The sequence below is a fragment of the Eurosta solidaginis genome, chromosome 3, assembly GCF_040869045.1.
Source record: "Eurosta solidaginis isolate ZX-2024a chromosome 3, ASM4086904v1, whole genome shotgun sequence".
Taxonomy (NCBI): domain Eukaryota; kingdom Metazoa; phylum Arthropoda; class Insecta; order Diptera; family Tephritidae; genus Eurosta; species Eurosta solidaginis.
Genome location: NC_090321.1, coordinates 254080380 through 254224558, shown reverse-complemented (window position 1 = coordinate 254224558; position 144179 = coordinate 254080380). Strand labels below are relative to the sequence as shown.

General features: G+C 37.6%; 1 protein-coding gene across 1 annotated transcript; it reads right to left on the bottom strand.

The window, feature by feature from the left end:
• Positions 1–69055: 69055 nt before the first annotated feature.
• On the bottom strand, positions 69056–140755 carry inv (invected). Its single transcript, XM_067777219.1, has 4 exons — positions 140639–140755; positions 91052–91121; positions 75449–75603; positions 69056–71882 (listed from the first exon to the last, which is right to left on the bottom strand). The coding sequence occupies exons 1-4, from the start codon at positions 140753–140755 to the stop codon at positions 71577–71579; spliced, it is 648 nt and encodes a 215-aa protein (XP_067633320.1). The 3' UTR covers positions 69056–71576.
• Between the last annotated feature and the right edge of the window lie 3424 nt (positions 140756–144179).

The window sequence follows — 144179 nt, the reverse complement described above, 5'->3', positions numbered from 1 at the left end:
TTTGTTTGTTTGAATTTAGTGGAAGAAATAAATGCTTGATTCACTGGCATGGATATTTTAACCCTTACAGCGAGATTTTGCGAGTGAAGGACTCCCTTCACCCTTGAAGGGCCACCCACTAAAATATAACCTCCCAAGGCCCCCTCACAATTCCCTCTATTTAGAACCGCGTTTAGCATTACTTAGGGTAAGGGTGTGCGCTTCGTAAATTCTCACGATAATGGGCGAAACATCCATTTTCTCGTTTGCTGAGCATTATATGCCTCATATATCTTTTGACCGAATCCTAGCTGTTTCTTCGGTAAGTCATGCTCTTGATGATACTGCCCGTGTCAAATGTCTCTCTCGTTATTGAGCGAAGTGTTCAAAGCAGTCGAAGAATGTGGCGTATATCGTCTATATTACCGCGGTCAGGGAGTTCCGCATTTGAACTGCGTTCTTTGTAGGTATTTACGGAAGTAACCGTAGCTAAAAATTGGGGTTAGATAGAAGTCGATCATAGTTCAGTTTTGGAATTAGTTCCCTGGTTTCATGTAAATCTACTCAGGTTTGCTATAGTGTGCTCGGAAAATTCATTGAGGTGCGTGTTTTTATTTACTGGTACCCATCCATCATATAGTGGGAATCCGCTTCTTCGTGAAGATGACGATCTCCGTTTTTGCTGTTGCTAGCTGCAGACCATGATACGCCATCCATCTACTTACAATGCGCATGACCTGATTCAGCTTAAGCTGCACAGCTTCGTGCTGTCATAATAGCTGCCACCGAAAGCGACGAGGAAGTTGTTAACTAGTATGTCCAATCGAAGAAGACTGCAGCAAGTATCATTCCGGAGATCGGTACTAGTACCAAACTCTTGGCTGCCCCGTCTGTTATCTACACCTTTTTTTAGGTGGTTTGGCAAATCAGATACCGATCTCTCGGCTAACCCCTTAGTATTTCTAGCCTATGGTCTAAAGTATAACGTTCCGCTTGGCTGAGTTTTTGACGTCTAGCGTGATCAGTCAGACTATCGGTCTTGCGCTGTGGCACGTCTTGACTTTCTTGACTGCCCAATATGAATAGAGCACGCTAAGGTGATTAAGAGTTTGAGTCACTTCTACCCTTTTCCACTTAGAGCCAAATGAAAAGTTCAGGGGATTTAAGAGTTTCTCCGCCTGTTGCCTTAAAAGGCATGCCTCTTTTCCCTATCGTTTTCATAGTTATGTTTTTATAAGAATTATTTCTGAGTCAAAGCATTCTAATCCATTGATGGCCTAGCTAAGGTAGCAGCTTAGTTTCGATCGAACTATGTCGATGCTTGCATGAATGCCATACACGTCGTCTTCAAAGTCTAAAGATTCATTAGTCTTACTAACGACTTTCCTCTCAAACAGTTTCAGAACCAATTATATTATTGCAGCAATGCATTTTGAAGCGGAAGAGCACGGTCTTACAATTCGGCCTGTTTTATATATATGGTCAAGTCTTCTAGACACTGAAGAACAGTTTGTACAGGCGCTTTTACCTATTCGAAACATTAATGGACATTTTCAATGCGAGAAAATCCTTTCCCAGTATTGCTCAATTTGAGATGGAATGACCCGGTATGTTTATATGTACATATATACAATATAAACACTGTAAAATTTCTGATGAAAAGGTTCGATTGTTGCCTAACTGCTGTCATACATATTCCACAATACTCAGCATGCCACTTGAGTAGGCGCCAATGTCATCAGCTGACACTGGTCGGAGCGCCAACCAATATACTACAGGTAATGGAGTGGAAATGCAAATTGTTTTAGAGAGATGTGGGTAAATAAGTAATTAAACTATTATTTCACTTGAAAAACTGCTTTTAAATTGATGCTTTTCTGCTATTGGCTTGTACTTTTTCTACGTAAGTATTGTTGTTGCTGTTTTAATAATAAAGACACTCCTTGAAGGTTTTGGGGACTGTTATCTGTGTTGATGGTTCTTTCCGGGATATAGATCAGATAAGGCGCTTGATCCGAACTCGCGCAGACCTATTTTATTAAGATACGGTTGTAGCTGTAATTGTTTCTTCTCGCAGTGCTTTCAACTGACACTTTTAACATTGTGATGTCTACCAAACGGCAATTGTTTACTTTTGCAGGCCTTTTGAATGCGGTAATAACTGGTTCAGTCGTAGTAAGTTCTGAAAGAGTTGCTGCCTTTGAGTAACTCTCGGGAACGATTGGATATGACCACATTAAACCTTCTGGGGCAGTATACCCCTATAGGCTATATGCGGATCAGTTCGACGTCCTCATTTTATCTATATGACGTGTAAAAAATATTAACAGTTACGACGGCTGTCCTGAATTCCACGCGATTTGTAGGATCACTTTCGCAAATTTTCGGAGATAGAGATATTTTCGGTCTCAAAGAGCAAGAAATCTGTTCGCGGGATTCAGCGTGTTACTACAACCAACTACTACTAGAGTTGCTGATTTTTGCTTTCTGAGTTTCTCCCAGTAGTATTAACGTAAGAAGTCCTTAAGATAAGATTATATATTATATCCTCTACACAAAACGTCGAACTTGAGATATTTGGAATCAAAGTGCCAGCTCGATACAGTAATGGGAGACAGAATTGGATAATAGTACGCAATATGCAGAGATAGTTTAAAAAACGAAGAGGAAACCGAGGATGGGCTATACTGCAAATATCTGCAGGGCATGCAATTTTAAGGGCTTCCTGCGTTTAAAATATCAGCGAGTTTGCCAAGATGTTTCGCTTTCAGCGAATTAAATATAACATTCTTTGTTTAATCCAATTTGATATATCGAAAATTGTACCAGTCGTGTAGAGCATCACTGGCGTCTACAGAGAAATTGAATGTTTTGGTTTCTGGGCCCTAAGGCACAACAAATGGACTTAAACGAAGCGGAAAACTCTGAACGACAACGAAGTGCTATCGACGAGTTGCAGGTCAGCTTTCGACGACGCATATATAAGTTATCAATTTCTTAGCGAAGCGTTATACATTTTCTATTGATAACACAGGTTATAAATGTGTTACCGATTTTTTATCGATGTGTGTTTTTACCATGTGTTCGAAAAATGATCGCTTTGTTATCAAAAGCTTACTGATCTTACAATTTCCAATTTGTTATAGGAGTGTTATCGATCCGTCATCGACAACACCTCAGTTTTCTATGAAACAGATAGCGATAAAACTGCAATATAAAATCGATGACTCATGTGACCCGTCGATAACAAGCCGCATAAAACAAATGAGAATATATCGGCGGTATATCGATATATCGACGATAATAATTAGCCATTGATAATAAGCCCATAATAAAGCAACAACTTTTCGGTATCGATTGTTACCAAAAAGAAGTCGGCGAAGTTCTCAAAAAGCCAGACATATTTATTTCTGGGGCAGATACCTCTGCTGTGGCTCAACTTCAACTCCCGCCTACCACACCGAAGGTCCGGGATTTGCACCCTGGGCAAAGCAGCATTGAAAATATAGTAAGACGTTTTTTTTTTAATTAGAAAAAATTTTTCTAATCGGGTCTCTCTTCGGCAGTGGTTTGAAGAACATTGCGAGTGTATTTCTGTCTTGCAGATGCCCCTCGGAATCGGCGTAAAACATGTAGGTCCCTTCACTCCAGCTCGACTGTTTTCTTCTCCAACCCGCAATTCCTACGTCTGCGATCACTTACCAATTATAATTTAAAGGTTTGTGACGCCAAAAGGCATTTTCCAGTCAGAATACCCGTCATAAGTCTACATCCCTCTTTTTAATGATAGGAGTAACTTTGTTAGCGTAAGTTTGTAAAACCAACACACGATCTTCGACACTTTACATCCCCGCGCTTGGGTCCACACTTTTCCTCCTTGGTCGATCATGTGCAACTCTCGTCTTGTTTTGATCACAGTTTACGGAGCAAGCTTGGAAGGGTGCGCGCTTTTTAACTAGCACATCTGCTTTTTCATATCCATCTCAGATATGCCCTGAAGTCCAATACATATGTATGCTGTTCCCTATACCGATTCTTGTCAGGGATTGCCCACAGCCTAACAAACTTATAGATGCTACACTCAGAGAAAAACGTTGTTCTAAAATCCAGCACCACCGGACTCAATTCAAGCTTTTCATTTTCTTACTTTTTTGTTCTTGAAAAACGAACGAACTTAAAACAACAACATTGTTCTTGAAGTGACACCATTTTCTTGAAAATAGAACGGCTGGTCTTAAAATATGAACAAATGTTCTATTAATTAGAACGATGTTTTTAAATTAAGTTCAAGTGAAAAAAACGGTACAATTCGTGTGCACTACAATGTTAAATACAACATTTGGCACAAATCATTTAGCAGTTGTAGTGGCCGAGCGGCTATGATGTTGCGATTGCGATCGTGTGGCGCGAGTTCGATCACCGTCACACTCTGAATTTTTGTAAAACAACTTTTTTATGCTAAATTTTTTTAACTCTTATTTTTCGTTCAGTTCCATTGACATATGCAGACGTAATTCTCAAACTTGTTATGAAATGTTTTAAGTATATATTAAGACTGCGCCAATAATAAAAGAATTTCCCAATAAGAGAAATACATGAAAAAATGCATATTATGCGTTTTTTTCATCTTTTGGATTTTAATAATAATTTTATTGTTATTAATATTTTTTATTAATAACAAAAAAATTAGTATTAATAAAAAAAAAAAACAAGCAAGGAAGGTTCAGTTTGGGTGTAACCGAACATTACATATGTACTCAGTTGAGAGCTATGGTCATAGTACAGGTCTACAAGTAGGATATGTAGCAGCGCGCACATACACAGCCACACTCACCTGATAAATTGATTGTTCTTGTTCGTTTTTTGTGTGGATGCTATTTGGCACTGTTGTAATTCTTAGGTCCAAGAAAAGTGTAGTAGCTGCTAACGAAAACTGTGTAAAATTTTTATTGCAAAATTACAAAGAAATATTCTTATTTACTTTCAAATGAGCACTTAATTACATCTCTCTTTAAAATCCATATATTTTGGACTAGTTTAATTAACAAATTGTGATACTTTATTACCGGGGACGATTGCTAAAACACAACCAAAACCGTCGGGGGAGGTATTAATATACGCGTTTTTGCCTCGCTTCCAATAATTCGAATACTTTTTCGCCTTTGAACTATTGATAACAGGACAAAACGCGTCTTTTCATTTCTCTCCACATTTTTGGACGGGTTATTGCAGTCGACCTCGGTTTCAAACTTTTTCGCGGAGAATTTTTGAACGGGTAGAAAAACTTAGCACTCGTGTTTCTATTCTTAATGCTGCACTACGTGTCCTCAGATACCCCAATTCAAGACTTTTGTATAATTTTCTGTAGGACGCATATATGAGCCGTTTATTTTGAAAGTGGCATAAGTCATTTCATGTCGTTTAGGTTCAGTGGTAATTTGTTTGTATCTCTCCTCGCCTCCAGTTTCTTAGAGTCCAATATCCAAAAGATGCAATTCTTATTATTATTTTATAATTGTAGAACCATCTATATATGCATTCGTTCAAAAATAACAATGCTTTAAGACCATGAGTTGGAAATGACTTATGCCACTTTCAAAATAAACGGCTCATATGTAGGTGCAATACATTTTCATACTAAATTCGGAAAAAAAATTTACCATCACGGCAACCCATATCTGATATTCCGCTCCTTTTTTTGTTTCCCTGCGTCTATTCCACGACAGCAACCCCGGTAATTTTGACACTTCGTTCAGTGTCAAACGCATGTTCCACTGAGTTCCACACTAGTTTGACACTGACCGAAGTGTCAAACGGCAGTGTGTTAGAAAGAGAAAGGAATTGTTTCCTTCTCATACATATCATACTTGTAAACCTGTACTATGGCTATGGTGACAACATAAGGGAAAATAACCATGTAGGAAAATGAACCGAGGGTAACCCTGGAATGTGTTTGTATGACATGTGTATCAAATGAAAGGTATTAAATAGTATTTTATGAGGGAGTGGGCCATAGTTCTATAGGTGGACGACATTTAGGGATATCGCCATAAAGGTGGACCAGGGCCATAGTACAGGTCTACAAGTAGGATATGTAGCAGCACGCACATACACAGCCACGCTCACCTGATAAATTGATTGTTCTTGTTCGTTTTTTGTGTGGATGCTATTTGGCACTGTTGTAATTCTTAGGTCCAAGAAAATGTAGTAGATTCTAACGAAAACTGTAAAATTTTTATTGCAAAATTACAAAGAAATATCCTTATTTACTTTCAAATGACCAATTAATTACATCTCTCTTTAAAATCCATATGTTTTGGACTAGTTTAATTAACAAATTGTGATACTTTATTACCGGGGACGATTGCTAAAACACAACCAAAACCGTCGGGGGAGGTATTAATATACGCGTTTTTGCCTCGCTTCCAATAATTCGAATACTTTTTCGCCTTTGAACTATTGATAACAGGACAAAACGCGTCTTTTCATTTCTCTCCACATTTTTGGACGGGTTATTGCAGTCGACCTCGGTTTCAAACTGTTTTTCGCGAATAACTTTTAAACGAGTAGAAAAACTTAGCACTCGTGTTTGTATTCTTAATGCTGGAATAACTACGCCTCCTCAGATAACCCAATTCAAGACTTGTATAATTTTCTGTAGGACGCATATAGGTGCAATACATTTTCATACTAAATTCGTAAAAAAATTTACCTTAACGGCAACCCATATCTTATATTCCGCTCCTTTTTTTGTTTCCCTGCGTCGCTTTCCACGATAGCAACCCCGGTAATTTTGACACTTCGTTCAGTGTCAAACGCATGTTCCACGCAGGTTCCACTGAGTTCCACACTAGTTTGACACTGACCGAAGTGTAAAACGGCAGTGTGTTAGAAAGAGGAAGGAATTGTTTCCCTCTCATACATATCATACTTGTAAACCTGTACTATGGACCAGGGCTGACACTAGAATTTGTTTGAACGATATGGGTATCAAATGAAAGGGGTTAATGAGTATTTTAAAAGGGAGTGGGCCTTAGTTCTATAGGTGGACGCCTTTTCGCGATATCGCCATAAAGGTGGATCAGGGTTGATTCTAGAATTTGTTTGCACGATATGGGTATCAAATGATAGGTATTAATGAGGGTTTTAAAAGGGAGTGGTGGTAGTTGTATATGTGAAGGCGTTTTCCATATATCGGACAAAATGTGGACCAGGGTGACCCAGAACATCATCTGTTGGATACCGCAAATTTATTTAAATATGCAATACCACGAACAGTATTCCTCCAAGATTTCAAGGGTTTTTTATTTCGCTCTGCAGAACTTTTTCATTTTCTTCTACTTAATATGGTAGATGTCACACCCATTTTACAAAGTTTTTTTCTAAAGTTATATTTAGCGTCAATAAACCAATCCTATTACCATGTTTCATCCCTTTTTTCGTATTTGGTATAGAATTATGGCATTTTTTTCATTTTTCGTAATTTTAGATATCGAAAAAGTGGGCGTGGCCATAGTCAGATTTCGGCCATTTTTTATAGCACGATAAAGTGAGTTCAGATAAGTACGTGAACTAAGTTTAGTAAAGATATATCAATTTTTGCTCAAGTTATCGTGTTAATGGCCGAGCGAAAGGACAGACGGTCGACTGTGTATAAAAACTGGGCGTGGCTTCAACGGATTTTACCTTTTTTCACAGAAAAGAGTTATCATCCTAGGGTCTAAGCCTCTACCAAATTTCACAAGGATTGGTAAATGTTTGTTCGACTTATGGCATTAAAAGCATCATAGACAAATTAAATAAAAGAGGGCGGAGCCACGCCCGTTTTGAAATTTTCTTTTATTTTTTTTATTTTGTTGCACCATATCATTACTGGAGTTGAATTTTGCCATAATTTACTGATATACGGTAAAGATATTAAATTTTTTGTTAAAAGTTGAATTAAAAAAAATTTTTTTTAAAAGTGGGCGTGGTCGTTCTCTGATTTCGCTAATTTTTATTAAGCATACATACAGTGATAGGAGTAACGTTCCTGCCAAATTTCGTCATGATATCTTCAACGACTGCCAAATTACAGCTTGCAAAACTTTGAAATTACCTTATTTTAAAAGTGGGCGGTGTCACGCCCATTGTCTAAAATTTTACTAATTTTCTATTTTGCGTCATAAGTTCAACGCACGTACCTAGTTTCATCGCTTTATCCGTCTCTGGTAACGAATTATCGCACTTTTTCTGTTTTTCGAAATTTTCGATATCGAAAAAGTGGGCGTGGTTATAGTCCGATATCGTTCAATTTAAATAGCGATCTAAGATGAGTGCCCAGGAAAATTTCATCAAGATACCTCAAAACGTACTCAAGTTATCGTGTTAATGGACGGACGGACGGACATGTCTAAATCTAATTTTTTTCTATACTGATGATTTTGATATATGGAAGTCTATATCTATCTAGATTCCTTTATAAATGTACAACCAACCGTTATCCAATCAAAGTTAATATACTCTGTGAGCTCTGCTCGACTGAGTATAAAAAGAAGGTAAGGTGGCAAGCCTAAGTGGTAGCCTTTCCAAAAAATGTCAATATAAATGCAGAGTAAAATACTTTTCGTTTGATACCCATATTGACATACATATCTCATGTAATTCCAAAAAATGACCCCGGGTCCATACGAAACCGGGGGCCCGATCCATAGTAATTCTGCGCGGAACACCGTGAATTTACTGTCAAATATTTCCTTTCATAACAATAAAGTGAGACAACCACTTTTTGAACAGAAATAACTGCTGTTTTAATTTTGGCCAGCTAGATTGATCAAATATCCCACCGTGCGACATACAAAATGTATGCCCTGCTTGAAATGTGTCCCCACATGACACCAACTATCTCTTTAATTGTAATGTGGAAGCAACGCATTTAACACCCCTCTCATTATGGTCCATCTCTGTTGAAACAGGAAGTTTCCTTGGACTCCCGTTAGAGGACATTAATGAAAATTTGTGTATGTTCGCACCTATTAGATGGGGCGAAGCAAGGCTACAACAACAACAACAGTTGCTATCGCTGTATTCTTTTTCACTACCTTTACAGGTGGAACATGCAAAACGGCATACAGTGCAGCCATCGGGGTCAAGCCTCCTGATATGCTAAGCACTAATAGCCTGCAAACCCCCACTAATTTTTTGAGGCAGATTCTTTTTAGTGTGGCTGTCCACCAAACTAGGACTCCATAGTATAGTATAAGCTTCACAATCGCTGTGAAAAGCCAATGAGAGAGAGAGGGTTATAAATCTCACTAACACGCCAGCATTTTTTTCATTCATGCATAAAATGCCGTCGAGGTCTTCTTCACTCCCTTTCCATGTTAAGCTTCCTCGACAACTTGCTCTATAGAATAATTCCTAGATATTTTGTGCAAGGTTAAAAAAATGTAGCCCAACTATATATGTAAAATACATTACAAATGCACCAGCTATGTGTATATGCATGCATGACTCAATTACGATACTTAATTACCAATTTAGTTCTTGTGAGACCGAGCCTTTATGCCTTACCGCGTCAAAATATCCTGCACCTGATTTTAGTATGCAAACTCACAAGCTGACAATAACAATGAGATCAAGCGCGCATGACATTACACAACAGGAACTGAAAGTTAATTTTACGATACTTACTTCCCATTCCTATTAATTAGAGAGGATCTACAAGCCTGCATACATATGTACATATATATGTATGTAGTACTATATGCTATCCCTAAATATGTAAATGATTAATAATTCAGCGCGTAAAAAGACTCCCACATTGCTCCTGAATTCGTACATTCGTGTGTGTTCCTGCTCATCATCATCACCATCATCATCAACAATGCATTGAAGTCAAAGTGCAGCCGTCTCAGACACAACAGCTGCTACTGTCCAAAAAAACCTTAAAAAACACACATACAACATACCACCACCGCCAACGCCACCGCCATCAATTTGGGGACAACGTGTGGCGCATAATTAAAACATAAATATTTAACTTGTGGACAACAACGCCAACGCAAATTATGCACAATCTTCAAGTGATCCTCACGTACTGGGCAACGATCGCGGCAGATTATTGGGATGGGCTGCAACCAGTGTGTTGGGCACTGGTGGCATGCGACCCTTCATAATTTTTGGTGACATTTCTTGATGGTTCATTAGACAGCGTATGTTGGCTTCCTTTTTTTTTGTGCCTTTTTATTCATCGGCTTCTTAATTTTTTATTGGTTTTGTTTTGGAAGCCACAATGTCCTCACATTGGCTATGACTTTGTTAATTTGTATTTTATGCTCATCAGTTTATTTGACATGGAGTGGTTTGTTGCTTCCTTTGTTGGGGTGTTTGTTGTTGTTGTTAATGCTTTTTTGTGTTCCTTGTTGCAGGTAGCATACAATGCACTTTGTTTTTGTGTCCTTTATTTTGTTAGTGCACTCATGTAGAAAATTGTGAATGTGCCGCTGCGTGTATGACATGGATAAATTGGACCACCAAGGAGTTTCTGGATTTGTGAGTTTTCGTCTTTTTTTTTAATTTCATATATTTATTATTCAAAATATTTTGAATGCAAAATCCATCAAAGTCCTTAAGAAATAAAATAATATGCTGGACATAATGCAGAAGTATTTGTGAAAATCTCCATATTGACGTAAAAAAGTTGTACCGCAGGTTTTTGCTGCTTTTAGATATGTTGTAGGAATGACAATCCAAGTAAAATTTTCGAGAACATATATGTACATAAGAAAAGTATCCTCGGAAGTAAGCGCCTTCCAAAGAACTTCTATTTCGAATACTCCAAGAGCTATTGCAAGACTTAACGCGTGTGATTTTTGTTGGTCGTTATTTTCTGTTGTCTTCCCAGTTCAGGTGGACTATGTCATAACATATTGTAACGAATTTACTGCAATTCCGCTTACTCGCAACCTTCTGCTAACGTTCGAATCACTAAACTGTTGAATAAATAACTCCAATATTCGATAATGCAAAATGGTCTTTATTAGACTACTTTCAAAATAACACTTCTATTGCTGGACAGATAACGTGGTTAAATCAAACTGTCTTGTCGTGCCTCAACTGTTGCCGCTTTTATACTGTCCGGTTTCCTCGCCGACATATTTCTAGGCGCTTCTGTTTCCAGAATTTACTAGTAAGTTATCAGCTATAAATTTCTCAGCTATAACTACAGATGTACGATTTTATACCTTCTCTCATAGCCCATGAGCCTGTATATGTGAGTGATACTTGAAGAATTATTGCATACTTTCGGGAGTATCTTAGATATATGCATGTGGTTGTGCATTGCTTCTCCGCTGCGTGTACGTACACATGTGTAGACATAATGATTGATTCGTTTATGTAGATACAAGTGACTGTCTGCTTTATTGTTGTTGTGGCTTCATTTACTCAGCATCAGATTAGTGATGTGAGTATCACTTTGTGTCACTAATATTCGTCACAATATTAACGAGGTATCCCTGAAGGAGAAACTTTAATAAAAATATCCAGTAATCATTCTATACAGTAAGCTGTCGTGGAAGCTCATCGTGAAGGAAAGAGTGAAAAAGGCATCGACGGCACTTAATGCAACTAAGAGATTGCTAGTCTCGCCCGTTCTCTTACAGCGATTGTAAAGCCAATCCTGTACTAAGAAGTCCTTGTTTGATGAACAACCACGCAAAAATGCAAAAAAGAACCTTTACAAAAAATTAGAGGGGGAATACAGGCTATCAATGCTTAGCATTACTGGAGCCCTAAAAACAACCCTGACGTCTGCAATGAATACCATTCTGCACATTCCACCTGTAGACCTGTTGGCAAAGAACATAGCGTTACTACAAGGCTCTGCTTCTAAGCAGTTTGAGTGCAGACCATACGGCCATAGTAGTATAGCGTTATGAGCTACAGGACGAACATACTACTTGACTCAATATCTGTACTTCGAAGGGAATCGTAGAGTCATAATAGAAATGGACGGTTGGCTCAAGGGTGCGGACGACATTATACACGTGTTCACTGAAGGGTCCTATGGAAAAAATAGAGTGCTGCGACCAGAAAATAAGCAAATTCTACAAGCTGTAAGCTCATTGTAGCGTTTTCCAGGCGGAAGAAATTGTAGCCGTAACCAAAGCAGTGGAAACACTGGAAGAAAATAGCTTAAACTGCAGCAGCGTCAATTTTTATTTTGACAGCCAAGCAGCAAATATGGCCATCTCGCATAGCGTAGCATCTAAAAGTGTCTTGGAGTGTAAGCGATCACTGGCAAGATTCGGGGAGAACCATACATGTGTATTGGGTCCCAAGACATATGGGAATAGATGGTAATGAAAAAGTGGATGAACTAAAGCTAACTAAAGACGGCGCATCCTTTGAATCTTGCCCCATAGACGTCACAATTATCATGGCGAGATTAAGAGAAGGCGAAGTAGTGCGCCAATATGGAAAACGCATGGAGCCAAGCGCGTGGCTGTTAAGGTTTGAAGATCATGTGTAGATCTTACAACCTTAGACAAACAAAGTTACTCCTATCATTAAAAAGAGAAGACTGTAGCATCATAACGGGTATTCTGATTGGACATTGCCATCAGGCGTCACATATATATTATTTCTAATTGCTGTTTTTATGTGCGTGTCCCCTTTTTGGTCTTATTTGGAATCCTAATCTATAAATAAAGTTTTGGTTGTAAAGAAGGCTCGTGCTGTTAGCGAGCTTTGGGCATTATTATCGTAGTGCTTTTGTTTAGCTATATTTTATTAAAATAATTTGTTGAAAATAAACGATTGTGAGCACACAAATAAGTATATTTGTACTGTGGCCCTATTGTGAATATTTTATTAGAACTAACACTGCATTACCGGCAGTTGCTAACATTCGCCAGATGGCAGCGCAATAGCATGTAAGTTTTTATTGGTAGATGATTGATTGATAGAATAGCTGATTTCTGTTGATATTTGATATGAGATTTTTGTATCTGTTACGCAAATTTTCACGGGTCCGGCTAGTGTTTTAAATTAAGCTTGACCAGTGTTGGCATATGTAGGAAGTGCGACTTGGAGGAGGAAACAATCGAGCATGTTTTGTGCTTATGACCTGCGCTTGCCAGGCTAAGAATTTAGCTATTAATTGTGATACAGCTCTCAGATCCAAAAGCAAGAAGTGGCACAGATCTTCTAGCATTTGTCAAGGGCATGGATTCATTTTATAACAATAGTTCCGGATAGAGGTTTTCAGTTTGATCCTTAAACAAACTTCTGGTAACACTATGGACTATGTTAAGTCTTCAGGGACCGACCAGTTCTACCTACCCTAGCCTAGCCCCCATTTATCATAACTCTCCTAACCATTACACTTACCTTACACTCTGGAATACTCATACATGTTACTCTATAGCATTATATAATCCACGTCCAACATTGTATTTCAATAGGTGCAGGCTTTGTTGAATTTTTCGAAGGAAAAGATATATTCGATAATAAGTTTACTTGTCCTCCATATGTTACTTAGCCAAATCTTAAACTTTTGAAACTACTGACGTATCCTTAGAAATCTCATTCACTTTTTGGAAACGTCTCTACCAATGTTTTTAATACTGAATCCTGAGTTATAATTCCCCTCTGAGTAGCTTTTTGTCTTGCTGAACATCTGTTGCTATTTGACAAAAATATTTCTCAATTAGACGCGCTTCAAATGAAGTGTACAAAACGAAATGTCAAAACATGAAATTGATGGCAGCCCATTGGGGATTTGTGGGAGTTTATAATCATACAAATACAACAAACAGAAACTACAGACATTTGTGTAAACTTCAAATGAATCAATGAGTAATCGATAAATCGCTGATTTCTATAATCAAAACATTACTAAGCAAAAATTAAACAATAACACCGAAAAATATTGAGGAAAATTAATGAAGAAAACGAGTAATATAGGAATAAAAGAGAGAGAGAAGGAAACTGAGAAGATAAAAAGTATTGCTTTAAGAAGAAAGGATTTTTTACTAGATTGAATTATAGGCATTATTGTTAACAGACTCAAAACGTCAAAACATTTGTGAGTCACATCTGTAAAGTCAAATTTATTTTGTGTGTGTGGTTTCACTTCATTAGAGTACTTAAATTTTTTTCTTTTTAGGATAAATGCAAGTAGCAGCTTTGTGTGCATATACGTCTCTTTATCATAATTAATGATGTTCATTTTTTGTTTGAAATTCCATAAAACTCTGCCTGTTGGTGCAACTAACAAAACCATTTATGAAAGAAAGGATTTCTAACCACATTAGCTATTGATTGTGGTTTATTATTTTTCTAAATCCATGCTTCCATTTCTAATCCTTACCTTATTTTTTTTCCTACCCTTCATTCAGACTATTTAAACAATTTATTTTTGTAGCTACTGCGCATTTACTTATGGGCTACCTGTAGATAGGAGAATGTATGCTCTTTTGTAAAAGTAGTTTTATTTTTGTATCCCTTTTTTGAGTTTTGGTCTATGATTAATCACCTGAATTGATTATCGAGATTAACTAAATGAGACAAATTCAAGAGAGATTTTCAGTAATTGGCTATTTAAGATAATTACGTACGACTAGCCGATAAGGCTGATTAAAGCTATAGAATATGAATAAGGTTTATAGTTAGTATTGTCTTAATGTAAGTATATCGGTAAACTAGATTTTGTTCTGCCTGAAATGTGGTTTGCCTACCTGTCAAAAGTGAGCCTCCTTTACCTTCTTCACTCTTTATATCCGTTTTCTTTTACCTTATCTTCCATATTTGTTCTTATACTTGTCCATCTCTTATTCCATGTATTTTCGCCACGCTTCCGAACCCTCCGGTTTCCGCTCTCACCCAACTCCTACCCACACTACCACTAACCTCAATTTCCGTTAATATGGAATTCTATACTAAATGTAATGAATTTAGGGAAATTCCTGACTATTTTGCAGCTTCTGTACTATCAAATATTCAGTATAACAAAACGTTCATTATTTAGACTACTTTGGGAGTAGTTTGTCATAATTACAATGTGTGAGTAATAAATTGTACTCTTAGCTGCTGCTTATATGTATGAATGTGAAATATTCTATTTGCTGTTAGCTTTGATGTTTACATGTGCATATGTGTGGCTGCTTGCTGAATTGTTGTTGTGCAATTATTTAGTAGCAGCGTAGTGATGAACCGAAATGCTAACATTCGCCAAAAAAAAATTGTTACTTCTTGCTTCTTCCACCTACTGTTTCATCCCTATATCCTCGCCGTATCTTCTCACTCTCACTTTCCCGATTTTTCTCTCTTCTTCTCCCATTAAACTCTTCTCCCTCACCTTCCCCCTATCCTTCTTCATTTCTTTCCTTACTCTTGATTCCTCCCACCATTTCCTTTCTCTACATTTCCAGTTCTCACGACTATCTCGTATTTTTCTTTTTCTCTTTTTCAGCTTTTTATATACCTCACCCTGTATTTTTTGCTCTTCTTCTTAAGATAAATAAGTTTTTTGGAACATTTCGGTCCTTGGTCAACTTTCTGGAAAGAAACGTTTCTCAAGTAATAAACCCTGTGCCAAATTTCAAGCAAATCTCACGATAAGTATGATTTTTTTAGATAAGGTTGGCCCCTTATCCACTTACCGGAATGAACACTTCCTCAAATATTAGTTTGGCCAAAAAGGTACCCCTGTGCCGGGTCTGAAGCAATTAGCACCATGAATTAGATATTTTTAGATGACGTCGGTCCCTGGTCCTCTTCCCGGAAAGAAAAGTTTATCAAATAATAAGCTAGTCAAGGAAGTGTCCACGGCCTTAAATTTTGGTCTTTTCAAACCACACTAAGTTAAAGCTTTCGCTGACCGCTCTTCTGCAATCAGCCCGTCATACCATCCCGCTTCTTTGAAGGGTGAATGAAGTCCAAGGGGCTTCTTAGCGTCATTCACTTGAACCGCCCATATTTTGGATAACACTCGTAACCATCATAACATCCCAATGGGAGTGCCTCTGTCTTCCCTGCTCCTTTTCAGAACAACTAGACCGATGGTGATGGTGCATCTAATGGCTTCATAAAAATGTTTGCCGCTGCTTCGCACATGCCAGGAATATCTTGCTCATGGAGGTCTCTTCTTCATGCGACCGTTCTCCCGTAAGCGTAAAGCAAACCTATGTGCCACTCTTCTCCGCTACTGTGACGGTAAAGCTAAAAAGGTCTCCTGTCCACGGCGTTTAATGGCTTTCAAATAACTGAACCGCATCCTGGCTGCCGTTTCGCTACAGCTATTGGCAGGCGCCGATCACCGAGAGCCTCCTCTTTCCCCGCTCAATCCTCTCCGTTTCTCGATTTTAAAGCGATAACTTCGGAAAAAAAGTCTACCAGCGTGGACTTTCGACTGCCGTGGTACCAATGTTGACCGAATTCTTCTAACCATTGGTCTACTGATTCACGTACCTAAAAATAGGGACACTGTTGCCTATCCCCCTGGTCGCCCACTTAAAGATAGAGCCATTCTTGGTTTGACGATTTTGGCGCTCCTCGGCCTTTAGAAGAAATGATCACTGTGGGTAGTCCTCATGAGTTGATCCATATATGTTGTTTTCAAGTTGCTACGTTCATCCGTAGAGTAATCTGTACTGCCACGTTTTGGCGGGTCACGTCTGACCGTAGCAGCTAAGGTCCCTGTTACGTAGAATCCAAATGGGTCGAATTCGATTTACGCTGGTGAGAAACTTGGCTATTTCTGCAATTTTGCGAGTTTGACCTTACAAAGCGTGAGTGCAGAGCCAGACTGGGCGCAATATTGGAATAATCTTCAACGCAACCTTCATCTCCAACGGAATGACAAAGCACCAGCCAAGGTTTTAAGATATGGGTAACTTTGCTGGATAACTCTTCCATCTACAGAGATCACAAAACACGCGGCCAAGAGCCCAATGCAAACTTGTTGTTATCAGAAAGTGAGTAGATAATAGATAGTTTTTTTAGTTAGTACAAATCATTTTAGCGTTTTAAGGGTACACCAAGTCAAGGGAATCATTCTCTTATGTTCTGACTGGTAATGAAGAAAACACGTAAGGGGTCTAAACACAAGGCTTTCAACGCAAACGGCATGAAAATAGGCTGACTTGTTACAACTACTCGAATAAAACATATATTCTTTATTTCGTTTAACATTTCACTATAAGTAAGTAAGGGACGTATTGCATTTCTAAATGCCATTATTAATCCTTTCGTTTGATTATAAAATAATCATATTCTCGAATTAAGCTAATCAAGGAAATAGCAATAAAACCATCCAAAGTCATCGGAACTTAATTGGGTCTTCAATGTTTTTCCCGAGTGAGTATATTACACTGAGTCCATATGTATGTGTGTACACTTGTACATAAGAACGTTGAAAAACTAAGTCACTTTTTTGTGCTCTTTCCCCCCAATAAGAAAAAAAGGAAATTTTCATGAATTGGCGCGTGACAAAAACGCATAAATCGGTGATAATGGTGGATCTAGAATGAAAACCATGTGGCCTGCCGTACAAGAGTGGAGTTCATAAAAACAACAAAAATGTGTACTGTAAAGGCGTGCAGGATAAGAATTTAGTAACTATTTCAAGCGCGTCATGGTTGACTTGCTTAAGTAGTGTTAGACTCAGTGGCGGTTTAATAAAGTGCACTCAATGACATACAGAAAGAGTAATTAATGTTGTACTTTTACATGTACGAATGTAGAATGAGATGAATTAAGTTAAAAGTCAAACGAGGGCACCCATGATATTGAAATGTTTGAAGATATCTTCTATGGCTCTAAAAGATAGTGTTGGTACTGTTTCGAGATTTTGTTATAATTTCAATACTGTTTATGCATCAATTCGGGACTATCCTGAGAACTATTCTCAGATTATTTAAAGATTTTTTTGTGGTAAGTTGAATATATTTTAGGATCATTTTAGAACTATTTTCGGAATCATTTCAGGGTCATATATGAACTGTTTCTAATTATTTTCAGAATTAAGTATTTTTGTAATTATTTGGCACTATTCCAAGATAATTTTCGGGACCGTTGTTTTCAGAACTATTTTCGGGAAACCTCTAGGTTATAGGTATTTCTTATTATTTCGTTATGTTTTTGGGATAATTTCAAAAGACTGTTTTGTGATCATTTCACGACTATTCCAAGAACATTTCAGAATTATTTTTGGTATCATTTATATCTTTATAATATCCTGATGGAACTAGTGACATTTTGTGACCTTTTTTTTATTTATATCAAGACGGTTTCGGAATCAGCACGGCACTTTTCCAGAATCATTTCGGTATTGTTTAGAATGAACGAAATTGTTTTCAGAATTATTTTCGGAATAATTCTCAGATTATATTTGTGATAGTTTCGCTATATTTTAGGTGTTATGTTAAGAGTGTTTTGTGAGTAGTTTAAGACCATCATTTTGAAATAATTGCGGATTATAATTATATTGTTTCTGATTTATTTCAGAACTATTTTTGGGATTTATGTAATTTTTTACTCGTAAAGATTTCAAGACCCCTGCTGAGGGGTTGTGCGCTGGGCTTAGGACCCGCAACGTAAAACCATACTCCAATGAAATATACCAACAAGCCTTGCAGACATCCACATAATCCAGCGAATTAAAACGCAGCGGCTGCGCTGGCTAGGCCATGGCATGCGAATGAAAGATAATGCTCCGGCCAAGAAAGTGTTTCTATCGGAACCCGCCTATGGAAGCAGAGGTAGAGGGCGGCCCCAACTCCGTTGGAAGGCCCAGGTGGAAAACGATTTAAACTCACTTGGTGTGACCAATTGGCGCCGGTTGGCGGAACGAAGGAGCGACCGGCGCGCCTTGTTGGACGGCCATAACCGTTTAGACGGTTAAGTGCCAATTAAGTAAGTAAGTAATGATTTCATGATCATGCTTGGCATTATATCAAGAATTTTAATACGAGATCATTTCATAATTATTTGAGATCGTTTTGCCATAATCGGTTAAACGGTTAAGCGCCAATTAAGTAAGTAATTGATTTCGATGTTGTTTTCATGGCTAATTTTGGATCATTTCACAAATCTAATTGGCGGCACTTGGTATTTTTTTTGGGATCTTTTCAAGACTGTTTCGCGATCAGACCAAGATGACTCTAGAGTTATTGTAGATTGTTTCGGGGATAATTTAAGGGCCATATCTTGAAACTTTCGTTTTCTTTTATATAAATTATTTTTGGAACATTTCCAGGCCTATTTCGGAGAAGTTCGCAAATTGTATTTGAAATCTTTTTGGATTATTTCAAGACTATTTCGTAGTAATCAGTTCAACACGAATGCAGCATCATTGCATTATTTATGGGGTAATCAAGGGGTTATATTTGGACTGATTAAATTTGTTTAGACTTTTTTGTGAGATAATTTCCTTATAGTACTGTTATTAATTTCAAGATATTTTTGGTATTATATCAAGACTTTATCAGAGTCAATACAGGACTAATCCACTAATCCAGGATTATTTCGTGATCAATTTTTGCAATTTTTTGTGTTTCAAGGTTTTTTCAAAACTCTTTATTTGAGGCGGAGTACTTTCGAGTTTATATTCTTGATCAATTCTGTATTATTTATAGATGGTTTCGGGAACAGTTTGAAACTATTCAAAAGTAGTTTTAGAATTATTATACACAATGTATCTTTCGTACTGTTTCGCGATTTTGTTCAACATGATTTTAAGCATGTTTTTGGACCATTTCAGCGATATTTTTTTATAATTTCCATAATTTTTGGAGTATTTTCGAAATAGTTTCCCACATAATTGAGGGAGATACACTTCAAAACGTAGTGGTTTTATCTTTAGACATAAGTTGGTTAGTTTTTATTAATTCTCGGTTTTTGGATTATTCATGGATATACATACTAAGACTCAACAATGAAAGCCGAAACTCAGGAAAACAATGACAAACGCAACTGAGCTGGGAAATACGTACCCACAACTAAGATGACTCTTAATGTGATTCAAGAAGTTGTGTAGCGCAACCCTTTCAAGGGGATGCCAGCGCAATTTATAGCTTCTTCAATCCAGTTTTCAACCTCATCTACTCGTAGCAAATCCTGTTTCTTTTCAAACCGAGTCCCTGGCGACTTCAAGTTCCTCATGAAAGTAGGGGTTGGGGGGGGGGGGGGGTAAGAAGTTTCAATGTGGTCATATTAAATCGTACTCGAGATCGTTGGGCTTGTACTTTAATGGCGTTTGTTTCCAGAACTTACCGGATCTATATGTTGGAAAGGGGCTTTCAACAACGATAACACTCCACAAAACCTTCGGTGAGTGTTTATATGGCTACAAGAACAAGAACAACAACAACATATCTCTTAGTACTGCAGAAAGTGGGGTGCAACTAACCACCTGCATCACAAGGAAGCGTTCTAGTCGAGGTCTGTTTTCACAGGTTCAAATTGCCTTTTAGCAACCATTTCATTATTTGCTCAAGGGCTACTTTGAAAGTTCAATTATCTATTTTTGAATAACGGTCCAAACTAGCCGGAAGGGCAGTTTCCAGTTTTATTTATTTATTTGGTGGAGTCACATAAGGTCAATGACCAAAACGTCAATGAACACTTCACTTCACTTCAAATCAAATCAATTGGCCTTGTAAACGGCTCAAATCGCCATAAGGTCAATTGACTGTATTACCTTTCTTAATTCATTTCATGGCCATTTAGGAAATTTCCCCTTGATCTTAAGACCATTTGAAGATAAAAACTAAGATCATATAAAACAAATTAAGAATATGTAATAACACCAAAAAAAAACTTCAGCAGTTCAATAGGTTCTTGTATTTCAAAGAAATTATCTCTCTTTTAGCTGAGTAAGTTCTTCTTATCTCAGTAAGGGCATAATTGCGCTATTTTTTTTTTTTAAATAATATTTTTCAGCGCCGTATCCGAAAATTTTAGAATTTTCTTTTTCAGTCGACTGAGCAAAAATATAGCGTAAACAAGTTTTGCGAACATTTTAATACGTGACGGTGCGAAACACAATAACTGACCTTGAGGTGCTAACTTTATGACCATTTCGGAAAAGCAGGATGGTCATAATGTCAATATCGTTGACATTGCAACCGCTGGAAATTTGACGTTGTTATCATTTCATGTGGTCATTAGTTCAATTGACTTTATGGCCATTTGAAGTGGTCATAATGTCATATGACGTTATGGCTGTTGACCTTATGTCACCCCTTCACTTATTTGTTAATATATATTAGATATTTTATCGATTTGATTTGTTTTTAAAATTGAACTTCAATAAATTGACATTGCTCGATTGTTAGAAACGCAAAAAAGGGGTTGGGTGCCTGAATGTAGGCTACCTTTTTCTATGAATGTACATATTTAGGTGCGGTAAAGTACTTGTGAAGAATTTATGTACATGTACATGCATACATAATACACAAACACAAATATTTATTGGTGTAGCATAACATGCACAAATTTTTACTCAAAGCAGTAAATATCACGTCAATGGGTAAAATGAAAAAGAGGCCATTATTTGGTCATTAAAGGGTTAATTAAATGTGAAAGTAAGTTGAATGCAGTAAAAAAAATTCCACAATACAGCTAACGTGTATACAAAACTCACGTAATACTTACACAGTCACATAAACACCTACATATATTATTAATTTCTTTAGTCCTCGAATTTTATTATCATTCAATTTAAATGTTTTTTTTTTCACTGTCTTTTATTTGTATTAACATTTGTTTTACGTTTTCGTAACATTCGATTCCTTTTTTGCTCGCTAATAAATTTGTTTATTTCATTAAAGAATTTTTATGTGCTTTTTAAGCTCATTTATGTACCTTTCAGTTATATTATTCACTCATTTACGCTTAATGTCCCTTTAGCAATTGCTGTATTTTTTGTTGCTTTTGTTTTGTGTCTCGTAATTTAATTGTACAATGCTTGTTGGTTTTTGTTTGTTTTTGTTGTTGGTGTTGTTGTGTTACTACTGTTTTTGGTCATTACGAAGTCAAACGAAAAGTGTCTTGTTAACATGTAAAAACAACTTGCTTTATGACTTTGGCATGAATATGCAAAAGTTTAGCCAAAACCAAACACTAAAATATATTTTACTGGCTAAGTTAATATTATATACAGACATACGTACGTACTTATGTACGTATGTATATTTATGCATTGTATTTATTTTTGTAATCTTATTGTGCTTGTAAATGTAAATGTTTGATGTTAAGTGTACTTTGCTTTAAGCTTGTCGTTGGTATTTAGCATTAGCGAAGGTATCGTAAGGGGTGGGCCATTATGACCAACGGTTGCATATCTTCCTTTTGTGTGTAGGTTAGTTTTCACTCTTTTATTTGTATTGCATGCAAGTCCATGTTTGTTGTTTTTGTTATCAGTGTATGTTGCACAAGCTCGTTAAATTTTAATTACATGCAACCAAAAAACTCTGAAGAGTCCACCAAATGATTGTTTTGCTAGGCTGGTAGGAAATTTTGGTCAGACGAAATTTGAGTATTTTCCGGAAAGCTAGAAACTTGGAACACACATTAGAACCCGATGATAATCTAACATGAGGAAAAAAAGCTTTGCTTTGTGTCCAGGGATAGTGAAAGTTCTAAAATTCGTCGAAACTTGTAAATGTTGCTTTCGAGTTTTAAGGAACTCCTCGATAACTCGGAGAATTGTAATTTGAACATGTTTTTGGGCTATACTATGTTGTAATAGTAAGGATAAACAAGTCTTCATGTTATTTGAGTAGTTTCACGTAGAGCTGGATTCTTGAAACAAAGAACATGCTTCAGAACCCCGTGTCAATGCAAGATGAGGGAACAAATTTTCGATATGTGGTCTAGCGACAGTGAAAATTCAAACAATCGTCCGAACTTGGAAATTTTGCTTGCGAGTTTTAAGTAACTTCCTAACAACGCAATCTGATATTTAGACTGCGGCTTTTGGATCTATTTGGTTGTAATATTTAGTATAAAAGAGTTTTCTAGATGGGATAGGGAACGAGATATTTAGAGATATTTAGAAAGTCAATTTGCAACATGCGGAATCCTGCATCCGCTAAGCTATATTCTTAAGCTATATTCTTGAAACTAGGAACATTCAGAACCACATGACAATGCAAGATGAGGGAAAAATATTCACTACGGATCGAGAAAAGAGACCTGTGACTTTGAACGAAAGTTCGGCGTTTATAAGATTGTAATATTTAGGTTAAAAAAATTGTCTATAAGGGACAGGGATCGAGACATTAAGAGTTATTTAAAAGTCTGTTTAGAATTGTAGAATCTTGCGATCGTTTGAAATATGAAACCTTGCACGTAGTTCAATACACCTTGACATTTCAAAGGAAAAAATATAAAGAAGACAAACAATTTTTTAGTACTTCTTTATATAAATGGACCAGAAGAACAAAAAATGTCTTTTTAAACAAAGACATAATATTGTTGAACTTTGATATTCAAACTTTAGTATAACAATTTAATAAATGTATGAGGAACAAAAATACAAAGGTGTAGTGTAATATATAGACGATATTATCTTTACCTAAGTCTAGTAACGTGCACTCCAATTTATATATTTGTTCCTTATAAATATTTTTACAGTGTTTTTTTTTTTTTAATTTGAATATCAAATTTCAAAAAGATTATATCTCTGTTTAAAAATACATTTTTTTTCTTCTGATCCATTTATATATAGGAAATACTTAGAAATGTTTATCTTCCTTTTATTCTTTGATTAGTTCATGTATACAAAGTCGCAACTACGCATGAGTCCCGACATATAAACGAACCAAGTTTTGCTGAAGGGTTTTTTGTTGATATTTATAATAACATAACGAATTCTGAGAAATTCCTGATAATTTTACACCTTCTGCTAACGTTCGAATGGCTGAACTGTCAAATATATAAATCCAACATTCAGTACTGCAAAATGGTATTTACTAGACTACCTTGGTAGCAGCACTTCACAATTACAGTGGTTGAGCGACTATTGCAGTCACCAAGAGCCAACTCCATCAACATCGTATTTTTATAACCAATTAAAAGAACTTGAATTTTACGTGAATTTTTTATATTGAATTTGAACATGTACCTTATTTATAATTACCGTAACTAAGTTACATATATATAAATATGTACATTGAACCTTTTTATACATTACTATTTGATGTATAGTTATTATCTTTACGACTCATGAATTACGTTAAATCCATGAATTATATCTATAGTTATATCTATTAAAGTATAAGAGTTCACGTTTCGCCCCTCTGGCAACCCCAACGATGAGTTGACAGTTGACATGTACGTACATATGTACATATATATATATATATATATATATATATATATGTTTGTTGACATTTCTTTTACTTATAATTCGAAATTTTTCTCATCTCGCGGTGTGACTTGAATTTGTAAAAAATCGGTTCATAATTGTAAAACCTTTATATATATAAAATTTTTAATTTGCTTTAAAGTTTAAACAAACCCCAAGTGCCTTTTCTCTTGTGTAAAGTCCAAAATTAATAGTGGTTTGTGTGTATACAAAGGCAGCCACAAGGTTGCGCAAAGGTTATACGCAAGGTGTTTTGTAGATATCAAAGAGAACAGCTCTGGTCATCATCCGACCGAATTCAACAGGATCCACCGCCACCACAATCATCCAAGCATCACCACCATCATCCCAGCCGTGCCATCAGCCACATCCCAAAAAAAGGAAGGTAAATTTAGATTGTGCTCCCCTAAACAGTGGTCCTTCGAGCCGGATACGAGGAGGTCAGACACCTTTCCCCTGAAAGTGGCAGTTTGCAGCCCTTGAGCGGTGCACCGAATGGTGCGTCGAGCGGCAGTAGATGCTGGCGGTTGTGCTTCGGTAGCTGGGCGAGACCGAGAGATAGCTGGGCGAGAACGGGATCGCACGGTGGGGGCAGAGGGTACCTGAAGTGGTACTACTTGGCGACCAGGCCGGGGTGCCTGGGTATGACGTGGAATGCTCGGGGTTGCATCCCGTCGATGCAGCAGAGAGTGATGTCGTAAGCCGCAAGTTCGGCAGCGATCATGTGAGCTGCATTCATCTGTGGCGTGCGATAGCGCTAAGCAATTTAGGCAGAATTTATGCGCCCTCGCGAGAATCCATCGTTGTGGCGGCTTCAACAGTTATACTTCACTAGTAGCGTATTTAAATCAAACTGATTACTGATTCCCCAGTTTGCGCTGATTTTATACTCTCGGTTATCTCGTTCGCCCATTTCTCCTTAGGTCTAGACGTTTCACGTATATGCCTTCTAAAACAGTTGTATCGAATGCTTGGTTATTTAGCTATTTACGTGTATATCTGTAATATATGATTTTCTTTTAGCCACATGCGTGTGTATGTGTGAGTAACAACTTCTGCTCTTGGCTGCGGCCACATATATGTATGTGAAATAATCTGTCTGCTTCAAGCTGCTGGTTATATGTACATGTAGATTTGTAAGTGTGGCTGCTTGCTGTTTTTGTTGTTGTGATTATTTACTAACAGCATAGTGATGCTTATATTCGCCACAATACTATAATTTTTGCGACTTTTGATTTTGAGTTTATTTCCAGATTATGAAGTGGCTCTAGGTCATAGGGAGTAAAAACGTGTGATTTTAATTTGTTCCCAATATATTTCGGTTTAGTTGGAAATGTACGCACAGATTAAAACGTACTTTTTTTTATAAAAATATGTACAAATATATAATAAACTCAAAACAAACTGAAGTTTAAGATTTCAATGGACATAGGCCTCCAACTCTACTTCAAACGGCCAGGCAGAAATATCAAGCTTTATGGAAGCCGCAATCATTAATTTTGAATAATAAATTAATCAGATAGTCTTAAATTTAATATATATTTCTACTCAGTTATCTACCTTAAACTTCCCTGCCGGGCAGTTATGTACATTATGTACAATACATGCAAAATAATTATATGCGCTGTCTGCAATACGTGTCGTTCGTTATAAACGCCAATTTTTCTACTCGTGTTTTATTGTTGTAACTTTGTAAGATGCAAAACACAACAGTGCATACAGTTTGTTATTAATTGTTGTTGAATTAAGTTGTAATTGCGAGAATTAATGTAAAGATTTTGTCTAAAAAATTTAAATTTTTTATGAACAACTTTTTATTAAGAAATAAGTCATATATTCATGGTTGGTTGTGGTTGTAATGTAATTTGGCTTGTACGTTTTTTATTGGAAAATATTTATGATGCTTTTTGTGTTTACTTTGTATGTACACAATGATGACAAAATATTTAGTGAGTACTAATTCCCTGCAGTCAAACCAACTAGTTGTATACTAGAAGAATACTAGTTTGCCAAAAATCTATACTAGTATGGGTTCTGTCTTTTTTCCATATTACCAACTGGTATTTTTAATACGGCGATGTCCTACGAAATATCAACTGCCAGCCTCTGCATCAGCATCATACCAATTGACAAACTAGTCATTATATACACCAACATCATACCAGATGACATACTAGTCAGTAGACTGGGTTGGTCCCCATAAAAAAAAAAAAAAAAGTTGCTAATGTCCGCCCCTAAATTTGAAGATTATGTTGAGAGGGTTTCTGAAAAATTTTTTTTATTTTTTTTTGATCCTTCGAAATACAGCCAAAAGGTTTTTGATATGTCATTATTTTGGCCTTGAGAAGCTCCACATTTCCGTTTGATACCCTTTTAAGCTATGAAGTCGTTTTCACATGATACCAAACTAAATACTTAAAAATTCAAGAAAATGTTGCTTTGAAACCATATTACTAAAATAATAAACAAAGAAGTTATAGCACTTTCAATATTTATTGCAAATGTTATTTTACCTGATTTTTATTATACTTAGACTTGAAACTCATGATATTTTTGTAGGAAAAATTGCAGGGTTTGGATTGAAAAGGTAATAAAGATATGCCAAATATCAGGAATAGGGGAAGTCAAAGTAAATAAGTGAGTCAAACCTGTAGTTTCTTCGTATTTATAATAATAACGTTATGCGACAAAATCAACTTTTTTTCTGGGTATTGGACAAAACCCACTTTTTTGTAGAGATTGAGGCTTAAGTAAACAAAGTACTATCTCCGTGTTTCCCAAATCCCTCAAGCCAAGAGAACTGCTATGGTTCATCATGGAAGTCGGATGGGATGAGGTGCTGACCAAAGGTCGCAGTGCAATCCTCAATAAATTATCTATCTATCTAACACAGAAGGGACGAACCAGTAGTGGTTGACTGTGCAAAAACAGGCCAAGCTGCACTAGCGCCGTCCTGTTATGAGTGTTAATGGAGTTCAGAATGGTGGTAGTGATATGCACTTTACGGAAGTCATGCTTATGGCTGGATAACCGAACAATTTCATTTAATTGAGGGAATCATAACGGCTTTAAACGTTTTCGTTACTGACTAAAGGGATAATATCGGTAGATACTGGCTGGGTTTCCGGTCTTTCTCTGTTATTCTGTAAAGGCATAGGCTTGTAACGACAAGTATAAAAAATGTCCTAGGCTACTGATGCCCTCATGGCACAGGTGTTTTGGCATCGGTATAGGTCTTCCGTCTGGGACTATTGATATGGATGGCTTGGCCTTTTCAATAACTTCTTTAACCTCTGTTGAGGTAGCGGTGAGGGTTGACTCGTCATGCTTGTGTTTATGTGCCCGTTGATTTGGACGATATCTAGCATTGTCAACTGAAGTATGCATTGCAAATTGGTTACAGAAAACACTCGCGCATTTCCTCGAGTCGACAGACGAAATTCTAGTCAAATGAATTATTTAAATACTAACTAGTATTAATAACACCACAAAATTATAGTCAATGAACTAGAATGTTTGCTGACTACTTTGGCTTTTGACTGCAGGGTTATAACCAAGCACCCAAGAGGTAATAGTCTTTCGACTCCACCGCGCACCAAATCGCCGTTTACCATTTCGACTGGAAATTTTCGTTAACCGTCTGGTGTTCTCTCATTATACTGCTCATTTTGATATCAGCCAACCGCTCAACGGCTCACCGATAACTTTGGCACCGTCCTCGGATTTCATCGTTACTCATCCAACTGCCCTTTAAAAGAAACCGACAATTAAGTTTTAATAGTCAGGCGCTGATTAAGACAACAATCTCAGACAATACTTCATTAAGAAGTGTTCCGAAATGCAAGAAGGCATTGGAAAAACTTCGCTCAGGCCGGACGGTACATCCATACTGGGCTCTCGCTGATAACAGGATAGAAGTTGTACAAAGCCTACGATATTAGACTCACAAAGTGATTTATATATCAGAAGAGAGAAGACTTAAGGCTCACGATCTCGAGGCAGCAATTAAGCTAGGTCCTAGAAAACTTATAGTATTTGTCAAGAGGACGGAGTTATTCTATAACATAAGTCTTGGCACCTGATTTTGGGGTTCTTCCGTTTGGTCGTCAAACAAATTTTGGTAACACTTTGACCACATTCAGTCTATGTGAGGTCTTTATTGACCGACAAGTTCAAACTAACCTAAATGGTATAAATCAAATGTGGTCCTACCTTTCAATTATCGCGCTCTACCATATACACTTCTACTTTCTCCTCAATTTCACTTCGGGTTGCCCTAATTAAGGATGCGAGGAATGTGATGCTACGCAGAGAGATAATTCAATATCTAAATACTTCGATAGACTAGCGGCTATTAAAGCCAAAAATTCTACAGTGGGGCGAACAAGGTTGGCATGGGAATGACTGACCGCGTTTGCATCATACTATTTTGATATTAATATCATCTGGGTCTCGGCATATAGCAATATACTTGGCAACTGTCACACGGAACTCCTTGCAGGCATATTTAAAACTGAACCCAATATAGACCGCTATATATAGCTCCCATCACCGTTATCTTATTACTTGCAATAATGGATCTTCATATTGTCCAAGTTAGCTTCTCCTACCGAGGTGTATTTATTTCCATACCCTTCTGATTATACATTCCTTTCCCACTTCAAAACCTTTTCCCACGCCCGTTTACACTACCATTCCCACTGCCACTCTCATGCGCTCTCCTCCTTGTGTAGACCACGAGAACCTACTGTGAAAGTTTCGTTAAGATCGGCCCCATAGGACACACATACTCTATTTATAAGATATTATCGCGTCGCTATCTGACCCCTTTATTCTTCACTCCCTCTTCAACATTATATTAGTTTAATCATTGTAATACTTAAGCCCAAATTGTGAAATGGCTACCAAAAGCATGTCCACACCTCAAACACATTATGCTTTCCACGAAATTCAATTTTTATTTATGTTCTATAAATATTCAGTTCATCGTTTTAATTATATCAAAATACAATTATTTATGCTTAAATATGCATCGTCCTCTAACCCTTTACACCTCACTTACTCCACATTTAATTCATTACCCAACCCACCAGCCAACTACTAATATAACTTTCAATCATCCTCTATAAGGCAGATTATTTGTTGTTTTTTTGTCAACAGCTGGTGACAACACTCAATGTGGATATAAATGGATATACATATGTATGTGTTTGTCTAATGTTATTAGTCACGCATGTCCAGTTAAACTTTTAATATAAACCTTTAGTTGAAACCAATTTTAGTGAGTTACCATACCCTCTTTTATCGCCTGTCAACCACCATCTCAACTCCTTGAATCGTATACTCGTATACACTTTATGAAGAATGAAACCAACAACAAACAGTTTGACACATTAACGCATAATAACGGTGTACGTATTTGGTTGGATGTGTTGGTTTGCTTGATTTGAATTGCTGTAATGGTGAATGGTTTGTCATGAAATTGGAAATTGGAATTGTTTAGCGGTTGGTTTTATTGCTGTTTTTTTTTTTTGTTTTGTTGTCTAATACTTAGCTCCTCTTTCTACCTCGTTTCGTATGGCAATAAAAACGTACTCTTAATGCTTTATTATCTTGAAAGGTAAATAAAAATGTCGCCAAGTCATTTGAGAAGCGCTAAATTGTTATAAATTCAATAGATGAAAGATATTTGAGAAGTTTTGTCGTATCAAGCCCAAATCGTTTAATTGCATTGTAAAAGTGTGATATGACATATTCGCAAATGTCCATGTGATACTCAAGTTACGAAAACTTTGATATGCTAAACTTTAACTGTTATTTTTCATATGGCGCAATTGTGAAACTCACATTGCTGTTTCTACGACTCGCGAATATCATTAACTCGCTTTGATATTCCTCTTTAACTGAAGATAAGTTCAACACACTCACTTGAAAACCTAGTCATCGGCATTGACATAACTTTTCGATAGATAATCAACACATTTTCGTTAATCGATTCATGAATTTTCGATGATAAAGCTATAAAAATCGATAAAAAGCGATAATCGTTTCAAATCGATAACAAGTTTATAAAAAATAAAAAAAATAAATAAATGTAAGGCGCGATAACCTCCGAAGAGATCTAAGGCCGAGCTTCTCTTCCAATTTGCGTCGTGCTCCTCTTGATTTTCCCTACAAATTTGCCGGACGGGACCTACATGTTTTATGTCGACTCCGAACGGCATCTGCAAGGCAGATGAGTTTTCACTGAGAGCTTTTCATGGCAGAAATACATCCGGAGCGCTTGCCAAACACTGCTGAGGGGCGACCCCGCTTAGAAAAATTTTCTTCTAATTGAAAAACCTTATTTCTAAAATTTTGATGTTGCTTTGCCCGGGGTGTGAACCCAGAGCATACGGTGTGGTAGGCGGAGCACGCTACCATCACACCACGGTGGCCGCCGGTTTATAACCCTTTTCGTTAAAAAGTAGCTAACTCGTCTATACATACCGATTACTCGTTGATCAGAAGTGAATAATACGCTCATATTCCGCTGGTGAAAAAGCGATAACTCATCTATCAACTCAACTATAGCGTGTAACATTTCGTTAGCAAATTGATAGCACGCCGACGGGTTCCGGTTTCGGAATGTATCCTCTTCCTTTAGTTTCTTTCCTGCACTTTAATTTCTTTCTTCTTTTATTTTACCTTCTGTTCCTTCCATTTCCATTGCCTTTATTTGGCTTCGCAACAGTGACAATAACCTTAACCATCGTTACAATAATCCACATCCTTAAAACATTGTTTTGTACTCCTCCGTTTCTTTCTCCTCCTTTTCTGTTTCATCTTCTTTACATTTACCTTTTATTTTCCTTCGTCGTTTCACTTTTTTCCATTATATATACCCTCGTTGGGTTTTTTTGCCTTCGTCAATTTCTATTAACTGATTTTTTGTTTGATTTCGCTCATATCAACTCTACAATGTACATTGACCGGTTAATGAAGACCTCACATGGTGCTACCAGAAAAATAAGCAGAAAAGAGCGGGTGGTGCCACTCGAGCTTACATATGGCCATTCATCTGAGTAATAGGGGGCGGGGGTGAGTCCCGTCTTACTCAGAGATGATAACAAAATATTGGGGTTGCCCAATAGGCCGCGGGGGGAAGTACCATCGGCAGAACCGGCCTTGTAACTTTACCCCCCGTCGACCCAAAGGGAGCCCCTACAATGTATTTATATTGGCTCGGGCAGTCTGCCAGGGTAGTGGGGAAATCCGCCCCGCCACTGGCGTTGGGACGGTTTCCTTCCTAGCCGAGAAGGCTGCTGGTGCATTACCTTTCCGATGAGTAATAAGGGGTGTAAATCCCGTCTAATGCGGCAGTTACCCACCGACGTGTGCCGTACGTACGGACGTTTGTCGTACGAAGCACGTTTGACCGAATTCTCAAGCCCGTAGGAATCAATGTGTGCGTCTGTGTACATGTACATAACATATTTGTGTGTGTATTGTTTACAACAAAGCACTGTTGCCATTGGCCAGTTTGCATGCATGCTTATGGAAACATCAACTTTTTCCAATTTAATTTTTGATATTGTAAAAGGCCGGAATAAATATTAAATAAGTATAAATAGATTACATATTTATAATCTGCACTTTTACATAATTATTTCGAATTATTTTCACAATTTTTCAAACTTTAATTAGGTGTTTTTGCATAAAAGTGCAAACGGTCAAAAATTAGCGCACAAAAGTTTACTAGGCAACTCTGTCTAGTGAGATAGCGATCAGCTGACACGTTCTTACGGAAAAAATCAAAATTGTTTTGATTTCTACGTTCCGGGCTACGTACGTACGGGCGTTGCACGTCGGTGAGTTTTCGTTTACATTGCACACTCATAAGATAGGTCGTGTCAGCTGACACGTTTTTTCTACCTACGTTCGTGGGTAACTGCCGCATTACTCATCGGAAATGTGGGTAAACCTGCGGGGTGTCCGATAAGCAGGGGGGGCGTACCATCGGTGGAACCGACCTTGTAACGCACCCTCATAACCCAAAGGGCACCCCTTGTCGACTGCCAATGGCGGCCGACACGCACTTCGCTTACCTACGGCGAAGTGTGCCTGGTGTATTCCGGCCAATCATTTTATTCATAGGTAACTATGAACACGTTGGGAATTATGCTCGCATTGTGGCGCACAGCGCGCCACGAATGAAAATTCCCAAGCATTGTGCGTTCACCATCGCTGGCTTTCTTTGTGCTTGCGCGATGGTTGTTGGGCCGGTATGTATGTATATATGTATGTCGGTACATACACTACTAGGGGTGGGCAGTAAATGGAAAATATGATGTTAGGGGTGGGCGCTAAATAGGAAATAGATATTGTGGCGTAGCATTTGCTACGTTACACATTTTAAGCCCGCTTCCAACGGATTAATATTCGTCAGAAACTGCGCTGAGTCTCATGGAATCTCAGGTCTTTATTCACCAACCAGTTAAACCTAACCTAACCTCATCGAATCTCGGTACTTTAAGGATTATCTCTTAATTATAAACTGATTTTTGAGAACTATGTAAACTAAACTATAGTTAATGTAGGACCCGTTGGAACAGAGGAACGATTGTAGTAGAAAACGCTACACAAATCTGCACTGATAGTTCGAAAAAGCTGTAAAGTTATAACAATCAGAGAATTCCGTATTTTTTGTAAAAGGGCCTGGCTTTACATAGAGTACATACGTTAAAAATCTTTTAGAAAATCTGTAAAGGCTGTCTAAAATAAATATCTCATATATTCTTGATTATCTTGGCAACTCTGGTTGGGGCAAAGTAAAAACTTTAAAGTTATGCATACTATCGGCTTTCTTAATTCAATACCTCTCGCCCGCTGTATGGTCGATTAAGTTCTTTTGCACTTTCACCAACAACAAATGAATCTGTAACTGAAAAAGCAAATTTTTTTTGGAGTTAATTGAATCAAAGATGATGATGATATATCTTGATGACTATAGGACCGGCGTAATGAGTTGTCACAACATAACTTGATATACACACCTAAAGACGTGCATACATCCCTGCATATGTGAACAGACAAAATTACACAACAGTCAGTGTCGGATTACCGTAAGACATAAAAATTAAATTAATCTGACACAACAACATAAGCAATGGCCACATCAAACACTTTGTCACAAAAGAAAATCCTAAAATAAAATACTCGCGCAAAAACAACATAGATATCTAAAAAAAAACGTGCAACAACAAACAATAAAACAACAGCTGTGTTGCATTGTCACAGTGACTGCTAAAACGTTTTGCGCATGCGCAACTCTCACAACACAACGTGGGTGGTCCAATACGAGTAGAAATGCGACACATGAAAAAAGTAACAAAAGAAACTACACTTGTATAAAGAGGCCGCCACGAAAGTGATACATACAAACATATACATATATAAGTATACAGCATATATATGTATGTAAACGTATGTAGTAGGCTACGTTCAATTGATTTAACGTTCGCCGACTTGGGGCATATGTATTTGCATGTTGTGCATTGCACCCTTCGCGGTCATCATTAAAACTCATTAAAATGCGATACAATTTAAATTGCAAATTAATTTCGAACTTCGAACCGAAACATTGGTGGTAATGGATTGTAACGCGGCACCGTGAAGGGAGGGCAGGGCACGAGCTCATATTCACTTGATTTAGATTGTGGAATGTAAAATCATTTAATAAATGTACATATGTATGCCCGAAACTGTTAAGAGTTATTGCTTTGTAAAGTTGTTGTACTTTGGCGAGCATCGTGTAGATAACACCAGTATGCGCTTTTAATTGATTCGCGTCATGGGCGATTTGATTTCAAAGAATATGTTTGGGTTGGTAGGGAATGACTTAATAAGAGTGGATTCTATGAAAGGGAAAGGGGAAAAAACGCTGTTACTATGAGTACATGAAATTTTGAAGTAGCGGGGGATACAACATTGCAATATAAAATTTTATCATATGATATCCTATGGCGGATTGTAAAATATTGATTATATGTTACGATAAGTAATTAAATATAACTTCGGCGCAATTGTGTCCGATCTGATGTTGTTGTAAAGTGCATTAGTCCTTCAAAATATAGACATGAACGGTGTAATTGAAAATGATGTGATGTTAAACATTTAACGTACGCATGTGATATTATATTGTTCAACGTACTACGTATGTCAAGAAGGTTGAACTGGCCGGTCACTAAAAGAGACTGCACATGCATAGTGCTCCACTAGTGCCAATTTATCCCAAATTATTGAAGTTTTAAAATTCGTTCCGATTATGAGAATCTAATGGGAAATGTAAGTGAGGCGATATTTGGGAAGATGTGATGTGATGCGTCATGGTATAGAAAAATATAGTTTCATAGATAAGGCAACAAATCATGAGTTGTAATAGTTCATGTGAGGTTATGTAAGTGTTTAAAAATAATTTAAGTTTTGAAGTGTCTGCTAAGCTTTCAAAGAGTTGTGAAAGTAAGGCTTAAATGGTTTCACGCGGCGTTGTGCTAAGACTATGGTCGGTAACATTCATATAATATCACAGATTAAAACATAAAAAGTAGTACAATAGTAAAAGGGAGTTGAAATGCGATGTTGTTACATGCGCTAATATGACAATATATGACGTGGTAATATAATCATATAAAACACATTTTAACTTCATGCCAAACAAATTTTTTGTAATTGGCATACTATATTCACTTTTATTTATTTATTTATTTATTAAGTCAATGGTTTACAAACCTTACAGACTAAGAATTAATAATTAAAAAGTTTATGAATAGTACAAGCATAGTATTTGTTTGATTTCATTACGATTAGCAAATATATCTAAAATTATTTCTCTACATAGCAAGTTAAACTCAGTTAATGTTCTGATAATAGGTTCATTCTGAGCATAATTTGTTGTGCAAAGGTCAACTGCAAATAAATCATTATGACGCAGACATCGTGTTGGAACAATAAGTCTTATGCAATGTAATAAATATGAACAGTCTATAGCTCCATTTAAGACATCATGAAGAACTGCTAAACCGGAAATCAGTCTTCTACTGTTTTCACACAGAAACTTATGATCTCATTTCACCTGCTAATGAAATCGTAAATATTTTGCTTTCACACAGAAGTAACTGCTCGATTAGTATGAAGGATGAGACGGACAATCATGGCGGAACGATACAAGGTGGGAGCATGTTGACATACCTACAAACAAACAAAATTCCATGTACTTGTAAATTCGATGGACAAATGTCAAAATCGTATTGCGCCGGTAATTGATTTATCAAATCAAATAAAAAAGGTTATAATCAGCTGTTCGATGCGCCCACCTTGTATCGTTCCGCCATGCATACAATGACATTTGCTTTGAAAACTAAGAAACGGAAACGGAAGCGGAACGCTGCCAACAGAGTTGCATTGTGCTTTTGACTTCATTAGGCATTCGATTAGCTACTAATGAAATAATAATAGATTCGAATTTTGTAGGGAAGATTGAGCTCAATAAGCGTCTTAATGTAGAAAATTGCCTTTATTATTCAATAAGCCGTCTGTGTGAAATTAGTATTCTACTGGCAAGAGTATGCAAACTAATCAATTTGCAATGGGAAACATAAGATGGAATAGGTAAATCAAACTTAATACCGGAAAAGGAGAATTTTGAACACTTTTTTGAACCCTTTCAATTCTATTAGTATGTATCATAAAACGAATTCCCGATTATGGAAGCATATTCCAATTTAGATCTTACAAATGTATTATAAAGTAATTTTTTAGTGTATGGATCCTTAAATTCAGAACTATTGCGCGACATAATTCAAATGTTCAGTAAATGTAAAATTAGAGTCAAATACAACACCAAGGGCTTTGATTTTATTACTGGATCTAAGGACAGTATCAGTAATAAAATACGAAGTCTGAAGTGGTGACCTAATTTTACAGAAGGTAACCAAACAACATTTATCAATATTAATAGATAGTTTATTACGAAGGCACCATTCTTGAATTTTTTTTACTTCAATCTCTAATGTTTCAAAATCAGAGGGAGTTTTTATCTTTTTGAATATCTTTAAGTCATCGGTATGAAGCAGATGTTCACACTCTGTAAAGCACTTTGAACAATCATTAATGAAAACAAGTAAGAACGGGACTGTCTTCGGCTGTGCCGAAGACTTCATACCTTTCATGAATGGGGCTGAACAATAATCTTATCCCGTTCGTAATCTTCGAATAATCTGATGTATAAGATAAGAAATATATAGTGAACAGATCTGCATACCTTAACGATTTTTAAGATAAATATAAAATAAAAAACAGGTAGGTACTTTGTGTGAGGATGCAAAGTTTCTGGTTTTTTGTGGTCTGCGTGTAAAAACTATGACTATGAATCACGTATTTCAACAATATATGACGTAAACGTAACTATTTGATGAAATTTGATGAATTTTGAAGCTTCTAGCCGTAAAAAAGGGGCAAAAATGACAGTTTGTATGAAGTGTATAATATATATACCACCGATCTCTATAATTTTTTCAGACAACAATATATGCTATATCCGTAAGCATTTTGTGAAATTTGAAGCTTCTAGCTGTTAAAAAGGGGCAGAAATTGCGCAAAGTTTCTTAACTGAACAATCGGTTGTATGAGATATATACTATATATACCATCGATCTCAATGATTTTTTCAGACAACAATATATGCTATATACGTAAGCATTTGGTGAAATTTGAAGCTTCTAGCTGTTAAAATGGGGTAGAAATTGCGAAAAGTTTCTTATCTGAACAATCGGTTGTATGAGATATATACTATATATACAACCGATCTCTATGATTTTTTCAGACAACAATATATGCTATATACATAAGCAATCGGTGAAATTTGAAGCTTATAGCTTTTAAAATGGGGTAGAAATTGCGAAAAGTTTCTTATCTGAAAAATCGGTTGTATGAGATATATACTATATATACAACCGATCTCTATGATTTTTTCAGACAACAATATATGCTATATACGTAAGCAATCGGTGAAATTTGAAGCTTATAGCTGTTAAAATGGGGTAGAAATTGCGAAAAGTTTCTTATCTGAACAATCGGTTGTATGAGATATATACTATATATACAACCGATCTCTATGATTTTTTCAGACAACAATATATGCTATATGCGTAAGCAATCGGTGAAATTTGAAGCTTATAGCTGTTAAAATGGGGTAGAAATTGCGAAAAGTTTCTTATCTGAACAATCGGTTGTATGAGATATATACTATATATACAACCGATCTCTATGATTTTTTCAGACAACAATATATGCTATATACGTAAGCAATCGGTGAAATTTGAAGCTTATAGCTGTTAAAATGGGGTAGAAATTGCGAAAAGTTTCTTATCTGAACAATCGGTTGTGGGAGATATATACTATATATACGACCGATCTCATCAATTTTTTCAGGCAACAATATGTGCAATATACGAAAGTATATGGTGAAGTTTGAAGCTTCAATCTGTTAAATTGGGTAAGATATTACAAAAATCCTCTTTTTCTGAAAAATCGGTTGTATGGAGGATATATGCTATAGTGGTCCGATCCGGTCGGTTCCGACAAATGTCTAATCGGACACCCAAATACACCCGCTCACCAAATTTTATCAAGATATCTCAAAAATTGAGGGACTAGTTTGCATACAAACAGACAGACGGACAGACGGACAGACGGACATGGCTAAATCAACTCAGCTCTTCAACCTGATTATTTCGGTATACTTAATGGTGGGTCTATCTATTTTCCTTTAAGGACTTACAATTTTCGGTTTCGTGACGAAATTAATATACCATTTCATTTTCATGAAAGGTATAATGATAAAAAATAGAGGAACAAGAATACTTCCTTGAGGAACCCCAGAGGTTGCTCTATAAGAGAATGATTTTACACCATCAACAACCACAAAGTTAACTCTGTTTGTTAGGTATGATTTCACCCAGGCTAAAAATGATGAGTGAAATCCAAAAAAATGTAGTTTGTGAATTACTAAGGTATGAGGTACTCTATCAAATGCTTTAGATAGATCCATATAAATGGAATCGACTTGAAGACCATCTGAAAACGCTGAGATGCAGTAATTGGAAAAAACAGCTAGTTTAGTAACTGCAGATCGACCTGGTATAAAACCATGTTGGGACAGCGAAATGTATGGTTTGATAGTAAATGATAACTCGGAGCTAAAGATCTTTTCGAACAATTTGGCAGTATTAGTTATTTTAGAAATTGGTCGATAGTTCGATGCATCATTTTTACTTCCAGATTTACTAACTGGAATTACCGATGTAACTTTCCACTCATCCAAAAGGTTTCCTGGTCTGAGGGACAAATTAAATAGGAATAGTATTGGTTCCACCAAAGATGAAATGCATGGCTTGAGAAAGAATGCAAATAATTGATGCACATCTACTTGCTTAGAACACTTTAAATTTTTTATGGCGTCGATGATGTCCTCCTCCGTTAACACTAAAGCACCAAAGTCAAGCGAAGATGGAATAAACTGAACACTCGAGACATCATCCAGTATGCCGTCCTCAACAAAATTAGATCTAAAAAATTCGGCAAACAGATTTGCACTTTCAAAAATAGTATTTGATTTCTTATCATTGTAAGATATTAAAACCGGAATAATCGAAGACGAACGTTTAGAGTTAATAAAACTCCAAAATGCCTTGGGATTGGATTTAATATTACTTTCGAATCGTAATAAAGAGTTTTTATAAAGACATTTGTTTAGACAGTTATACTCCACCATATGTTTCTCATACATTATTTTATGTTGGAAATTACCAGAATTTTTATAAAGCTTGTAGAATTTACTCTTGCACGCACAAAGTACCATACGTACAACACAACAAAAATACATAGTCTCAATCAAAGTTATGTGGATGAAACGAAATATACTTGGACTACTCATGCCAGCCTATTCATCACATTATAAATTCTTCTCTAACAAACTAGAGTGAAAAAGTTCACATATTTTCATCACATCATCCACCCTCTTTTAGTTAAACTTCGCGAAAATTATACTGCGATATGATATTGTGATATCAAGAGATATAATGTAAGATGAACTTATGCTATTTATTCTAATTTTCCTACATACCTAGTTATTCGTTGATGAAAATATATGGACGAAAATGCTATTGGTGGCATAAGGGATATAAAAAATTACATACACTGTGACTTTAAGCGACATGATGTGATATCACGTATTATGATGTTATGTCACGTTAGTGAGTGTGATGTGATGTCAAGTAAATTGATGTGATTTATAAGATCCCAAGTGTTTTGATGGGATACGGCGTTTTGTTATTTGAGATGTACAGGATTTGATACGGCGCAACGTGCTATTATGGCGTGGTGTGATTTCAACTTTGAACACAGGTTTCCTCCTTGTAAAAGTATACAAAACCAAATGGGTCGCACCCACATTCCTGGAATTCCTGCAAGAGGGACTACTTGTAATAAGAATGAATCGTGAGGACGAATGACGTGAGTGCATAAAGCTTAAGATTCCGGACAATAGAAATAAATTCGTTCAATTCTTTCTGTAAAGACGATAATGGCAAAGCGTGTTTAAGTTATGATGGCAGCACCTGTTCTCAAATCTAATTGTCAGAGAGATAACCCCATACCCCAATCCCTGAGGCAAATATATTAGAAATATTTTGCCAAGAATATATCGAAAAGGCCATGGGTATGACAGACTGCTGAATGAGCTGCTCAAATAAGGAAATGAGCAGACGGCAGGGAGCATTTATTAATTCTTAAAGTGATAAATGTTTTATCAACCAAGAAAAAATTATTATGGCTATCTTCAGATGAATCAACACGCTCTATCTCCTTCTCGGCATGAAACAGCTTTTGGCAGGCGTAGAAGAATTTGCCCATTTGCTTCTATAAATGAATTTAAGTTACCAAATGACATTGAGCAATTGCATCAGTTCCGAAATAATTTGGAATCATCTCTCCGAGCCGCCGTGGTGTGATGGTAGCGTGCTCCGCCTACCACATCGAAGATCCTGGGTTCACGCGCCAGACAAAGCAACATCAAAATTTCAGAAACAAGTTTTTTGAATTAGAAGAAAAGTTTTCTAAGCTGGGTCGCCCCTCGGCACTGTTTGGCAATCACTCCAAGTATATTTCTGGCATGAAACCATCTCAGCGAAAACTCACCTGATTTGAAAATGCCGTTCGGAGCCGGCATAAAACAAATAGGTCCCGTCCCGCCAATTTGTAGGAAAATGAAAAAGGAGCACGACGCCAATTGGAATAGAAGCTCAGCCTATAATCTCTTGAGGTTATCGCGCTTTAAATTTCTTATTTAATCTCTCTGAGCCTCTCGAAATCATTGAAGACTTCAGGAAAGATGATTACTTATCGCGCGATATTTTAACCTGAACCCAAAAGATCAAAATATGCCAACATGTAAGTACATTTTTATCATGTGATTTTTCATAAATTTACCAGACCCATTAGAGTAAATTACATCAAATCACACCATTTACCAACCATCAAAGCATATAAATTACAAAACATTATGCCATTTCAATATGAAGGCAATGAAAATGGTGAATGCAACAAGACCTATGTTGGCACTACAAAAAGAGCGTTGGGTATAAGGCTACATGAACATGAAATGGACCCCAAAAATAAAAAGGATACAACAGCACTTGCAAAACACCTGACAAGCAACAATCACACAGCTGATTTCATCAACGCTAAAATATTGGACATAGAGCGAAAAGAAAAACGACGACTAACACTGGAAAACTTACGTATACAACAACAGCTGAGAAACGTCATAAACTTCAAAGATGATATAAACAACACAAATAGTGCATATACTGCGGTAATAAAATAGAATTAATAAACTTGACAATTAAAATGGAAAAGAAATGTGATATATTTTTAAATTAATGTTTAATGTACTGGCGTTAGAAATGTTATATGTATTAATGTTTTTGTGATGTTAGAAAATCAAGCACAAAGTAAGGAGAAACTTACGGATTTAGCTATATATTTTTGCAAATACCATTACATGGTGAGTCAACACGTAATGAAAAAATATTATATTGAGAGAAAATTATTAAGTGTGTTTATAACTAATTGCTATTTTCATGTTTATTGTTAATAAAAACAGAATACCCTGAGGATGGCGCTGTCGCATCGAAACGCGTAGGTATGAAAAAACAATAAATTTTTGTTTTATTACCAAAAAACGGCCGAAGCAGCTCTCTATGCAACAAAATTATGTCATTTCATTAAAATTTTTCGGATCAGGTCATATCACACGATATCGTGTCAGATGAAATAAGATGATGAGAGCATATAGCAAAGTATTATGAAGCTTTTGGTCAAGTCAGATCATATCACACCAAACCCTTTGGATTATATATCTTGTGGTTGCTATTGAGTTGTGAGCTGTTGTCAGACCTTTGTGTAGTAAATATCATGTAATATGTTATCAGACATCGTATCCTATCTGAACGGATCAAACCTTGTAAATGAGATCGATTAATATATATCGTTAGCTTAATGTGAAAATGTGCTAAGTCAACTTTTACGAATTTTACAGGAGACGAAAAAATTTTAATAACTTTTGAAATAACCTTCCTTTTTCAAAACTGTGAATGAGGATACCTTAATTGCAATGCTTTGAGTGTAGAAGCTTTGAAAAAGATAAATAAAAATCATGTATACCAACCCAGCAGCTATTTTATGAGCACAATTTCCGCACTCTAAACAAATTTTTCTCCTGGCTTAGCACTTTTTCCTCAATATGTTGTATGCGCAGACAATAATTTATTTTTAAATTCAAACAAATTCTGTGTTATGTCTTATTCCATAAAGACAACTGCGACATACTCTATCTACAAACTAAATGCTAAATCTCTTAATCATTGTAAAGAGAGTAAAGACTTGGTTATAATTTTTGACTCCAAACTCTCTTTTTCTAGTAACATTGACTTCATTGTTTCAAAATTTGTTGCAATAGTTGGGTTCAGTAGACGTAACATCAGTGACTTTAAGGACCCTATGACGTTGAAGGCACTTTATATATCCTTGGTCAGAAGTCGTCTTGAATATTGGTCAATAATATGGAATCCTTTTTATGAATATATCTCCTATGAGAGCGTTCAAAAATTTTTTACAAAAATTGCTTTACGTATGCTTCACTGGCCAGACGGCCTTCCATCATGTACCAGCAGGTGCATATTGCTTGGTCTTCAGGCTTTGCATGACAGAAGAACTTTTATCTCACTCATGCTTGCCTAAAATGTAATAAACTTTAGCATGAATTTCTCTGATTTATCTAATTTGTTCATTCCATATATTCCACTGCGTGATCTTTGGCATAATAGATATTTATATAAATAACTAATAAAATGAATTATGCTATGAATGAACCTATAACTAGGACTATACATCTAGCAAATCGATTCAGTAGTGTTCTTAATTTTAATAACAGCTTATATAAGTTTAAGCTTGAATTGTTTTCTGTTTTTATCTAGTCTGTAACAAAGCGTGTAGTTATCGACGTGTAAGAATTGAAGTAGATTATGGTCAGCGCAAAGCATTTATCAAACACCAAAGGCATGTCTCAATTGGGTAAATTCAATTTTGTGTAGGCAACCCTCTCAAGGGGTTCCTATCGCAATATATAGCTTCTCCAACCCAAGAGTGTCTTTATCGTTACTAGTAATTCAGATTGATATTATTTACTGGTTGACTTAGCACATTTTTTTTTGAACAGTTGACGACTTAGCACATTTACACATCATTGCAAACAGCACGTAAAAATTAAAAATTAAAATATTTTTTTCTCGTGATCGATGTAGTTTGAATTCAGTTTTAAAACGGCATTAAAATACAATTTTTCCAAAAAAGTGACTTAGCACACTTTCACATTAAGCTAACGATATAACAAAGTAAGAAATCGCAATTACATCAAATTAGTTCATATTCTATAATATCGTACCAGAATTAAAGAAAACATATGCAATTGAGAAAAGACCAAAGATGTTATTATTTTGCGTCAAATAGCTACAAGTTTGATTAAAATTTTTTGATTTCAGCTAATATGACATTACGTATATTGTAAATCATCCATGACTCTTATAAACTGGAAACATGGGTTTTGAAAAATGCTAATAAGATATCAATATCATAAATCAGATGTGATGGGTTTATATGATGTTATGTGTAACGTCAATAACACATGTAAATTGTATGCAATGGGTTGATATGACATAACATTTTTAAAGCTTTCATCAGTAGCATAAATTAGATGTATCGCTTTGATATGACATAACATTTTTAGTGTCATAAAATGATGTCTAACATCAATATCATAAATTGTATGTAGTAGGTTGAGACGACACAACATTTTTAGTATTATCATGTGATTAATATCATAATTAAGATGTAATGGATTGATATGACAGACAAATTTTGTGAGATCATGCGAAAAGATTTGGCATTTCACATACGAGTATACGTGCGTATGCTGGTATCTTAAGTAGACAGAGCGAATGAGAAATTCATTACTGCTTTTAGCCAATACTTCATTTGCATATCATATCATTTCTCAACTTAATTTTTCGTTACAACAAAATTAATTAACTATAAATCTTAACAATCGCAAAAGAAGCGCTTAATTACTTACCTCTCAAATTTATATACGCGCATATGCAAATAAGACAGAAAATATATTAACATTTTCATTTTAAAATTTACATGCACTTGACGGCAGATTTATGACAATCGTTTTTAAGCCACCAACAGACTCAAGCACACATACACAAATAAACAGATGAACGCTTGCTCATTTGCAAGTGCTTACGATTATTTGCATTCGAAAATATCACATGAATGTCTGTCTGTACATAAATATGTAAGTATATATTTTCTGCTTAATGCGATATTGTCATGTTTCTTTGTAAAAAAAAATTATTGTTTTTGCTATTGTTTTTGGGGCACTGTTGTTATGGTTAGTCGCAGTATTTGTTGGCCACTCATCACTCATTCCAGTTGCCGATCTCATTATTTTGACCATGATTAACTTCGGCTTTTTGGCGCATAAGCTGAAATTTTACAAGCTATTCGCGCGGCCTCTACAAGCTCCTTTGCCAGTTGGTGGTCGCTTAATGCATGACATCAATTTGTTTGCAAATTTTATGACATTTCTCACCAACAACCAAGCCGCCTTCTTTCATGAGTGCTCCAGCTTCTGCTATTGCGGCTGCTGCATACTTCGCACCCAGAATGCATTCCAATCCACGAAAAGGGGTAATTTATCTGTAATGCTGCAAGCTATTGCCAGAGACTAGCGAGTAAATGATTGTATGGACTGGTGATTGCTGACGTTGCGGGGGATGGCATATTATTCGCGTTGCACCAAAAATCGAGGCAGTTAAGTGTCAACGCATAGATTTATTGTATGCGCATTTGGTGAGTCGTCATTTCCATGGTGGATACCTACCTCTCTAAACTCTTTCACCTCAATGCGCCATATAATCGTCCATTGTGTGTGTGTGTATAGGTCGATCTCACGCTTCGTTCTTCATTGTTTACGTTCGCGTTTGCAATACTTTTGCTGTGGGTGAGATATGTCCGTCAACTTATTCCCAGAATTTAGAACATTTAAGTACCATCGTTGTTGGTGTATGATATGCCGCCACAGTAAGCTGTGACTTCAGTTGTTCGCCCTGACAACTTGGTCCGGTACTGTGACATAAATCATTTGGTAACAATGTTCGTAAAGAGGTTGTAATATATTACTGATTAATACTCACCTTCATATGAAGTCATACAAAGGCTTGCCACACGGTATGAGAGCCAAAAGTTTGGGAATCTGTCTTTGTTTGTCTTGGTTTTGGTTATAGAAATTTTCGGAAGCACATACCAAATAGACCTGACTGAGGAAAGTCAGCTTACAGAAGTATTATCTTGTGCTGGCAGAACCTGCGATGTTTGAGGACCAACGTGGTCTGTGACTCTTTTGGAGAGTCATATCGCCCGATATCTCTCCTATCGTCAGTAGCCAAGACGCTTGAAGCCATTTTGCTCCCCTACTTCAAAACAAATTTGCAGCTGGCCTGTTATCAGCATGGCTTTAGAAAACTCCATAGCACCACCACCGCGTTAAATGCCATTAGCACCCAGATAATTTGCGGTTTAAATCAAAACCATATCAAAACAATAATGGCCACATGCCCAGGCCCACAGATAGATGAGCTTTACAAAAGAATAAACAGCTACGTCCCTGATCTCACCAGTTTCACCGACTAAATGTTCCGCGACCTTATTTAAAACATGGACCTCCGAAATGTCGACCATTTTGAACATCCACGTCGATGGCACTACACTACCGACTGTCCTACACCCCAAAATCTTGGGTGTGACGTTTGATCAGGATCTACATTTTGGTGATCATGCAGCCGCAATTGTACCGAAAATCTAGAGCCGTATTAAAATCCTCAAATCTCTTGCTGTCAGTACTTGGGGAAAAGATAAAGAAACGCTCATTACCACTTACAAAGCAATTGGCCAGGCGATTGCATGCTACGCGTTCCCGATATGGTCGCCAAGCCTAAATACTACTCACTAGAAGAAGCTACAGGCCTACCAAAATAATGCCCTCAGAACCGCCACGGGTTGTCTCCTTATGTTCCCATAACACCATCTACATAATGAGGCGAGAATACTCATCATCAGGGAGAGAAGTGAGATGCTAACCAAACAGTTCCTGTTGAATACCCAGAAACCTGGGCATCCCAACAGACATCCGATTGATGAACCAACACCGCCCAGGGGTTTAAGGAGTCATCTCCGTAAGCATTATGAGGAAATACGACACCTGAGGATTCAGCCGTATGAAGCCAAAAACCACAAGCAGGTCCTCATCGAACTGCGCAAACAGGCGTCGGATATTTACCCCTCTCATTATGGTCTACCCCTATTCAAACTGCAAGTTTCCTTGGACTCCCGTTAGAGGACATTGATGACAATTTGTGATTGGTCGCACCTATTGGATGGGGCACTGCTACAACAACAACAACAACTGTTTATTTTTAGTCTTATCGAATTTAATCCGTGACTGTGACTTGCCAGTGAAAGAAGAGTAGTTTGATAATAATCGCAGTTTTAATCACGCTTACCAATAATCACAATCACAGACTCAGCCACAAATAACCTCACAAAAGTACAATTAGCCGCGACAATATAAATCCATGTCTCATGCTGCTTTCTTCCGCTTTGCGGATGCCCTCAACCGCAGCGTTCTGGGGCATATAGCAGCAAAATTCGAGAATTCATGGTTTAATATAGACGCGAGGCGCCTATGTAGCAGGTTGTTGTTAGGTTCGTGATTACGAAAAAGTCGGGGATGTCATCATTGTCTGTTAGGTTAAGGGACTTTTTCAAAGCGTACGCTTCAATTTACTGTAATCTTATAGTCGCTGTGACGCACTCGCGGGTCGATGAACGATCACTCAAAAATTGTTATTGATATCCTCTAAAGGAAGTCCAAGTTTCTGGTAATTATACAAAAACTGTTTGTTCAGCATTTCGTTTCTCTCTCCTTTATGGGGAGTATTCCCGCCTCATTGTGTAGATGATGTTCTGGCGCCATAAGAATACATCCCATGGAAATTCTGAGCGCAGTGTTATGCAAGGTTTGTATCTCCCTCCAGTTTGCATCTTTTCAGCTCGACGACCATATTGAAGACGCATTGCACACAAGCGGCTGGGAAACAGCTGCAAAAGCAGTTATCAGAGTTTCCTAGTTCACTTCCAAATGCTGCCCGGGAGGGACTTGCAGATTTTGAACTTAACGTACAATTTTGGCTGCATGCTTGAGAAAATGTAGGTCGATAGTGAACGTCAGATCCAGTATTTTTGGGTCCCAGGCTGGTGCTCTGCGCTTGCCGGGCTATGGCTCCAGCTATTACAAATGATACAGATGAACAAATTTTGGGCAATGTACAACGAAGCTAGGTTCGGAGTGAGGCAATGATTTAGGGTTTTTGTTAGCACTTCTATGTAAAAGTTAGTGTTCAAAACCTCAACCCTTGATAATTGCTACACCCTGAGTGTAGAGGTCACCATACGTTTTACCTTCTCTTACCGCTGCACACGATCATATTGTGAGTTTAGTATTTTGTACTACGAAAGTCTATCTCACATTTCCATTTAATTCAACTAGTCTATCATATATTACTTTATAGCTTTTCCAATATTGTTTCTTCAACATTCCATTAGCCGATCTCTTTAATTAACACCCACATACCTGATTGACTCACGCTACATATGTTACATACAAACATATGAACATAGTAATTTCATCAGATGATCCTTTTGTGAGTTTATTAAATCTCTATAGAAAAAGCTTATCCTCAGCAATTTGTATATTTTATAATTTTATTGCAGCCCATTATGAATACCCGCCACTCTTCACCCTTCACAGCACTATTGAAAGCAATTGCCTGGAATTTCTTTGCCCTGAACTTATTCAATCACTTTATTGCTTACGCATTTTAACTTTTTATTATTTATTTACAATACATATTTATCAGCGGAACACTCATTTTAAGCGATTGACTAGCTTGGCGTTAGGTGCAAAATTCTTCAGACTTGAGACTTTTTAAAATTATTTTTTTTCATTTCAGCTTATTATTCTTGGTTTTTTGTCTGCTTTACTAATCCTGTATTTACACGCATCACCGCTTAATGCAGTCATAAAATTCACACATAAAATGCCACCACCAACATTGCTACAACAACATCACGACAAACTTACTGCCAACGAGCAACAACAAAAAAAAAACTTTAATATAGAAAAACAAAATCATAAAAAACTCCAAAAAAGTGTCTTTATCATCTTTGGCAGCAGCTTGAACAACTACAACAAGCAAAGTTCATATTAACGCTGCGTTGTGTGTAGGTTGCGCATGCGCAGCGGTACGAAGCTTATGCGCCAGCATTTAGTCGATCGTATGTGGGTGTAATGTAATGCGAGTGTTTGCTGGCGGCCAGCTGACAGTTGTCGCAGATTAAGTTGCACTGCAGCAAAAATTAAAAAAGTGCTATAAAAATAATAAAGTTTATAAAAACAAGCAAAAACATCACAGGACAACCACACAAAAACGTCTTAATCCAAAGTCATGATTTACAATTTGGTTTTGAGTTTCTTTGTTGGACATTTTTCGAACGATATAATTACTTTAAGAATTCATATACATACATATATATATATCGCATAATATATTGATGGTCATACATTTAAGAATGCATACTCACATTTGTTAAAAAGGCACTTGTACGAGTAATTACGGAGAAAAATTTTTTTATGTGCGACACTTTTTAAAAAAAAAATTTAGTTTGTGAAAGAAAGCACACAGTGACCTAAAAAGGAAGTTTGATATATTAAAAATTAACATACTCCAAAGCAATTACCATTGTCATCATCATCATCATCGTCATAAGTTGACGCTAAACTGCCTAACGGGTTTTGGCCGTTTCGTAATAAGTCCGCCAGCTATCGCCGTATCGCGATAACTGACACTAATGGAAGGCCAAGTCTTGCTTCACTTGTCTCCCCTACTCAATGGTGGTCTCCCTCTTTCTCTGCTTCCAAACTGCGGTGCCGCCTGAAATACTTTCTTGAACGTCTTCGTCCATTTGCAGTACATGACACAGCCAGCGAAACCTTTGGGATTTTATTCGCCGCACTATCGTCATATCTGCGTAAAGCTTCAATAGCTCATCATTATACCGCCTTCTATGCCCGCTGTCAGCATCACGGACAGAACCAAAAATCTTCCTGAAAACTTTTCTCTCGAACACTCCAAGATTCGTCTCATCTTCTCTCGAAACCGTTCATGATTATGAGCCATACATCAGGACTGGTATGATGAGGGACTTGTAGGGCGGTATTTTTGTTCGTGAAGAGAGAACGTTGTATTCCAATTGCCCACTCAGTTCAAAGTAGCATTTGTTGGCAAGGGTTATTCTTTGTTTGATTTCTTAACTGAAATTGTTTTTGCTCTTAATGCTGGTTCCTAAATAAACGAAATCCTTCGCAACCTCGAACTTATATTTGTCAACAGTGAAGTGGCTGCCAATGGGGCGAATGCGTCGATTGTTTCTGCGATGACAGCAAGTACCTCTTTTTGTCCTCATTTACCGCAATACCGACTTCTTTGCTTCTTTATCTAATCCAGAGAAGACAGAACTCGCAGCGCGTTTGTTAATGTCAACTATTTTAAAGAGATCGCACGGAAGGGAGCCGCCGTGTCTTAAGCCTCGTTTGGTTTCGATTGGCTCGGATAGGTACTTCCCAATCCTTACAAAGCTGCTGGTGTTGCCTAACGTCAATTGACAGAACTTAATTAACTTTGAAGTGAAGTTTGTTGACTATGAGCTTCAGTCTTTTGCACAGTACGCTAGATAGAACCTTATTACGCGGTTTAAGGGAACAAATGTGCTTTCCCGAAAAAAAATCGCTTGAATTAATCGTAATACGAATGCCTGTTAATTCAGGAACAGCATCACCGATTTGTTGATTTCACTGTCATTTCTTTCAGTGTAGCTCAGGTGCTTCCCACAGCACTTGAGACTAGCTTCATATATTCAGCATTAATAACATGATAATATAATTTTCCAAGCTGCACTCACAACTAGCCTCCAGGCCCTAACGTGAATGCAACCTTCGAATGTTTAGCAGATCCTGGTTTTTACTTTTGTTTCATAAGTCTAAAAGGGTTTATAAAATAACATATCCTGAATTACAAAATCCCGAAATACAAAATACCGGAACACTTAATCCCGATACAGCCAAATCCCGACAGTTCATAATTCTGACATGACCAGATGCCGACCATTCTTATCCCAACATTACGAACGCTCGAAATTTTTGTAAATTTGTGTGGATTGTGTGTTATCGGAGTTCGTTATGTTGGGATTTTGTTATGTCTAGATTGCGTCCTGTCCGGATTTCTGAAAATTGTCGGGATTATGAATTGAAAGTCGGGATTATGAGGTGCATCCGTTTAAAAGTGCAGAGTCTTTCCCAATGTTATCGCAACAGGTCTAATCTAACTTCGTATCGTACTCAGCGCCATTTATGTACATTCATTAGAATAGTTGAAACGTTCGTTAGTTCGCTGAAAACGTTTGAAAAGTGCTTCAAATCTTTTTTTCTTCACCCGAAAACCTGGAAAATTGTGCCACTTTTAACACACTGTACACTGATAAGCGCTTACAGCAACACAACTTCATTAAGCACTTATTCTTCTTCATCATGCTTCTTCTCTTTTTCGTACTGTAGCATTTTTATACTCAGTTGAGCAGAGCTCACAGAGTATATTAACTTTGATTGGATAATGATTGGTTGTACAGGTATAAAGGACTCGCGATAGATATTGACTTCCATATATCAAAATCATCAGTATCGAAAAAAAATTTGATTGAGCCATGTCCGTCCGTCTGTCTGTCCGTTAACACGATAACTTGAGTAAATTTTGAGGTATCTTGATGAAATTTGGTATGTAAGTTCCTGGGCACTCATCTCAGATCGCTATTTAAAATAAACGATGTCGGACTATAATCACGCCCACTTTTTCGATATCGAAAATTTCGAAAAACCTAAAAAGTGCGATAACTCATTACCAAAGACGGATAAAGTGATGAAACTTGGTAGATGAGTTGAACTTATGACGCAGAATAGAAAATTAGTAAAATTTTGGATAATGGGCGTGGGACCGCCCACTTTTAAAAGAAGGCAATTTAAAAGTTTTGCAAGCTGTAATTTGGCAGTCGTTGAAGGTATCATGATGAAATTTGGCAGGAACGTTACCCCTATTACTATATGTATGCTTAATAAAAATTAGCAAAGTCGGAGAACGACCACGCCCACTTAAAAAATTTTTTTTTTAAGTCAAATTTTAACAAAAAATGTAATATCTTTACAGTATATAAGCAAATTATGTCAACATTCGACCCTTGTAATGATATGGTGCAATAAAATACAAAAATAAAAGAAAATTTCAAAATGGGCATGGCTCCGCCCTTTATCATTTAATTTGTCTAGGATACTTTTAGTGCCATAAGTCGAACAAAAATTTACCAATCCTTGTGGAATTTGGTAGAGGCTTAGATTCTATGACGATAACTGTTTTCTGTGAAAAGGGGCGAAATCGGTTGAAGCCACGCCCAGTTTTTATACACAGTCGACCGTCTGTCCTTCCGCTCGGCCGTTAACATGATAACTTGAACAAAAATCGATATATCTTTACTAATTTCAGTTCACGTACTTATCTGAACTCACTTTGTATTGGTGTAAAAAATGGGCGAAATCCGACTATGATCACGATCACTTTTTCGATATCGAAAGTAACGAAAAATGAAAAAAATGCCATAATTATATACCAAATACGAAAAAAGGAATGAAACATGGTAATTGGATTGGTTTATTGACGCAAAATATAACTTTGGAAAAAAAGTTTGCAAAAGGGGTGTGACACCTACCATATTAAGTAGAAGAAAATGTTCTGCAGGGCGAAATCAGAAGCCCTTGGAATCTTGGCAGGAATACTGTTCGTGGTATTACATATATAAATAAATTAGCGGTACCTGAAATATGATGTTCTGGGTCACCCTGGTCCACATTTTGTTTAGTATCTCGAAAACGCCTTCACATATACAACTACCGCCACCCCCTTTTAAAATACTCACTAACATCTTTCCTTTGATACCCATATCGTACAAAATAAATTCTAGAGTCACCCCTGGTCCACCTTTATGGCGATATCCCTAAATGGCGTCCACCTAAAATACTCTTTAATGCCTTTCATTTGACACACATGTCATTCAAACACATTCCAGGGTTACCCTAGGTTCATTTTCCTACATGGTGATTTTCCCTTATTTTGTCTCCATAGCTCTCAGCTGAGTATGTAATGTTTGGTTACACCCGAACTTAGCCTTCCTTACTTGTTCTTCATATTTTGCTCACACTTTATTTGTAAAAATTATTGTAATAAAAAATGCATTTTTAAATTTTTATTGCTTTTGTGACAACTCGCATAAAAAATGTGAACTTAAAGCTGCAAAATCCAATCCGAACAAAAAAATAAGAAGAACAAAGAAATAAATTGATGGTTTGTTTTGACCAAAATAAGACATTTAAAGCGTGAAAATAACGCCATCACATATGAAATTTATGAACACGCATGACATTATCGGTAACGCACAGACATAAGTTTGGATGTGTGACTGTAAGGTCTTTCAGTTTAAGCATTCTTTCTGCTAAGCTAAAATCTGTTATTCCTGTTCGTAAAGGTAAAGAATCTAGGCAACGCGCAAACTCTGCGATGAGTCAGTCATCTCCACAGACTGAAACTATACCTGGCAAATATAAATCAGCAAGCAATTAGATTTTTATGGTTGTATCTGACTAAATGTGGAGGTGTTGCAAATATACTTACAGAGGGCATTTGTAACATGATTTTGCTATGAAATAAAAGTTATATTGATATTTTATTTGAATTGAAAAATATTTATGTATGTGAGTCACTTTGATCATTTCTAGATGATCTTAACATCATCTTGGGTAAAAAGAACGAATGTATACACTTGTGAGATTATTACGGGATTCGGTCAATTTGTACTTCGTATAAGCAAACACGTATAAATTCTGCGCTCTACTTGTTTCAGTGGCTATAATCCAGATCCGCGTGCCTTAACTGAGTAGTAAATATAAACAGATTTCTCCATCACGAACGAACAACAGCAATTGTTGGTGCACGGTGGGCCCACTAAATATATACGATTTTTAAAAATTGAAATTAAAGCTATTTTATTTTATTTGAGTGACGGAGATATCACAATAATTTGCCTGGGTTTTAGCAACAAAAAGTTGGGGCTAGTTTCGCTATGTACCTACAGTACAGTCGGAAAGTATTGGAACGAGATAAAACAAGTAAGGTAGGTTAAGTTCGGGTGTAACCGAACATTACATACTCAGTTGAGAGCTATGGTGACAACATAAGGGAAAATCACCATGTAGGAAAATGAACCTAGGGTAACAGTGGAATGTGTTTGTATGACATGTGTATCAAATGAAAGGCATTAAAGAGTATTTTATGAGGGAGTGGGCCTTAGTTCTATAGGTGGACGCCATTTAGGGATATCGCCATAAAGGTGGATCAGGGTTGACTCTAGAATTTGTTTTTTACAATATGGGTATCAAACGAATGGTGTTAATGAGTATTTTAAAAGGGAGTGGGCCTTAGTTCTATAGGTGGACGCCGTTTCGAAATATCGCCATAAAGGTGGACCAGGGGTGACTCTAGAATGTGTTTGTACGATATGGGTATCAAATTAAAGGTATTAATGAGAGTTTTAAAAGGGAGTGGTGGTAGTTGTATATGTGAAGGCGTTTTCCAGATATCGACCAAAATGTGGACCAGGGTGACCCAGAATATCATCTGTTGGATACCGCTAATTTATTTATATATGTAATACCTGCCACGATTTTAAGGGTTTTTTATTTCGCCCTGCAGAACATTTTCATTTTCTTCTACTTAATATGGTAGGTGTCACAACCATTTTATAAAGTTTTTTCTAAAGTTATATTTCGAGTCAATAAACCAATCCAATTACCTCACCATGTTTCATCCCTTTTTTCGTATTTGGTATAGAATTATGGCATTTTTTTAATTTTTCGTAATTTTCGATATCGAAAAAGTGGGCGTGGTCATTGTCGGATTTCGTTCATTTTTCATACCAAGATAAAGTGAGTTCAAGTAAGTACGTGAACTAAGTTCATTAAAGATATGTCGATTTTTGCTCAAGTTATCGTGTTAACGGCCATGCGGAAGGACAGACGAACGACTGTGTATAAAAACTGGGCGTGGCATCAACCGATTTCGCCCGTTTTCACAGAAAACAGCTAACATCATAAAATCTATGCCCCTACCAAATTTCAAAAGGATTGGTTAATTTTTGTGCGACTTATGGCGTTAAAAGTATCCTAGACAAATTAAATGAAAAAGGGCGGAGCCACGCCCATTTTGAAATTTTCTTTTATTTTTGTATTTTGTTGCACCATATCATTACTGGAGTTGAATGTTGACATAATTTACTTATATACTGTGAAGATATTAAATTTTTTGTTAAAATTTTACTTAAAAAATTTTTTTTTTTTTTAAAGTGGGCGTGGTCCTTCTCCGATTTTGCTAACTTTTATTAGGCGTACATATAGTAATAGGAGTAACGTCCCTGCCAAATTTCATCATGATATCTTCAACGACAGACAAATTACAGCTTGCAAAACTTCTAAATTACCTTCTTTTAAAAGTGGGCGGTGCCACGCCCATTGTCAAAATTTTACTAGTTTTCTATTCTGCGTCATAAATTCAACTCATCTACCAAGTTTCGTCGCTTTATCTGTCTTTGGTAATGAATTATCGCACTTTTTCGGTTTTTCGAAATTTTCGATATCGAAAAAGTGGGCGTGGTTATAGTCCGATATCGTTCATTTTAAATAGCAAGCTGAGATGAGTGCACAGGAACCTACACACCAAATTTCATCAAGATACCTCAAAATTTACTCAAGTTATCGTGTTAACGGGCGGACGGACGGACGGACATGGCTCAATCAATTTTTTTTTCGATCCTGATTATTTTGATATATGGAAGTCTATATCTATCTCGATTCCTTTATATATGTACAACCAACTGTTATCCAATCAAACTTAATATACTCTGTGAGCTCTGCTCAACTGAGTATAAAAAGTTGTTGATGTTGAAATAGCCTCAGAATTGTCTTTTTCCGATTGAAAATGGTCAAGCGAAAGGAAATATCCGGCGAAATAGAGCATAAATCATTATTTAGCAAAAAATAGGAAAACACTATCGAAAAATAGCCAAACTTTTGAAAATATCTCTGTGTTCAGTCCTTACGTCCATTAGAAGATATCGGGAAACTGGTCAAAATACTAAGAGAAAACGATCTGGTCAACCAAGAAAGACAAACGAAAGAATCAACAACAAAATATATGACATAAAAGATTTATACCCATCTATACCACTATCGGAGACTTTGGACATAGTTAGCTCAACAATAGTTCATGACACAAAAAACAAAGTGAAAAGTATGCAAATCACAAATACGCTAAGAACCACTTTACGTCAAAACTATTTTCAATTCAACAATAAAATATATAGACAAACAAACGGTCTTGGAATGGAAAGCCCCACATCAGCAATTCTTATGGGAGTGTTCATGCAAAATCTGGAAGAAAAGTACATACAGGAGCTGAAGTCCAAATTAGGCGTGTCATTTTATGCTAGATACGTGGATGACATAATATGCGTTTTAACTACTAATAACGAAGAGCTTGTACTGGAGTACCTCAACAAGCAGCACGGAAATATAAAATTTACAATGGAAACCGAAAAAGACGGAGGAATCAACTATCTAGACCTCACGATAAATAATGATAAAGAAGCCAAAAGATTTAATTATGACATATATAGAAAGTCAACGGCCACCGACACAATAATACACAATACATCAAATCACCCTCAACAGCATAAAAATGCAGCATTAAGGCACTTGGTACATAGACTTGAAAGAACACCTCTTACGCAAGAGGCATATAAGAGAGAACTTGAGGTCATATATAATATCGCTGCAAACAACGGATATAAAAAGCACTAGCAGATAAGCTCAGAAAGACAAATGGAGAACCAAAAGAAATAATGAAAAGGAAAATAATAGCTGGACGACTATGACATATACTGGAAAAGCAACGTATAAATTGGCAAACTTCTTTAAAAAATACAACATTAACACAGCATTCAAAACATCGAACAATCTAGGGCGAAAACTAAGAACTAACATTAACTCAGAGGATCCGTTTAGTAGCAACGGCGTATACAAGCTTACCTGCGGATGCCAGCATAGTTACATAGGACAAACAGGACGGCAAATAAGAACGAGGTTCAGAGAACATATTAGAGATTACAACAAAAAAACATTATGCCCGAGTATAACTTCGCGAATCACATGGTCTAGAATGAATTTTCCCCAGCAAACATCAATAAAACAGTTAGGGTTCTTCACATACAAGAAAAGGGCCGACGTCTCATCGTACTCGAAAACATGGAAATCTACAAACAGAAAACATTCGACGGTGGAATAATAAACGAACAGATAAACACAATTTCTGACACAATATTCGAGCCTTTAAAACTTGTTTACAACAAACAAAGTAATCACACAGGTACAGCAGACAAACACACAATAACAAATAAACACAAAACAATTAACAAACCAAAACAACAAACCCACAAAGAAGGTCAAACGACTAAAATCACAGATTTCTACCTACCCCAGTCAGCCACACAAATCGATTAGTAAACCACCCTCGGTTCTGAATGAACACACAGCACATACACATAACTAAATATACACAAGCATCAATTTGACAATACCTGCTCATATACCTACGAACTATAAATACAGGATAAACGACAACAACAGATTAGAACGAAAATCGACACTGATGATGGCACAACGCCGAAACCGGTTTGTCTTAAAACCAAATTTGACAAGGGATGACGGAAAATCGTTCCAATATACATCATTTATCCACCCTGTCGGCAAGTCAACCAAACAAGATAAGTCAAAATATATGCAATAAGTAATCGACTGAAATCTGCATCATAAATTCGTGCTGAAAGCAGTGAAGACTTAAAGTCACCAAAATCGCTCACGACAGTCAAAGGCCGGCTTAAAGAAAAATGTATTATTGGACGCATTGCTGTCAGAAAGCCACTTCTACGGCCAGTAAATAAACAGAAAAGACTGAAGTTCGCTCAAGAACATATGGACTGGACGATTGATCAGTGGGAAATCAGTTTTATGGTCAGACGATTCAAATTCGAACTTTTTGGAAGCCATAGGCATCAATATGTTCGCAAAAGCGTCAATGAATGATTCAAAGCAGATTGCATTGTGGCTCCTGTGAAACATGGCGGTGGCTCAGTGATGGTTTGGGGCTGTTTCAGCTACGCTAGGGTTTGTGAACTAAAAAAAATTGAAGGGATTATGAAAAAAGAGCAGTATCACAGTATACTCCAACGCCATAAAATACCATAATTTGTTTGGTAGTGCATTCATTTACCAACAAGATAACATGTACTTCTTATTCGGAACGAAAAAAGTCTCAGGTGCCCTTGATACAATAGAGTGGCCACCACAATCCCCCGATTTAAATTCCATCGAGCTATTATGGGGAGAATTGGATCGATGTGTGAGAGATCTACAGCTAGCAAGCATTTCTGACGTCTGAAATTGTTTGAACGAAGCGTGGAATAATATTCCACATCAAACACTTAAAAACTCATCGAAATAATGCCGACATTGTGCCCTGCAGTCATTAAAGCAAAAGGTGGTTATTTTCAAGAAAATCGCTTAAATCGCTCACTGTTTTCTTATAAATTTTGATGAAACTTCCAGTGAACTTCATTAAAAATGTCTTCGGATCATAGAACTACGTTGAATGTACAAAACTACTGCGAATCTGTGAATAATACATATTTTAATAAATGATACGATAAAGTGACAAAAACAACTTGCTTCATCTTGTTCTAATACTTTCCGACCGGACTGTATGTAAGTATGCCCTATGGGATGTGTCCGGGCAACCACAAGAAATCATCAGCAAGATGACCTGTTTGCACAACACAATCCTGAAATACTTAGTCCAGACACGATCCAATCCCGACACGACCCATTCATAACTCCGGCAGGACCAAATCCCAACCATTCATAATCTCGACACGATAAAAATCCTGACAACATGTATATTGGGAAAACACACATGATGTCATAAAATCTCATTTAAACACATCTTCCTTATAATTCTACTATCTAAGACATCTCTGCATAATCACGCTTATCCGAGCTAACACCAACTACGCGATCTATAGTATTTTTGCGCAGAAAACTTTTCTGCGTAGGCGGACTTTGGTCGCACTTCAAAATAATAACCTATAGTCGTTCAGGCACCGGCTGCGCAGAACACCTTTCTGCGTAGGTCTCATGTGTAATAACGAAATTTCATTGTGTTTAACCGGGTTGTGTATTGTCGGGAATTGGAGCTGTTCGGATTATGCCTAGTTGCGATATTATGTGGAAATTGATTTGTTATGGTTATCAAGATTGGATCTTGTCGGAATTTCTGTAAACTTTCGGGATTATGAGTTTTCGAGTTTCTGAAAATCGGGAAAGTAGGGTGCACCCAAATTATATCTGCAGCAAATCAGAGATTCTACCAATGCCAGGGTTGAACCATTTTTGGCGTTATTTAAAACGAAGGTTTATGTATTGCTTATCGGATTATACTTTTGTTACAGCAGAGCTTTTGACACTCACCTGTCCCTAAAAACGTCATCCGCTGGATATAAACTTCGTATGTTTTCTAAGATTAGAATGGCTACCAGCAGCGACTTCTCTGAAATTGGAATTATTAGAAACAGCTATAGGCTTCCGATAAATAAGTTTAGCCTAAGATATCATAGCCCAGAGTGTACGGAGACACTGCACGTAGGGCAAAGGTCTTAAGCATTTTTTTGCAATGCTAGGAGTAATAAATTACCATGGCACGGAATGGAATTATTCCCGTGCAACTGCAAACTTTTCTGGAGATTTCCTATATCTTTCTTGTTTTTACTTACACCAGCCGCCTTCAGTATAATTATGCTCTCAAGTTTTGGTCTATTGACAAAATCGCATTCATTAGCTGTGTTTTTTTTTTACTTCTATATACGTTTACGCTAAGCGACAAACTTTAAATATACCTCTGAAATTGCTGCGCATAAAATTTGTCCAACTGAATTTCAATACGCATTATACTCAGATGTAACTGAAATATGTGTCTTTGTTGCACCCTCTACACTAATTCTATGTATTCTATGTGTGTCCACAATTCATCGCAACTGATTCAGCTATATGGTATACCCTACACTCAGAGAAAACATCGTTCTAAAACGAACGAAACAAGTTCAAAATTAAGAACATTCGTTGACAAAAGTCTGTTAAGTACGTTTTTTCTTAACTCGTGACCGATGGGCTTGTTTTAAGAACAGTTTTTCCAAGCACACCGTTCGTATTTTATGACCAGTTTGGTATCGATTTGTGAACCTTCTGTGCTTATTTCAAGCACTACTTGGGCTTGATTTAAGATTTTTCGTTCTCATGCTTCGAGAACGTTTTGTGGTCGTTTTAACAGTTTTCGGTCTCAATTTAAGAACGGCTTGATCATTGGTGGGAGGAAGGTAATTTTTTATATGTTACCCCATTATTTATTTATTTTTTATTGATAAATAATTTTTTAGTTATTAATAAAAAATATTAATAAAAAAATATTGATAACAAAAAAACTATTATTAAAAGCCAAAAGGTTCGAAAAAACGCATAATATGCATTTTTTCATATATTTCTCTTATCGAGAAATTTCTATTATTTGATGATGAAATCTGAGTATATATTTAAAACATTTCATAACAAGTTTGAGAATTACCTGTACACATGTGAATGGAACTAAACGAAAAATTAGAGTTAAAAACATAGAATATAAAAAAATGTTTTAAAAAACTTTGGAGTTTCACGGTGATCGAACTCGCGCCACACGATCGCAATCGTAACATCATAGCCGCTGGGCCACTACAACTGCTTGGTAGCTCGTGCCAAATGTTGCACTTAACATTGTAGTCCACACGAATTGTACCGTTTCTTTTTTCTTGAACTTAATCTAAGAACATTGTTCTTAATTTAAGAACATCGTTCTCATTAATAGAACATTCGTTCATATTTTATGACCAGCCGTTCTCTTTTCAAGAACATGGTTCTCAGTCCAAGAACAAGGTTATTGTTTTAAGAACAGGTCGTTCGTTTTTCAAGAACAAAAAAGTAAGAACATGAAAAGCTTGAATTGAGTCCGGTGCTGCTGGATTTTAGAACGGCGTTTTTCTCTGATTGTATGGCCATCAGAGGGTTCTGTCCCACCCTGTGCTGTAGCTGTAGTTATTTAACCACTGCCGCTATATGGGTCTCCTAAGCATTATCTAAGCGAGGATAGGCGTTTCATTTCACGCGCAAACGTAAACGAATACACGTGTGAAAAAAAACGCGGCTATTATAAAGTCTTCGGAAAACATTCCAGACTATCCGAAATATCGACCTCGAAACTTGCTTGTTGAACAGCTAGGTCTACAGAAATGACTCTTTATTCAGTAGACAAACTGGGTTCGTGCTGGACTCCTGGACACATCGAAGGACTGTTCAACAATGCCTCGCAAAGGGTTATTCAAAAATTACCAAAATATATACACGCACATATACAGCCACACATACATCCATTTTGACAAAACCTGCTCATGTAACTACGAACTAGATATATAAGACAAACGACAACTACAGATCAGAATGAAGTATGACACTGAAAAGTACACAATAGCCGTTTTGTCTCCACACAAAAATTAGACACGGGATGAAGACAAAATGTTCCAATATACATCAATTTTACACCCTGTCGGAAAACCAACATAACATGTTGAGCCCCCACAGAATTAGAGATCGAAGTGACTTTGGTTGAATATATTAATAAACTGTACTCCATCTCTCAATAGAGGTCGAAATGTATTTGCATGTGGACTTTGAACGTATCAACTGAAAAGTAGAAGCTAGCTCAACGAATTGACAATCCGTGTTGGAGCAAATTCTTTGTATACCCGATATGACATTGTGGGGGGATACTTAGTTCGTTGACTAGATCAGCCAAACATTGCGGGCTAGCTGGAAACTTAAATAAAAATGGAGCTAGTTCACTTAACAGAGAAGAAGGAAAAGAATTCAGACTACCTATTCTTAACCAAAAAGCTGTCATATAAGCTACTTATAGCGGGCAAAATTCAGAAAGCTCGGAGTGTACCTACTGTCCCTAATGTTAGCACACTGGCTATGTTATATATGAAGAAGTCAAGCCGGATGAAGATGAAGTACATTGACACAGGATTGATATGGACACTTTCTTCACTGCCAAAAAGTGGGAAGCCAAACATCTAATGGAGATTTTTTAGAAGAGTTTAGAACCTCTACCTGGTTGACAGTGTTAGAAAAGTGACCACAGACCGAACTGAAAAAAACAGGGACGTTCGACTGGATGATCGTGTTCACAGATATGACAACGGCTATGTTTGTTAAGAATAGGGAAAGGAACTATTAATGTTCCTTTAAAGTGCTTATGCTTTATCGACCTCTCGAAGTTAAAGATTTCAATATTTACAAGGAAAGCAAAACCACAATTACAGTGCTGAACAAAGCAAAAATGTGTTCGAGGTTGGTTGACTAACCCAGTAAACTCTTCCGGGGATCACTTGCACCGATTGGGAACATGCATTTGGGAAGAATAGACTATCGAATTCAGCTTGAGATCTGCAGACTGCGCTTTAATAGTCGGATAGATCCTTCTGCCCATCAATTTTAGGAAAGCCCTAAGCCGTACTATATCATGACTGAAATGCTAATAAAGCACTACCTTGGGAGAATCTGTGCGGTAGGGCTCAATGTTTTGACAATTCCCGTAAGTTTATTAGAGATTAAGCTCAGCTTTTTCAAGAACAGCGCGAAAATACCTCAGTCTGGATATAATTGAATCTCCGCAAACACTTGGCGTGGTCCAATGTCTGCCTTATCCAAAACTATATCGCTGTCATTCGACAAATAACCGGTAGCCAGCGTTGCAGTTGAAAGTGTCAAATCACAACTAAGTCTAGATGCAAGGTTCACTTTACGAATAAGCCGACCATGAGATGCTTGGGAATATGAAATTTAGTTTTGGAGTGAAAAACCGCTAGTCAAAAGGAAAACAAATATCGCGTATAGCTTGTCAATTACAGAAAAACTAAGTAACCTGCAGTACTCCAAAGTAATATCATTTCCTAGATTTACGGGTCTTAAGAAAGCATCGTTCGTGCGTTGAAACCATGGGGCCTTCTACAACTATTTGGATACCCATATTCAATATATATCCTACTAGCAGATGTTGTATTGCCCTACCTTGGTCTCTCTACATAAATTTTAAGAAGTGTTTCCCTCCTACTCTCCCCCACCCCCTTCTCAACCCCTCTTCCGAATCCTTTTATTCACTCCTCCATCTGCCTTTCTCTTTCTCTGTGTCTGTTTCTCTCGCTCCATCTATCCCTATATCTCTATCTTTATCTTACTCTATCTCTCAGTCCCTTTCTAATTCCCTCTTTTCTCTAGTTCTTCTTATTCTTTTCCATCTCTTATTTGCAGTCACAGCCCCAGTTCCAGTAACTGGCACAGCCCAAGACCCAGTCCCAGTCCCAGTCCTAATACCAATCCCACTCTCAGTCCCCGGCCCATTGGAACTATATTGCAAATTTCGGCAAATCGAACCTCGAATAGAATTTGTTCGAATAGATCGATCCCTGGTCTACTTCCCTGAAAGAAACTTCACAGGAACACTCTCCGGGTTGCTGCGAAGCTACCCTGCGAATTTAAGTAAAAACACACATCCTTCTTCATATATGTATGTATATAGATTATTCATGACAGATATTAAAGCTATCAAATTAAAATATAACAAATCAACAAAACATTAACTTTTCTGTTAAAAACGTTACTCTGACAAAAAGTGCACAGCAAAATCCGATAAATAATAAATTATATGTTTAAAATATTTATTCCATCCTCAAATGTTTTACTTAATTGAGCAATTAGTTATAACGCCCACAAGAGCAAAAACAAACAAGACAAACCTAAAAAACAATCCAAATCGAAGCGTAGCCCATAAATCAAGTAAAACGTTACTATCTTTTATGGGTTTTGTATTTTTAGTTTTATGTACTTTAAAATAGTTTATATTTACAAAAGCGTTGAGCTGCCTTGTAAACTTAAATAAATTCGGTAATTGAGACCACCCAGCATTAAGTTCGTTCGTGATTTTGTTAACATTTGTTATTCACAATCACACTCCAATCTAATGACGAATTCATGTTTTCATTTGTTATATTTGGCAACTTAACATTTTTATTTATTGTAAATATTTATATATGTAAATATATTCTCCAAATATTTATGGGTGGTATGCATGTAAACAGTAGCGAGCTGAAAAATAGCAGTGTCTACTTCTTCAAATTTTGTTAAATAATTTTTTTTTTAAATATTTTAAGAAAAAACTTCTATGATTTTTGTAACTAAAAGTATGCCAGACCTATCACAAAAAAGTTTTCGAAAATTTGAGAAAGTTTAACCAAAATTTCGTACTTTTATTTTGTACCTCTTTCAATTTTTGCCAAAATTTTGATTATATTATTAGGAACAAATTTTGTTCCTGTCACGCGAAAGTCGGGAGGAGGGGATTCACTATTGAGACCCTAGGAGCCCAGCTGACCAAGATAAACCAACAGCATAGTCGGCGGCCACCGTGATGTGATGGTAGCGTGCTCCGCCTACCACACCGAATGCCCTGGGTTTTTCAATTAGAAGAAAATTTTTCTAAGCGGGGTCGCCACTCGGCACTGTGAGTGTATTTCTGCCATGAAAAGCTCTCAGTGAAAACTCATCTGCCTCGCAGATGCCGTTCGGAGTCGACATACAACAAGTAGGTCCCGTCCCGCCAATTTGTGAGAAAAATTAAAAAGGAGCACGACGTAAATTGGAAGAGAAGCTCGGCCTAAAATCTCTTCGGAGGTTATCGCGCCTTACATTTTTCATTTATTATAGTCAACACTGAGATAGGGGTGTATGGCCACAACCACAAACTTTAAAAATACCTGACCAGTATGTTGCTTAAAATTTTTAATTTTTGTAAACGCTGCCCGAATTCAAAAATTTATCAAAACCATTGCTTCGTAATGATTTTCAAATGTAAATGCAAGTACTTTATTGTATTTTTATTGCCCAATGGTACGTCTCATCTTAAAAAATTGCGAAATCGGCCTCATCATTTTATGCGTGCTCATTCGGAAATGTCATTATTGATCGGTATTGAGTTTTTCTGATCTGGTACCTAAAAATACTGATTCCCACAGAAGGAGGCGTGGCGAAAGCCTTTAAATTTCTCAAATTGCGGAAAATTAGCTCGTGTAAACTGATTTTTCCGGCTGTAAAACCAAATGCCCTGCCCACCTGAGGGCGATTCGTCAGCCTATGCGTCCGAAGAGTCATTCAGTAATATAAACGAAAGCTTTTTATGATTGCAAGCTTGAAAGCAAGCTTTCAGGTGAACTCTCCGAAGACGTTATCAAAGTCATGCATCTCATTATTCGGCTCTTGTCGTCGCCAACGCTGACGCGTTCATTAATATATCGTGAAATTTTTATCTCAAGTACCCGAAGAACCTCTCAGATTATGTTGTCAGTGGCTTGTAGAGCTTGATTTTCGTTTGCGGAGAAGCAACTTTACTATTCAACTGCCAATTTAGTCCAGTTGCCTGATAAAATCCGTTACTATTTTAAAATTATGGGAACCAGCAAAAACATGTTTTCCAAGATGAGTTATCGGATATCCAAGCTTATTGAACCCAACCATAAATGAGCTAGATTTTGATCATCACAACCTTTGACAACCTCCGCCAGCTTTCTCAAAGTATCTTTGACCCACTTATAAGCCGGTATATCTTAAATTGTGTAAAACATAGCTAATGAGGGCTTCGGTGGATATGTGATGTTGGTAAACTCTGGTGAATGCCTCCACTGCATTGCAATAAACAGGCTATTAAAAACTTGGCATCAGAGCTTTTCCGGTTTAGGCGTCAGTTTTTTCTAGGAAGGGGTTGTTTACGTGCTTTGTTGAGGATGGACAAACTCGTCTCTACCAGCATTGTAGAATAAGAGCAATGAGGCAAAGATTCTCAACGAAAAAACTTAATTACTAAGTTTCATAATAATTATCAATCAACCTGCTTTAAGATCATAAATAATAGCAGCTCTTTCCAGAATTGTACCTACTTACCAGTTGCGCAAAAACGTCGAAAAATTTGTAAATAATTTAACCAAATCTTTCGATTTTATTACAATTATCATTTTATTATCATTAAATATTTTAATCGCTAAGTATAATACATACATATTTACAATAAATGAAATTAGTTTCAAAGATTTATCTATTATTGTTAGTTATTACTCCTCGTATGAGCTACGACTAGATTTTGTGTATAATAATTTATATATAATTCATGTTTTTTTTTTTTTTTGTATAGTTCGGGTATTTTGAGAATAACTGTACATAGGCATATGTATTTTCTTACGTTTTTAATTTAGTTTATTGTCCTTTATTTTATTTTTTCTGTAAGTTTTTTACTTTTTTGTTCAACCATTACTAGTGATCAGAGCTGTGCAGTAATGAATATATGTAATTGGTAATGGCAATACAAATATTTGGTTAATAAAAATGTTTATTATCAAGTAAAATTACTTTTTACTAGTACTTGGTAATGAATACAGCTTTTTTCAATTCCTAATCAATTACTTCAAATATTTTCAATTACTTTCCATTCCTTTTAATTATTTGCTAATATCTAGTAAACTAAAAGAGACTAAGAAATTCGAATAACAAAGTTCCGTTCAATACAACAGTTAATTACCTTGACCTCTAAAATGATTTTCAAAAGATGTGTCACTTCATTTTCTTAGTTTAAAAATAAAATTTTTTATTGAACTGAAAACCGAATTTTCGCCCGTTCTACAGATATGTACACTCAAAGAAAAAATCTTTCTAAAACGAACGAAACACGTTCAAAATTAAGAACATTCGTAGACAAAAGACTGTCAGGTACGTTTTTTCTTAACTCGTGACCGATGGGCTTGTTTTAAGAACGGTTTTTCCAAGCACACCGTTCGTATTTTATGACCAGTTTGGTATTGATGTGTGCACTTTCTGTGATCATTTCAAGCTTCAAGTTTTTGCTTTACCTTTGGGGGAGTGGGGAAGATAATTTTTTCAAGTAGTACCCATTCACTTATTTTTTATTAATAAATAATTTGTTGTCATTATTAAAAATATTAATAACAAAACAAATTATTATTAAAATTCCAAAAGTTTGAAAAACGCATAATATGTATTTTTTCATATAGTTCCCTTATCGAGAAATATTTCTTATTTGATGATGTAATTTGAATATATATTTAAAACATTTCATAACAAGGTTGAGAATTACCTGTGCATATGTGAATGGAGCTGAACGAAAAATAAGAGTTAAAAAATAGAATATAAAAAAATTGTTAAAAAAAAGCTTCAGAGTTTGACGGCGATCGAACTCGCGCCACACGATCGCAACTGAAACATCATAACCGCTGGGCCACTACAACTGCTTCATAGCTTGTGCCAAATGTTGTATTTAACATTGTAGTGCACACGAATTATACCGTTTCTTTTTTCTTAAACTTAATTTAAGAACATTGTTCTTATTTTAAGGACATTGTTCTCATTAATAGAACATTTGTTCATATTGTTACGAATATTAGCAAAACTAAGGGGTGCTGCTATCTCAGCCGATGCTAAGCAGTGACGTGAATTCACATCAATAATTCAACCATTATGTATCTACATAAACGAAACAATAATTGCGTCTACACATATGTACCATATACGTATGCGAGCAGCGGAGAGTCAATGCACAAACACATGCATATATCTGAGATACTCCTGAAAGTATGCAATGAGAGAAGCTATAAAATCGTGCAATTGTAGTTACAGCTGAGAAGTTTGAGAGCTGATGTACTAGAAGATTCTGGAAATGGAAGCGCCTAGAAGATGCAACGTTGAAATCAGAGAGTATAAAATGCAGCAAATGTAGAGGCGCTGGAATTCAGTTTGAGTTGAGCTATCAAGCAGTTATTGATTAAGCACGCAATCTGGCGGGAAATAGTAGAGTTTCATTTGAACTATCAATCAGTTTGGTTGTCAAGCAAGCTAGTTGCAAAGTATAAGTGTTATTGGGAAGTTCTTTAATAAAGGCCTTTTTTCCATTATTCGATATTGAAGTTATTTATTCAACAGTTTAGTGATTCGAACTTAGCAGAAGGGCAAATAAGAGGATTTGCAAGTAAATTCGTCACAATATTTTAAGACCAGCCGTTCTCTTTTCAAGAAAACGTTTGTCAGTTCAAGAACAAGGTTGTTGTTTTGAGAACAGGTCGTTCGTTTTTCAAGAACAAAAATGTAAGAACATGAAAAGCTTGAATTGAGTCCGGTGGTGCTGGATTTTAGAAAGGCGTTTTTCTCTGAGTGTACACATTAGATAACTATTGAGAACACCCTGTATACTCACTGAGCTTATAATGTGATTTATTTTTCTTACTATTTACCATGAATAAGTTTTTCTTCTTACAAACATTTCACATAATTGAAAGTAATTGAAAATAATTGAAAACGCGGGTATTGAATATCAAGTACTAATAAAATGTGCTTATACTTGTAATTGGTGTTTTCAATTACTGAGTATTTGTAATGGTTATGGTAATTGTACTTGATTCTACCAGCTCTGCAAGTGATCTATTAAAACTACTGCTTAATTGTTTTTTTTTTTTTTGTTTTACTGTAGGGTTATTGGTTATATTTTTAATTTGTAGATCTAGTTATTTACATTTTTTAAACACATACAATATCAGTCCTATAGCTACAATTCCTTCGCGCCACAATATCTGCAAACGAACTAATTTCAAGTGTCGCTACAAAGAGAAAAATTAAAAAAAAAAACTGTATTCGTCATCAAAGCAAACAGAAAATAAGTAGTAAACTTTGTGTGGATCCCCGCGTCTTTAAATTTTATGAAAATCAACTCTATACCTCCCAGGATTTGTGAAAAAAATTTATTTCCGATTTTGAGCACTATTCAGGGCCCGTACTAAGTGAAACGATCTGTGATCGAAACTAATTAAACGGTTTTATTTAGTTTGATTCTGTGTAGCGAGCGGCCAGCTGTTGTTTACGAATTTTGTAATTAAAATTTAAGTAACTTCCCGATAAGCTACAAGCTTGAAACTTGGAATATGGTTCAGAACCCAATGACAATGCAACTATAAGAAAACAAACTCCAGCGCAATGATCGAGATATTCAAAAATCGCATTTGTGGTCCGATTTGTCTCATATTTGGAATACATAATACATACAGTCCGGTAGATGTGACATCAAAATACTTTGGAGTTCCCGGAGGGACAAGCTCACGTGGCGCTGATACGAGTAAAGTCTTTGAAAGTATTATGTATTGAGAACTTAGATTGTAACAAATTGTCAGGAAAGATGCCTTGTAATAATGAGTCACTAAATGAACTAAATAGAAATAATAGGGAATTAAATAAAGACTAAAAAATTGAAAATAAAATTATTAAAATAAAATTTAAGTTAAACGGTTTTATTGAAAACAATACTTACATGAAATAATAATAATACTAAAAGCTAGAAAATAATTAGGTAGGTCCTAGGTACTAGTCATTACACCCCTCACCAATCTAGGGCGTTGATCAGACAATTAAATAAAAGAGTTGGATGCGTCAAATTTCTATCGATAGTCATAAGTAAGACCAACTGAACCTTAATCAGGTTATGCTACACCTCACACATTTAAAAATTTCACGCGACCAATGCTTTTATTTAATTGTCTGAACAACGCCCTAGATTGATGAGGAGTGCGATGACTAGTACTAGGACCTACCTGATTATTTTATTTATTTAGCTTTTAGTATTATTATTACTTAATGTAAGTATTGTTCTCAATAAAGCCGTTTAACTTAAAAATTTTGTTTAATTAATTTCATTTTTTAAATCACAATAGTTCTGCGAACTAGCGACAAATACTACTTGTTAGATTCATAACTTATTATAATTTTTAGAAATAAATTTACAGTTGCTAAGTCATCCCTTGATTGAAAATGGTTTTCAGTCACTGATCGTAACACGTAATACGGGCGCAGCCTTTTAAATGCTTCCACATTGTCTCGCCAAAATTTTATTGTTTAAAATACTTTTTCTCATTTTGGGATTGTACTATATTACTAAAAAAAACGTTTTCTAACTAACTACAAACATTTTCAGAAAAAAATAAGCAAACCTTTAAACGCGTTTGATTTGAACATCATCGGCAAGGCAGATAAGTTTTCACTGAGAAGCTTTTCATAGCAGAAATAAACTCTGAGTGTTTGCTAAACCACTGCCGAGGAAAGACGCCACTTACAAACACTTGCCTCTAATTGAAAAAACATGGATGTTGCTTTTCCCGGGACTTGAACCCAGGATCCTCGGTTCCAGCGATATGTATGCAAGCATGTAAGTAATAAAGGTTATTGTAAATACGATTGTATGCAAACCTTCCAAATATTCGACTTTTGACTAAGCTCTCTATTGATTCAGATGGGCGATATAATTTTTCTAAAATTTTCGATATAGCCCTAGCTCAAAAAGCTTTGGAAACTGTTCCATATGATAAGTTACTGAAACAATTCAGAACTCATATCAAAAACTCCCCACTTCCACATTTTATTGAATAACGCCTTATAGGAATTCGAACGTAGAGCGTCTTTCGTCTGAATTGGTTTAAAAAACCTCATATTGAAGTATAAAATCTAAACATTTCCTAGCTAAATAAAATGTTTATGTAAAAAAGAAAATCTAAAATAGGCTGTTTTTTAACCGAATTCTGAGATATGAAAACAGTTCTTAAATAAAGTTGTCTTCAAACATATTATGAAATAGGGTGTTTCAGAATACAATGCCTAAAATATTTGTCGAGAGTGGGCGTCGGAATATGCGTCGCTTAAACAAATTATTTTTGTTGATTAGAAATCGACTGCTGAGTGGAATATCGCCTTATCTCGTCTGTCGACCTATCTGAGAAAACTTTTAAGTAACGTCCTCTTTCAGAATTTGTTTCAAAAACCCCCTATCTAAGTTGAACTCAAGACTTTTTGAGTTTTGTTGGAAATAAAAAATTCTGGCGTAAAGCGTTCGTTCTTCGATCGAATCTGAGACTGACCGTTTCTGAGAAATGTTCTGAAAAAAGGAGTTTTTGGAAAATATTCTCAGATAGGGCGCTTTTGAACTGCAAGCTGAGATAGGTTGATATTCCAATCCGCCGTAGAAAAATTAGCACTTTAATTATAATTCGAGTATCGCTTAAGGCCTATTTAAATATTTGAATAACAAGAATCGTAAATTTTTAAAATTCCACCCATAGCTCGTGCCTTTATTGCTATTCGAACTTTCCCTTTCTAGTTTCTTATGACTTTAAACTTTTGAATATAAATAATTAGCGACTTAAATAGTATATATGGGGTATTCCATGCCATTTCGACCAATTTTGAACCCGACCCCTTTAGAATTGGCTGAAAGTTTTTCTCCTTTTTCTAGCTTACCAAAGACGTTTTTCAGAAGTTTTTCAAATTTTTTCATCCCACTCAAAAAAAGTTATGAATTTAAAAAAACACCGTTTTTGTTTTCAAAATGCTATAACTTTTTCAAAAATTGACCGTTTGGGATCTTTTTTTTTTTAATTTATTTTTAAATGTACTTTTCGGAAAAAATTCAAAAAAATTTTTAAAGTTTTTTTTTTTATAATTTATTAAATTTTGATGAGCTTTTTTTTTTGTAATTTTTCGAATTTCGCCCTTTTTTTTCTCATAAAAAACTTAACTCAATTCTGCAATTATCCCCACTAATCCCGGCGTGGGCCGAGAATTTATATTTTTTTTTTTAAATATTTTTCAAAATATTTAAAACTTATTTTGAGTTGGAAAACGGTGTCTTTTTCAAAATGCTATAACCTTTTCAAAAATTAACCGTTTGGGATCATTTTTTTTTAAATATGTTTTTGAATGTACTTTTCGGAAAAAATACAAAAAAAATTTTAAAGTTATTTTTTTCAATTAAATAAAAAATTCTAAAGGGGTCGGGTTCAAAATTGGTCGAAATGGGATGGAATACCCCATGTATAGCCTATGCGTGTGATATGTACATATGTATAAGTAATAATTTACAAACTCGTATACATTTTTATTAAAGAAATTTTCTTTTTTGTTAATTGTAAAAACTTTGTATTTGTTTTTGTTTATTGCCACTAATCTTGATCATCCACTGTATATCTACGTCGTTATCGTCGTTGTTGTTGTCGTACTGCCATTTCTCACCGCCTCAGCCGCTGCAGCATTTTCACGCTCTTGCAACTCTTGTAATTCTTCTTCTTCACGTGTCAGTGGCACCGTCGAATGATTGTAAAGTCCTTGCGCCATTAGTTGTAGAGCTAAAGGATTTTTGGTACCGCTAGACTTTTTCAGTTTGGCACGTTTATTTTGAAACCAAATTTTTATCTGCGCCTCATTAAGACCTAATTCCGAGCTAAGTTGTTGGCGACGTTTTTCAGTTAGGTAGCGGCTTTCAGTGAACTCGTGCTAAGATGAAATGAAGAGACAATAAGAAGAAAATTATGAAATATTGATTGAAAGAGAACTTTTTTGGTATTAAGTTAGTTAAACCCTCATCTTAGCAAATGTTCTAAGCGTAGATGCGAGAGAAGTCTCTATTTAGCTTTCACTCGAAATAATTTTTTTTTGAAAAACACGCCCGCGAAACGCCCTCTTAAACTTTAATTTTGGGTATTACATGGGATAGGAAATTAATGGTCTTGGTAGACTTTTCTCGCTTGTAAATAGAAGATTGTTCTGCATTCTCGTCCTAATGAAGACATTTTCGGGATATACAAAGCTCCATATTAGCGGTGTTTTTTTTTTGCTTGCGTGTACATCTGCGTTTGCGACAAAAAAAGCTCTTCGGCAGTTACTCATAGTAGTAGTGTATGTGAAATAAGGGAGAATAATAGGTAGCTATTTTAAAGACAGAATACTTCTTTTTCACACGGATCAAGGAGCAAGGTTAGGTTAGGTTGAACCGGCCGGTTCATGAGGACCTCACATAGACTGATTGAGTCCGTAGTGTTACCAGAAGTTTGTTTTAACGACCAAACTGAAAAACCCTATCAAAAACCAGGACCTATGTTATAAAATAACTCCGTCCTCTTGGCAAATACTAGAAGCTTCCTAGGACTTAAGCCACTTGCTGCTTCCAGATCTGACATCTGTATCACTCCTAATAGCTGGAGTCTTAGCCTGGCATGCGCAGGGCACGAGCACAGAACGTGCTCGATCGCTTCCTCCTCCAACCCGCACTTCCTACATCTGCTATCACTGACCAAGCCTAATTTAAACGCATGTTACGCCAGAAGGTAGTGTCCAGTCAGAATACCCGTCATGAGTCTACAGTCCTCTATTTTTAATGATAGAAGCAACTGTGTTAGTCTAAGGTTGTAACACGTACACATAATCTTCGACACTTTACAGCCCCGCGCTTGAACCCACGCCTTTCCCGCTTGGTCGATCATGTGCACATCTCGCCTTCGCTTAATCTCCCCCATTCTAATTGGGACGTCTACGGAGCATACTTCGAGGGATGCGCCCTTTTTAGTTGGTTCATCCTCGTTTCCATTCCCATCTATTCGCATATGCCCCGGGACCCAATATAGATGTGTGCTTCTCTCTGTCCCGATTCGCTCCAGAGAATGCTTACACTCTAACACGGATTTAGAAGCTGTGCTATGCGAGATTATTGCCTTAATCGCTGCCTGACTGTCGATATAAAAGTTAGCACGGTTGCAGCTTAAGCTATTCTCTTCCAGGGTTTCTACCGCTTTGGTCACGGCTAATGCTTCCGCTTGGGAAACGCTACAGTAATCCGGTAGCCTGTAGGATCTGTTTATTTCCGGATCAGCACAGTATACCGCAGACCCTACTTCTTCCACTACTTTGGAACCATCCGTTTACACATGTATCGCCTCGTCCACCATTTGAGCACACTTGCACGAACCGTCCACCTCTAATGTGGCCTTAAGATCTCCCTCGAAGCGCAGATAGGGAATCAGGTAGTCTGTTCCGATCAACTTACTTTACCGAATTATTTTTGAAGCATTTATGGCGCTAATTTTTGTTTTAATAGCAAATGCACTTCTCAAAGGTATAGCTGAGTTGTGCAAATGTTGGCAGGCCTCTGCCAGTTATGAATTCGAAGTGTACCTTATGGGACTTGTCGTATGCCTTGGTAATGATTTTTTGCATCCCACGTACCTTTGGGTCTGTTGAATTTGGATGCCTCATGATGTACCACATACCTCCCAATTAGATTGTGCGAGGTTCCACGAAGGCGAGATTCAAAAATTAATCAAGCAGGAAAGGCCTGCAACAAAGCGTGGGCTGCAAAGTATCGAATATCATGTGTAGGCCAAAATTGCAATTTATACCATTTGGGCAATTTATTACGCAATTTATCTTAATATATAAAAAAACACGTGTCCCACAATTGAGGCGAATGGACTCCTAAGCTACTAAACCGATTTTGAATTTGTTTTTCACCCCGTGTGTATTTTGATCTAACTTGAAATATAGGATAGGTATCTAGTGTATCTAGGGTCTCGAGATATAGGTCAAAACGTGGACCCGAGTACCCCTAGAATGTGTTTATAGAATATAGATATCAAATGAAAGCTGTTGATGAATGCTTTATTAGAGGGTAATTTTCATACCCCTGGGTGACTAGGGTCTCGAGATATAGGCCAAAACGTGGACCTGGGTACCCCTAGAATGTGTTTATAGAATATGGATATCAAATGAAAGCTGTTGATGAGTGCTTTAGTACAGAGTAATATATTATGCAGAGATGGACTGGGACTGGGATAAAATACATACCACCATCTGGGACAGGCAATAAGGGATGCAGCAGGATGAGAAGAAATTGAGAGAAGAGAAAAGAGAAAAGGAGATTGAGAAAGAGATAGAATGAGACGAAAATGGATTTAGATGAAGCGAAAAAGACTGAGGAAGGAGTGAATAAAAGGATTAGGAAAAAGTGAAGAGGGTGGAGGGCAGATTCAGACGGAAAAAGCTTATTAAAATGTATGCAGATAAGCCAAATTTAGGGCAGGACAACGTTTGCCGGGTCTTCTAGTCATATAATAAATTGTAAATATAAATTGCCAATTAAAAAAAAAAAACTACAAATGCAACCTTGTAAAGTGTGTTTATTGAGAGTTGTATGAACACAATCCAATTTAAGTCGAAATTGCCTCAATTTATTTTTCTGTTTGGACATAATATAAAGGGAGATAAATATAAGCGCAATATTGGTATTCTGACTTTATACAGCCCTCTGGCATCACATAATTTAAAGCTGAGCCTTGTCAGCTATAGGAAGTACGGGTTGCACGACCATGCGATCGACCACGTATTATGCTCGTGTCCTGGGCTCGCCATACTAAGACTCCAGCCATTAGGAGTCGCACAACTATCAGATCTAGAAGCATATAACATAATACTAGTTTTTGAACATGGCTTTCAGTTTGGTCGTTGATAAAACTTCTGTTAATACTATGCCATGTGAGGTCTAGACTCATTCAGCATATGTGAGGTCCTCATGGGCCAGCTAGTTCAACCTAACCATAGTAGTGTGTATGTAGAAGAAACCTATCCAATCTTCTGTTTCGTGAGAGAAACAAACGTTTTTTCATCCCATTCTCAGTACAGCAAAATTGCCAAAAGTTAGCAACAGACCACGTTAGAAAACTTTTTCTTTTAGGATTTGTAGACAATAGTTTAGAATATTATAAAATAAAGCGCCTTTCGGTCAAACGTCGTTTAAAGGTGAAGGGGCACAACATTTTCAGGAGTTATTGCAAAAGGTGCAAGTAAAAAGTGCTTTCCTTCGTTTCTCAGTCAGGGATCGATAAAGATAAAAAAACTCTACTTATTTCCAAGCTGCTCACAGCTTTAAGCTTCTTTCAGGTACATAGTGGCAGGTTTTGATAACAAAGCTTTTCGCTACACTTAACACTTGAGCTATTTATTGCAAATTAACTTTTTTCAATTCACTGCTCGACTAGAAAATTAAATTTCATTGCGCAGTCATAACTCACCTTCAAACGCGCCAATTGCGAGCCACTGAACGCCGTACGAGGTCGTTTATCCTCAGTTGTGGCAGCGCTGCTAGCACCGCTTCCGCTGCCATTCGATGCACCGCTATTGTTGCCCTTTTCACTGGCCAACTTCTTGGGTTTACGTGCACGTGGACCTGCAAACAGAGAAAAACAAAAGCAGAAAATAGTAAATAAGGGAGTTATAGAGAAAATGTGGTAAGCTCAGTCAAACATGACCGCCGGAATACGCGCCGGCTGATAAAATATATAAAGTTTGTATGTATGTTTTTTATGTAGTAAGCACGCACAGAAGTGGAGGTGCACATTTAATTGAGCAGGACTTCTGCGGCACAATCACAATCACCACCAAACAAATGTGTATTAATGTAACAACTTTCTAATAAATTTTGTCTGTCTAAGGGTAACATCTATCAATTCATGTGTGTATGATCCTCTGTGTGCCTTTGTATTTGGAACATAAAAATTCCATTTGCTAAATAAAATAGATGCGCGTAATTGCGCCACAATGACTGGACGCAATCGTTCTCGGTGTTGCCTTCAATTTCGGACACAGCGAATACCTGAACACTGCGCCAATTGCCCAGTCACCACCACGCCTGCCTTCTTAACTCCCTTACACCATATAGCTTGAGCCGCTGCATAAATTTTCATGGCATCCACGCACGAACTTGTAACCAAGATTTATGAGGAGTTAAAAATTACACAGCAAAGTTGAAAGCAGTCTACAAACCTGCAAATTTGTTGCCGAAGCTCTTATACGAAAATTCTCCGGCATAACGGCTTTCTGCCGCTACTCTAGTCAGTAATTAATTCAAATGTTAAATAGTCTAACTTCCCCTTGCACCTTTTGTTCTTACTACATTTTCGCTTTAAAAAATAAAATTTAGTATTTTTTCTGTAGCGTCACCGTTTTGCGTTTGGTCTTTATTGGTGTTGACTTCGGACAGTCATCTCCCACCTACCCATCCACTTGGCAAGTAATCAGAGACAATGACAACTCATTATATTGACACTGACTTTCACTGTCTCGGCGATTCAAAGCGTGAAGATACTTGTTTAAAGTAAATGAGGAATTTATTAGTTTAATTTTATACGCTTTATACATTAAAGGGAGAAAATGAATGGGTTCATTGAAAAAATGTGTAACCGTAACGAAGAGATAGCTTCTATCAAAAATCAAACTGTCGCTGCTCTACTGGGATATGGAACAGCGTCCAGCGCGATTCCTCGTACCCGGAGACCAAGGCGAATTCAGTAGAGGTGATGTTATCCCAACAGCTGATTGCTTCTTCTTGATAATTTTCCATACAAAGCCTTGTACAACAATATGTCAGTTAATCGAAATCAATGAAATTTTTCTTTTGACTTGACATTCTTCTGCACGGCGAATTGGTTCAATTCGCTTTGCCACCACCTGGTATTGATTCGCCTTGCCCGGAGACTAGATCTTGGGGAAACTTACATAAAAATCGTATCGAGTATTGTTTTAGCAACTTTATAAAATCTTCAACGATTGAGAATTTCGCGCTTAGTTAAAAGGTAGTTGCTTACCACTGTCATATCTGAAATAATTGAGCGAGATGACTTTAGAGACTCATGAGTGAATTACATTGGGTATGCCAAAGTATAATGTTGTAAAGTTATAGTAGTAAGCGGACCGGTTTCGAGGAGTAATGAAGCGAAACAGATTTGGTATTGTATGTTTCATGGAAAACTAGCATGGTTTGCAACGAAGAACCAAACGAAATGTGGTAGTGGTAGATGCTTGGGCTTTGAGCTATGCTAGTTTTCGTTAGGAGCGTCGGAATAATATCTCTTATTTTAGCGTTAATTTCACAAATATCAGCTTCTGTCGCCATTGGCGATGAGTGTTCAGTTTATAAAATATAAAAAGCCGGAAAAAGGCGGGGACATCGAGATAGATATAGACTTACATATATCAAAATCATCAGTATCGAAAAAAATTTGATTGAGTCATGCCCGTCCGTCCGTCTGTCCGTTAACACGATAACTTGAGTAAATTTTGAGGTATCTTGATGAAATTTGGTACGCAGCTTCCTGGGCACTCATCTCAGATCGCTGTTTAAAATGTATGATATCGGACTATAACCACGCCCACTTTTTCGATATCGAAAATTTCTAAAAAGTGAAAAAGCGCGATAATTCATTACCAAAGTCGGCTAAAGCGATGAAACTTGGTAGGTGGGTTGCACTTATGACGCGGAATCGAAAATTAGTAATATTTTGGACAATGGGCGTGGCAACGCTCACTTTTAAAAGAAGGTAATTTTAAATTTTTGCAAGTTATAATTTGGCAGTTGTTGAAGATATCATGATGAAATTTGGCAGGAACATTACTGCTATACCTATATGTGTGCTTAATAAATATTAGCAAAATCGGTAGAAGGACACGCCCACTTTTTAAAAAAAAATTTGTTTAAGTCAAATTTTAAGAAAAAATTCAATATCTTTACAGTATATAAGTAAATTATGCCAACATTCAACTCCAGTAATTATATGGTGCAACCAAATACAAAAATAAAAGAAAATTTCAAAACGGGCGTGGCTCCGCCCTTTTTCATTTAATTTGTCAAGGATACTTTTAGTGCCATAAGTCGAACAAAAATTTACCAATCCTTATGAAATTTGGTAAGGGCAAAGCCTCTGTGACGATAACAGTTTTCTGTGAAAATGGGCGAAATCGGTTGAAGCCACGCCTAGTTTTTATACACAGTCGACCGTCTGACCTTCCGCTCGGCCGTTAACACGATAACTTGAGCAAAAATCGATCTTTACTAAACTTAGTTCAAGTACTTATATGAACCCACTTTATGTTGGTATTAAAAATGGGCGAAATCCGACTATGACCACGCCCACTTTTTCGATATCGAAAATTTCGAAAAATTAAAAAAAATGCTATAATTCTATACAAAATACAAAAAAGGGATGAAACATGGTGATTGGATTGGTTTATTGACGCCTTCACATATACAACTAAGGGACACTCCCTTTCAAAACCTTCATTAATACTTTTAATTTGTTATCCATATCGTACAAACGCATTCTAGAGTAACCCCCGGTCCACCCTTATGGCGATATCTCGAAAAGGCGTCCACCTATAGAACTAAGTCCCACTTCCGTTTAAAAACTCATTAAAACCTTTCATTTGATTCCCATATCGTACAAATATATTCTAGAGTCACGCCTGGTCCACCTTTATGGCGATATCTCGAAAAGGCGTCCACCTATAGAACTAAGGCCCACTTCCTTTTAAAAACTCATTAAAACCTTTCATTTGATTCCCATATCGTACAAATATATTCTAGAGTCACCCCTGGTCCACCTTTATGGCGATATCTCGAAAGGGCGTCCACCTATGGAACTAAGGCCCATTCCTTTTAAAATACTCATTAAAACCTTTCATTTGATTCCCATATCGTACAAATATATTGTAGAGTCACCCCTGGTCCACCTTTATGGCGATATCTCGAAAAGGCGTCCACCTATAGAACTAAGGCCCACTTCCTTTTAAAATACTCATTAAATCCTTTCATTTGATTCCCATATCGTACAAACACATTCTAGAGTCACCCCTGGTCCACCTTTGTGGCGATATCTCGAAACGGCGTCCACCTATGGAACTAAGGCCCATTTCTTTTAAAATACTCATTAAAACCTTTCATTTGATTCCCATATCGTACAAACACATTCTAGAGTAACCCCTGGTCCACCTTTATGGCGATATCTCGAAAAGGCGTCCACCTATAGAACTAAGGCCCACTTCCTTTTAAAAACTCATTAAAACCTTTCATTTGATTCCCATATCGTACAAATATATTCTAGAGTCACCCCTGGTCCACCTTTATGGCGATATCTCGAAAGGGCGTCCACCTATGGAACTAAGGCCCATTCCTTTTAAAATACTCATTAAAACCTTTCATTTGATTCCCATATCGTACAAACACATTCTAAAGTCACCCCTGGTCCACCTTTATGGCGATATCTCGAAAAGGCGTCCACCTATAGAACTAAGGCCCACTTCCTTTTAAAAACTCATTAAAACCTTTCATTTGATTCCCATATCGTACAAATATATTGTAGAGTCACCCCTGGTCCACCTTTATGGCGATATCTCGAAAAGGCGTCCACCTATAGAACTAAGGCCCACTTCCTTTTAAAATACTCATTAAATCCTTTCATTTGATTCCCATATCGTACAAACACATTCTAGAGTCACCCCTGGTCCACCTTTGTGGCGATATCTCGAAACGGCGTCCACCTATGGAACTAAGGCCCATTTCTTTTAAAATACTCATTAAAACCTTTCATTTGATTCCCATATCGTACAAACACATTCTAGAGTAACCCCTGGTCCACCTTTATGGCGATATCTCGAAAAGGCGTCCACCTATAGAACTAAGGCCCACTTCCTTTTAAATACTCATTAAATCCTTTCATTTGATTCCCATATCGTACAAACACATTCTAGAGTCACCCCTGGTCCACCTTTGTGGCGATATCTCGAAACGGCGTCCACCTATGGAACTAAGGCCCACTTCCTTTTAAAAACTCATTAAAACCTTTCATTTGATTCCCATATCGTACAAACACATTCTAAAGTCACCCCTGGTCCACCTTTATGGCGATATCTCGAAAAGGCGTCCACCTATAGAACTAAGGCCCACTTCCTTTTAAAAACTCATTAAAACCTTTCATTTGATTCCCATATCGTACAAATATATTGTAGAGTCACCCCTGGTCCACCTTTATGGCGATATCTCGAAAGGGCGTCCACCTATGGAACTAAGGCCCATTCCTTTTAAAATACTCATTAAAACCTTTCATTTGATTCCCATATCGTACAAACACATTCTAAAGTCACCCCTGGTCCACCTTTATGGCGATATCTCGAAAAGGCGCCCACCTATGTAACTAAGGCCCACTCCTTTTTAAATAATCACACCTTTCATTTGGTACCCATGTCGTACAAACGCATTTTAGAGTTATCCCTGGTCCACCTTTATGGCGATACTTGGAAAAGGCGTCCACCTATGTAAATAAGGATCACTTCCTTTTAAAATACTCTTTAATACCTTCCATTTGATACACATGTCATACAAAAACATTCCAGGGTTACCCTACGTTCATTTTCCCATATGGTGATTTTCCCTTATTTTGTCTCCAAAGCTCTCAGCTGAGTATGTAATGTTGGGTTGCACCCGAACTTAGCCTTCCTTACTTGTTTAGTTTTGCGGTTACTCCAACCATGATGAGAGATGCGGCTATTCGAAGATATGAAGTTATGAAGGCCGCTTCTGGGACTAACCCTTTCCAAAAGCTAAGCTTTTTACCAGATTTCCTCTGTTCCTTGTTGCCGTTCAAGGGCTGTCGTATGAGTGTAAATCCATTTTAATTGTTGCGCATCAATCACATTTTATCTGTACTGTTCCACACTATCTTGCTTCAGAAAGGTATCCAGCCTTAACTTGCTCCAAGAAAGGGTCACGTTCTTGTCACCTTCAAGTTGCTCAGCAAAACACATCAGAATCACACGACCGTCTCTCACGTATTCAATTTCCATTTCAAGCTACGCACCAGACTACAAAATGTTCCAGAGACACAGAATTGGAGCTTCCATACCCAGGTCCCACACGATTTAGCCAAGTATCATTAAGTCACTGTCACCCTTGACCCACTGAGGATCGCCTTTTCCCTGATGCAATTCAAAATCTTGCAACTTAACTGGGATGGATTAACGTATACAAGAAATATCGAGAGAGGGGAAATGATAATGACCTCGCTTTATAACTTATTTAACCCCGACAATGACCTCAGGAATAAGTCCTTATTATGTAAAGATATAATTATTACTGTTCGGTACGGCAGCACCAACCTTGAAATCATAGACATCTGCATCCCTCCTGTCACCTGTTGCAAGAGAGGATATCGCCCCGATATCAGAGCGAAAAAAGAAAAATTGAAGGCGATTTCATTAGTTCTTGACGGCATACTTTCATTATTATAAAAAATTCGAGTTGACCTACAAAGGAGGAACCACCCCCACCTTGTTTTGACTGATGTCCGACAAGAAGAACAATCATTTCGCAAAGTTAACCATTAGGGATCAGCTCGATCTGCTGGCGGATTATAGGAAAACCGAGTAGGAAGCATATTGTCAAGTGCATAGCCTTATGATTTTCTACCAATATAACGCTGGAAACAAAAACCACATAGTCGATAACAGTAGAACGATAATCATATTGGAGGGGGCTAGAACTTGCGGAAAAAACTATGTGAAATGTGTTTCGTATATTTGACTTTGACAACAGGGTTTGCTGAACATTAATCGCCGTAAGACTATGCTACTTCAAATGGCTGAGTTCGTGTGTGTGGATTTTTTATAGCGCTTGCGGAGATGACTTCTTACGTCCCTTGGAGACGGGGCCTCTGCATTTAGATGTATGTTAGGATGGGCGGGTTTCTGAGTATTTAACAGAAAGTGTTTATTCAGCATTTCTTTTCTCTTTTAATGGGTGACATAAGAAGACATCCCGTGGCAGTTCTGAGCGTGGTAATTTGACAGGCCTGCAGCTTATTCTGTTGGTTTTCCAACCTTGGCGACCATATCGGAGACACATAGCACACAAGCGGATGGTCAATTGCTTTATAGGTAGCTATGACCGTTTTTTTGACTTTGTCCCAAGAACTGGCAGCGAGGAACTTGAAGATTGTGTTACGGCTCTGAACTTTAAATACATTTGCGCCTGTATGCTCGCCTAGGTCCAGGACATCACTTCTTATCTACTATTCTTGGGTGCTGGACAGTCGATAGCGTAATGCCAATATTTTTCCAGTCCGTGTTGTAAATAAGGTCGACGAGAGTTTGGTCGGTGATATTACCAAGTTACGCGAGGCGAAAAAACTAGAAATGCTAGGGGTATAGGTATTTATTTTACAGCATAGCTGATTAATGTGAGGTAAAGTACCTGTTGGAATTATCGTGCAGTCGTCGGCGTAGGAAACATTGGTTAATCATTTGGGTGGGAATGGAAGCTTTCTGCGTGAGTACACAGACCTGCGGCACCCCTTGTTAAGGTCTTCTTGGTTTTGTTGATTCGTCTCTGAATTGTACCGATGCTTCGTCACAGTTAAACAATCTCAGGTGATGCTGTACTTGCAAATACCCTTGACTTGCACATCGAACAGGACATGTCTCGCTTGAGATCCTCTTGGTATTTACATTACAATGATATTTTGGTAATAACGGCCGACCTTTTCTTTCAGTTGGTGGTGTCCCGCTTTCTTATTTTTCCCCTTGAGTCGGGGATATTCGGTTAAGTAGGCCACAGTTGTAGAGTATCGCTGTCGCCGCCAAATTTACAAATAACAAATAAATATGCTACAACTTAAAACTGCCCTTGAGAAGGGCGGAAAATATTTCGAAATCCCTTTCCATGAGTATTCAAAGGAAGACGTCGTTTCTTTAATTAACAGTTAAATGCTGACAGGCATATCAAATAAGCGCGAAATAGTTGACAAAGTACATTTGTACCGACGATGAAAAGTGGTGTGATAAACACCCCATCAAAGAATATTAGAAAAGGCATTTTTTACTATACTAAAAATAGATACACCAACAAACACATGTGTCTCTTCTATGTAATTTCTGATTTCACAAAAGTAATAAAATTTTATTGCACCACAATGGATTGCCACTTTCCGGGTGGATAAGGAATGACAATCTTGATAGGCAGCCACAAAATTACTATAAAAGGGCATTCGCATGCGGAAATATAGAAATAATTGAGCCACAAAAATTTAAATTCGTTCACAAACAAAAAAGGATTATCGCTTAAATTGCCAAAATATTTGAAATTAAAAGCTTAAGCTTTAAGCTCGATTTGGTATGAAAAGAATGTTGCATATACGCTTGCTTTCAATATTCTTAACTATATTTTGTATTCGTAGTATAATTTTTATACGCACTGTGTACATGTGAAGACAAAACAAGTAAGGAAGGCTAAGTTCGGGTGTGACTGAACATTATATACTCAGCAGCCAAATTACAGCTTGCAAAACTTTTAAATTACCTTCTTTTAAAAGTTGGCGGTGCCACGCCCAAAATTTGTGCAAAATTTTACTAATTTTCTATTCTGCTTCATAAGGTCATCGCTTTATTCGTCTTTTGTAATAAATTATCGCACTTTTTCGGGTTTTCGAAATTTTCGATATCAAAAAAGTGGGCGTGTTTATAGTCCGATTTCGTTCATTTTAAATGGCGATCTGAGATGAGTGCCCAAGTTATCACGGACAGACGGACGGATGGACGGACATGGCTAAATGAATTTCTTTTTTCGTCCAGATCATATCGATATATAGAAATGTATATCTATCTCGATTAGTTTATGCCTTTACGGGGTACCATTATGTGAACAAAATTAATATATCTACTCTGTGAGCTCTGCTCAGCTGAGTATAATAAATGTAGTTTAAAAAAACGCAAATATACGCTGTTTTAGTATCTACAATCCACTTAGATATTTGCTGTTTGTAGCATCGTAGCACAGAGGTTCGTGTCTCCGCTATTAAGCACAACTCGTTTTGCCGCTAATTGCCGCTAGATGGGTCTAACTCTCCTTTGCGCGCCTAGGCAAGAGAGTTACAAACAAGCGCCATACAAGCGAAGCTAATATAAGCGTGTTAATAAAGATAAAGGGAATCTGTTCCCAAATAATCGCATTGTCATCGGTCCTTGATACGTATGCAAAGTTTCAAATTAATCAGACTTCTAGAAACCGGTGAAAATTAAGTTCAAAGATTCCGTTACATACATACATGGATACATAGATAGATACAGGCCAAGCTAATAAAAGCGTGTTAATAAAAAGATTTTGATAAAGCCATGTCCGTCCGTCGTTTCATACGATAACTTGATTAGAAATTGAAAAATCTTTACAAAATTTTGTATACTGGATAATGTTGAATATCATTAAAAAGAGAGCACTGTAAACTCATGACAGGTATTCTGGCTGGACACTGCCTTCTGGCGTCACATGCCTTTAAATTAGGCTTAGTTAGTGATAGCAGATGAAGGAAGTGCGGGTTGGAGCAGGAAACGATCGATCACGCCAGGCTAAGACTCCAGCTATTGGGAGTGATGCGGCTGTCAGATCTAGAAACAGCAAGTGGCCTAAGTCCTAGAAAGCTTCTAGTATTTGCCAAGAGGACGGAGTTATTTTTTAACATAGGTCCTGATTTTTCCGGGGCTGAAACTGTTATTCCTTTTATAATATAATTCCTTGCAAAACTATTAATTTTGGGCTTTAAATATATTTGGATCAAGATAAACATTATTTCGGATTTTTATTTTTTTAGTCCGATAGAACTAGTTAAACTCGGACTTTTTAAAATAAAAGTCTGGAAATAAAAGTTAAATCCGGACTTTTATTTTTTAAGGCCAAAATAAAAGTCCCGCTTGATAACAAAGAAACGGCTTATCCGAAATAAAAAAATTATTTCCGAAATTTGAAGTCCGAGTTTAACTAGTTCTACCGGACTCAAAAAATAAAAATACAGATTTTACTTTTATATGTGGACTTTTATGGAAAAAGTTCGAAAAATAAAAAGGATGCATGATTCGACATGATATTGCTATAGGGATACCTGGGAACTCAAACTTTTTCACCTAGGACAATTTTTTGACCAGGGCTTTTCGACTCCGAAAAAAAAATAATTATTATTTTCTGTCCCTGTGATTTTTGATAGAGTTTTTCAGTTTGGTCGTTAAAATAAACTTCTGGTAATACTACGGACTCATTCAGTCTATGTGAGGTCTTTATGGACCGGCCAGTTCAACCTAACCTACAAGAATAGATCGGTATTGAAATGGCCGAAATCGAACTATAACCACGCTCACTTTTTCGATATCGAAAATCGCGATAAATGGAAAAAATGCGTCAATATAATGCCAAGTACCGATAAGTAAAAAAACTTGATACGTGGTTGACCTCATGAATCAAAATAGATATTTTGTAAAATTTTGGAAAAGGAGCGTGGCACTGTCTACCTACATTTGAATTAAATTTGCATGTCCATAAGAAGTATACTTCAACTTTCGTTGCATTTAATGTACATGATATTTCTCCTAAAATGGATCCCTAATATATATAGGAGAGCACAAAGCTGGGTATAGAATGTTCGGCATCGCTCGAACTAAGTTTTCCTTACTTGTTACACTTCATTTCTATAAAGTTCATGACGCTAACAACTTCTAATTGCTTTTCATAGAAAATGTCCAATTTTATGTATAATTTCTTAATGTTAAGGGGTGGTGGAGTCGCATTATGAAGTAAAACTTGTTTTTTTATTTAAATAGTTTTGCTAAAATGAAGCAATTTCGACAGCTACTAATGGGCATTTTTGGTTTAAAACTTTTCAACTGGCGACTTAACAAATGTAAATGTAACATGAAAGATTGTTTTAATGTGGAAGGAGTGACTTATATTTACACATATGTATGTAAGTACAGAGAAACACTTCCGAGCGGACACCTCAATAACCTCCCTTATATTTCAGGCAGAAATCCATGCAATAGAAGTGGTAGGGGATGTGGTAGAGAGGCTCAACATCGAAGAGCATCTACATTATGTCGGACAAGCCAGGCGGCCATGCGTGTCTTGCAATCCGGACATCAGGGACATGAAGGTAATGAACATGCAGATTACCTAGCAAAGCAGGGTGATATATCAGCATTCTATGGTCCCGAGCCCTTTTGTGGACTTACAAAAGCACACACAAGGGCACCTATAAGTAACTGAAAAACTAAACAATTCAGACGTCACTGGATTGGATGCCCAGGGCAAAGACAGGCCAAACTGTTTATACTTCCGTCAATGAAAGTATAAACCAAACTCATTATTCTAAGCCGGGAGGTCCTAAGAACTCTCACTGGGTACCATACGGGACATTGTGGTCTATGATATCACCTAAGTAAGTTAAATCAATCCTACACTCAAATTTGTCATTTCTGAGAGCTGGAGGATAAAACGCCGGTTCACATTCTCTGCGATTGCGTCGCTCGGGCTAGGCAGAGACTCTCCCAACTAGGTGGTGTGCCTCTTAATCCCTATTTGATATGGAGTAAAAAGCCTGAAGAGGTACTTAGATGCCTCCACATACAAAATTAGGCTGAAAGGCCATGCACAAAGATCGCAGTTCTTCCAGACCTAGTAATAATAATAATAACCTCCCTTGGCCGGATAGTTTTTTTATGCACCAAGTTTAAGGCTCAATTTATAAAACAAATTGGCTTCCGTTATATAGCTAGGATAGGTTGAACTGGTCGGTCCGGTAAGGACTTCACACAAAAATTTAATGTGTTCGTCGAGTTAGCCGACGGCCAAACTGAAAAACTGCCTCAAGTGCCGTGAACTAGGTCAAGAAATAACTACGTCCTCTAGAAAAATATTACAAGTTATCTAGGACTCAACCCGTGACTTCTAGATCTAAAAAATTTAAGTAGACTTGGTTTTTGTTACCATGCAGCCCTACGCTTCGTTTCACAACTTTCCTACTTGATTGATCATGTTTGCCTATATGACCGGGGTACTATAATGATTGTCAGCTCCTTCCTGCTGCAATTCTTCCAAACGCTTACTTGCACTCTACTACACTGCAAGTTGTGCTACGCTCCAATGACCGCCTGGTTGTCAATGATAAAGTTTACGCATATGCAGTTTGCGAAGTTTTTCGCAATATCACAGCACGTTTGTACATAGACCATCCCGGTTCCATTGATTTGGCTCCATTTTCTTATCATGCATCGTATCATTCGACATTTCACTGTCCTTGCCCCAAATTTCCAACGCTGTTAAGGTTTTAAGATCCCAACCGAAGCATGGGCTTTAATAAAAACATAAATCTATTTACTGGTTTAAAAAAGTATAAAATAGATACCCACTCCGTTGAACGCACATCTACCTTGCTCGGACAGACGTTAGCTGACGGTGAGCGTCCGCCCAAGCGAGGTTGCACTGTAATTTGCTCTATGCAATGCAATATTATTCAAGAAACTACCACTTCCACGCCCTTTTCTTAATAGTTTTTCTTATGCTCACTCACTCATCCCACCCATTTGCCCGTTCACAAAACCGCGTCTACAAATTCCTGTCGTGCTAGATTGTTATTAGTGTTGCCTTGTTAAGGAAAATATTTAAGTGAAATTAAGAAATATTTCGGCCGACCACAAAACTACTCAATAAATCTTTGTCACTTTTCTTAACACCTCAAATTATGTTGAATGACCTAAAATATTTCTTGTTACTTAATATTTTTATGAAATTTCTTGGTAAGTATTTAGGAAGTTAGCCCGAGGGCGAAGAAGAATGTAGTAATTTGTATTACGTAAACTGGTTTGGATGTCATTCAGTTTGAGTTTCAGATTCGAAGAAATACTTAGTTTAGGTTAGGTTGCACTGAGTGTGTCCATAGTGTTTCCCGAATTTGCTTGACGACTAAGCGGAGAAACCCCAATTAGGTATCAGGACTTATGTTATAAAATAACTCCATCTTCGTGGCAAATACAAGACATTTTCTGGGACCTCGCTTGATTGTTGATCTGAAAACTTTGCCGCCGCTAGTAGCTAGACCTCACAAGCGAGGCTTGCAATCACCCGATTATATTTTGCATAGGAGTTCATGCATAATCTTTATCAATTCTTCGCCTCCATGTTTGAGCAGCTCTGCGGTAAGTCCGCTACTACCCGCCAGCTTGTTATTTTTAAGCAGGGATTCTTCCATTCTCACTTCGCCCCATTGGGGTGCGTCTCCTCCTTCGTTAGCTAGAAATTAGGAGAAAAGCTCCACAACTTAAACAAATACTGTAAGTCAGTTTTTAGGACACCACCATCGTACTTGTATGCACCTTAAACGTGCTTGTTATCGCAACGTACCGGATCTATATCAGGCGAAGGACCATCAGCATCGATAACACTTCCCAAAACCTCCGGGGAGTATCTTTATCGCTACAACAACAACAACAACAACAACAACAAAAGTCAGTCGATTTTAATAACTCGAATCACGATTTACCATCTTTTACGGACGCCGAATGCAATCCGTTAATCTACTACGACTCCGCTTTGTATACCTTCATTCAAATTGGTATATCATAGGAGGGAACACTGACATACCCAATGTATATCCTGCATGTGAAGGGCCTTACTTTGAAACAAGGAAAAAGTCATAGTGTCGACTACTTCTATCCTAGTTATTGTTTCATAAAGTGACATGTACTGATTAATTCCGGCTGGTGGCAAGTGTCAGGTGTCAAAGCCCAGTTTTCAGTAAAACATCAAAGTTCATAGAAAAGTTTGTAGTTTTACTACAATAATTATAGTTATCAGTCACAGCGACCTGATATCTTTTATAGAGCATTAAGCTACTTGATTAAGTTCCGGGAGTATATATCTGCCCATAGTAAGAAACCTGGTGCGTGCTAGAGCTGAGCATTTACAAAGGAAGTGCATAACTGTTTCTTTGCTGCCCTCCTCCCTCTTTTTCCGGCATGCAGGAAAAGCGACCATTGTCCCGTGATTATGACAGTGGTCCTAAAAATTTCTTGCTTTTTCCTATTTAGAAGGTCCTCTGTTCTCCTAATATAGTAATTCGGCGAGGTTTGCCTGGTTATCTTGCAGGTGTTTGTGGAGTACCAGTTGTACTCAGAAAAAATACTTAACTAATATGATGAAAAATATTTCCTAAAAAAAAAATCTTTAAGTTGAGGAAAATTTTAGTGTTATACGGCAGAATTTCCAGATTTTGTATGAAACTTTTCTTTTCTTTTTTCAATCAAGAATACTTGGTTGAATATTTCGCACAGTATTTGCAGTACGAGTTAGGCATACCTGCCGCCGGTATATTCTAAGCACCCGAACGCGCTGGGGGTTGAATAAGGGTATTCGACTATCCCCCAGCGGGATAGGGGGTTAGAATATACCCGCGGTAGTTATGCCTGTCGTAAGAGGCGATTAAATACCGGATTCAAGTGATTTGAGTAGCGCAGCCCTTTCAGTTTGCCAGCGCAATGCATAGCTTCTTCAAACCCAATTGCCAATCTCACCTATCCGTGGTGAATCCTGTTTCATTAACAGCCGATGCTCTAGCGACGCAAACTCCTCATGGATCTAGGGGGTGGGAGGGTGGGCTGGCCTAGAAGGTCGCATATGGTCATAAAAAATGGTTCCCGAGATGGTCGGGCTTGGTACCGGAACGTACCGGATCTGCATCCAGCAAAGGACTATAACCGCACTGCGTTACCCAGCCTTTACGCACTAAACACACCCCTGAGTGCAAGTGGCATCGCTGTCAGCTGTTGCTGAACAGCAGTGCCAATTGCACTCAGCATGGCCAATTGCATTCAGCAGTGAAAAATGATGGCCGCTGAGCGTGGGGAAAAACGAACCCGAGCGAGTTTCATTTCAACAATTGAGGTAACCGGTCGTAAAATATGAGTTATAAGAAAATTAAAAGTGAAGATTAAAAAAATGGAAAGACCGAAACTAAATTAGTTAAACTAGAACGATAAACCAAAAGTGTAACTAAGAAATAAAGTAAGAGAATGTTTGTTAAAGTGAAATAAACAAAAAAGACAACTAGACTTAAATTTAAAAATAAAAACCAACTAAATCTAAGCAGACATAAAAAGGAGACTTATTGTTGCATGTGGGTGCGGGTGTGCGCATTGGGCTACATACCCACAAACGTGAGTATATAAATCACACCAAAATGGTTGGCGATAAAAGGCCAATCTTTCAGGACCATCAACTCGATAACACTCCCCAAGGCCTTCGGGGAGTGTCCTTATCGCTACAACAACACAACAACTGTAAATTTGCGGACCTCGACTACAGACTCAAGATCGTGGCAGTTACAAAATAAAATTTTTTAATTGTTTTTATAAAATTTTCTCATTTTTTTAAAAAGTTATTCCTATAATCAAGAAAACTAAACCTCCTTTTTGAGAACATTACTCGTCTATATTAGGGTTTTAGATTCGATTTTTGTGAGTGTGAAGATGCATCTCAACCACTTCCGCTGCCTCCAGCAATGCCTTGCCCTTGAAAGCTCGCCTGCCTTCTCGTTGCCCTGGATGTTCTTGGGATCATGTACCTATAAAACAGTTATGTTTGCACAGCTAGCTTGAATCGACCTAATGCAGCTGCTGACGGCATTAGACGAAGTTATGGGGGAGTTGAGCGCCAATAACGCTGCTTGGTAATCTAAGCAAATACAGTATACACGCCCTCTCTATACCCAGAACTTTTGCTCAGAAGGTACTAGCAATTGCGTACATGGACTGACAGCAACACCTGAATATGTACATATATGTTCACGGTATATAAAGTTACATTTCAGTAATCCTAATAATTTGGAAACATTATATTAACCTGAACACAATTTTAGAACCCTCCAGTGGTAGTAATGTCATAGAACGGCCCTTTTAATCTTCACACACTTGTGCGCCAGCCTTAACCGATCTCACAAATGTTTGCTGATTACATACATACATTTCGAAAAACTTACCTCTTAAACATCTTGAAATGATTAGCAGAAAATTTGTTTTTAAGTCCTCACAATATTTACTTACTTCGTCCTGCAAAGAAAAGAGAACAATTCAAAAATTAAAGATAAGTTTAAATATCGATTAAAACCATTCAAGTTAAAGCAGAGAATAAAAAAAACACGAAAGGCAGAGTGCCAATCAATAAAAGACGAAAATTGATTAAATTCCACAGCTCAACAGTGGCAACAATAAAATGAGAAATAAAAACTTTTGCGAGAAAATGAAAAACGTAGAGAAAACAATAAGAACTTAACACTAACTTCATTGAAAGCCACTCACCACCCCAAACAAGCTGCCGCATAACTCTAAAATCAGGAAGACAGTGAGTAGACGTGCAAAAATGTTGAAAATATAGAATACTTGTACAGCAACAACAATAACTACATGTTATTGGAACATAAGGTATAATATAGTGTAGTATAGATGAAAAGTTCAACAATTTGACTGACATCCAAACACCAAATTCATGATATTGGCTGGTGTGGCGAAACATCAAATTGCTCTGCAACCTTCAAAGTAAATGTACCGTAACTAATGTCAATTTCAGTGCGAGTTTAATCGTTGAAAAAATTGAACAAATCAATTTTGTCACCAAACCAGCAGCCGTAAATACAAAAACAAACATTATTTTAGTTGTGTGTTAGTGATACTCGCACAACCCCACACTACTTTCATCTTGCAGTTTAGTTGTATTAGTTAGAAGATTGGACGTGGATGTTTTCAATGGCGAGATAAATTAAGGTGTTAGTTCCGGAAACGCCCCGATCTATATCCGACAAGGAACTGTTAACATTGATAATACATCTACCTCATACATATACCTTACGAATCTTCCGCGGAGCAACGTTACTCCAAATAGATTTGGTAGTTTGACAAATCCTTCGATTGTGTTTCTGATATGATAAATGCGACTGATCCCTATTTGAGTCCTTATTGAACCGAATGGGACTAGTCTTCATGTGTTTCCCATATGGGTACAAAGGGGATTGGTCCTAACGAGCCCTTTCGGGTATAAATGGGTACAATTAGTCTCTTCATTGGACATGCTCAAACAAAATGGAATAGTTCAACTCATACAAAAAGATCAAAACTGGCATTGGTTGTATACTCCTTTGCGACTCATCCCGGATTCATCCTACACTAATCGCATTTTTTGCAGGGTATCGTTACAAAAGTAATCACAAAAATATTATGCGAATAGCACTTAGTGAACGAACATCCCGAACTCCATTCAGCATGCGTACTGGACCGGCCAACGGTAGCAGCCCCACGGCGCAACGCAACTATGGAGGTTAGATTAGGTTGAATTGGCCGGTCAATCAAGACCTCACATAGACATAGTATTACCAGAATTTGTTTGACGACCAAACGGAAGAACCCCAATCAGGTGCCAGGACATATGTTATAGAATAATCCCGTTCTCTTGGCAAATAATAGCAGTTTTCTAAGACCCAGCTTAATTGCTGCCTGAAGATCGAGCAGCTTTGATGCCCCTAATAGCTGGAGCCTTGACCTGGCGAGCGCATGGCATGAACACAGAACGTGCTCAACCGTTTCTTTCTGCAGCTCACACTTCCTACACTTGCTGTTACTGACGAGACCTAACTTATAAGGATGTGACGCCAGAAGGCAGTGTCCAGTTAGTATGCCCATCTTGAGCTTTAAGTCTTCTTCTCTCTTCAGAGATATGAGCCAATTTGTGAGTTTAATATCGTAGGTACTATGGAGCACTACGTAAACAAATGGCGCTGCAGTACATGTTTGATATATGAACAGTGTCCTGCGGTAGTACTTAACTATAATTATAGGATTATAATCCAAATTAAGCTAATATGATTGCTTCCACCATTGATAGGGGCCTTGAGCGAACAAAAACCGTTGGACTTGGTACATTTGGAGAATATGAGCGAAATTAACGCCTAGGTTGATTCTAAATTTATTTGGAAGATAACTCAAGATTGAAATCCAAATACTAGAGTAATATAATAAATGACGAAGAGCTAAAATCCGGATATACAGACCAAAGTTAATGAGATGGATCTGCTCATTAAAATAAGACTGCCACCTCTAGGGTTGGGGCTTAGAGCGAAAAGTCACTTAGCAAACTTTAACGCCTGACAATTGGTCTGCACTACGCCAATGTGAAGATTGAACATTATAACTTGTGATTTATTCTGGTAAAATGCTTTCAGGTTATATATTGGTAGATAGGGACGAGTAAGAATATCGTATGACTGGATCCGTCTTTTGCAAAAATAAAGATTTTCTGTTATTCTCAGAAGACTATTTTGATGTTTGTTTCAACCCAAAGATAAGACCTCAAATAGGCCTATAGTTACAACCTATCGGGCGCCAGGCCTTACTAAACCTGATTATGTATTTTTTCGTCTCATTACCATCACCGCCAAAGGGGTTGAAGAAGCCATAAAACTCGTTAAACCCTCAAAAGCAATGAAACCGAACGGGATTGCAGTACCGATGCTTAAAAACCTTGTCAATTAGGGATTTAGCTACATGGCGCTTGTCTTCAATCTGTATCTGTACACTTTTGATCACTGAAAAATGACAAAGGTGGTAGATGCTAATACCGATAGTCACCAGAAATCAAGCCACTTGGTGTTGTCGCGCTCCCACTGCCATGGCTTTCAAAAACAACATCGCGCTTTACGTCATCAAAGCATAAATAAACTGCGAGTTTAACCAAGAATCTACCCAGAGAACAGTACTCATAGCACTAGACTTATCAAAAGCCTTTAACAAAGTCAATCACATTACTGCAAGACTTCGAAGGGCCTACCCTTCCACCTAGGCTAACAAAAGCAAAAGTCAAAAGCAAGAATAACTAAGCAAGGCGGTCCGCAAGGTGGTGTCCTATCCCCAACATGGTAATTTTATCGCACATATCAGAGCTCTCTTCCCTACCCGAAGGTGCTACCATTGTTGCCTATGACAATGACTGCACGGAAAGGGTAACTGGTCCTGCTCCTTCTATTGATACGATATGCTGTAAAATAAACAATTATCTTCCTTGTATTTCTAGTTTATCGAGTCGTGTAACTTAACACCACCACCCCAGAAGGTAAGGGGGCTTAGAATTTGCCCGTGGCAGGTATGCCTGTTGTTGTTGTTGTTGTTGTGGTTGTAGCGATTAGGTTACTCCCCGAAGGCTTTGGTGAGTGTTATCGATGTGATGGTCCTTTGTCGGATACAGATCCGATACGCTCCGGTAACACAGCACCATTAAGGTGCTGGCCCGACCATCTCGGGAACGATTTATATGGCCACATTAAACTTTGAGGCGATCCCTCCCTCCCCACCCCCAAGTCTCATGAGGAGCTTGGGGTCGCCAGAGCCTCGTCTGTTAGTGAAACGGGATTCGCCGCTCGAAGGTGAGGTTGACAATTGGGTTGGAGAAGCTATATATTGCGCTACACAACCCCTTGAATCCCAATTCTAAATTAGGTATGCCTGTCATTGCCAGCGCAATATATAGTTCCTCCAACCCTATTGTCAACCTCACCTACCCATGGCGAATCCTGTTTCTTTAACAGCCGAGGCTCTGGTGACCTAAAGTTCTTAAGGGATGGGAGTGCGGATAACCTAGAAGGATTCATGTGGTCATACCAAATCGTTCCCGAGATGGTCGGGCTAGTCCTTTAATGGTGCTTGTTACCGGAACGTAGCGGATATGTATCCGGCAAAGGACCAGCCACATCGATAAAACTCTTCAAGGCCTTCGGGGAGTGGTCCTTATCGCTATAACAACAACAACAACAACAACAACAGCAAGAACCCCCGATCAACTCCCCTGCAACCTTACATATAACGTAAATCATTACCGACTGTCCAAAACCCAAATTTACAGAGTATAGGTTCGAAAATGTCTTACATTTTGGGCACCTTGCAGCCAGTATTGCACCGTAACAAAATTTTTAAATTTCTCGCTGCCAGCACTTGCGCCAAAGACAAAGAAACGCTCACCCCTAAAGCAATTGGTTAGCCGCCTGTATGCTAAGGGTCTTCGGTGTGGTCGCTGAGTTTAAGCCAACATACTAGAACAAGCCCCCGACCTGTTTGAATACTACGCTCAGAACTGCAACGGGAATCCTCCTATTTCGCCAGAACATCATCCAGAAAGGGAGGCGAAATTCGAAAATGTGGCACAAAAAAGTAGCACGAAAAAAGAATCACGTAAAAGTAGTACGATAAAAAGGGGCTGCCATTTCGTGGCAATGTTAAGTGCATATGGAAAGCAAAGTGAGGGGCCAGAACTTGAACTAATTCCGTCTCTCAGTGCTATAGTTCTGAGCTATGTAGTTTGGAACTAGTTCGATTCGCTACAGGGAACTTTTATTCAAGTTTAGAACTATTGGCTCTGTTTGCTAAATTTTGCTGGGCACCACTGGTTTTTAAGAATGAAGAAAAATAAAATCAAATAAATAAATGTGCAAGCTTTTCGTAAAAAAAAAAAAAAATGAAAAGAACACGTGTTTACTAAGCGACCACACACACACAAACTGACTTGCCCTCATCACACCCCCTGAGAACGTGCCACAAACACCAGCTAAAGCATGTAATTTTTCTTTTCTGTTTTTGTTGTTATCGGCGCCCACCCTCTCTAGAAACTAACAGTGTTATCACGTTTTAAATTTCACACTCGCTTCGTAGTGTTGACAGCTAAAAGATTTAAAGCGTTTCTTTACCAAACCAGTGGCAGGTGTGAAGTTTGGTTCAAACATTGTAGTATGAACTTTGAGCTTCATGCCGTATTAGAAAGAAAGAAATAAGAAAATATTCGGAAGTTAAAAGTTTTAAAATAAAACAATTGTCTTCTTGTACTTCTAAACTTTCATGCTTGTCCACCTATCAGCCAGCTAGATTTTCCCCCCTTATCAGTTCAGGTGAAAGTATTAGGACCGGAAGTCCTGTAATATAAGTTCCCCCGTATTTTATTCTAGAGCAGTTTTGCAACTGAATCTAATTCTCTTAGTTGTTGTTGTCTTGGAAAAATGTTGCTGAATTACAGTCCACAGATGGATATGAATCGGGTACATTTTGCTGTTAGCCTGATTGTGACTTGACTCTAGGAGGAAGACTTTTATTCTTGTAGCGAAAAAGACACTACCCGAAGGTTTTGGGGAATGTTATCGATGTATGTAAGGGGCTGATCGGATTTTCGGATATAGATATGGTTTGTTCCACCAAAGTACCAGCCCGACTATCTCGGGAACGATTTAATACGGCCACATTAAACCCTTTAGTTGACTAAATTTTAGGAACATCTGCGCCCCTAGGGAACGCTGAAGTAAAAGTAAGTAGCAGTGGTTCTTAAATACTCTTCTTAGGTATGTTGTTACACTGGCTCCAGCAGCATGATCCAAGTATAGGCAGTACGTACTCGCCTGGCACCTTAAGTTAACAGACCAACTACTGCAGGAATGATACAATATTATGACGCCGACACCACTACAAAACTTTTGGTGGAAACATTCGAAGAGCAGAAGTGTTAAGGGTTTCCAGTGCACAAAATTAAGGTTTGTCACTAATAGGCTCAATAGGCTTCTAGGAAGAGGTCTATGCTACAGAGAAAAAGAACCAGACTGTTCAGGACAGCACGGCCTCAGTGAACAAGATGAGGATCTCTGTCGACAGCCAGGCCGCCTCCAAAGCTTTAAAATCAAACTTGATAAAATCGTAAATCATGCGGGGGTATCGAGCTTCACTGGGCATCTCAGTATCGATGTTGAAGTGAATGAATGAAAATGGACTCAGAACTTCGAACTCGTCATCCAATTTATTACCTAACTAGCTATGTGTTCGAAATGATGGCTGAACTTTAATAAGTTGTATCAGAAGGAGTAAAACGAACAATAAATGACCCCTTTAAATAGTTTTTTAGTCATGTTAGAGTTTCTGTAGTAGCTTTGACGAGATGCCTTTTAGCAGGGGAGTGGCAGCTGACCAGTTAAGGTGTAGCTCGACTTGGACACTTTTATGCTGTTCCATTGTGTTACCACATTCTCTAACGGTAAACGCTGTCTGGTAATGGGGAGTCGAATACGTCCCGCACGAGATATTTATGCCTCGTTCTCGCCAAGACTGTACAGCTGAGCATACAGAGACTGAGGCAGTGCCCTTTTAACACTCCAATAGCCATGGATAGATGAGCTCTTGTAAACCCGGGGCAGGGAGACATCAGCACACGGGAAGTTGGTGTCAATCCAGCGTTTGCTTCGCTGACTCGAGATCTACCTGTACGGGAGCAGTGAGCAAGTGGCCAGTAGAGTATCGAAATCTCCACTGAAAGACACATTTGTGCCGCACATGCCTGACAGTTGCCATGGATATTCTTATGCCCTGGCACCCAGATAGTATTAACGAAAAAGTAGTGAGATGTCAACTCAAGCGAGGTCAAGCAGTTTCTCACAGCTTTCAACTCTACCGTGGCAGAGCATAACGCTTTGATAGCTGCCTGACTATGTAAATAATCTCCTATCTCTATCGCGTTCAAGCGCCGCGTGAACAAAACGAGCTCATTTTGCTAGGGTTAGCAGTTATTCAGCATGATTCACCATCTGGTTACGACACCCAGGTAATCTTGTTAAACTTCACTCCGTATATTCAGAAATTTGCCTCCAACAAGAATTTCCAGGTCATACATCAGTACTTAGCAGCCCCTGCCTTCAAGGTCCTGAAGCAGGTCGTTCATTACGGCTACCCAGGGCAGGGGAGAAAGAACACCCCCTGTAGCGTACATCTTCTCATCTTTCTCTGAGCTGTTGAGAGGGCCTTTTCAATTGACGCTGGTAAGAAAGGCCCCATCACAAATTCTTTGTCCTCGGAGAATTCCTCTATCACTTGGACGTCCGAATTAAGAGCTGTTTCCGTAGACCTATCCTTAAAATAAGCGTGTTGAAATGACGAAAATTGCTCTGGAGGTATCGGGTTCCTTATGTAAAGATAAGTCAGGCGTTCCAGGAGCTCATTGATTGTTGGAAGTTTCATTCTTTAAGCCGTTAGCGAATCGTGACTGCTCCATGTCGGCCAATCTAAATCAGTTTAAAATATGCTGTTAATCAGCTAGCATAGCAATGTTGGCCGCTTATTCATCGGCCCAACATTCACTCGAGATCCAACTCAACTTGCCTCACTCCTCCTCAAATTAAGTTTATATCATCATTTACATAAACGCAACTTAAGTTCGCATGTTTACCGGCACTTTGGCTACTGAACCAAATTGCTTTTTATATTATTTCTATAAAAAGCATATATTAGCTAAAAACGACCGTGGAGCTGATGCTGCCACACAGCTGTGCTCACAATAAGACAATTTCATTTCGACAACGCTCGCGTATAGGCAACAATTAGTGACAGTCTACAGACAAGCAAACAGACAGATTAACAGGCGGCTTTTTATTTGTACGTACGTAAGTACATTTCTACATATCGTACACTATTTGTTCCAATCGTAGTTATTTTCTATAGTCAATTCACGTTTGCTGCCGAACGCAATTCATCCCAAAAAGCGTGCAGTAGCATTTGTTGCACAACTGAATATGCCACTTTAAGTCGACCGATCGACAACTACGACGCGATCGCACTCATAAAGATCTCAACATGCCAGACCACACAGACGACACAGTTTTCTGTCGCCACTACTGGCTTGCCGTAACATACATAGATGTATGTTTGTAGCCATATCACACAAAACGGCATATCTTCTGGTTTTTTTTGCTGCCAACTAACTCGTTCAGATCAAGAGTTAACCGACAGACTCAGTTAAGTCAAAGTGATGACCATATGTGCACATGTGATTGCCTTGGGGGCCACTTGGGAGTACAACTTGAACTACAGCAGGCATACAAAGGAGAGAGAGAGAGAGAGTGATCAAAGAGGAAACTATTCATGGTACTGAGCTTTAAGCCCGAGGCAGCCCAGCCTGATAGGGTAGTGGTAATGCGCTCTACACTCCAATTAATTAAGCATATTTTTAAGCGGCTTTAACAAATTTGGTGTACTGCTTAACTAAAAGAGTAACTGAACGTTGGTAATTACGCATTTAAAAGAGTTTTTTGTGAATTTGTATACCCAATTGTGGTAATACGGGATTATAACATATGTAATACCAGCTCATGGATGATATTTCAACGATTCGATTCGTAAGGTAGCCTTTTCTTTCTTTAATAATTACATTAAGACATTTGTATTAGCATTATGCGCTGCTCCGTCCTCGCAAGTAAAAAAAAACATCAAATTTCGTCGAATTAAAGCCAATAATTTGAACGAAAGGTTCTGCACGGCCCCTTTTTTACTAGACTACCTCAGCTCTGTTCGTTGTATGATGGACGACGAGGCGGCATCCGCCACCCGCTTTATGCTCAGCCATCCCGCCTTTGCGAGGACGACACTCCGAAGGAAATATCCAAGATCAATGTTCGCCTTATACGTAACTAAGCTATGCGCGCAGCGATTCGCTGAGAAATCATAGAATAATCTTTATAACTAAGTCAATTAAAAATAATAATTTAAAAAAATAAGCAAAATAATATCGTTATGATCTTTAACAGTCTCCGAAAACAATTTGGGACAGAAAAAAAAGTCTGAAGTGATATCGAAACAAACGCGAAATGTGAGCGATGGCAGTCACGAAATGTTCTGAAGATAGTTTCATCTGATCCCTGAGACAATCAAGTTATGATGACGAAACAAAAAGCCCCGAATTATTCGAAATGATCCAGAGAGAGTCTTGAAATTGCCACGAAATGGTTTCAAAACGATCTAAAATAGCTCTGAATTTATTTTTAAGAATACCATTTAATTATTAAGAGATTTTCCGGATATATTCGAAAAAACTCATAAAATGATACTGAAGCAGCGCAGAAATTGCAGCAGTAGGTTAGGTTAGGTTAGAGTGGCTACCGGTGCGATATCGTTCTGATACGACATGGAGTTCTCGCCTAGTCAAACCAACAGGTCGATTTAGCAAACGTCAGGAATTTCTTAGGTTCTAACTTAGCCAGATCACAAAGATCATCAAAGAAGGGAGATCCCAGAGATTTATTCCTATTGTGCCAAAGTGCAAGACAATCGCACTATTTGACTGTTTCTATCTCCTCGTTTCTACCTCCTCCTTGCTCAATCTCACACGCGCTTCCCTACGAAAAATCCCTTTCAAAGTGAGCTTACAGGTAGCTAGCGGCATGCTCAATCACTTCCAGGACGACGAAAGCGGAACATATGTGCCCCCTCTTGCAAGTTCGTAAGACATCATTGCAGCAGTTAGAAGTCCGGAAAATGGTCCAAAAGGAATTCCCCAAATATTGGGGGATAGTTATAAAATTATTTCGAAAAAGCCGGAGATTACGCGGAAAAATACCCAAAATAATCACTTTATTGTCCCGAAACGCGCGAGGAGTTGTCTGCAAAGTATTTCGGAATAGTCCCAAAATAATCCCGACATATTCGTGATATACCTAAACCATCATTATAGTAGCCTCAAAAACCATTTCCGAAATTGTTCCAAAAAAGTTTTAAAGTAATCTAAAAAACTCCATAAAGTGCCCAAAAAATTTGGTGCCGAAAGTGTCGCTTAAATATTTCCGCACCACGATTTTAACCCGATATAAAAACGAGAGGGGTCTGAAAGGATCATTGGCAGTACTGAAAGAAACCCAGTGGCACTATTGACCTTTACAACATTCTTTGGACCTCGAAATATATGTCTTGTTAAAATGTTCCAACAGATTTGGCCATATCATGAGAATGCATTTGCCGTCCGTTTAGACAACAAACGACAGTTAAATTGACCAATGAAAGAAAACGACAATTTCCCAACGTCATGGCAATTTGGATATTATGATTTCCTTTCGACCAAATGAAAACCGATCATTAGACATATAACGATTGAAAAATAATTCAAAACTAATTCTTCCCAGGAAACAAATGGCGTGAGTACCGTAAGGCGTGCTTCGCCAGCTTCTTATTGGTAAAAATTGATGCCAACAGGCTGTGATTTGATCATCCGCTTATTATCAAACGCGTAATTATCGTAGAGTTATCGGATCTTAATCGTGGAGTTAACGGCTCTTATTGAATTCTTATCGACGGGCTGCCGAGTTGTCAAGGACTCTCCCCATAATGGAGAGATTTAAAATGCCGAATAAACAGTTTATGCTATGTAGATATCTTACTGAAGATGCCCCTCTTTCCAGGAACTTAACTTAAAAAGTCATCTCCGTAAACATTATGATGAAATCCGGCACTGAAGAATTCAGTGGTTTGAAGAAAAGGAGCTTGAAACGGCCCTCAGAGACATCCATAAAAAGACTTCGGAGTACAATGACAGGGATTGCCCAGTAAACCCCGTTCTTAGTAGCAAATAGCCTAAAATGCCATTTGAGGAAAGCAACCTCCCCAGGGAGACGCGCGTCACTCTAGCTTTACTTAGATCTGGATACTGTAATATCTTAAACTCTTACTTATCCAGAATCTATCCCATCATACTCAATGTATATCCCGCCTGTAATGTGTCCTAAGATGACATCGACAATTTTTTCAATTGTAATGTGAATTAACGCCTCTTACACCCTTATCTCTGTGGGCCAACCATGTTGAAACTGCAAGTTTCCTCAAACTGCCATTAGAGGATATTGATGACAATTAGTGAGTGATTGCATGTATTGGATTGGGGCGGAGCACTGCTACAACAACAACAACAACATCTGATTTCCTTTCTTCTCACCTCTTTTCCTTTCTTCTCACCTCCTTTTCTGTTTCCTTACATTTCGCTTCTGTGCTTTTCTTTAACCGTCTTGCCTTATCCTTGAATCGTTATTATACTCCACATCATTATGAAAATTGCTATTATACTACCCTTTTTCTTCCTCTTCATGTTTTGTTACATCTCCTATACATTTAACAATTTTCCTTTACCCTTTCACTCTCTCCTTTATATATCAACGATTTGTTTTTTTTTTTTTTGCTAATTTCTATTAACTGATTTGTTGCCTGATTTCCCCATTATAAATTCTATCATAGGCATTGTTCCCTTATTACGCTTCAGTGTACTATAACTACACTTACGATTACAATCTGAATTACACCCATACGATGAGCAATACATTTGTGCATCCAAATCCAATGTGCGGAGCTCAACAACATCTTCCAAACGTTGATAATTCTTTAACACCCACAGCTGGGTATATAACGACGGTTGTTTTTATTTTAGATCAACTATAAAGCAAACTCAGTTCTGGTAGCACAACCAAAGAAGGTGATCTTAGCGATCGTGAATTGATCATGTGTGCATACTACTGCGAGCTGCATACTTTCCACACACATACACGCACACATTCATGTAAATTTACAATAAAATGACTATTATTGACTATCGACAACAATTAACAAGAGATTTATATTGTTGCATTTGTGATGAATGTAATGACTTAATGGTCGCGGTCTGCGATCATTCGTATAAAATGAGTAAAAGAGAGATATTAAACAATTATCAGTTTTAAATATAGAAATTGTATCTCGATGACAAAAGGAACGCGTAATATATGATGGATGTATGTTTAAATTAAGTGACTACTTAAGATTGTCTAAATAAAGTTATGAGCTACTAAAATAGTTGAGCAAACTAAAATAATGAGAATCTGAACTATTTTCTGTTTTTAATTTGAGCGTTAGAGGAATTTGCACTTAAATTCCAATAAGGTGAAATTATCAGACCATATATTAAGTTAAGCTATTGATGCACGTGCTTATCTCCGCCTTGTTAAGCTTAGTTGGGATTCCATTAAGTCAAGCTGTTTGTTCTTTAAATTCTGAAACTAAATACTTGTACATCGTTTTTATTTTTTTTTCTCTTTTTTCCCGATAACTTTTCAGCACCGCACGCGTTGCGCCCGTCTACTCACGTTTATGGTGTATTTTCTTTTTGAGAGATCGTGCCATTTCCCTACTGCAGTTATCGTTCAGTTATCGTGCATTATGGGTATGTACAGATTCGATAAACTCGTAAGAAGCCAATATCTCTCGGAAACTAGTTCCAGAGCTAAACTCATGGTTGAATCTTCACGGTAGGTCAACCTGACTCAATATCTAACCGGAGAATGGGTAAGAATGAAAACCTGACCTGCCTTTGCTGGAAGAAATTTTTTCTTGACCACCAGGGATAGATCTATAGTCTCTTTGTGGTGTTGGCAATAGTCAACGTGGTCTCAACTAAACCCTAGTGGTTATATATATTGTAGTCCAATGGTTCCTAATGTTTTCATTGCGGTCTCGCTGGCTTTTACGGCTGGTTAGCAAATAAAACACAACACAGAATGAGTATCTTTATGTTAACCTCAATAATATTCTAAACTAATCTATATATTAATACGCTATCAAAATTTCCATACAATCAATTGACAGGCTGTTTCGCATAGTTAGCGTACGTAAAATCATATAAAAGTTATATGAATCGATTCGTATGGATCAGCCACAATGCATAGGCATATTTTTGTTAACAAATATTACTCTATTTGTTTTTAAATTATAGAAAAAGTTTTTTGTAAATTCGAAAATCTGTGCAAATATCGAAATTGCCATCTGTAATACCCATAATGTTCACAAACCCCCTGAGTACATAGCTCAATTGTCGCGTTGCTCAAATGTTTCATCTCTACATATGTATATATTCGTACGCGCCAAACGGTAACAGAACTACTGCTTCACTTTTTTTCAGTTCAAGTAAAATATTGTTTCCCATTGTTGCCACTTACCTATATTGGTCTGTACCAAAATCCTAAAAAAATTGTTCCAAAATAATTGTTAGCGCACAAAAACACTTTACAGAGAAGTAATGATTAACCGGCCCATTTTTTGGACAAATTTTGCTTACACGTAAATACATAGGACTTTATTTAACAGATTCTTTGTTTTTTATTTAAAAAAAAAAAAATAAAATAAATGTAAGGCGCGATAACCTCAGAAGAGATCTAAGGCCGAGCTTTTCTTCCAATTTGCGTCGTGCTCCTCTTGATTTTCCCTACAAATTGGCCGGACGGGACCTACATGTTTTATGCCGACTCCGAACGGCATCTGCAAGGCATATGCGTTTTCACTGAGAGCTTTTTATGGCAGAAATACACTCGGAGTGCTTGCCAAACACTGCCGAGGGGCGACTCCGCTTACAAAAATTGTCTTCTAATTAAAAAACTTGTTTCTAAAATTTTCATGTTGCTTTGCCCGGGGTGCGAACCCAGGGCATACGGTGTGGCAGGCGGAGCGCGCTATCATTACACCACGGTGGCTTTCAAAAAAACATGAAATCACAAATATTGAGTTAACTTTTATTGAAACTGACTAAATTTATTTATAACAATTAATGGCAAATTTGCCCGAAAATGGTTTTGCATTTGCAGATTTAATCCTGATTTTAGATAAAGTACGTTTTATACTGAACAAAAAATAATAAATTTGCTACAAAAATATAACATTAAATTTTTTATATTGTCCTTTATGCGAATTTATTTTATTTCTTTTTTTTTTTTTATTATATATTCTTTTATTTATTATTATTTAAATGCAACTTGACTGAATCGAAAATTGAAAAAAATACAAATTGGTCGAATTTCGACCACAGGCGATACTAGTACTAATTAAATCACATCACTTGTCTGTTTTTTGATTTCTTACTTCATAATTACTTATTAATCTGATTACATAATTAATGAGTCAATTACTGAAAAAATTAATATTACATCTCTTTGATTTTGTTCCTCTACTCATACATTAAAACCCACTTCACTGTTTCGCCACCACCTCTATCTTTTTCATCACATTGTACCAGGTTTTCATCCACTTGAAAATCGTAGGCGGGCAGCGCACGTCGTCGCCATCAACTAATTTTTATTTAAAAAGTCGAGACATGCGCACTGCTGCAACGATCATACAGTTGGGCGTATTTGGGTGTGTACAGGCGTACGAATGTTGTTCAGATCTGTTGCTGACAGTAAAAAAAAAAAAAACCAAAAACAACAAAAAATATAGTAACGAGCTTTCAAATGTTGATCGAACAATATAGACTACGATTTGATTACTCAAACACTTTGACAGCTGTTGCCCTCCTAATCAAAATAAGTGATCATAATTTGCAAATTATAAATAATTAAACGTTTTTGTAAATGGTAATAACAACAACGCCATAGCAGGCAATCAAGACACAATAACGTTGGAAATCGAATGAAAATCAAAATGTTTGCATAGAAATAGTAAGCGTTATAGAAATTACGTGATGCGGGTATGAAATGTCTTATATGGTTCTTGAGCATTTTTGGTTTGTTTGCGATCATCCAAATTGGCGCACTTCGATTACAATGCCTTTTTGTTTGAGTAAAAAATATACAGACATATACTATATCCCATTATCTAAGAGGTATAAACCGCGACCTGGGATCCCTGAAGGCATGAAGTAAAAGCTCGTGCAACTACTTTTGGCATCAAGTAATACGAGTTTCTTAGTTTATAATAATAAATAAAACAAGTAAGGAAGGCCAAGTTCGGGTGTAACCGAACATTACATACTCAGCTGAGAGTTTTGGAGACAAAATAAGTAAAGCACCATTTAGGAAAATGAACCTAGGGTAACCCTGGAATGTGTTTGTATGACATGGGTATCAAATGAAAGGTATTAAAGAGCATTTTAAAAGGGAGTGGGCCATAGTTCTATAGGTGGACGCCATTTCGGGATATCGCCATAAAGGTGGACCAGGGGTGACTCTAGAATCTCTTTGTACGATATGGGTATCAAATGAAAAGTGTTAATGAGTAGTTTAAAAGGGAGTAGGTCTTAGTTCTATAGGTGGACGCCTTTTCATGATATCGCCATAAAGGTGGACCAGAGGTGACTCTAGAATGTGTTTGTACGTTATGGGTATCAAATTAAAGGTATTAATGAGGGTTCTAAAAGGGAGTGGCACTTAGTTGTATATGTGAAGGCGTTTTCGAGATATCGACCAAAATGTGGACCAGGGTGACCCAGAACATCATCTGTTGGGTACCGCTAATTTATTTATATATATAATACCACGAACAGTGTCCCTGCCAAGATTCCAAGGGCTTTTAATTTCTCCCTCCAGAGCTTTTTCATTTTCTTTTACTTAATAGGGTAGGTGTCACACCCATTTTACAAAGTTTTTTGCTAAAGTTAAATTTCGCGTCAATAAACCATGTTTCATCTCTTTTTTCATATTTGGTACAGAATTATGGCATTCTGTTTTCATTTTTCGTAATTTTCGGTATCGAAAAAGTGGTCGTGGTTATAGTCCGATTTCGGCCATTTTTTATACCAAGATAGAGTGAGTTCAGATAAGTACGTGAACTAAGTTTAGTAACGATATATAGATTTTTGTTTAAGTTATCGTGTTAACGGCCGAACGGAAGGACAGACGGTCGACTGTGTATAAAAGCTGGGCGTGGCTTCAACCGATTTCACCCATTTTCACAAAAAACAGTTATCGTCATAGAGTCTATGCCAGTACCAAATTTCACAAGGATTGGTAAATTTTTGTTCGACTTATGGCATTAAAAATATTCTAGACGAATTAAATGAAAAAGGGCGGAGCCACGCCCATTTTGAAAATTTCTTTTATTTTTGTATTTGGTTGCACCATAACATTACTGGAGTTGAATGTTGGCATAATTTACTTATATACTGTAAAGATATCAAATTTTTTGTTAAAATTTGCTTTAAAAAAAAAAAAATTTTTTTAAGTGGGCGCGTTCGCCATCCGATTTTGCTAATTTTTGTTAGGTACACAAATAGTAGTATGAGTAACTTTTCTACCAAATTTCATCATGATATCTTCACCGACTGCCAAATTACAGCTTGCAAAACCTTTAAATTACCTTATTTTAAAAGTGGGCGGTGCCACGCCCATTGTCCAAAATTTTACCAACTTTCCATTCTGCGTCATAAGGTCAACCCGCTTACCAAGTTTCATCGCTTTATCCGTCTTTCGTAATGAATTATCGCAGTTTTTCTGTTTTTCGAAATTTTCGATATCGAAAAAGTGGGCGTGGTTGCAGTCCGATTTCGTTAATTTTAAATAGTGATCTGAGATGAGCGCCCAGGAACACACACACCAAATTTCATCAAGATACCTCAAAATTTACTCAAGTTCTCGTGTTTACGGACGGACGGACGGACATGGCTAAATGAATTTCTTTTTTCACCCAGATAATTTTGATATATAGAAGTCTATAAATATCTCGATTAGTTTATGCCGTTACGGATTGCCGTTATGCGAACAAAGTTAATATACTCTGTGAGCTCTGCTCAGCTGAGTGTAATAATAATAAATAAGTAAATAAATAAATATCTAAAATTTAGAAATATGCATTTTCCGCATTCTTGGTTGTGGATTTGATTTTGGAAAATAATTGACAAAAATTAAACTACTTTTTTAAGGCGTGATATAACTTGTACGTGGATTTGGACTTGTAAAAGGACCGAAAGCCTCTTTGTATACATATTTCAAGATTCACCTTTTCTCTTAGATTTTTCAGTAGCTACCCTGCAGCGAATCGCAATAGTATGTAGTAGTAAATGGTATTATCTCTAATTCTGCCCACTTGCAAAACTTTCAACTGGCACTTTTAACATTGTGGTGTCCTACGATATGCCAGTTGTCCCCCTTTACAGACCGTTGGAACGCGTACTTAACTAGTTCAGTCCAAGGTGGTTCTTAAATAGTCGCAGCCTTTTATTAATTTAATTAAACGCATATAGCTCCGGCTTCAGCGCTGTCGGTACAAGTTTAGCTAATAACTGTCTCACTCTGCGTCCGATTGACATCAGTTCGGAGGTATTCATTAAACTTCTAGTGCAAAACTTACGCTGTGTGTGACTGTCTCCCATATTCTGTGCAGGGTACCTATTCCACTCGGTTTCTCTTGTTCGATTTTAAAAAAGGCGTGCGCACATTGTAGTGGATTTCTTCTATTTCTAACAATGAGTTGTGAGAACTTGGATCTCATCATCTTTTCAAAACCTTCCTTTGTTGAAAACATTTGAAAATCCCTTGGTCATCAGCCAGCAGATAAACCTCCATATTATATAAATCCACTTGAGACCTGCATACTGTTTAGTGGAGGAATAACTCGTTGTTACTTTTATACCTTTCATGAACATGAAATGGTATATTAAATTTGGTCCGATGTTTGTAACGCTGAGAAATATAGAAGATAGACTCACCGTTAAGTATATCGAATTGATCAGGGCGACGAACTGAGTTGATATAGCCATGTCCGTCTGTCCGTCCGTCCGGCTGTCTGTTTGAACCCAAATTAGTCCCTCAACTTTTGAGATATCTCAATAAAATTTGGTACAAGGATGTATTTTTGTATTATATTAGACATTTGTCGGATCCGGTAGAATCGGACCACTATAACATATATCTCCCATACAACCGATCGTTCAGATAAGACGATTTGGTCATTCCTGCCGCAATTTAGAAAGTATAAACGTGAAACTCGGTGATATACATTTTAATATATCATAGAAGATTTTATGAAAAATTGACTTTGATCGAAGCTATATATAGTATGTATCCCATACAACCGATCGTTCAGATAGAAAGATTTTTGGCCATTTCTCCCTTAGTTTCCAATATAAAAACGTGAAACTTAGTGATATTTATTCTAATATATCATAGAAGATTTCCTGTAAAAATCATTTCGATCGGAGCTATATATAATATATATCCGATACAACCGATCGTTCAGATATGGGGGTTTTTTGCCATTTTTATACTTAGTTGAGCAGAGCTCACAGAGTATATTAACTTTGATTGGATAACGGTTGGTTGTACAGGTATAAAGGAATCGAGATAGATATAGACTTCCATATATCAGTATCGAAAAAAATTTGATTGAGCCATGTCCGTCCGTCCGTCCGTTAACACGATAACTTGAGTAAATTTGGAGGTATCTTGATGAAATTTGGTATGTAGGTTCATGGGCACTTATATCAGATCGCTATTTAAAATGAACGAAATCGAACCATTACCACTCCCACTTTTTCGATATCGAAAATTTCGAAAAACAGAAAAGGTGCGATAATTAATTACCAAAGACAGATAAAGCGATGAAACATGGTAGGTGAGTTGAACTTATAACGCAGAATAGAAAATTACTGGGCGTGGCACCGCCCACTTTTGAAAGAAGGTAATTTAAAAGTTTCGCAAGCGTTAATTTGGCAGTCGTTGAAGATATCATGATGAAATTTGGCAGGAACGTTACTCCTATTACTATATATATGCTTAATAAAAATTAGCAAAATCGGAGAACGACCACGCCCACTTAAAAAAAAAATATTTTTTTTTAAGTCAAATTTTAACAAAAAATTTAATATCTTTACAGTATATAAGTAAATTATGTCAACATTCAACTCCAGTAATGATATTGTGCAACAAAATACAAAAATAAAAGAAAATTTCAAAATGGGCGTGGCTCCGCCCTTTTTCATTTAATTTGTCTAGGATACTTTTAATGCAATAAGTCGAACAAAAATTTACCAACCCTTTTGAAATTTGGTAGGGGTATGGGCTCTATGACTATAACTGTTTTCTGTGGAAATGGGCGAAATCGGTTGAAGCCATGCCCAGTTTTTATACACAGTCGACCGCCTGTCCTTCCGCTCGGCCGTTAACATGATAACTTGCGCAAAAAACGATATATCTTAACTAAAGTTAGTTCGCGTACTTATCTGAAGTCACTTTATCTTGGTATTAAATATGGCCGAAATCCGACTATGACCACGCCCACTTTTCCGTTATCGAAAATTACGAAAAATGAAAAAAATTCCATAATTCTGTACCAAATATGAAAAAAGAGATGAAAGATGGTAATTGGATTGGTTTATTGACGCAAAATATAACTTTAGAAAAAACTTTGTAAAATGGGTGTGACACCTACCATATTAAGTAGAAGATAATGAAAAAGTTATACAGGGCGAAATGAAAAGCCCTTGGAATCTTGGCAGGAATACTGTTCGTGGTATTACATATATAAATAAATTAGCGGTGCCCGACAGAAGATGTTCTGGGTCACCCTGGCCCACATTTTGGTCGATATCTCGAAAACGCCTTCACATATACAACTAAGGGCTACTCCCTTTTAAAACCCTCATTAATACTTTTAATTTGATACCCATATTGTACAAAGACATTCTAGAGTCACCGCTGGTCCACCCTTATTGCGATATCTCGAAAAGGCGTCCACCTATAGAACTGAGGCCCACTTCCTTTTAAAATATTCATTAACACCTTTCATTTGATTCCCATATCGTACAAACATATTCCAGGGTTACCCTAGGTTCATTTTGCTAAATGGTGATTTTCCCTTTATTTTGTCTCCAAAGCTCTCAGCTGAGTATGTAAACTTCGGTTGCACCCGAACTTCCTTCCTTACTTGTTTTATTTATTCATGTTTTATTTGTCTTACCAAAGTTTTAGACGTTGGTAATTCTGCCGCTAGAAAAATTATAAGAATTGGGAATAAGGTACTCGATATTTTGAAAAAAACATCGACAATCGCACCACGAACCTGGTATCGATGTATCGATATTTATATCAATACTTTTGCAGCTCTAACTCAAACGAGCGCAAAATTTTGCCCATTTGCCTACGGACTTGCTATTTAATTAAGTAAACAAAACGCATGCGCAGTGCAATAAATGATGAAGCAATTAAAATGGTGTTGATACGCGTGGAACAGACTAACTATGAGACTTGCGAGGAAAAATAACAACAATAACAAGAACTACAATTGCAAAGCAACCCACAATCAAATTGTAACTTGACTACTGAAATTAGTGCAACAACATTGCAATCACGTCGCTTGCAACAATAACAACAACAACAGCAACATACTTAGTATTAATTGTTATCGATTGCAACAAACGCTTGACAGCAATAGGCGAAAATTCGCAATTGGAATGTGTCAACTTTTAAAAATTATTTTATGCATACTATTTATATCTTAAGTATTTATTAAAAGCACGATGGGCTTTTTTTGTTGCTACCTGAGTGGAATTGCACTATTTAAAATGCAACATTTGAAAACCCAACAAAAAATTGCAAACGAAAGAAGGCTGTAAAAAAGGAACTTTTCGTATTTTTTTTCGATCAAACTAGGACACACAATAAAACAGGAACTCATCGTTTTTTTTCATCAGACGATGGCCTAGCAAATCTGTCAACCCAATATAGACACGTCATGACATTGAGTAAAGAGGATGCGTGTGAATATAAACTAATATGGATCTAAGTGCCATCTTTCTCGGGGCGTAACGGATTGACGGACTGCGATCAAATTTTTGAAGGATATGGAATTGTATCGTATATTCTTGTACCAAATTAGGACTTTTCCGGGAATGTATCGTGAACATTTTGAATGACTTTCAGAGCATTTTAGGATGATTTTAGGGATAATTTCGAACCTTCAGATTTCTGTGCAATTTCAGGATTATTTGCGAAATCATTTTGAGACTATTTCGGGACCAATTTTAGGTATTTCGGGACAACTTCTAGATCATTTTAAAACCATCTTAGGACTGTTACAAGATCACCTCGGCATTATTTGCAGAATCGATTTGTGACTGTTTCGGGACAATTTGGAAGAATTATATGATCACTTCGGCATTATTTTAGGCATGAATTTGGGACAGTTGCAGGATTATTTCGAGACTATTTAAAAACAATTTTATCACTTCGAAATTATTTTCGGAATAATTTTCGGAATTTTTTTCGCGATTATTTTAGGTATAACTCGCGAACAACTTCAGAATCACTTCTAGACCATTTCAACATTGAAGGACCGTTCCACGATCACTATGAAACCATTTCCGTCATAATCTAGGAACTTACTCAGTACCGATTTGGAATAATTTTAGGATCACTTCGCAATTACTTTAGGTAACATTTGTGAAAAACTTCGGGATCATTTTGAAACCATTTTAGAATTGTTACTGCTTGACTTTCGGACTATTTTCGAGATTATTTCGCGCCTATTTTCAGGTTTGTTTTAGGCATCGTTTCGGACCAACTTCTGGCTCCTTTCGAGATCATTTAGTATATGTATATGTCTAGATGATTCCTACCGAAGTGGTTCTGAAACTGTGTCAAATTGGTCCTTAGTCTAGTTGTTACTAATAATCTCTTGCATATCATTTTGCTGGAAATATTTTTATATAAATGTACTTATTTATGTATAGTCTTCTGCCAATGAGCCAGCAAACCCTCTTATGGGGAAATACCGTGCTCTAAACCATCTTTAGGACTTTTCCGAGAAAATCTATGCGAGTACAGCTTACTTTGACACAATGCGCACGAAGAACCTCGTGTAAATCAAATATTTTGAAAGCCTGCTTGAGCTCGCGTTTCATGTAAATTACACCGGTGTATTACAAAACGATTTTTATACTCAGCTGAGCAGAGCTCACAGAGTGTATTAATTTTGTTCGCATAACGGTACCCCGAAATGGCTTAAGCTAATCGAGATAGATATAGACTTCTACATATCAAAATGATATGTGCGAAAAAGAAATTCATTTAGCCATGTCCGTCCGTCCATCCGTCCGTCTATAAACACGATAACTTGAGTAAATTTTGAGGTATCTTAATGAAATTTGGTATGTAAGTTCCTGGGCACTCGTCTCAGATCGCTATTTAAAATGAACGAAATCGGACTATAACAACGCCCACTTTTTCGATATCGAAAATTTCGAAAAACCGAAAAAGTGCGATAACTCATTAATCAAAAATGGATAAAGCGATGGGTTGGTGGGTTGACCTTATGACGCAGAATAGAAAATAAGTAAAATTTTGGAAAGTGGGCGTGGCACTGCCCACTCTTAAAAGAAGGTAATTTAAAAGTTTTGCAAGCTGTAATTTGGCAGTCGTTGAAGATATCATGATGAAATTTGGTAGGCACGTTACTCCTATTACTATATGTGTGCTAACTAAAAATTAACAAAATCGGATGACGAACACGCCCACTTAAAAAAAAATTTTTTTTTAAGTCAAATTTTAACAAATAATTGAATATCTTTACAGTCCTTTAGGCAAATACCAAAAGCTTTCTAGATCTGATAGCGTTGTTAAGAACTATACGGAAACATTGTTAAAAATGAGTTGCGCCCATGTGAGAGAATGCCTAGTGCAAGTTAAAAGCTCACAAGCAACTTAATACAATTTCTTGCTCTTCTGGTCTTACGGTTCACAATAAAGGTTAGTCCGCAATCTTCGAGAATTTGTTTTTGCATAACGACGTAAAATACGAAATCGTTATTATCAGTGAATTTTTTTTAATGAAATAATTTAATTTTCTTTCCCACAGAAAAATTTTCTTCGTTAACGAACATTTGTTAATCCTACTCTCACTCCCACTCACACAATCACTCCCACGCTCACTGCTATTTCTAAACCCTCTACAACTACTTCTAGACACATACATACACAAAACCTCTACGCCAACTATTTGCTACCCTCTTAAAATGATTGCAGGGATCTAGCAAACTTAACCTTTTCCTAAAAAGGGCGTGGTACCGGCCACTTTACCACATATACCCAAGCATTATTAATAATATATTTAAATATGAAATCTATACCGACTGACCACGAGAACCTGAGCTCAATAGACACTTTAATGTCGAAAACTTGACTAACTGCTTCATTAGCTCTCTGTGTGAAATTGTTTTTTTGTAATTGGAAATGGGCTTACCAGGAACAGCCAGTTAACAGGTATACCACATCAAAGTAATCTTTTGCGTAAGACTGATACGAATGACCAGTTTTAAAATCGATAAGAAATACTGACCAAAAACCTGATTTAAAGACAAAGTTTCACGTGGCAATTGATGAGTTGGCAGCAATTCTCTATATCTAGAAATAGTGGCTTCGATGTTACTGAGTGTTTGTACACGAAGACCAGGTTAGGCCAGTGTTAGGAGGGCCGTTGTAATACCACAAAAAGTCACCATTACCTCTGCTCTTCGAAACTTTTCGAGTACTTGATTGAGGGTACTAAGTCCTCGATGTAGTAATCCACGGCCTGCGTATATTAGACAGAAAGGGAGCTCCAAGGCAGTGCTGTCTGGCACACACGCCTGGCCGTTTCACATGAGATGAGAATCAACTTCCAACAGACTTAAAACAAAATGGTTGGTAAAAGACCATACCTGGAACTTGGACCTTCACAAAATATGCGACTTTAAGCTCTCCAAGTAAGCGTTATAAACATTAGCCTGGGCTTGGAACACTGTAACACTACTTTGAAGCTGTTGTTTCTCAGATAAAGTATTTACGATAAGCTTTTGAGGCCCTGAAATGGTTTCCTTTACTATTTTACATTCAAATTACATTTTAAACCACCTCATTTTTTGCAGCTTAAGAAAATTCTTGTGTCTGCCTTTAATTTCACTAGACTTTGCCTAGACACGCACTCATAAAAAAAAATATATTTTTTTTCTCAACGATCGACTTGTTCGTTGATCGATCGTTCATGCAAGTTGGCGATTGGAATTCGATTGTCGTAATTATCATGATTATCATCAAGTTGACTGTCATCTTGCCAAACACCAACAACACCAATACAATTGATTACTTAAGGCACTTTTGTGTCCAACCAAATTGTTTTGAATGGCATTCAGTCAGTTGAGTAGTCAATCAAATACAATTAAAGTAATATTTTTGCTTCTGTTGCCATTGAGTCTAATTATTATGCGTTATTCATTTGACTATACGTTAATACAAACAATCAAACATACAAACATACATTCATATTGAAATTGGCATGAGAAAGTTGCAACATTACTTAAAAAGGCGTAATTGGTGGGAAAAGTATCGGAGGACGTTAAATGTCAAAATATTTATATTTGAATAATTGACATTGAGTGGAGATTAGAATGCAAATTCGTTTTGATTGTGAATGGAAATATTTTGAGGCAAAAAAATTAAAGCTGGGACTTTGTTTGGTTTTTTAGCACCAAGTTTGGAAGCATTTTTAAGAAGTGTTTAAGGAAAATTGAATCAAATTTTTTTGATCGTAAGATTAACAACTACTCTATACGAGTAGTTTTGATAATGACAGGACTGCAAACTTTTCAAAGATATGGTCTTATTTTCAGTAGTTCCAGTTGGAGCAAAGTATACTATTGATACTGTCACGGATATTAGCATCACTAAGCTATACCATCACTAAGGCGATGCTAAGGCCTTGCTAAGCGGTATTTACGTCAATAATCAAATCATGTATACACATATATAAGGCAGCCCACAGATGTCACACACAGATGCATTTACTTATACGCCTATGTGTGTGCGAGAGACTGTAAACTACAAACCCACATACATCTGAGAGACGCTGAAAAGTAGACAATTGTAAACAAGTAGAAAATATATGAGAACTATAAACACACGAAATAGTTGGTAAGTTCTGGAAATAGAAGAGCCTAGATGTATGCAGCGTAAACTATAAAAGCGGCGCAAGCGAGTAAGAAGTAATTCAGTTTGATTTGAGTTGTCAAGCAGTTTCGACTAAGATGCTATCTAGCGAGCAAGAGCAGTATTATTTTGAATCGTAGAGTTTCATTTGAGTGAAGTACTTTAATGAAGGCCATTTTGCATTATTACAAATTGGAGTTATTTATTCAACAGTTTAGTGATTCGAACTTAGCAGAGGATTGCAAATAAGAGGATTTGCAAGTAAAATCGTTACAATACTATACGCGTGTATACCGATGGTTCCAGATTAACGGAAGGTGTCGAGTCTGTTGGTTACTATATCGATCCAGAAAGCTGACATATCACTGCAGTGTTTTTCAGGTGGAAATTGTAGCCGTGGAGAAGGCAGCAGAAATTCTGGTGGGAGCGTGCTTAAGCTGTAGTTGCGTCAATAATCTCACACAGTACTTCATAAATAAGTGCTTCGGAATGCAAAAAAAAAAAATTGGAGAGACCTGGCCAAGGCCGGACCTCTATACTGAGTTCCCGCCCATAAAGGGATAGAAGGTAAGGGAAGGCCGATAACTTGGCAAAGGAGGATGGAGCGCTCGATGAATGTCCCGACCCATTTGGCTGAAGTTAAAAGAAGACAGGGGTTGCATATGATCTATCAAGTAGGAAAGGCGCGGAAAGAAAAGTGGTTCTGCTAAATTTCTAAGATCGTGTGCAAATCCTATAACCTTAGACTCACAAAGGTGGTTATATATCTAAAGAGAAAAGTCTTGGGGCTCACGATGGGCATACTAACTGGATACTGGCTTCTGGTGTTACATGTTTATAAGTTCGGCCTCGCCAGTAACAGCAGATGTAGGAAGTTCGAGCTGCAGGAGAAATGGTAGAGCATATTTTGTTGTTGTAGTAGTATTTCGCCCCATCCAATGAGCGCGACCGATCACAAATTGTCCTCAATATACATCCTCTAAGGGAGTCCGAGGATTTCCACAGGGTGGACCAAAGTAAGAGAAGTGTTAGAGGCGTTGGTTCCATATTGCAATTAAGGAGATGGTTGGTGTAATGTGGGGACATATTGCAAGCAGGACATACATTATGTATGTCGGAGCTAATGCTGGATGGGTAAGAATTTAACCTGTTACTGTTTACTGGTCAATTCCGATACTTCGGAGCTACGTAAGAGCCCCTCAACTAAAAGCATTATAGGTATTTTTGACCTTTGTTTACAATGTTGTTTTCATATTTTTGGGAACTCAGGACATCATTCGCATCAATACGCAAGGAGTCTGTGGGATCACATGAAAAGTACAACGGTAAGATACACCTTTATATGTAAATATTACTTGCTTGAAATTCGTAATCAAATAGATTTACACACTGAGGTGTGAAGTGTATGTGGTTTTGAACCTATGTATAAAGTAATTTGCAATGAAAATATCAATTTCATCAACGAAAAGAAGACAGGGTTCGAGGAAGAGGCAGTATGCATAAGGGTGTGCCGCCTTTTTATGTGCAAAAATCTCTGTTCACTGAATGGGGGATTCCAGAAAACCGAAATCAGATAGCAAATCAATGCAAGACAATCAACGAAAGGAAATGAGAGAAGAGGTCAGGAAAGAAGAAGAAAGGAAAGGAAGGAAAAGAAAAGGAGAGGATGGGAAAGGAAGATTTTTTTTAGTAAAGGTATAAACGAGTTATCGATCTGATTCCGATGTGTAGTAAATTTGGTATCGATAGCAAAGGCCGCCGATAAGTTAACGGTTTTTATCGACGAGTTATCGGCTTGTAGTCAAAAAGTTATAAATTTTTATCGGAGTTTTACCAAATTGTTATCAGCGCATTACCAGCTGCTATCGAAAAGTTATCGATATGTTATTGAATAGTAATAGATTTGTTATCAACGAATATTGCCTTGTTATCGAAAAGTTATTGGATTATAATCGAAAAGAAACGTTATCTTTATGTTATAAAAAAATTCGGTTTGTTATTAAAATAATATCGGGTTGTTATCAAAAAAATATCGATTATTTAGAGTTTATTTAGAGTTCATTTGTCGCTATTTTCTAAAAAAAAACATCGTTAGGCTATAGAACAGTTATCGATATGTTATTGAAAGGCTATTATATTTGCTAATAAAAAGTTTTAGATTTTTCATTGGAAAGTTATCGGATCGTTGTAGAAAGGGTACCCATCATGTATAAGATAAGTTATCGTAATGATATTAATAAGTTATCGATTTGCTGTCTAACAACTATAAATTTGTTATCGAAAAGGTGTCGATTTCATATCGTTGTATTACTAATTCGTTATTGACGTGCTATCGAGTTACCAACAACTACTTATAGGTTTGTTACGAAAAGGATACCGATTAGTCTTTAGTAATAAATTGTTGAAAAATCTGTAACCCCTCAAAAGCAAGCCGATAAGAAGCCACAAGGAATCTGATAACTGGAATAGGGATAGATCAAATACTGACAACAAACGGATAACTCGATGATATTAATTCCTCGTAGACAAAAATGTGATAACAAAACAAAAACTTGTCGGTTTCGGTTGTTACCGGTAAGAAGCCGACGAAGATACTCTCAGAATTTCCGAATTATTGGTTTCTGGTTAGGTTAACTCTTATATCTCTGCTCTAGTAGAATTTCAAAAGTACTTGGTACTCACGCCTTTTTTATTTTTGCATAATGCTATCTGAGGTTTTTTATCCTTCTTTGTAACTCTTCTTGTCATAATAGTGCTCGCAACGAAGAAAACCCTCCTACCTTTCTTGGATTCGCTACAAGGAAACCTCTCCTAAATTTGTTTTTGGATTCAGAGAACTTCGGAACGTGTGAGGAAGTCCTTTGATAGCATTGACTTCCCGATTCTCTAAGTATTTACTCAATTGGCGCCTAATCGTTTAAACGGATTTGGGCGATCAAGAAGTTGCATAAGTTTCGCGGGGCTTACTTTCCACAACTGTAACCACACAGAGAATTTAAATCGCGTTCCAATATGTTTTCCAGTGGATTGGGGGCCGGAGCATCATCTTTTGCATAGCATGTCCTAGTCAGCTTTGTCATCGTGTCGATGAAAATCTCCCTAAAGGATCATCGCATGATGTGTTTTGATATAAGCCGGCCGAAATGAATCCACGAAGCAAGATCAGCAGGTAAGACCACTCACATCCATAGATGCTCACCTTTTGATTGTCTGGGCAATAATTAGCTTCTCAGTCAACAGTGGGGTTGATGTTCTCTCTGTTCTGCACAGTCCGAACTTCGCACACCGTACTGTGTTCCAAAAAGTTTCTTAAGGCTCACTTCGCTCATTGTGGTCACCTACCGAGTCTAAAACGAAAAGCAATGAATGGGTGACTACTGCGATGACAGCACTCTTTGCAATCAGCTACCCAGCAGAAGTATGCAGATAAGTATACCTCAAAGGCACTCTCAGCTTACCACAGCACCATGCATACTTTCCTTAATGAAAGAAATGCTTGTTATAGGTCATGTCCGTTCTGTCATTTCATGGTAGTTTACTTTTAGGCGTACTTTGCCAAATCTTCAGACTCATGAAGCACCCTAGTATATGGTGTTGTAGGTACATATGGCTAAATATAAGGTGACAATTAGCATTCGCACTCCATTCAAATTAATACAACAACAATAAAATAACATTACCAAATGCAATAAATATTGATATATGCACAACATTCACACATACAATATCCGCCTATATTACGCAGCTTCAACATGATAGAGAACACATTTTTTAGTTGATTAAACTAACAATTTCATTAAAAACTGCCATCAATCGTTTGTAATGCCTCAATTGTCGTTTATATATATGTATGATCCGATATCCGTACGATTAATTTCCGTTAGTTGTTGCTGGGCTGCAGCATTGCTTTACACCGAAGGCAAACCACTTTGGGCCTTAACAACCAGTCTAAAATCGCTCTAACATGCGTTTGTGTGTGTGTGTGTGTGGCAATAATTTGTCAACTGTGTTTATTTGCACTTCACACCTTTATCTTTATCTAGCGGTTAGTGTTGCCGGAATTGGCGAAAGGGTGACTTGCGGTAAATTTATTTGTTGTTGTTGATCTCAATTGTTCGTATTACTTACAAACATATTTGTATTTGACGTAATAATCTTTATTGCCTATCGAAAATCTCTTGCTTTAACTATCGGTGCTACTGTTGTGCTGCTGCTGCTGTTTGTAGTGCAGTGCTTACAACATGTCTACGAAGGTGATCAATTTCATTGCACAAATATGCCATATTTTATTTACTTGGCAGATATTTTAATTGAACGTGTACACAGAGAGAAATAACGTGTTGCAGTTAGTTAAACTAAGGTTTTGCAATAAATTCATTGTGAATCGGAAAATAACCGAACCGAAATGTTGCATAACTTAACATAATGTGACAAGACAACGTAACACAAAATAAAATAACAAAGACAAAGCAAGGCGCAACATGCCGTGTGATAATAAAGAAAAAAAATTAAAGCAGGGAATTCCGAAGACGAGCCGAAGGAAGAAATGACCAAAACCCTCTTATATGAACAATATATGTATACTGCAGTGGTCCGATCCGGTAGGTTCCGAATATTGAGTAATCGGATATAAAAGTATACCTACTCACTAAATTTCATCAAGATGGTTTAGAAATTGATATACAGACTGGCAGACGTAAGGTAGTTAGGAGCTTAGAATATTGCCGTGATATGCATACCTGAAAGATTTTAGTTGTGACTCTAAGTGCATGGTTCGACGTGGTCATCTCAAATCTTTTCCGAGAAGGTTGGGCTAGTAACTTATTGATGCCAATTTGCGCAACTTACCGGATCAATATCAATCAAAGGGGCAGCATCATCGATAATACTGCCCAAAGCCTTCAGAGAATGTCTTTATAGCTACAAAAAGAAGAAGAAGGCAGACCAACAGACCGATGTACATTACTTAATCAACTAAGCTCGTCATCCTATTACAATTTTCGAGAATCGAACCAAACTTTATATACGATTTCATTTGCAGGAATGGTACAGAAGCTTTTCTTCCGATTTGCATCGTGTTACTTTTAAAGTTTGTCAACAAATTGACGGCAATAACATGTTTTGTGCGTCTGCATGGTATAGGAATTTTCGGTCGGAGTGTTTGCCTAACCACTGTCGTGGGGCGACCGTGCTTAAGACCCTTTTTCTAAAGTAATATAATTTTGGTTTCGCCCTGTACAACGCCGGCCACTTGAATGCTGTAGCAGCAAATGTAAAAGTCGGTATTTCGAGTGCCATTATATTTATTTTTTTAAATTTTATTTTATAATTCAAATATCATATCATTTAATGTTCGTAACATTTCCCTTTAAATGTGCTTTTAATTCATTTATTGTAGCTGGGTATAGAATAACCGGCTTCACCCGAACTTAGATTTAAATACTTGGTTTAGTATTACATTGTTATTATTGGTATGCCATTATCTCATTCTTGAGAAGATTTATGTGCTCTGAAGTCTCTTTTACAGAGATACTTTTACTAGTTGAGCAAAAGCCCATTTGAAATATGGTTCTTTTTCAACAAACTTTGAAAAGTTCTGTAAGCTTTATAGGACCAAAATAATAACATAAAACAACTTCCGATTAATTACATATCAGGTGACGAATGAAAATGCCCCGGATCGTGAACAACCCTAGTAAATCACCACAGCAAATACCATGGCAAGCAGCAATCAAAAACATCCCCACAAGACACGACTTAAGCTATGAATACTAAGATGTTTATAAACAACTCGTGCATTGCGAATTAACTGAAACAAATGGGTGTGCAAGGTAAGAAAATATAGAAAATGAGAGAAAATTATACATTTATCAATTAAAAAAAGTTTCATTACGACCACTGGTTATCTAACCGAAAGTGTTCTTGCAGGGAATACCAGCTATTCGAAGTGTTGCTTTCTATAATGCATTTCAAAATAAATGGTTTTTTGTTATAGCGTTCTGCAAAGTTTGTGACAGTTGCATTTATGTGTTTTGTTGTTACTTTGTGATTGCAAAATTTGCTATACAACTGCCCTTTTATATTTTCAAACCAAATGTCAAATATACGAGCTATAGTTAAAAGCATAACTGCCAAATGGGATTCAGCTACAAAATTTACCACTTTTCATTCATGATAGGAGTCAACAGCCTACCATGTTGCTGTTGTTTTTTTTAGCGATAAGGACACTCCCCGGAGGCCTTGGGGAGTGTTATAGATGTTGATGGTCCTTTGCCGGATGCAGATCCGGTAGGTTTCGATAACAAGCACCATTAAGGCACCAGTCCGACTATCTCGGGAACGACTTAGTATGACCACATAAAACCTTCAAGACCAAACCGCTCTCCCACTCCCTAGATCCATGATGAAATTGGGGTCGTCAAAGCCTCGGCTGTTAAAGTAACAGGATTCGCCACGGGTAGGTGAGGTTGACAATTGCGTTGGATAAGCTATATTTTGCGCTGGCAACACCTTGAAAGGGTTGCGCTACCCAAACCCTTAAATCACTTTGGTATTCTAGTCGCTTCTTACGACAGGCATAGCTGCCACGACTTTTCATTCATGATAGGAGTTAATAGCCTACCATCATTCACATTAGCTGATTTAACTACCAAGCTCTTCAGTAAACCATTGAAATGTTATGGCTAAATCAAATAGGGCTTAAATGACAAATTTAAAAAAATTTTTCAAAAATAAAAATTCCGTGTTTTGCCGGCCACGGCTGGAAATTTAGGGGATTGGCTGATGTGCCCCACCAAAGTTACTCACAATGAACATAACTGATGCCGACTGTAGTGGCGTTTTCTTTTCTAAAAATAATGTAACCATGGTCGATATTCTCTGCTGTATTGGTAAGTTTGTGTGTTCCTTTCACAAAATATTTCCCTTTAGATGAGAAAAGAGCTACAATTACCTCAAAATTTAGCCATTTTGCAGGGCGTTAGCTGACCTTGTTTAAAAGATAGAATTTAAGGGTGGAACATGAGGGTAACATTTTTTTTTCAGAAAATGTTTTAAGTTTAAGCTTTCTAAGAAAAACTTTTAAGTCTCACTTTACCATTATTAAACGCTTTTTAATGAGACTTTTTTACAGTGTATCCACAACAGCTTATACCAAACACTTCGCTTTTTATACTCAGCTGAGCAGAGCTCACAGAGTATATTAATTTTGTTCGCATAACGCACCGTAACGGCATAAACGAATTGAGATAGATATAGACTTCTATACATCAAAACGATCTGGGCGAAAAAAAAATATATTTAGCCATGTCCGTCCGTCCCTCCCTCCCTCTGTCCGTAAACACGACAACCTGAGTAAACTTTGTGGTATCTTAATGAAATTTGGTATGTAAGTTCCTGGGCACTCATTTCAGATCACTATATAAAATGAACGAAATCGGACTATAACCACGCCCACTTTTTCGATATTGAAAATTTCGAAAAACCGAAAAAGTGCGATAATTTATTACCAAAGACGGTTAAAACGATGAAAATTGGTTGGTGGGTTGACCTTATGACACAGAATAAAAAATTAGTAAAATTTTGGACAATGGGCGTGACATCGCCCACTTTTAAAAGAGGGTAATTTAAAAGCTTTGCAAGCTGTAATTTGGCAGCTGAGTATGTAATGTTCGGTTACACCCGAACTTAGCCTTCCTTACTTGTTTTATTTTATATTTTATACTTGCAATTGAGGTGTGAAAATAACGCGCTCTTATGCTTATCTCGACTAAACCCCAGCCACATACAGAGTCACATACATACGTCTGATCAAGTACGAACTTAATAAAATGGTTTAACAAATGAAAATTTACCTTCAGCAAACTCTAGTGAAAGATTAATTTACACCGGACCAACGTCATTACTAAGGTTTCTCAATTACAGTAATCAACCAAAGTCAACGAGACTGTCACTTACTTGTGGGGTTTCGATTACAAATTCTGACAGTCGGTTTGCATACGCAGCACGATGAAGTATGTAGGCATATGAGAATGTGTGTGTGTGTAAAAAATACAAATAAGTAGATTCAGTTATTAATTAAGATACAAAATTATACTAACAAATAAATCTTATATACGATTTAACAATATTTATCTCGACAGACAGTTACAAACATGCGCCGCCATTCTACACATTCGATATCACAGCGTGTGGTTGAGCCAATCTAATGCGCGCTTGCTTTTAAAGTCAGATTGCTTAGATTAAGTCATTAAACTCCCATAATTAAAAGCCGCTCAAAAGATTTATTTTTCTTTTCGTTTCTGACCTTTGCGCTCCACAAAAAGATGATTCATACAAAAATTCCTTTTCGTTGTGGCCTCGCAGTTGTCCACCTCACTGCTGACACAGATTTAACCTTTCACTTACGTTCAGTTGGAATTAAAGTGAACAACGAACTGCCTAATTGAACAATCAACTCCTCCAAATCTAAGTTCATCTTTTAGTAGAAATACATTTTTATTCTAATTATGAATTTTATGTTTTTTTGTTGTTGTTCTCTATTATTCCCATGCTGGTGTCTAACCTACAATCTATGGCGCATGCGTCGCTTACTTAATGAACACATCAAAATGCTTGATTGTTATGTAGAGTCGTTGAAAGTTTTGGATAAGTAGGAGCATTAGAACGTACAAACCCGATGTTCAATCGAAGGTTGTTTTGGTTAGTGCAGAATAATCGAGTGAGGTGAATCGGGATAGGATAATCAGTGATAGCGGATGTAGTAAGTGCGTGCTGGAGAAGGAAATGATCGAGGTAAGACTCCAGCTATAAGGGGTGATACAGCTGTCAGATATAGAAGCAGCAAGCCGCATAAGTCCTATGAAGCCTCTAGTATTACTAGGTAAACCTACATATGTACTCATTCAGTCCATTGAGATCCTCACTGCACGGCCAGTTCACCCTTACCTAATCCAAGGTAAATCGAGATTCAGTGACTCATATATATCCTCAATGTGGGGCCCATTATTCTGCTCTATATTGCACTACTATTTTATGCTAAGCAAAATTCCTGTCCCATTTATTGCATTTTTTTGTTTTTTTTTACTGATTGTAATTTTTTTCTCAGAAAATGTCAATGAGTTCGCATTCATCTCAATACCTTTATTCCTACATACTTAAGTAAACTTTTTTCATTTAATACCGTTTAACAGGGAATGTAATGCTTCAGATGGTTTTGGCGGATGCCCCATAAAATAAGATGCTAAGTACGATACCGGTGGCGGACCTCCTATGCTTATGATTGGCTGAGGAGCATTAACACTAGAATCACTAGTGGGCACTGCACTATTGAAGCTCGCTTCTGCCACCAGACAGAGTTTTCATGATTTTAAACACAGATTACTGAGCGAAAACAACTGCGAATCCCCGTTAGCTCTTTAGATTATCTGCAGTCCCAATGAAGTGACTATCTTCCTAATCTTTCTCCTCGATGACTTTTTTGATACCATTATCTTAGTCGACGGCTGCCCTATTCACGGCTTCTAACGGTCAGATTCGTCCACCGTTCAACATCCGAACAATTTTATTACTTACTTACTTACTTAGTCAGCGCTTAACCGTTTAAAAAATGTCATAACTCTACTGATTATCAGTTGCCGTCGACCTAGCTTCGCCACTAAAGTACCCGCGACTACCTCTTAAAAAACGGACAATAACAAAATCTTCGAGCGCTTAAGGAAAATATTATGATGCCAAGATATTCAATGTTAATGAGTACAATAAAATTCAAAAGAGATAGTTCCTTCCGATCTGTTACAAACGAGAACATCTCTGTAGACGACTACACGATGCAGGGCCGCAATTTTCGGGAGAATAAAGCGATATGTCCGAACGGCTTATGACAAGGTTCGAAAACTCCAACACATCCATTTGATTGGAAGCTGTAAATACAAGCTATCAACGACATCCATACAAAAATTAAATAAATACTTGACGGAATATATATCTGTATAAATAATTAAAATGAGACCAGCATTCTTTAAAGCCATTTAGGCCTTCTCTAATCGGCGAAGTAGCTGCTAATACCTCCAATGCTACAACCATTACCAGCGATGAAATGGAAAAAGGTCTACACTGCCCTGATAATATCGTTAACCGAATGGACTAAGACTCGCTTGGTATAGTTTTCAAAGCGTAAGTATTAAAAAAAGAAGTGCAACTCTTTTTGGGATGCTACCAAATGGCAATTTATACAGATAACCTCAGAAGCAATGTTCTATAAAAATTTAAATTTCCGGTAAAGTCGCACTACTCATTTATTGAATGTTATCCTTGTGATTCCCATTTTATCCTTTATTGATATCATCTGATTCGAGTGGAAGCTGATTGCTTTCTTAAGATCAAGAACCATCCTAAATTGTGGAAGATTACTATGTAATGGGTGCTGCATGAGGCCACAAGGTCAGTGTACAGTGGCACGTTTCAAGGCGGGGTATTATCAACACAGTTTTGGACGCTGGCGACGACGATCCGTTAAACTTACGGCTCATACAGATGCCGTTGTAGTTGTCATATGTCAAAAATGGCTTCAATTAATTCTTTGCTGAATCCGTAACTTCGGGATATACATACCTGGACGTTAAATGTCGTATTGGACCACATAGTGTAGACGACGGATATGATCTGGTATACTAGGAAGTATAAGGTCCCAAATTGGACTAAACCTAAGCTAGGAGAGATGACCCTGCTGGAGAAATCTTGTACAAAATCTCTAGGAATCATTCTAAACAATAAGTCGTCGTAAAAGGTCAACGTAGCGAATACGGACCCGGCGGCACATTATACTCCAAGCAACTGCCAGAAGTTCCTGTTGCGGTAGGAGAAGATCGAGCACGTGCTGTGATCATGCCCTGCGCTAACCAGATTAAGACTCTAGCTATAAAGAATGAGGCAACGATTACATCTCAAAGCAACAGTAGCATAGGTCATTTAAAGCTCCTAGCATTTGCAAGGAAGATGGAGTTATTTTATAACATAAGTCCGGTTTTTGATAGGGTATTTCAGTTTGGTGATTGAGCAAACTTCTGGTAACACCATGAACTCATCCAGTCTACGTATTGCTCTCAACCTTACCTAAGGTCAAGAACCAAAATTCTAATTTTGGACTTTCTCAATAAACCGTTCTGCATTAAATGGCTAGCATACCTTGAGTGTTTTCAATATGCTAGGCTGGCAAGTAAAAGAGCTCAGATCACTATTAGTTGCTAAGTATAGGCTGAACCCACTGCAGCAAGCAAACCTACAGAGATCGATGGTGCTGGAAAAAGAGGGCACTGAAGCGCGGTGAAAAGATCCCGTAATGAACACATTCTTTCAACTTACAGTTTTAGATGAAGTCAGTAGTCAGTAAGATTGGTATTTCTGTTGTAAAATGAGGGGTCGTTTTATTACTGAAAAAGGAAATCAAGTACTAAGTCAGGTTTAATCGATCAATTGATAGAAATGTATGGTATGCTATAGTAAAATTAAAGCAAGTGGACATTAAGTGGCAAATAGGTGTGTTGTACCATTCCCCAAGTTCTAGTGACAGTGAATTTTTAAATCTCGTAGAGAGTATTTTATCAGAAGTATTAGAATCAGGTACGATCTCCCTTCTAGTTGGAGATTTCAATATAAACTTAAATATTAACTCTTCGAGTAGCTACAAACTGAATGAAATTTGTGCACGTAGCGCAATGAAACAAAAAATAAATTTCAATACAAGAGTCGCGGAAACTTCTCAAACAAAAATAGATTTATTATATGCAAACGCTGATATACGGTCTTGTGGAAATCTTAAAGACCACAGAATATCCGATCACGAAATTATTTGATTTGCTATAAAAGTAAGTAATTCAAACCCGTTACGAAGAGTCATTTCATCAACATCCTGGGAGAATTATTGGGCCGATAACTTGACGACTCTACTAAGGAATTGCGATCTCAGTTTAATAAAAAGCAGGAATGTCAACGACATGGTCAACTATATAAATACTTCTTTAGTAGATTGTATGGGAGTACCAACGTTTGAAAAAAACAGTACGGTAAAGTTAAGAAATAAATGGTATGACCAAGAATTGACAGAATTGAATAAACTAAAATACCGGTTGCACTCACAAGCTAGAGCAACGGGTGACTATACCGAATATAACATGGCCGCTAAGTACGACAAAAAACTAATCAAATTTAAAAAGATTAAATACATGGAGAATAATATTGATATCAATTGTTCAGATAGCATGCTAATTTGAAAGCATCTTAAGCATGCTGTAAACTTAACGGGGCCACAAGAAAAGATCTTGATCGTAAAAGGTGTGACATATGATACACGTCGCGATATTGCTGAAGCATTGAACTCCTTCTTTATAGATAGCATTGTTGATATAAACAGAGAAATTGAAGTTGTTCAGAGTCAGAACAGTAAAAAAAAGTAAAGGATTCAATAATGGCAGAAGAACTAAGAACTAAGATAACATAGAAAAAATTATGAAAATTGTAATAAAAAATCAACTGCTTAATTATTTAGAAAATAATAAATTCCTTATAAAGGAACAATCCGATTTCCGAGAAAGGCACTCTTGCGAGACGGCGTTAAATTACCTCATATCAAGCTGGAAGGAAGAGCTGAGCCTAAAAAAACTTATAGTAGCAGTTTTCATTGACCTGAAAAGAGCATTCGAAACAATTGATTGGAATATAATGCTCGATAAACTACAAAAAATTGGTATTAGGGAAAATGAATTGCAGTGGTTTAGAAGCTTCTTATCAGACCGTAAACAAAGAACAACCATCGAGTCAGTAGTCTCATCCGAGGCACAAGTGGACATAGGTTTACCACAAGGGTCGGTATTAGCACCAATCCTGTTCAACATTTACATAAACGATATATCATCAGCACTGAAATATAGTAAAGTCAGGTTGTTTGCAGATGATGTGCTACTTGAAGTAAATGAAACGGATATTTCAATAGCATGGAGCACAATGCAAGAAGATTTGGGCTCATTGTATAGATGGCTTTGCACTAATAAACTCAAGCTTAACGTTAACAAAACTAAGTTCATGGTTCTATCTAGGACGACCAATAGAGAATCACTTAATTTTGATCTAAAAATAATGAATACGAACCTTGAGGATGCCAAAATATTTAAGTACTTAGGGATCCTGATTGACAATAAACTGAGGTTTACAGATCATTTTGATTACATTGTTGCCAAAATGGGCAAAAAAATTGGATTTTGGAAGAGATCGTGTAAACTTATTAGTAAGAAATATAAGTTGAAAGTTTATAGATCCATCATAGAACCGCACTTCTTATATTGCCCTACACTATTCTTTATTGCCAACGAAACACAAGTAGACAGGTTACAAATTATGCAAATCAAATCTATGAGATTTATATTGAAAGTGAGATACGATATTTCCATAAAGAGTATGCTTGATGCACTAAACTGGTTGAGTGTGAAACAGTTGATATTTTACCATAGTATGAAATTTTTATTTTATATCAAGCATGGTAAATTACCAGCCTACCTAAGTGAAAAATTTGTTTATGTGAATGAAACCCATTCTTACATAATCAGGGAAAATAATAATTTTAAATTACCTCTTCTCAAAACAGAAATGGACAAGCAAAATATATTTTACAAAGGCCTGAAATGTTTTAATGAACTAACTAAAATAAATAAATAAATGTAAGGCGCGATAACCTCCGAAGAGATCTAAGGCCGAGCTTCTCTTCCAATTTGCGTCGTGCTCCTCTTGATTTTGCCCTACAAATTGGCCGGACGGGACCTACATGTTTTATGCCGACTCCGAACGGCATCTGCAAGGCAGATGAGTTTTCACTGAGAGCTTTTCATGGCAGAAATACAATCGGAGCGCTTGCCAGACACTGCCGAGGGGCGACTTAGAAAAATTTTCTTCTAATTGAAAAATCTTATTTCTAAAATTTTGATGTTGCTTTGCTCGGGAGTTGAACCCAGGGCATACGGTGTGATAGGCAGAGCACGCTACCATCACACCACGGTGGCCGCTAACAAACTAACTAATCATGCTAAAAATTGTGAAAATTTAAACACCTTCAAAAAAAGTTTATTAGAATATTGCAAAACCCTTCCAATAAGATAAAGTATTTTGTATCTGTATTTCATGTTACTGATCCTTGAGCGTACATGGCAATCCAAATAGACACAGAGGAACTTTATGCATTAGGTCAAATACATATATCGCTCGCAATCAAATTAGGAAGGAATTCCTGAAAATATCGTCTCAGACAAACAGTTGGAGTGTTCATGTGAATCACGTATATTCCTACAACAATGATATATTATAATTAATTATGTTTACATAAAAGCTGGTACAGGGAGCATTGCAAACACGTGCTTTCCAACCGTCCTATAAGAGTGGCTCATTCTGCTGAGCTGCTAGCTTTTGGGTTGACAGGAATCAAATGCATTCCGACAGCATAAATAATAAAACTGTCATACGTCTTGGAATAGGGCAGGATTGACAACACGTCCTTCCAACCTCCCAATGATATGACTCCAAGACTCGCCCGTTGGGATCACCAGTTCTCGTGCTGATCGGAATTTCATTCCGACACCCCAAGCGCTATATATCCTATTATTATTAAAATGTATTTATAATTTGTAATAATCTAAGTTTTAGGCTTAAAACGTCGTAATAATAAATAAATAATAATAATAAAACCTGTAACCTTGTCGTGGGTGTGGTCCAGTACACTACTGAATTTCTATCTCAATACTGTACTTTATGACTTGAGAATAATGAGATGGCTGGCCATTTTTCTTTTACTGACCTTCTGACTTGAGGAATATGGTATTGCGGAGAGTTTTCAGTGTGTCTATGAAAGCAGAGGAAGAGGACAATTACACCTGTAGTGGAGGGACCAGGTGGAAAATGATTTAAACTCCTATGGTGTGACCGTTTAACGCCAGTTAACCTTGCAAAGAAGCGACTGAGGCGCCTTGTTGGACGGCCATAACCATTTAAACGGTAAAGCGCCAATTAAGTAAGTAAGTTGCAGTGCATTTTCCCCTTCCTTGGCAGAAACACGTTTGCTACCTCTGGCATTACCGCCCTTCCTGTTGTGAAGAGGATGAAACTGCTCAGAATTTTCATTACGTTTTCCCCATCATTGCTAACAACAAGTAGTATGCGGTCAGCAGAATACCTCCTATCTTAACAGACTTTGATTAGGATGAGATGTTAGCTTGCTGAGTAGTTCTGGGAAAGGGGACAAAGTCTTCATGTGTATTAAGTCAGATTTTCCATGTGCAAAAATCTATGAGAAGATGACTGCCCCTGAACTACCTCTCTTAATTTCAAAGTCCACAAAACGTTGAGATCTCGAACTCATGGTTTAGTGATCTCTTAATACCGAAAATCAAAAATTAACCCGCACATCAACACACCCACACATAGGCATGCGAGTACACTCATTGATCGGCAACCAATTATTGTTTTCCCGTTTATTTCATTCAACTCATATTCTAACTCTGATTATTATTTTGTTGTTGTTATTTGCCTTACTTCTTCCATCTGATAAGACCTTTGATTGCTGATTGTTGAAATTCTCTACGCGCTCTTTTGTCGTAATAAAGGCGTACATATTTTGAATTTCTTTAAATTCATTGCTAATCATGTGGGACCAGCACTACTGCGGCGGCGGTATAGGTAGAGTCGGTAGTAGGGTATTGCCGCTACCAGCCGACCACCCTGAAGTTTGATATTTGATTTGATTTACGTACATTTACATGGTCGAGTACTTACATATCTATGCATCTGATATTCTGTGTAAGCGGTTGTCATGTAATTCAGTGTATTTTCCTGCTCCCTTCTTTTTCTACTGTGTGTAAGTACTGAGTGTTTGACTGTGCGGCTTTTGGTGACTTCAACTTATGAATATATTTCAGATTAATCCAATAGTTATGAGTAGTTAACTTGACGCGCCCCAGACACAAAATCAACACACACACACACACACAGCACGTCGTTTCACAAAATTCATGCAACTTGCGTCGATATCTACGGCAGCTAAAGCAAAATTTCTAGGCTCAATTGGCTGAAACGGTGTGCGCATGCGTAGTATGTAAATAGACTGCAACTGTGAAAGGTTCTTGTGTGTGTGGCATGGCTTAGCCTACTTGTCGTTCGCAGTAATTTGTAGGTCAGTAATGAACGTTTTTATGACTCTATTAAGAACCGTTTGTGGTTTAAGTATGGAACATATACCTAAGTTCATATGTGTGTATGATAGCAGGAGAGACGGAACTCAACAGGTTCTTTATTATTGTGGCCGGCACCTGGTATTGAAAGTTAATGGCTTTTCTTTTTTGGATTGCAGAGATTAGCAGCGATTTAAACAAATAAGTTGGTGAATAAATTTTGTTGTAATTAAAGATTCGCCGCTAATTGTGCCTAGCAATGGGCCACTTATGTATCTATATATATAAACAGAAGTGTACATTTTGATTGCCACTCCATAACTCGAGAACGGATAAAAAGATTGCCATGAAATTTCTAGTTTGGTATATAAATTTGCCTATATTAGTATTTACGATCGTTTATTTCGGGAAGTAGACCAGAGACGGACTGTGACTGGGATTAGGACTAGGACTGGGACTGAGACTCGGAAGGGGATTGGAACAAAATACATACCACCCTCTGGGACTGGAAATAAGGGATGAAGAAGAATAAGAAGAACTTGAGAGAAGAGAGAAGAGAAAGGAGAGAAGGACACTGAGAAAGAGATAGAATGAGACGAAGATGGAGATAGATGAAGTGAAAAAGACGGAGGGAGGAGTAAATAAAAGGGTTAGGAAAAAGTGTAGAGGGGGGAGGGCAGAGTTAGATGGAAAAAGCTTATTAAAGTGTATGCAGATAGGCCAAATTTAGGGCAGAACAACGTCTGCCGGTTTTGCTAGTAGGTTTATAATGAAGAAAGGTAACCAGCAACTAAATTGTAGTTATGAAGTTTGGAAGGAAGGGTTGATCTGTGAATATAAATCCTCATTCGCAGTGGTTTTTGTAAGTCGCAGGTACAAAAGAGCATTATGTGATAAATCATAGCTTACAATCACCGCTCAACCATAATGGCAATGAAAGAACCAATTACAGTTTTCATCACAGCAGAACAATGAGCCGCGACAGTATGAATCAGTCAATCAGCGATTTGTGCTGCTATCTAGTGCTAGGTGACATTTGTTTAGCCAACGGGAAGTCTAGAGCGACTTTGTCCATCGACTAACCGCAGTCTTCTACATATGTATTATAGTAATATTGATAACACATTCGTGCGATATACGTATAAGGAGATTAAGGTCAAGCTTCCCTTCCAATTTGTAATGTATTGCTTTTTCACGTTTCCTACAATTTTGCTGACTTGCATATTTTATGGCTACTCTGAACGGCATTTGCTAAGGCAGATGAATTTTGGATCTTAGTTGTGACGTCACTTGATCCGAAGTCCTTCTATCGAAAGCTGCGATTTAGTATCTGATCGCCGTTAAAAGTAAGCGCGCTTACGAGCTAGACGCAGTTTCCATCGATTTACTCTGATTTTATAGTCGCTGACTTAGATTATTAGTGTTTGACTATAACGAAGGAAGCGGTTAGTAATCATGAACTTGTAGTCTTCGACCAATGTATTTCTGAACAGGTAAGCACGCGCTAAAATCTTTTGTATCAGGAGATCCTTCTAGGTAAAATAGGTGCTCAACTTATTTCTCTGCGTTTACTAAGGCTCATTTATGTGAAGGAAAGAAGCTGCATAAGAACCTCGGTTTTATCTGTAAACAACAGGTGTTTTTCTTCGTCTTTTAGCAGTGCGTCACCCCATCCAATAGGTGCGATCACTCACAAATTGTCATCGATTTCGCCAAACTTGCAATTTCAATAGGTTTGGATCAAAAAAAAACATATGTGTTAGAGGCGTTGGTTCCACATTTAAGTTCATAAGATTGTTGGCGTCATGTGGAGATATATTACATTGAGGACACACATTGCGTATGCCCGATAGGCAAAACCTTAGCCCATTACAGCATCAAGGTCGGAGTTGTGCCAGAGTCACGTACGTCCCCCTGGGAAGTCTATTTTCCTCAACTGCAAGCTCCTAGTATTTGACGATGAGAATGGAGTTCGCCGGATATTTTTGGCACAGGACTTTGCTGACCCTTTGCGGATGACTCTGAGGGCCTTTTAATGCTCTTTTTAGTTGAAACTGCTAAACTCCTGTGTGTCGGATTTCTTCATAGTGCTTGCGGATATGATCACCTTGTGCCTGGGAGGCTGAATTTTTTAAATCAGATGCGTGATGAAATACCCAGGTTTCTCAGTACTCAACAGAAACTGTTTGTTCACCATTTCGTTCGTCTTCTTTATGGGGAGGTTCCCGACTCACTGCGTATATTATGTTCTGGCGACATAAGAAGCCATCTCCTGGTAGTTCTGAGCGCGGTGTTTTTACAGGCCTGTTTCAAGTTTCCTCTAGTGTGTTTCTTTTGAGCTCGGCGACTATATCGGAGACGCGTAGCCCACAAGCGACTGATCTATTATAGGTAGCTAAGAGCATTTCATTATTTTTGCCGCAAGTACTGCCAGAGAGGAGAGTTCGAATCACTAAACTGTTGAATAAATAACTCAAATATTGAATAATGGAGAAATGGCTTTTTTATTACAGTACTTCACAATAAATAATACTGCTATGGCTCGCCAGATAGCGTCTTAATCAAAACTGCTTGCAGCGCATCTACCGTGGTTGCCTTTTATACTCTTTGATTTCATCGTTGCATCTTCTAGGCGCTTCCATTTCTAGAATTTACTAGTTGGTTATCTGTTATAATTATAACTACAGGTGTACATGTGTAGCTAACATATGCGCGTGTGTTTGTGAGCGACACTTACACATTTATATTGCATATCTCAGATAAGATATCTGCATGTGTTTGTGCGTTGCTTCTCCCTGCGTATACGTACATATGTGTAGTCATAATGATTGAATTATTGATGTGACTTGAATCACAGCTTAGCATCGGCTTAGAGATGATAGAAACCCTCAGTGCTGCTAATATTCGTGACACTGCCCTCCCGATAAGACAAATCTCTCGATCTAATCGCTGCCAGCCTTTCCAAATGAACCACTTTCATTTTGGTTCCTGGTTTGCCAATGGTTTGTATGCGGTACACTACATCGTTGATCCGTTTTACAACTGCAATTTCGGGGACAAACCTTTTTTTCGTTGTGGGTTGTATAACAGCACCAAATCTCTTTCCTGAAAACCTTCCGAATTAATTGCTTTATCGTACCTCGCTTTCATCTTGTCACTCATAATCTTTGCTCGTTGCCTTACCAGATCGTGTATCTCTCTCAGCTCTTCTTTGAAGACATCAGTGGATTTCTTGACATTTTTCTCCGCATCGGCATCTATCCAATACTTCAAGTCAGCTGGCAGTCGAAGGTCATTGGCAAAAATTACCTTTGCGGGAGTTTGGCCCGTTGTCTATGTACTGCCGATCGGCAGGCCATTAAGCATAATGGTATGCGGCTATCCCACTCCTTATGGTACTTGTCTACTACTTTCCTTAAATGCTCCTCCAAGGTTCTATTGAAATGTTCCACCATACTATCGGACTGAGGATGCAATGCAGTTGTCCGTGTTTTTCGAATGCCCAATGATTTACACATTTCCTGGAATACAGCTGATTCGAAATTCCTGCCTTGGTCAGAATGTAACTCCATTGGTACCCCATACCTTGCAACCCAATTGTTTATAAACACTTCTGCTACTTTTTGTGTACTTTTAAGCTCGTTCGATCTAAATGGGTTGAGTGTAAATAAAACGAGTTATTTCACCTTACGGCCCGACGACTTCTGCTACTGTTTCCGCTTCTTGATTTGGGATTGGGTATACCTCGGGCCATTTGCTGAAATAATCCATAACCACCAGTACATATTTGTTTCCGCAGTTGCTAGTAGGAAATGGACCTGCGACATCCATAGCGATCCTTTAAAATGGCGCACCTGAGTTATATTGCTTCATCTGGCCATGACTTCGGGTTTTGGGCCCTTTCGCTCTACTGCAAACCTCGCAGTTCGCAATCCACTCGGTGGCCGACTGAGGACAACCAACCCAATAGAATCTCTGATTAATTTTTTCGAGCGTCTTCGTGATTCCAATATGACCTCCACTTGGACCATTATGCAGCTCGCTGAGCACGTCAGGAATCCTCTTTCTGGGAACAACTATCCGTTTATTTTTGTATTTACCATCCTCACTCTCCCATACTCGATGAAGGCAACCGGATATCAATTCTAAACTGTTCCACTGTGCCCAAATGACTTCGCAATGGGACTCTCTGCTGACATCTCTTCTCTGTTTGGTCTTTCGTTTCGTTCGAGCCCTTGCATAACATGTGACAGATCTGTATCTTCTAGCTGACACTTCCTTAGCTATTCCTTGTCCCATTTATCTGTATATATTATAGTCATTAGCCGAACATCTATAATGTCTTCTTTAGCCTCGGCCTTTGAACAGTGCTTGCATTCCAAACTACTTGGTCTTCGTGATATTGCACCAGCATTTCCATGGGTACTACCTTTTCGATGCTCAATGGAAAAGTCATAGCTCTCCACCGTCGCTTGATCCACCGTGCCAATTGTCCGTCCAGATTACGGAACTGTAAAACCCATTTCAACGCTGCGTGATCTGTCCTGATACGCGTAACGCAGTAGTTCCTCTCTAGTTTTCCAATCGAGCGGCTGTAATATGCAACTACCTTCTCCTGTCCACCGACCAGTTGTGATAAAACGCCTCCTATAGCATATACACTCGCATCTGTATCTAGAATAAATGTTGCTCCTGCTAACATTGGGGCAGTGCACAACCGCTCCTTCAACGTTTGGAAAGTCACTTCTTGCTCCTTCTTCCATCCAAAAGCTTTATTTTTTCTTGCAAGCTCATGGAAGCTATGGGCTACGCTGGAAAAATTTGGTACAAATCGGCGGTAATATGTGCACAGCCCAAGGAAACTTCTCAATTCATGTAGGTTCTGTGGTCTTGGCCAATCCTTTACAGCCTCTATCTTTTCGTTCACAGTGCAGATGCCCTCTGTCGTTACCTTGTGGCCCAAATAATTTACTTCCTTTTTGAACAGCGCACACTTTTTGGGACTTAACTTCAGACCAGCGCCAGCTATTCTCTGGAAAACTTCCTCTAAGTTTTTAAGATGTTCATCAAAGTTCTTGCCCAATACGATGATGTCATCCAGGTACACCAAGCATGTTTTCCAATGTAGTCCTTTCAATACCTGATCCATGAGTCTCTCTAAAGTAGCTGGTGCATTACACATTCCAAAAGGCATTACTGTAAATTGTCAAAGACCATCTCCGACGCTGAAGGCTGTTTTCTCTTTGTCTTCCTCCTTCACTTCCACTTGCCAGTAGCCGCTTTTCAAGTCGAGTGTGGAAAACCATTTCGTACTTGAACTCATTGAGTACTCTTACCGGAATACGTCCATCTTGTTTTGTCATAGCCAGGGTTTTTCCTACAAGTATGTTCGGTGTTGATTTGTTTGCTGCTTCGACAACTCACAATTTGTTTGTCCCACAATCTGCATCAACCTTTGCCCAGATGACTGCTTCCGATTTTGGTGGGATTTGCTGACTCTCTTCCACCAGCACTCGTTTACTGCTGTAGCCTCTCTCGTAGCCGAAATTAAGTGGTACATCCATGTTCTTATATCGCATCATCTTGCTTTGCATGTCGATCTTGATGCCTTGGTCGATTAAGAAGTCCACTCCAATTATGATTTCATCAACAATCTCTGCCACTATAAAATTGTGTATTACCGTGACGTTCCCAATTGCGACTTCACATGATACTTCTCCTAGAACCGTCGTGTCTTCTCCAGTGGCTGTGCGCAATCTTGCTCCATGGAATGAGATGCACCCGTATCTACAGTCAGTAAACGTTCCTTTCCACCCACATGTCCTTCGACAGTAAGATTGTTTAACCTTCTTCCAATTTGTGAGATAGAGATTATGGGGCATTCAATTGAGGGAGCCAGCTGTCGCCGCTTGCGGCTGACTCGCTTTAGTTTAACGATTGAGTGGACTTGGAGATCTGCTCATCTCCTTCAGCTCTGCGTTTACGGCCACCCACATTGTTGGAGCTACTGGGACCGGTGCTGCAATGTCGTGCAATATGACCTGGGTTGCCGCACTTGAAACATTTAATAACTCCGGCGTTTTTCTGTTGTGATCCCTTCAGTGCTTCCAAAATTGTGTCTACCCAATCTGGTCTTTCCACTTCCACACGATGAGCTTTGTATGCTGGTTTACTCAATAGTGAGGCAGTTTCCTGAGCCAATGCATGTGATACCGTTTTTGCAAATGTTGGCTTTGAGTTTGCGTATGTGACTCGCTTCGTTTCGACGTCCCGTACGCCATTTATAAAGCTCTGAATTTTTACCCTTTCGGTGTATTCCACGGGTGCGTCGGCATTCGCCAAATGTGCAAGCCTTTCGACATCTGACGCAAACTCCTGCAAAGTCTCATTAGCTTTTTGGTAGCGGTTTTGCAAGTCTATTTGGTGTATCTGCTTCCTGTGTTCGCTTCCGTATCGCCTCTCTAGAGCGCTCATCAATGTTTCGTAGTTGTTTCGCTCTCCCTCGGGAATAGTTTGTAGGATTTCAGCAGCAGATCCTTTCAACGCCACGAATAGTGGAGCAACTTTATCTTCAGCACTCCAGTTGTTCACTGCTGCGGTCTTCTCAAACTGAATTTTAAACACCTGGAAAGGAACGGAACCGTCAAAGGATGGTGTTTTTACCTTTGGATTGCTTGCTGAAACAGCTGGGCGATTTAGTTGTAACTGCTCCATACGACCTTTTAAATCATCTACTTCTGCCTGAAAATGAGCCATTTTTTCATCCTGCGCTTCCAGTTTTGATGATACCTGTTCCAAAATTTCTGCCGACATTTCAGATATACGTGCCTCTTGCGCTTCCAATTGAGATACCATATATGTCTTTTGGTCTTCCAGTTGAGATGACACTTGCGACGTCATTTCTGAAATACGTGCCTCCTGTGATTCCAGTTGGGATGCTATATATGTGTTCTGTTCTTCCAGTTGAGTTTCCATCTTGGATGTAATCTGTGTCGACTGCGATTCCAGGTGATATGCCCCTGTCGATGTTTGAGCAGTTATTGCAGCCAATATCATGTTCAAGTCTGTGCTGGTAACTGTCTGCGATGTTTCGTTTTTCTCTTCAATTTCTGTTGTTGTATCATCGCCATCAAGATGAAAGACATACTCTTCCACGTTAATTCCTTCTGCTTCCACTGCCTCTCGTAGTATTGCCTGAAGTTCGAGCTTATTGCCGGTTGTATTCAATCCACGGCTCTCCAACTCCTTCTTCAATTGATGGATTTTCAATTCACTGAACTTTGCCATGTCCTTGTCGTCCTCTGGAATTTATTCAACAATTCCTCTTCTGACACCAATTGTAACGAATTTACTGCAAATCCTCTTATTTACAACCTTCTTCTAAGTTCGAATCACTAAACTGTTGAATAAATAACTCCAATATTGAATAATGGAAAAATGGCCTTTATTAAAGTACTCCACAATAAATAATACTGCTATTGCTCGCCAGATAGCGTCTTAATCAAAACTGCTTGCAGCGCCTCTACCGTGGTTGCCTTTTATACTCTTTAATTTCATCGTTGCATCTTCTAGGCGCTTCCATTTCTAGAATTTACTAGTTGGTTATCTGTTATAATTATAACTACAGGTGTACATGTATAGCTAACATATGCGCGTGTGTTTGTGAGCGACACTTCCCCAATTATATTGCATATCTCAGATAAGATATCTGCATGTGTGTGTGCGTTGCTTCTCCCTGCGTATACGTACATATGTGTAGTCATAATGATTGAATTATTGATGTGACTTGAATCACAGCTTAGCATCGGCTTAGAGATGATAGAATCCCTTAGTGCTGCTAATATTCGTGACAGTATTTTTGGCTGTAGACCAGTCGGTAGCGTAATGCTAACGACGTGAATATTTTCGACGCGTCGTTAATGTGGTTGCTGAAGACTTGGTTGGTGATAGGAAACAATCATCGGTAGAGGAAACAATCGTAACTCCTTCGGGTTTGATATTACGTTGATTCTTAGATTGAGGCCATTGAGCGTCCCTCCTTATGACAATAATCTCGTTAGACTTGCACTTAAGAAGAGCGAATTTCTACACTGTTAATTTTCTGATCCAGGGCAGGATTGAATTCAGTCCAACTCAATAAAAACTTCCCTAGATGTTAACATACAAGCCTATCGGAAGAAAGCAATGCCCTTAACATGAACATTACGGCTGACCGCTGCACGTTTCCATCCAGCAAATTATTTTATTACTTTCGTGTAATGGTCATCAAAACCTAATGACATAGGGCAAAATTTGTCTTACGATTGCGATGTGGAACCATGTCTTTAAGCCCTGTATAATACCCACCGATTCTTCTTCTACTTCTTGAATTGATGGGGAGACCCTCGGAAGGTTTAGGGTAGTTTTATCGCTTAATGGTCCTTAGGCTAGTGTTAATCGGGTACGTTCCGAAAAAAGGCACCAACAAGGTACTTGCCCAAACATCTCAGGAACAATTGAATTATGACTACATCGAATGTTCTAGGCCATCTAACCCATTTTTCCCTGAGGGAAAACGCCATGGTAGTAAACCTGCGGTGGTAGTTTGGTCGATGACCTGTTTTCTGGTTGTCATTAAAACTAAGCCAGCGAAATCAGCGTAGAGTTTGGGAAAAGTTCTAATACAATCTATAACAATCCGCTCTTCAGGAGGTATAAGCTTTGAGTTATGACCACGAGTCATGATGATGTTTCGGGAAAATAGTCCGGCCGAAAAATCAATAAAAATAACCAATTTGGGAAAGTTTGTTTCCACCTTGGTCGAAAAGTTCAAACTCTATTACTCATAAGTATTTCCGCAATAACTTCTCACCAGATTAGTGAGCCCATTTTCAATTTCGGAAACTTCATTAAAAAATGTATCCTCAAAAGCTTCCCAAACATTCAGCTTGTGTGGTCCTCCAATAGCTACCACACAACGCAATGTCATAATATAACCGTAAGCGCTGTTTAACAACCGTTTAATATAGAAAGCTTTTAAAAGCTGCATAATTTCAAATTCCACCTCAATCGACGCAGGTAAAGGGCATAAGCTCACACACACGTATGTAAGTTTTCTTGTAAATCGACGCAACAAAACAAATATGCGAATCAGAATGTTCACACCAATGCCCATAAACATTAACATCAATCTTTCGCGGATCAAATCGAGAAGAAACACAGACGTTTTATACACTTGTGCACCCCAAAAGACCACCAAAGTTGACATAGCTTTAGGCTAATAATGCAAGCGTAAAGCGGCCGCAAAAAAAATTAAGATCTCTAAAAGCGCGATTTAGCTTAGGCAGTACAAAAAAAAGGCATTCAAAAATATTCAATCATATGCACGGGCCAAACATACTGCCAATGCGGATCCCAACAAAAAACCGTCGACTAAGCTGGCGGGCGCTCGGTCGGTTGGTGTGTCTTAGTCCTGGCGGGCTGTGACTCAAAGTCAGTGTCAGTACATGTCATGAAAACACATAAACACACGCAGACATGTGTGAGAGGGCGCGCTCAATGACTCAATGCTGATCGCAATGAAGTTGAACAATGCATCACCGTCGCTGTAGCTCTGGCCCTAGTCCTGGCCGCAAGGCATAAAAGCAGCTACAACAGTAAGTTTCATGGTTTCATGGCTAAGCGCCTCTTCATTTCATGCGTAGATTTACTGGTTCGTTAGTTGTTATTGTTGTTATATTGCGAACTTTTTTTTTTTACGTGCGGCGCAGTTGCATTTGAGACATACAAACATACTTGGGCGTACACTCAGAGAAAAAATCGTTCTAAAACGAACGAAACAAGTTCAAAATTAAGAACATTCGTTGACAAAAGTCTGCTAAGTACGTTTTTTCTTAACTCGTGACCGATGGACTTGTTTTAAGAACAGTTTTTCCAAGCACACCGTTCGTATTTTATGACCACTTTGGTATTGATGTGTGAACCTTCAGTGCTCATTTCAAGCAATACGATTTAAAATTTTTCGGTCTCAATTCAAGAACGGTTTGTTCTTGATCTTTGTTGGAGGGGTTGGGGGGATGGAGAGGGAACGTGATTTTTCCAATTAGTACTCATTTATTTATTTTTATTAATAATAATTTTTTTGTAATTAATAAAAAATATTAATAACAAAAAAGCTATTATTAAAGACCAAAAGATGAAAAAACGCATAATATGCATTTTTTCCTGTCTTTCTCTTATTGAGAAATTGTTCATTTTATTGATGCAATCTGAATATATATTTAAAACATTTCATAACAAGTTTGAGAATTAGCTGTACATATATGAGTGGAACTGAACGAAAAATAAGAGTTAAAAAACTACAATATAAAAAAATTGTTTTAAAAAACTTCAAAGTTTAGCGGTGATCGAACTCGAGCCACACGATTACAACCGCAACATCGTAGCCGCTGAGCCACTACAACTGCTCAATAGATTGTGCCAAATGTTGTATTTAACATTTTAGTGCACACGAATTATACCGTTTCTTTTTTCTTGAACTTAATTTAAGAACATTTTTCTTAATTTAAGAACATTGTTCTCATTACTAGAACATTTGTTCATATTTTAAGACCAGACTTCTGTTTTCAAGAAAATGGTTGTCAGTTCAAGAACAAGGTTGTTGTTTTGAGAACAGGTCGTTCGTTTTTCAAGAACAAAAAAGTAAGAACATGAAAAGCTTGAAATGAGTCCGGTGGTGCTGGATTTTAGAACGGCGTTTTTCTCTGAGTGTATGGAATGTGCAATAACAATCACTTGATTCCTTATTGTTATAGCTGTTGTTGTTGTTGCTGTTTGTTTGTTTATTAATTTTTGTGTGGTTGTGTGGCTGTCTGGAATGGGTTGATCTCCCATAAAGCCAAATTAATCAATTAATAAAGTATTTAATTATAGTGCGTGGTGTTCTTTGTACAACAACAATTATAAAACAGCAAGAGTGAGCAGGAGAGGGGCCGAGACTGTGTGTGCGAATAAATATATAGATAAGAGTAGGACGCAGCTAGATTATTGGAGCGAAGTAGGTATATCGTCCTTGATGTGAGGTCATAACTTTTACTGCCTTCGGAACCATGGTACGGTTCGGACAACTTATACATATGTATTTACATTCGACCGAGGTCTGCGTGTTTGTGGTTTGTAGTCCTCCTCAGTGAAGACTAGCTGTGTGCACATTAAAGTTCAAATACGGAAGCTCCATTGTATTTATCGCTGTTATGCTTTTAAGGATGCGGGCCGGAGCTGGTCACGTATGGCCTTTAGGAGCTTTTTGCCTTCTATCGGATTTACCACAAAGGTTGTACCTAGCATTTAATCTTCCAAGCGCTCTTTTTCCTTTGGAAGCTTGGACGGAGGGTGACTTCCTAGCTGATTTGGCGCTACATTACAGCATCGACACGTTAGCAGGGGCGAAGACTCACCTTGTAGGAATTTGTTACTTTGTCTCCTTTCTTTTTGGCTTGCGAGTATTCTGTATGAGAATTGGAATTCATTCGCACCATCTTTTTTTCGCCCTGATTCGCGACTCCCCTCTTTATGTTGGACCCTTCAAAATCTCATGCAGTTTAACGTTCTTTGAGAAGAGCCATGCTGTTTGGTATGTCCTTGGACACGGTTTTCTGGTTGAGAGCGGTTTCTGAAAATAAAGATCGTGTGCATAAATAGTTTGACAGATGTCGCTTTGTGGCCGCCGTCTTGAATGTAATAAGGCCTTATCACAAAAGCACTGATGTTTAACTATGAGTTTGAGTTAATTCATAACTAATCGTTCACTAAATTTATCTAACTTATTATTAAGCGATTTAATGGCTAAAATAATATACATACATATGAAGAAGTGTTTGCGCTTAATTTCAATTCCATCATGCCGACTGTCAATCTTAATAAGGCATATTCGGAAGTGAGCAAAAAATTAAGAGCGAGAGATAGCGTAACACAACGCATTTTGCACTGAGATCAGAGTTCGTGGGCTGTCAAGTAAGCGACTACTTAAACTTGATTGATCTGCAGCATATTAATTGTAATCAACAACTCCACACATGCATTTCCTTCAATCACGCCAGCGCATGCTTTTGAATCGTCCATTTACTCTCTTTGCGTTTCTCTTGCTCTTTGCGTTGCACACGCTTTTATTGCACAAAGCTTCGTTGATGGGCTGCATTACTCTCGGACCACACACAGCGGCCAATTTGAATTCCGCATAACTTTTAAATGAACTTACTGCCTTTGCCTAACAGTAGTATGTAGGTTTGTTTGAATGTGTTACATACATACATACATACATCAACCTTGAATGTGGAGAGCAGAAAATTGATTGTGAACATATTGAAACATACCGATCAACAGAACGTATGACAGTACTATCAACGGTCAGCAGC

Bases quoted from the DNA above. Each gene is read 5' to 3' on its own strand.
- inv (XM_067777219.1), bottom strand. From the start codon at position 140,755: ATGACATTGCGTTGTGTGGTAGCTATTGGAGGACCACACAAGCTGAAT. The intron at 91,122-140,638 runs GTGAGAAGTTAT...TTTTCTTTGCAG, and splicing joins AAAATGGGCTCACTAATCTG to GACGAAGTAAGTAAATATTG. The intron at 75,604-91,051 runs GTAAGTTTTTCG...CTCTGTTTGCAG, and splicing joins CATTTCAAGATGTTTAAGAG to GTCCACGTGCACGTAAACCC.